The sequence below is a fragment of the Squalius cephalus genome (genome assembly GCF_949319135.1).
Source record: "Squalius cephalus genome assembly, chromosome: 14".
Lineage (NCBI taxonomy): Eukaryota > Metazoa > Chordata > Actinopteri > Cypriniformes > Leuciscidae > Squalius > Squalius cephalus.
Genome location: NC_137135.1, coordinates 13659594 through 13781489, shown reverse-complemented (window position 1 = coordinate 13781489; position 121896 = coordinate 13659594). Strand labels below are relative to the sequence as shown.

General features: G+C 40.6%; 2 protein-coding genes across 10 annotated transcripts; both read left to right on the top strand.

Annotated features, from left to right (window-relative positions):
• Positions 1-7377: 7377 nt before the first annotated feature.
• spon2a (spondin 2a, extracellular matrix protein) lies at positions 7378-26951 on the top strand. 2 transcript variants are annotated; one of them, XM_079893104.1, is made up of 6 exons: positions 7378-7455; positions 14158-14388; positions 16842-17062; positions 23243-23434; positions 24592-24766; positions 26597-26951. In XM_079893104.1, the coding sequence occupies exons 2-6, from the start codon at positions 14160-14162 to the stop codon at positions 26782-26784; spliced, it is 1005 nt and encodes a 334-aa protein (XP_079749230.1). In that variant the 5' UTR covers positions 7378-7455; positions 14158-14159; the 3' UTR covers positions 26785-26951. The 2 variants fall into 2 exon arrangements, with proteins under 2 accessions (XP_079749230.1, XP_079749229.1); XM_079893103.1 differs by lacking the exon at positions 7378-7455 and adding an exon at positions 9708-9809.
• Positions 26952-31648: 4697 nt separating this feature from the next.
• On the top strand, positions 31649-58984 carry kdm3b (lysine (K)-specific demethylase 3B). Of its 8 annotated transcripts, none has more exons than XM_079893079.1 (26): positions 31649-32064; positions 33388-33561; positions 34630-34743; positions 34863-34968; positions 35730-35854; positions 35993-36061; positions 36723-36896; positions 37041-37448; positions 38202-39429; positions 41378-41585; positions 41668-41882; positions 42981-43133; positions 43240-43344; positions 43450-43577; positions 43676-43940; positions 45132-45379; positions 45461-45736; positions 45824-45995; positions 46540-46630; positions 46745-46875; positions 46965-47084; positions 48240-48263; positions 55086-55225; positions 55411-55587; positions 57829-57963; positions 58071-58984. In XM_079893079.1, exons 1-26 carry the CDS (start codon positions 31906-31908, stop codon positions 58149-58151), a joined length of 5226 nt encoding a protein of 1741 aa, XP_079749205.1. In that variant the 5' UTR covers positions 31649-31905; the 3' UTR covers positions 58152-58984. The 8 variants fall into 8 exon arrangements, with proteins under 8 accessions (XP_079749205.1, XP_079749204.1, XP_079749201.1 ...); XM_079893078.1 differs by having other exon boundaries at positions 31651-32064; positions 37038-37448; XM_079893075.1 differs by having other exon boundaries at positions 31651-32064; positions 36723-37448; positions 43243-43344.
• Positions 58985-121896: the final 62912 nt, after the last annotated feature.

Below are 121896 nucleotides of genomic sequence, written 5' to 3'. Positions count from 1 at the left end.
CCATAATATAAACATTGAACATAAGCTCACCCGAAACGGTTTGACGCACAAGAACAAACCTCTTGCTGAAGCTCAATCGTGCTGCGTAACACGAGAATGAACCTCATTGGTTCTTGCTGAAGCTCAAGCGTGCTGCGTAACACGAGAATGAACCTCATTGGCTCTTGCTGAAGCTCAAACGTGCTGCGTAACACGAGAATGAACCTCATTGGTTCTTGCTGAAGCTCAAACGCGCTGCGTAACACGAGAGTGAACCTCATTGGTTCTTGCTGAAGCTCAAACGTGCTGCGTAACACGAGAATGAACCTCATTGGTTCTTGCTGAAGCTCAAACGTGCTGCGTAACACGAGAGTGAACCTCATTGGTTCTTGCTGAAGCTCAAACGTGCTGCGTAACACGAGAGTGAACCTCATTGGTTCTTGCTGAAGCTCAAACGTGCTGCGTAACACGAGAGTGAACCTCATTGGTTCTTGCGGAAGCTCAAACGTGCTGCGTAACACGAGAATGAACCTCATTGGCTCTTGCTGAAGCTCAAACGTGCTGCGTAACACGAGAGTGAACCTCATTGGCTCTTGCGGAAGCTCAAACGTGCTGCGTAACACGAGAATGAACCTCATTGGCTCTTGCTGAAGCTCAAACGTGCTGCGTAACACGAGAATGAACCTCATTGGCTCTTGCTGAAGCTCAAACGTGCTGCGTAACACGAGAGTGAACCTCATTGGCTCTTGCTGAAGCTCAAACGTGCTGCGTAACACGAGAATGAACCTCATTGGCTCTTGCTGAAGCTCAAACGTGCTGCGTAACACAAGAATGAACCTCATTGGTTCTTGCTGAAGCTCAAACGTGCTGCGTAACACGAGAGTGAACCTCATTGGCTCTTGCTGAAGCTCAAACGTGCTGCGTAACACGAGAGTGAACCTCATTGGTTCTTGCTGAAGCTCAAACGTGCGGCGTAACACGAGAGTGAACCTCATTGGTTCTTGCTGAAGCTCAAACGTGCGGCGTAACACGAGAATGAACCTCATTGGTTCTTGCTGAAGCTCAAACGTGCTGCGTAACACGAGAATGAACCTCATTGGTTCTTGCTGAAGCTCAAACGTGCTGCGTAACACGAGAGTGAACCTCATTGGTTCTTGCTGAAGCTCAAACGTGCTGCGTAACACGAGAATGAACCTCATTGGTTCTTGCTGAAGCTCAAACGTGCTGCGTAACACGAGAATGAACCTCATTGGTTCTTGCTGAAGCTCAAACGTGCTGCGTAACACGAGAATGAACCTCATTGGTTCTTGCTGAAGCTCAAACGTGCGGCGTAACACGAGAGTGAACCTCATTGGTTCTTGCTGAAGCTCAAACGTGCTGCGTAACACGAGAATGAACCTCATTGGTTCTTGCTGAAGCTCAAACGTGCGGCGTAACACGAGAATGAACCTCATTGGTTCTTGCTGAAGCTCAAACGTGCTGCGTAACACGAGAATGAACCTCATTGGTTCTTGCTGAAGCTCAAACGCGCTGCGTAACACGAGAATGAACCTCATTGGCTCTTGCTGAAGCTCAAACGTGCTGCGTAACACGAGAATGAACCTCATTGGTTCTTGCTGAAGCTCAAACGTGCTGCGTAACACGAGAATGAACCTCATTGGTTCTTGCTGAAGCTCAAACGTGCGGCGTAACACGAGAGTGAACCTCATTGGTTCTTGCTGAAGCTCAAACGCGCTGCGTAACACGAGAATGAACCTCATTGGTTCTTGCTGAAGCTCAAACGTACTGCGTAACACGAGAATGAACCTCATTGGTTCTTGCTGAAGCTCAAACGTGCGGCGTAACACGAGAATGAACCTCATTGGTTCTTGCTGAAGCTCAAACGTGCTGCGTAACACGAGAATGAACCTCATTGGTTCTTGCTGAAGCTCAAACGTGCGGCGTAACACGAGAATGAACCTCATTGGCTCTTGCTGAAGCTCAAACGTGCTGCGTAACACGAGAATGAACCTCATTGGTTCTTGCTGAAGCTCAAACGCGCTGCGTAACACGAGAGTGAACCTCATTGGCTCTTGCTGAAGCTCAAACGTGCTGCGTAACACGAGAATGAACCTCATTGGCTCTTGCTGAAGCTCAAATGTGCTGCGTAACACGAGAATGAACCTCATTGGCTCTTGCTGAAGCTCAAACGTGCTGCGTAACACGAGAATGAACCTCATTGGCTCTTGCTGAAGCTCAAATGTGCTGCGTAACACGAGAATGAACCTCATTGGCTCTTGCACATCAAGCGAAAATGCTTGAGCTTCCGTTTACCACAACTGATGTGTGAGTTGATGAATGTTTATATGTGAATAAATTCAATCTGTTCATCATTTAAAGCGATTGTCTATTCAGAAAATTTGGACTTTTGAACTGCTCAATTAATACGGATTAGTTTTACGCTGTGTTCTGAAGATGAATGAAAGTCTTACGGGTTTGGAACGACATGAGGGTGAGTAAACGATGACAGAATCTTCATTTTTGGGTGAACTATCCCTTTAAGTCCTGTTGTCTTCTGTTTGGGACAGGAAACCCCTTTTGTGCACAGAGTTATGTAGAACGTTAAATGTGGTGTTTGGCACCTGTTTTTCGTTAATTCAGTTTGTTTATGTTAAAAGCTGAAGTTTAGGAGTGTAGGTTAACCATAAAGGTCTGGCAGTAAACATTCTTTATGTCTTGTAAATGAAGGAAACTCCTGTCTAAATGGGCTATCTTGGAAAAACAGTAGAAAAAAAACAACGCTTCCTCTGTGTTTTATGATGGCTGCTCCTTTCAGCTGATGTCAGAAAAGTGGTGAAACAAAAATGTTTTTTTGTTTTTTTTGCAGTGATTCACCATTATGTCTGAAGTTTTGTAAGGATTGTGCAACACAAAGATGTTGAAACTTTAAAGATTCAAAAAAGAACCCAATCTTTTACATGCATAAAAACAAACCCCATGTGGTTTCGAAGTGTTGCTTGCAACTGATTTTTCCATAACGTCCCCCAATAAACCATTTCCCACAATGAAGTGCATTTTATTTTGTCACAGGCTTTGAAAAGAGCCAGTTATTACACATTTGTAAGCATATTGAGAGTTATTAGTCTTATTATTGAATTTTTAAGTGTTGACGGTTCTAAAATACATTTGCACAGATTTTTTTTTCATCTGATAATCAGCCAGTTTGCTTGTCCACATTCATCACAATTACTTTTTAATGGTTTATATAGAAGATAAAAATCTTAAATTCTCTTTAAATAATCAGAGAAAATGTTTTTTGTTCTGAGAATTACCCATTTTTCCTCATTAACTTTCATTCAAATTTAAGTTGAATTTAAGAAAGTCCTATTCTGTAATGCACAGGTCTGTGTTTGAGTGTACTATACAGATGTGATGCTGTATCATATGTCCAGATGCGGCCTTTGCAATTTGGAGGCCCGTTTCAAATTAACAGTTGGAGGGCCCATACACCCCCCTCCCCCCACCACCCCCAACCCCCTATGGAAAAAAAGACAGACAAAAACATTGTATGCACTGTGACTGCAATCACTTCATTATCCCTGTTATATTTTAAAATGTTATATCATATTTAACTCTTAATACTCTATTTCTAAACCAATTATGTCTCTATAACCAGAACTATTTTTGCAATCATGACCAGAATCAAAATCAGCAATCAATCTTCATCACTCTTTCAGCCCCTAAGCTAAAATGAAATGATAGTACTAGAAGCGCCAGGAGGTGGCGACAAATCATTGTCTTAATGAGTGACTCACTGAATCAATTAGTCATATTAAACAGCTGATTAATTCAGGGACAAAGAAAGTGAATTGCTGCATCTGAAACGGCATACTTCCCTACTGAACAAATAGTTTGTGACCAGATTAATATGTCGGAATTCACAGTACTCATAAAAGAGTAGACATAAAAGACCTACTTCCGGTGAGATTCTGAAGTGTGCATAGGATGGACACTTTACTATCCCATGAGGCCACAGGAGAGGATTTGTGAATTGCAGTGAAGCGACAGGTCACATGATAATGACAATATGGTGAATGTAGTATGTCTGGAAGTTTTTTCTTTGAGTTCTCCACGTACAGACAACACCATTGTCAAAACGATCCCCATTCACACTGATCAGCAAAAACGACTAAAAATGCTGTATTCTGCTGCCAGGCCATTAGATGGCGATGAAACTCTAACACATAATGAACACTGAACACATAATGATGTACGCAACATAATGATCACGCAACGCATGTGCATGATTTCATCGCCTTCAGAGATTCAAGTTTTTGATGTTGTTTACACGTAGACCGTTTTCAAAAACTTGCAATTTGTAACCTGTTTTCAAAAGTTAGTGTTTTCAGGCACCCAAAACGCTGTTGTCGTGTAAACAAACGGGCAAAATGCATAAAGTTTATGTTTTTAGTTGAAAATGATGTCAAGCCCCTAAGTCACCTATTAACTAATTGTGTATTGAACTGTTGTAAAATCAATATTACATTTGCAAACGTGCTTCTGATATTCGGGAAAACAGCGCTCTTGCTCGTGTGGTATTGCTTATAAATAATAAAAACAGGAACGTAGACATTTTTTGGATTTTTGGGGATTTTTTTTATTAATTTTGGTGGCATTTAAAGGGTAACTAAACCCCTGGTCAGAGCCTGACTCCACCCACTGGCAATATTTGAAAAAGTGGGCAGACCCCAGCGGATATAGAGGGGATGAACCGAGGGCGACGCTAACTTGAAGCTATCCTAACTGATGCAATACTATGCTACTAACTAACTATGTTTCTAACAATACTACACTAACAACTATGCAGTAACACTTTATTTTGATGGTCCCTTTTGAACATTCAGTTAACTATAAGTAACTCTGCAACTACATGTCAACTAACTCTCATTAGAGTATTAACAGACTGTCTACTTAATATCTACAAACTCTTTATTTTGATGGTCCTCCAGCAGACACTCTACTGACTATTTAAGTAACTTTGCAACTACGTCAACTTATTCTTACCCTAACCCTACCAGTCTACTAATGCTCTACTAATACTCTGAGAGTTAGTAGACATGTAGGTACAATTACATTACTTATAGACAACAGAATGTGTTAAAGGGGGGGTGAAATGCTATTTCATGCATACTGAGTTTTTTACACTGGTAAAGAGTTGGATTCCCATGCTAAACATGGACAAAGTTTCAAAAACTAAGTTGTACGTTTGAAGGAGTATTTTTGTTCCAAAAATACTCCTTCCGGTTTGTCACAAGTTTCGGAAAGTTTTTTTCGAGTATGGCTCTGTCTTACGTAAGATAGGGCGGAATTTCCTTATATGGGTCCTAAGGGCACTTCTCCGGTAAGATCGCGGCCGCGCGCGCACTCGTAGACTAGAGCAAGAGAGTGAAAGCAGTTCGCCATCAAAGCGCCCTGCCCGGCTTTTGGGAAGTCAATGTCACCAAAGAAGTGTGTTTTTGGTTGCCAGGGCAAGACAACCCTGCACAGATTCCCAAAGAACCCAGCGTTAAGGAACCCGTGGATGGAGTTTGTTTTCCTAAGCATAAACGGAGTTGTGTAAGACTTGTTCCCTGCATTTCGACGATGATTGTTTTATAAACAAAGCCCAGATCCACGGATTTGCAGATCGTCTAATGCTTAAGGATCGAGCAGTCACAATGATAAAGGTTCGCGGTCGTGCGTTGGAACCGGACGGTGAGTAAAACTGTTTGTTAAACAAATGTCTCTGTGTGTTGTCACTAGCTTGGCGCGTTAGTACAGCTAAGCTTCCCACACGGCCCGCCCCCAGCCGCTCGTTTTTTTCCGGAAAGACTCGGTACAGCCTATCTTTCTGTTAAAAATTTAATAAAACAAAAGACTTTTTGGAGATATGAAGGATGCAATATTACTCTATAGGTACTCAAGATTAACAGGAGATTGAGTGAAAATGAGCATTTCACCCCCCCTTTAAAGGGACCATCAAAATAAAGTGAAACCAACTATGCTAATTAACTACCTAGGCTACACGAAATAATCTAAATAACTATATAAATGCTATGCTAAATAGATGCTAAAATACTCTATCCTGACCGTTTTCAATACTCGCAATTCCAACTCCTGACTCGCTACAGTGGTTTTGACGAAACAAGATGGTTTTTATACGGCCAAGGGCGTGGTAGCTCGTACCAAGGGCGTGGTAAACTGGAACCTGCTTACGTCACGTGCCACCGCTTGCGTCACGTACCACCGCAAACATCCAATAGGAAAATTCAACTGCAGTAGCCACCGTTCAACCTGAAGAGGGCAGCACTCAGACGTTTTTACACCATATATTGTAGAATTAAAACACTTTATACCCAAATGTCAAAAAAGTTGCTCGAATCAATGAGCAGCACTAATAAAGCCCCATTCTTACAGATCATTAACTAAAAAAAGTTGGTTTAGGGTTTAGTTACCCTTTAAGCACCAAGCCCCTGTTGATTTCAGACCCAGGTGTGCGCGTGGCATGATGGCGGGGGCGGGGCTCTTTTTCGATCGCAAGCGAGGACCCCTCTGTTGCGAGGCCCGCGGGGTGAAACCTATGGGTGAAACGCATCAGAGGCCACCACTGCATACGTCTACGCTGCAACTCCAGACAAGAAGGTGACCATGTATTATGTCTAAAATGGTTTTCCTCAGACAAGACGTAAAACTAGATTCCACTGTTTATGGGAGTCAGTCAGCAGAGAATGACTGTTTATCCAGCACTCTGACCCCATGTAAATGTTTTTTTTTTTCTACAGGTTTGTCTTGCTGGACATTGGCAGTTTATTTGACGTGGCTTCAATGCATCGCCACTTAATCCCACAGAATGACGTCACTGACAAGTTGTCGGAGGTTAAATGACAGGAAAAAGTGAGCTGTTAAAGGAATAGACAGCCACACTTGAAATACTGAGCAGAAATGACATTTTTGAATGCTAAATTTGTTTTATTGTCCTTGGACAACTGAGCATGAGCTCATGACCTCATGTCACTCTTTACCCAAAATGCCCCAAAATCAATCAAAGTTTTTGGATTACAAAACTTTAAATTGGCTGTTTTTGCAACCACAGTTATTTAAACTGAGAAAACAAGTTAATAAATAAAAACCTACAGAGTTTGAAATCTTAGTGAAGTATTTGGTTTTAGTGTACAAGTGAAATATTGCCAAATATGAAATGCTCCATGCAAATATACTCCTGTTTCTTGTACATTCTTGGTCTCATCAGCTCCCCTCATCCCTCTTGCTTGCCCATTGGCAGATTTATCAAGGGCTTTTGTCCAGGAGAGGGTCATGTTAGGGTCAGTGTACTCAGAGTGTTCATAACACTCAACCCGATCACTTCATTTGCGGTGTCCAATCCCATCTGCGTCAATGCAAACCAATCACCATTCAGTCTGGCCTCTGATGAAGTGATGACTACCTTCGCCTGACACGGTAAGCATTACCAAATTTGATGAATAGATGCTTTTACATTGGACTTTTCCTGTAAATGCCAGTCTTGATTTATGGAGCCTAGTAAAATCTACTTGGCTTTTTCAGCTTTTCTGCTGGTGTCTTTTCTTGATGGGCAAATGTGTCTTATGTTGGACTGACGTGAGCTCCCACAGGGACCGGCTGCTTTCTAACCAGAAAATTCCCAGATGTCATTCACGTCTGAGTGTGTTATTATTAAAACCAATCTTCCTGTGTGCACGAGTGCACGAGTTCTTGGATCAACATCTTTGTTAATGCTGGAACAACATTCCAATCAACCAATCAGTTGAGTTTAAAGTTTGTGTGAAGTTTAGGCTTACAACCAGGGTTAGGTGCTTCTACATCAGTGTTATTCACCTATCATTTCCCTCTGATTTTAAGGATAACTTATGGATAGTTTTAGGTTTAGGGGTAGGGATATGGTTAAGACACATTTGGCAAATTCTGGATGTGCATGCTAAAACCTCTAGTGCAAGTGCTCTGCTGTAGATCAGCCATATCAGTGCAGAATTACTTAAGCAACCAAATCTATTACTTTTGCTCAAATCTCTAACCCTAGGTATTGAATGTCATGGTGTAACATGTCATGGTGTATCATGTGGCTCACAGAGAAAATCTGGACTATTTTCAAAGCAATTGGATGTTGACCTGAAGAGACTCGAGTTCCTTTTGGAAACATAGTAACATACTAAAACAAACCCACTCCAAACACTTTAGCAACTGCATAGCAACGCTCTGGCATTGTGTTGGCAAGTCATTTCTGTGTGTAATAGGATAAGACTTTGTATTTTCAGGCTTCTTGTTCGATCCACTGTAAGCCAAAGAAATACATTAATATACAGTCAACCGTAAGCGTGTCATGTTTCCATGGATTCCCCTGATAAGTGTAAACACTCTGTGGTGCTGTTGTTCTGTTTGTTTGAGAAGCCCAACACAGCAATAATTGCTCAACCAATGGTGTGAGTTTGGGGGCGGAGCTTTCTGTTTGTCTGGCCAATGCCAGATGGAGGAGTGTTTAGGAAACCTGTTAGAAAACAGATTTCATGATTTGTCACTTGCCATTTCTTGTCAGCAGAAAGTGGTATTAGAGGGAGGGACCTTCTTATTTTAGAGAACATTGTACAAAAATTTGGTTACACCCCTGAGAGCAAGATGAGTCATCAATTTTTGTATTCAATGAAAAGAAAGACTGCTGTATAAATTTTAAAACCATATGTCAGCTAAAACGTTAATTTTTTTGTTACTTTTAGGAGTTTACCAAAGCGACAACTCCCATTTTTATTTAATGAGATAATAATAAAAAAAACATCAAATATGAATAATTTATTTCTACAGTGTGTAAAGCTCTGAAGCTTTCATTTTAACGCAGTTTGAAACGGAAAGTTAAAATATGGCTGCGTCTGAAAATGGAAGTAGGTATACTTTCTTAAAAAATTACTTATTTCCTGGTCGTTAAAAAATTATGTTCTGTATATGCAGTAGAATGCAATCTGGATGTACTAATATTTGTCATAGTATCATTTGTGTTGCTTCACTGCCATTTACAACTCCTCTCCTGTGACCTCATGGGAGAGTAATATGTCATGTCAGGTCAAATAGTTGGTCAACTGTGTACTTTTTGCCTCCAATTTCACTAATACTCTGAATTCTACTTTTCTCACAGCTGTTTTTTCGACTACTATTCGTCTGTTAGTAGAGAAGTAAGCCTATTCAGAAGCACCCGATGACTGTTTTCAAACAGGTTTTCCAAACACTCCCCTTCCTCTACAATATAGGTGAAACAAACAGAGAGCCCCGCCCCCAAAATCACACCATTGGCTGAGCGGTTGTCAGGCTGGTTGCACAAACAAACCGAGCAATGTTTTGATAGAGCCAGTGAGAAAGGTTTACACTTTCCAGGAGAAGCAACCTACAAATGACGCAGTTGTAATACAAAGTTAAGTATTTTCACATGAAATTCTTTAAGCAAAACATCACTGAAATTCCCAGATACAAACAGGAATCCAAAGCTGATGAGTGCTTACTTAAGAAGTCAGTCACATCAACTTGGGCGTTACACAGGGGACCTTCTGTGATCTCACAGGAGAAGAAAAAGAGATAAACGGAGAGGAGAGGAAAAAAGAGCAAGACTGTTACAAGAGAGAGAAAGTGTGTGTGTGTGTGTGTGTGTGTGTGTGTGTGTACCCATACATGGAGAGGTGGGGGAGAAGAATGGGAGGAGAAAGAGGAGGGGAAAGAGAGCATGAAAGTGAGGTATCTTGATCCGTAGTGCACATCTCCACAAACCCTGTCCTGCTGTCTACCATCACAGCCAGGTAAGAGTGAGCCATTCACTAGCATGTGTGTGAGTGTGTGTGTGTGTGTGTGTGTCCTGCGCTCAAGCCGGCTGCTGTGGCAAAGGTTAAGCCAAGGGTTGCTTTTCTGCTTCTCAACTCTCCTGCTGTGCCTCTATATACCGCAACCTTCCCACACTCCTCTTCTGCAGGTTTGACGTCTCTTTGAGGAACAACGCTGCAGTCCTTAAGTGTTTTAACACATGTGCTGCTCTTGACAGTCATTTAACTGTTATTTTCCCCCTCTTCTCATTCATTTCTTACTCTGAAGGTTTTGCATTTGCATGCGACTCCTGCTTGCAGTGCAAGCGCACTGCGGCTTCATGATTGCTCTCCCTGTAAGTTTAAGCTTAAGTGTCGAAAAGCCGCAAGCTCTTTTCTTTGGCTCTTTTCCGTCTCCCCTGGTTTTATTGTGTCTGGTTCGTGCTGAGAGCAGAGGTTTGCTGCGTCTCTGTGTTTGAGAATACGTGCGTCTTTTGACACGGCAAACAGAGGGAGGTTTGCTTTAGGTCAGTGTCACGCAGCATCTGCAACCACTGGCAAGTGCATCCCAACCCACTAAACACGCCTGAATTTTGTTACATGTGTAATTTAATGTCACAGCCCAATCCCCAGAGAAAGAGATAAAGTGGACAAAATGGGACTTTGCATTTGTACGCATGCAAAATGTCACTGCAGATGGGAGATCAAAATGTTTATACTGTTTTAATAGCCAGCGGATGGTTTTTGGGAATGCTGACTGCACTAGATAGACAAGGCATTGTTTCAAGACAATGTCTCCGTCTCACATGAACAAACAGATCTGTTTGTTTTGAGGACAAACATTACTGAGCAATATCAGCATGTGTGCCTGATGCTTGTAGGTTATAGTCCCTTACTTTCACACATGAAACCAGTTACATTGCAGTAAAACGGCTGGATTATTTTCCCCTGGCAAATGCCACATCTGCTTTTCACACTTTCAACAGATTTTATTGTTCCCGTTTACACATCAGCACTAAAATGCAGTTAAATTCTGTGATGTTATTTGGTGGAATTGGAAATGTCTTTCAAACAGCTACGCCAGAAATCTGTTCCAAGGTCTGTTGACTAATTTATTCATCTACACAGACGAAAAGAAGCTCTTGTTTCAATGCTTGTCCGGTTTTCTTTCCAAAATGTAGATAACCATGATTTTCATGTGGTGCAACCAATATGCATGAAAAAAAGAGAGAAAATGATGTCATAGAGACGACCCCCCACAGACCCTCATAACTGTGAGACAAGGTCGATAAGTCTCTTTAAATATCAGATAATTTGACCTTTTTATGACATGGAATGATTAGTTCAGGCTGTAAATGTCATGTGGTGTAACTCCCCAAAAACCTACTGATATACACTACCAGTCAAACGTTTTGGATCATTGTGATTTTTTATGTTTTTAAAAGAAGTCTCTTCTGCTCACCAAGGCTGCATTTGATTAAAAGTACAACAAAAAATGATTACACTTTAAAATGTTAAAAATTTCTATGTGAATATATAGTAAAGTGTAATTTTTTCCTGTGATGGTAAAGCTGACATTTCAGCATCAATACTCCAGTCTTTAGTGTCACATGATCCTTCAGAAATCATTCTAATATCATGATTAGATGCTATTATTATTAAGTATTGTGAAAGAATCGAAGGGCAGATTTCTTGTGTCAGAGCTCTTTAAATTTGTGCATCAATTTCGAATTTTTCCAGCAATGTTACAACTTCTCAAGCGGCCAGATTGCTGTGGCTGATTTGCCGGCATTTCTGTTCACACACGGTTCACCTCTAAATTGGAAAAATGCAGTTGGAAAAGTCTACATGTGTGAAAGCGCCGTGACATTTCAGACTTTCCAAAAGATGCCGAAACCTGATCTGTCAAACATTGGAGAAAGAGACTCTGAGTTCTGAAGAAAAAGAAAGGAAACCACAAAGGAGTGCACGCTCAGTCCTCACTCGTAAGATTTTATCCATGTCCCATTGAACCTGCGGTCTAGTCGGCTTTAAAACAAGGAGCGTTTAGCTGCTCTCTCACTCCAGAACTATGTCCATTAGACATGAGGTCATTTCTGGTGACTCAAGACCTCTCTCCTCATGGATCTTAATATATCTGTTCATTATGAGCACTATTATAAACCTGTCCGCTGTTTTTCTTCAATAACATCAGTCATCCTCTCAAAATATATATATATGTATATGTGAACTACAGGTCCAACCTAAACCTACATTAATGACTTAAAATTTTAACAGGCGAGCATAAAAATACCAGAAGCGAGGACGCTGTGAGCCTGTGTCTTTGATCTGAGGGTTTGTCATCTGATCGCGGCTCATTATAAACTATGGGGATCCAGCGGACGGGGCCAGAGCAATAGTCTGAGCCTGCAGTGATGAACTTGTGCCCTTTGTCGCTTCGCCTCTTTATTAAAAGACAGTGGCAGACAGTGCAGATCCCAGTATCTCATGCAGTCATCCTCTAAACCTTCTGCCGGGGTCTAAGCTGGTCTTGCGTAATACACTCAATCACAGGATAAATGGGATGAAAATAAATCAGTCACACAAGCCATTGCTGTTGTGTTATTTTAATTTAGTCAGGAATAAACAGCAAGCCTAGGGTTGTTGTGAGAAGAGGGGGTTGGTTGAGTTCATCACACATGCCTGTGTGAACAGCTGTTAATTATGTTTTATTTAAAGCAAAATTTACTCACCCATATGTTGTTTCAAAGTCTTTCTTGAAACACAAAATGAAATATTTTGAATGTTCACCGTGCTCCTTTTCACTGAATATGAAAGGGGAAGGCGCTGTCAAGCTTCAAAATAGACAAAAACCAACTGTTAAATCTCATGCATATTCATTAATATTAAAGTGCCCGTATTATGCACATTTACACGTTTATAATTATATTTTAGGGTCTGCTAGAAAACATTTGCTTGATTTGAAAACACATTATTTGTCTCACACCTCGTCAGAGCTCTTTTTCCAGTACGTTCAGCATCTGGCTCATATTCGCCATCTCAAACATATTCTTAATTTTCAACATATTCAAAATCAATATTTTGATAGCTGACAGATCCACCATCAAGTGACAGTGACACTAATATTTGATTGCGTTCAGTACTTGCTCTGTAGTAAATCCCTGAGCCATTTCAAGTTTTGCTGATGATACTTCCTATTCTTTTGTTTTCTGCCTGCGGCAACTTTGAGTGAAACATCTCTTCATCATTGTGTATCAGACATTGCACTTATTCAGTCATCAAAGATTCAATTATTGTTGTGCAGAAAAAATACACTTACACTGTTACACACCTCGGGTCATTAACAACCCTATACATTTTTTTACTTTTTTTTCTTGTTATATTGTTTAGAATGAATTAATTGAGGAATACTAAGAAGGTTGATGTCTAACTTTAAAAAAGGAATGATGAGGAGGGTAGTGAATGACATCCCGGATCAGACCCGAGGTATGCGTTTAAGGGTTAAAAGCCCGCCTTTCCAGTCTGCTCTGATTGGTCAAAGTGTGTTTCAGAAATGTACACGTGCCCTTGTAGTAGAAAAAACAGCATCTCCTCGACATGGTGAAATCACCTACCCAACTGTTCTTTGAAGCAGCCAATGCAGACAGTAGGCAACATTATGCAAATGTATTTGCATGGTGATATAGCTAAGTCACAGAAATAATGGCTAAACTACAAACGAGTCGTTTCAGGCAAGTGTGTTCTGTTGGAGAGATTTACTCTCTTTGGTGTGGACTTTGTGCTTTGTAATTTTACAGATTGTTTACATGCACATAAACAGCAATATTAGATACTAAAGGAAAGGTTAAAAAAGCAGAATAGGTGCACAAAAATGCCATGTCAAGACCAGTCACACCAGCTTTAATGCCAATGACATCGCAAATTCGTGCTCAGGACTTCAGTTCCTCAGAAGAATGTTCAGTCGAACAGGTTTAGAGTAAATGATGACAGATATTTCGTGTTCAGAAATTTCAGAAGACCAGTCTCGCATAAGGGTTTCTCTAAAGCAGCGTAACTTTGTATTATAAGACGGTTGGTGTCTTTGAATCCGGAGCAAGCTGCAAATCTCAGATGCTTCCTCGACAGAGGATTAAGGTGTCAGGAACCAAAGTTATGTAATTTCCTATTGCAATATATATTTGCTGCATGAGTGGATCAGAATTAGTGTAGCATGAAAAACTCAAATTTATTCGATTTCGACATGGCCTTTTTGTTGCTGTTAACCATAAAACGGAGTAAAAAAACTTTTCTTCAGAAGAAGTGCATTGTACTTGGCTAATGACTTTTCCTGCTCTTTTTTTCCTGACAGAGATGATGTCATCAGAGATCTTTGTTCCTGGTTGGCTGCAGCATCTCCTCGTCGTTCTTCTCAGGTTTACGCTGTCCTGCGCGGCCCCAATGAACCTGAGCAACGGGACCGAGTGCAGCGCTCGAGGACCCGCCCCTTACATCCTGGTGTTCACCGGCCACTGGAGTCCACAGACCTTCCCCAAACAGTATCCCCTGTTCCGACCACCTGCTCAGTGGTCCAAGCTCATGGGTAAGACTCCGGAAAGTGAGAGTGTGAGCTTTGTGAGAGATGAGGTGTTTGGTTGACGATTCTGACGTAGGTTTCTAGATGTGGAACGTGTCATTCTCTGAGGTCGACCGCCAGCGATGGCTCCACGTTCTGTTAGGGATGAGGCTGTTCAAACTTCCTCACCTCACCATATGTCAGGACTCCAAGTTCTCACAGCTGGCCTCTTAACCCTGCAATTTGCCCCGTCGACCCCTCAAACATACACACTCCCTGCCACACCACGTGAGCGGGGCAGTCTAATGAGGAAAGCAGAACGAGAGAGAGGTTGAAGAGTAATAACCGTTGCCAGATGACACAGGCTGCCCTGCAGGTTCGCCCTTTTCTTTTACGCTCCTTCCATAAATACACAACGCATGCGGCCTGCAATGCCCATTGACTTGGCCACTGCAAAGGCGTTTTCTGGGTGTCACTGGTATACCAGCCGAGACTAGCAGCAGACGTGGACGCCTCAGCCAAAACATTCGAAACCCCGAGATCCTGAAAGTTCAGGCTGTGGCTTTGGAGCGCTGGGATGATCTCTATGCGGTTTCTGCTGCCTTCTGGATGCCTTTATGGCTCTCTCTTTATCCATTTATCACTGTTGTATTACAATTATGTTCAGAAACCGCACATTTTTGTATCTAATCACAAGTTTGTGCCGTACAATGGATGTTTGGATGAACTCCTTGGATGAGACAATTTGAGGGATGAGACAAAAAGCATGGGAGACGGTTGTGATTTGTGCTTTAGCTGAGTGAGGTCAGGTCTCTTCAGTTTTTCTGTCCACATGTGAGCCAGACGTGTAGCATGGAGAGACTAGACGTGTCAGCGTGCCAAACGTGCTCCCTGCCTTCCTGTCATTCTCACTTGTATCTTTTTCTCTCAGTCTCCTGCTCTCTCGCTCCCAGCTCAGAGTCTGCCAGACCAAAATGGTTTGTAGCTATGAAGAACACACTGGGACGTTAAAGAGAGGCTGAAATCATTTCAGAAACATCATCTTAGCTCCTTCCTCTTTCAAAACCTCTATTGTGATATCAAGAAGCTAATAGGTGAATTATCAAACTAGGCACGGTTTGTGTTTGGAGAAATAGTTCACCCATAAATGATGGTCTGTATTTACTCATGATTATGTCGTACTAAACCTGTTGTAAAAAAAGCCTTTTTCCTGTAAAACACAAAAGTAGATTTTTTTTCTGTGCAGCTCTTACTGAGGCAGTTTACAGTGACCACGTTTACATTTATGCTTTTATCCAAAGTGCCTTACAAAAAGGGAACAGAAGCAATTCATCAAATATTTTTTAAAGACCACGTCTGTTAAGCTCTAAAAAAGAAGTTCATATAACGTGCTTGAATATGTAGTCGCACAACCTGATTTCACCAAGTGCAACATGTTCCTGGATCAACATCTTTGTTGATCCTGGAACAATATTCCAACATTCCAATCAACCAATCAGATTTGAGTTTACAGTTTGACAGGTTTAGGCTTACAATCAGGGGTTAGGTGCTTCTACATGAGTGTTATTCATTATGTTATTCACTATTCAAATCTTATAATTTCCCTCTGATTTTAGGGATACACTATACACATCTGTAGGATAAGGTTTAGGGGTAGGGATAGGTTTAGGACTACATTATTGGAAAAAAATGTTGCAAAATCTGGACGTGCATAAATTATGGACAGTTTTTGCTATGAATCACAGAAATCTGCATGCAAAGTAAAAGGAACCTGAAAATGTGCTGCTTCACAGTTTTTATCGTCTTACGACTCAGGTGTGCAATATTTGTATAAACTTAAAGTTTGTAAAGCTCCCTTTGACATTAAAATGCCATGTGACAGTGAGTGAAGACCGTGTTGTGGTATTTGCATACCAGTTTGTGATTGGTCTTTATGTCTGTTTGCATACTGAACTGTGATTGGTCTTTCTTCTTTGCACACATTTAACCACTGTATAGTGCATAGTGATTTTTGAGTTCAATGAACTACATGACAATGTCAAAGTGATTAATTTACTCAAAACCTTAACCTTTTTCCGCATTGCAAACACTGATATTATCTTCAGGGCATGAAAATCTACTTTAATATATTACAAAACAGTCTCGGTCACCCCTGCACTTTAGGTGCACACTAAACTCATAGTAGGTCTGGCTTTTCTCACTGAAGGGTTTGTTTTTAGGTGTTTATTCTCTTGGCATTGGGGCTTTTGCATGGCTTTATTTTAAACAGCTCGAGGTGTGTTAGGCACACACAGAAAGTGGCAGAACTGTATTTGTGTTTTTTGAAATCTGATGAGCAATAAAAATTCATGGAGTGTTAGTAATGTTCAACAGGCCACGACAGAACCTGTCCGAGGAATCACGAGGCCTGAGCACATGAGCAATTGAAATATGCTTCCTCTGAGTTTACCATTTATTCTTTTACCTGTGAATCTGTGCAGCCGTGACCCATAATGAGCAGTACCGGCTGTGGCAGGAGGGGGCGCCGGCGAGCGATGGCTTGAAGAGCTTTGCTGAGCAGGGGCTCACGGTGGATCTGGTGAAGGATGCGAAGGAGGCGAGGAAGGGGCGATCGGTGGGGTCCATGTACCGCACAGCTGGGATTCCCTCTGGCATCGGCCACAGCTCCACTGAAATACTTCTGACGCCCAGGAATCCGCTGGTGAGATGACCATATCACTACACAAAATGGATCATTGTTGTGTTCCTACATTTTTTTTTGTACCTAAAAACAGAAAAGAATTACTCAGTTCATGAATTACTGAAAGAGCTTAGGTGATAGAATAACACTGTATCTATTTTAATAAGGATTGTATGATTTTCCCAGTAGAAAAGTAGGTAAATCTGCCTCATTGGAATTGAAATGAAAACAGATCTTTGGAAATAATGATCACCAGGATGGCTTGTAGAAAGGGACATTCAGGGGTGGATCTAGAACAGGCGTTGTAGCAAGGCGTTGGCATGTGACAACACCAAAGCAAGCATCTATGCATCATTCTCGTGGATTTATGGCTTGGCATAAATAATTGTGCCCTGAAAATTCAAAACTTTTACATTACCACAAATTAATCATCTATACTGTTTGAAAATAATTCGAAAAAAATAAGAAAATATCAATATCCACTCTAACACATCAACAGATTCTAAATGTAGGTCTGTCAACACTACACAGAGAAGATTGGTTTTATTAATATACCATAGGCTTCTTGAATAATATATTAATCACAAGTTTTAGTGCATAAAGTTAAACTACAAACATGAGTCTGTGATATATCCATCCATCCATCCACACATCCATCCATCCACACATCCATCCATCCATCCACACATCCATCCATCCATCCACACATCCATCCATCCATCCACACATCCATCCATCCATCCACACATCCATCCACACATCCATCCACACATCCATCCATCCACACATCCATCCATCCATCCATCCATCCATCCATCCACACATCCATCCATCCACACATCCATCCATCCATCCATCCACACATCCATCCATCCATCCATCCATCCATCCATCCATCCACACATCCATCCATCCATCCATCCACACATCCATCCATCCACACATCCATCCATCCATCCATCCACACATCCATCCACACATCCATCCATCCACCCATCCATCCATCCATCCATCCATCCACCCATCCATCCATCCATCCATCCATCCACACATCCATCCATCCATCGTCTGTCTACACCTTCAAACTATTTTAAATTTTACTCTTTTAAGTCTCAAACCACCCGAAAACGGTACACGACACAGGTCAACTTAAACAATGTGAAACATTGTGAATGGGAAGGGATTACATTTCTCAGATTTCTTGAATTTTTCGATTCATAAACAACTGGGAAAAACAGTCCATTTGTTTGTGAATTGGGTTTCACTGGTTGTGCTGTGTGTTTCTGACTCAGTTCATAAGAGTCGTCTGTTAATGAAGTGTCCAGCCCGCGAAGACAAAAAATACATTTTCCACAATTTTTTTTTATATGCCATCACATTGAAGCGCCGCTACTGAAAAGTGGCACATGAAACACTACCCATATTTTTAATGGGATAAATCTGGGGTGGCAGATGTGGTGGCAATGCTTTTTCTCAGATCCGCCCCTGCCAGTTTTTCTCATTCCAACATTTTTGACTATTTAGTTTCAGACATTGCACTACGCAGTCGCTAAAATGAGGAGGCAAAGTCATCACTGTTTTTTCAAATGTAAATTCATGTTTCAGTTACACTTAATGTTGACCTGACAAAACAGTGATATCTTAGTGTGCTTTTTAGGTAGTCTTCTGATCAACACCATTATTTATTCATTCAGAGCGATTTGTGGTTGCGTCTCCATATTGTGACACATCCATAATGGATTATCAAAAAATAAAAAATGTAGGCCGTGCATACTTGGTTCTATGCATCATTTGTGGAGGCATGAACATGAGCTTGCAGGAGTGGGTTTAAGAAGACTAAATGATTGGAGAAGTCCTGCATACGTCATTCAGTTTTTAGATCAGACTTTAATGACACAATTCAGTTCTATATTGCACAAAGACAGACTTCACCAGAGCGCAAGTCTCCAAAACCACATCCAGAGTCCCAGGACCTCCAGACCACAAGCCTCACTCACTCCCTCCCTTCCGGCTCCTGTGCTGGGTTTCCTGAACCCACCAGATCTGCAGATAGAGAGAGGCTGGATCCTTTCCTTCTCACTTTCTGGAATATTTATTTTCCTTAGCCAGGAGTCAGTTGGTTATAGGGTCTAAAGGCAGCGCTGGTGCTGCTGGTGACCTACATATCTTTATTGCCAAAGTCTGGAATACAAGGTAGACTTATAAAAAACGCCAACTACCCTCTGATGCATTTGGCATTCAGTCCTGCTGGCATTTAACCACAGCATGGCGGGATGTCTGCTGTGGCGCTGCTGTTTTTAGATCCGCAGGGCAGTAAAGTACGACTGAGAGAATGAATGTGGCCTTGGGGTGAGACTGTGACGTGTGTGTGTGTGTGTGTGAGAGAGAGCTGTGAGTGTCTGTTCACTTATTATTGATGAACTGATTGGTTACATCTTAATATTAAGCATATTTAATAGTATTAAACTTCAGCTAGTGATTTGTCCTGAACATTTGTGCTACAGAAATGAATGATATCTCAAATCACACGGCTTGTAGATCTGACGTATTATTTTTCTTAGTGATCAGACTGAATAATCCCAGAAACGTACATTAAAGGAACCCAAGAAACATCGGAAGCAAATGCATTTTTGACATGCAATTTAAAATTGGCATTTAAAAAATATTTGTTCATTTATTATTTTATTTAAACCATAACTACATGGTAGATCATCCATTAAACATAATTTTAAGTATATAAAACAGTGGCAAAAAAAGTGATGTCCAGCCTAGTTTAATTGACATGTTCACTCTTTATTCAAATATTATTAAAAATGTGTTTGCATATTGTGTAGTCAATTGGTTTATTTATGATAACGCAATGAAACATGCTAAATTGTGCAGACATAATTTTTTTGGCCAGTCTGTCTTACAAATAAATGCAAAAACAAGAGAGAACCAATGAAAATATTGATAACTGGTTATGTTGTAGTGAGTGTTGTTTTTTTGCTGAGCTTTTAGTTCTTTTACGCCTTTTTTTGATAGTATAATAAAACCTGTAGCTGTAGTTTGCCATTTTTGCCAAATAATTTGTCAGATAAATTCCTATAAGTTTAGTGGTTTGTTCTTCCCTCTTTTTAAAATATTTAAAAAGTATAAAATATTGTCCTCATACGTTGATTGTTAGACTGAACAATAATTATCCTACAATTAATATTAATTGTCATATATTTAAAAAAAATAAAATAAATAACTCTTAATGTAACTCTAAATAATGTAACTCTTCTCTTATTAAAATCAAAATTGGATTCAGACATACCTTGATGCCTTCTTACCTCTGTATGCGGTCTTCATCTTTCTGTATCATTTTCTGAGAAACTACAAATACACATTTATGCTGCAGCCGTCATTGAGCAGTGTTTAATTATTTAAGATCTCCAAAAAAGACTGCAGTGTCCGATTTCAGCTTCCCGCACGTGCATGACCAACAACCTCAAATCAACAGGAAAATAAGGTAATCAAAAACAGCCAAATGCTGTCCAGAATTACTAAAGGTTCTTTTTGCATTTAATAGGATCCAGACAGTGTGTATTTCTACAAAGTGCGAGCCATGCAAGAAACCACAGCGCGTTCCAGCAGCACATGCAGACAGACAGAGGAATAGATGAGTTGTGTATTATTTTTCCTGACACTCTGTTCTGGCAAATCAGGGCATTGGTTTGGCAATTATGTGTTAGTGTGACTTTGTGCCCTGAAGGGAGATTGAGCTCTATTAGCTTGGGGTCAGAACAGACAGAAGAGGGATGAGGCACCGCTCGCTTCTCACGCCAGAGAAATTGATATAGCAGGAGGTATTCCTGGAAAAGCCACAGAATGAGAAGAGATGTGAGGGAGAGACCAGAGTAAATCCAGCCCGGAGAAAAGTCAGCCGTAGACTGGATGTTGTCGCAAGGTACCAAAATTGTGGCCCAAATATGGATGCAAAATGCCAACTATATCGGTCCTGCTTTTAATGTTTGCTTTGGGAATGATGGATTGTAAGTGATTCGTACTAAAGTGCGTACTATAAAAAGTGAGATCCAGTTCGAATGCAGTGTTGCTTAAGTTTGTGTCCGAGGGGAAAAGGTTGTGCTTCCAAAGTGCAAGAGAATCCAGCGATTCTCAACCTTTTTGACAAGTTAAAATAAATAATATGCCAGTTTCCTAGCTGAACAACATGTCTTGGTGAATTTAGCATTTTAATTCATTGATATCAAAATTCATATCACTTTAATTTTAAATTATGCTTTAAGTATCAACTTTGCCTCAAATGACTTGCTTAGAATTCCATAAAAATAGTTTACACAGAGATTATAGAACAATAAAACTGTAGATGCGTGCGTTTTTTGTGTGCATATCTTTAGATTTTTGTTGTTGTTACATATCAGCAATTCTGAGCAGTTTGAGGCATTTTTGATTTCTCTTCTAAAACTCTAGAGGAGAGACGTGAGATTATAGGGTTTCATTTTCTCGAGACAAATCTAAGAAGCAGGACATTCAATAAAATCTCCTTTTGCTATTTAATCTCAATTGCTTTCCAAAAAAAATAAATAAATAAATAAAAAATAATAAAATATATGTGTTTTAGCTACAATCTGAAGGTAGCAAAGGGAATTTTCACCCTGCCATAGAAATACCATTTTAGGTTTCCCAAAGAACCTTATTTTTCTTAGTGTGTCGAACATTTTAATAATCTAACGAACCTTTTTCCACTCTAAAGAACCTTTTGTGGAATGGAAAGATTCCGTGGATGTTAAAGATTCTTCACTGAAACCATCGACAGTGCTGGGGAAAGTTACTTTTAAAAGTAATGCATTACAATATTGTGTTACTCCCTAAAAAAGTAACTAATTGAGTTACTTAGTTACTTCTTATGGAAAGTAATGTGTTGCATTACTTTTGTGTTACTTTTTCTCACCTGCGCAGGGCTTGCTTGTTTGTTTTTTAATAACGAAAAAGTTCTATTTTTGGCAAATGTAAAGGCCCTTTCACCAAAAGTGAAATGAATAAGCCTCAGGCTGAAGGAAATACAAATTCATGCCTGTACAGTAGAGGGCGCAACTGCTTATGATTGAATTGGATCATCGAAGGTTAGCAGCATTGATGCATTGGTTAATAAAGTGAGATTAAATACATAAAGTATATTTGTATTCTTTAACATAGTCACGGTAAATGGCGGTAATGTTTTTTATTCATTTTGTGCAAGTGAGATGAGTAAATGCATGTTCACATTTAGATATGAGGCACTGTCTAGGGCTTAAATCAAACTTCATTCACGCACACATATATGAAACACTTGCATACACACAGCGCACACAACGCCTCTGCACTTAATCGTGATTCTTCTCAACATGGGGACAGGAGAGCTGTCAGTCAATTAATGGGAAAACAAAGTAACTAGCATTACTTATAAAATAACTCAGATATTTTGTTGTAAATTTAAAACTAATGCAACTTGACAAAAGTAATCTGATTACGTAACTTGCATTACTTGTAATGCGTTACCCCGAAATTGACCATTGATGCCAATAAAGAAACTTTATTTTTAAGAGTGTATTAAAAAGAGCATTCCCTTTTGACTAGCACTAGTAGGCAACTACCCAGAACACACTAGCAACACCCTAGCAACCACATAGCAACACACTAAAATCACTCTGAACATAGCAACTGCACAGCGACATTTTGGTCAGAAAATATGAATCTACCTTGTGATTTCTCTTTTATAGAGACGTTTGACTGATATAGGCTACCTTAAATGAACTCAAGCAGACAGGATCTGTCAGGTTTTATTGTTTGTCTGATGAATCATCTTTGGCTCTATATTAGGCTTGCGCTCATCCTGAAATAGCCATTGTCACAGTATGGCTGGTCTCTCTCTGTGCGACTGTCTCGTGTGGCTATTCCCTCATTCTGCTCTGACCGAAGGGATCCTCCTGAATGAGGTCACAGTCAAAAGGAAACATTCATCACCATTTAGAAAAAAAACCCCAGCTGGTTTAACCTAACATACACAGGAAGGAGCGGAAAATACTGGAAATGGCTACAAAGAAAAGTTTCAGATGTGACTTATGAAGCCAATTATGTTAGCAGAGCATGCTGAAAAACAGAAGTATTGCCAAAGGTAAATCAGGGTTGATGATGTCTTCAACATTAGAGCGACTGATCTTGTGTTTTCTCTCACAGCTGTCTCTGATAGTGAAAGTGATCCCCAGTCCAGACTGGTTTGTGGGGATTGACAGCCTGAACCTGTGTGAGGGTGGGCAGTGGAAACAGGAAGCGACCTTTGACTTGCACCCATTTGATGCCGGCACAGATAGCGGCTTCACTTTCTCCTCACCGAACTTTCCTACAACACCTCCTGAAAATATCACCATGGTGAGATGTTACATTTTTATATTTTAATACAATATAAAAGGTTTAAAATAAATCAAATTTTAAATATGCGTGGAGGAAAAAAAAAAAACGACTAAACTTGATTAACGCTTTAAACCTCTTTGAAAAATGTTACGTTTGGAATTTTTATTTATTTTTTTGCTTCTTCAGAATGGGGTGACAGTCACTTGGTTACTTTTGTCAGATTAGTTATGTGAACACACACACACAAAAAATGTTACAGAAAAAAAAAAAAAACATTCACACTTAGCTCCTTCACGGTCAAAAATGACCGACTTAGGAAACGAATGGGAAATATGAAAAAATATGGAAACTCAGAGAATCTTTGGGTGGTACTAAAAATCAGCCACTGTGCAGAAAAAAAGTGCACAGCAATGAAGAATTATCACTATCCATCTTTATTTTAGATATTTTAATGATCAAAAATGCTTTTCATGTGTTCCCTTTCTTTCAAATTTTTTATGTTTGATTGTAATCATAATGCAAAACCTGACACTTATCTAACAAAAAATATCTAAACCTTGACAAAAAATAGTCTTATAAATGTCTAAATATATATCTAAATGCAAAACCTAATAAAATTAATAAATTATGTCTGAAAAAAACAAAAAACAATGGGAATCCAAAACCCTCTCTATATACAGTATTTATATAGGAAAGTTTTTATTTTTTAATGACTCCAGATGACACTATTCTCACTTTTAAAAAAAAGGATTTTAAAGGCTTTCACTCTATTTTAATGTGAAAATTGCAGTTATTGAAAAAAATGTAATAAATAATTCTAATGGAAAAATAGCTTAACATTTTTTTTATAAATGTTGCATAAAATCCCCTCAAAAAAAAAAAAAAAAAAAAAATTCAATTACATTTCAAGGCTTCGGTCACTTTTGGTCGAGAAGGAGCCAAGTAAAGGAAGAGGTCCAGAGGGTTAATCATCATTTTGGCAAAAAAAAAAAAAAGGCAAACTACAGCTACATATTTTATTTTACACGCTACAAGATCATTAACACATTTTTAATAATATTTGAATAAAAGCCAAGAACGTCACTTTTAGCCTCTAATGTATTTGCAATATTTTTGACTAATTCAAATAATAAATCACTGTTTTAACATACGTCTGTTGTTTTATTCTGATGCAGATTACCTCTCAGAAGCCAAACCACCCAGCAAATTCCTTCTATTACCCTCGGCTAACAGATCTCCCGCCTCTGGCCACCATATGGATGAAGCGCCAGAGCCGCTCACCTGTCCGTCAACAGAACCGGGTGTCCAATCACATCCTGCCTGAAGAAACCAAACCCCACCGATTCTCAGGTAGATCTGCATATACATTTCACACATGCAATGGCAGAGTACTGCGTCTCTTGAACGTGATTTTCTTTTTATTTGGATGGTAAATCAAGATGTTTTGGTTTACCACAGCATTGTGTGTGATTTAATGTGTTCTTAGGCCAAGTAAACAGTTTAGACTTGATGAACTCTAATGCACGCCACATGTGGTAAACTCTTTTTATTTGCTTCCACAACATTTTTAGCATCTGCGTTGTTCCACTACTCAACTAATGTGCTGGTTTCAATTTCTTTTTTAAAGTGCCCCTATTATGCTATTTTAAAGGTTCCTAATTTTGTTTTAGAGGTCTCCAAAAAATGCATATGCATATCCGAATTTCAGCTCTGGATCTTCCTCAGCGCTTGATACACAGTGACGCGAACAGGTTTTAATGCATCCATTCAAGAGTCCTCATCCTTTGGAAGTGCATGAAAAGTGGATTTGCTTTCGCAGCACAGAAAACAGGGTCTTCTCGACTTGTCGACAACACAAACCAAACTCTTCCAGGCCTCAGCCACAACAGTGTTTGAGGGTCAAAGTAGATTGAAGCAATGAAGACCATAGGCTGGCATTATGCAAATCTGTTACAAACCTACTTATGTTTGAGCAGGAAGTAATACTAGAATTACTGACGACTTGTTTCAGGCAGTTCAGAATCTGTTCTTTCTTTTAAGAGACAATAACACCATTTCTCTGCACTCTGGATTTGCAATCTGCAATTTAGGCCCGGTTTCACAGACAGGGCTTAGATTAAGCCAGGATTAGGCCTTAGTTCATTTAGGACATTTAAGTTGCTTTTATAAATGTGCCTTAGAAAAACACATTACTGGTGTGCATCTTGAGACAAAACTATGGAACTAATATATATTTTTAAGATATGTCAGTGCAAGTTGCTTTGACTTAAAGGGGTGGTTGATTATGATTTCATTTTTTTAACTTTAGTTAGTGTCTCAAAGTTCAAAGCAAAGGGAGATATTTGCTTTTAAAGAAATTGCTTCTTAAGGACTACAACAAACGGCTGGTCGAGACTACACAACACTCCTCCCGGGTTAGTGACATCACAAACCCTAAAATTTACATAAACCCCGACCCCTGAACACGATTTATAGATTATCAAGACAGAATATGCCAATGACTAGAAGATAACTACACATAAGCTACATAAATTCATCAACTAACCATTCAGAAATGTCCTGTTGCATTCTACATGTTGTTACTTCTTCTTGAGTCTCTCCATCATTGTTTGACTCTGGTTTGAACATAAAAGGCTAAAGGTGTTTGAAATTTTCAGTGCATGTCTGTATGAGGTAAAAGGTCCGCCCTCTGTGCCGGGAGCAGCAGCTCATTTACATTTAAAGGGACAGACACAAAACGGTGCGTTTTTGCTCACCCTCAAAAAGTGACAATTTTAACATGCTATATAAAAATATCTGAAATTATTTTGAGCTAAAACTTCACATACACACTCTGGAGACATCAAAGTTTTATTTTACATCTTGTGAAAAGGGCATTATACCACCCCTTTAAAACAGCCCAAACATGATTTTTAGTCTGCGACTAAGGCTTAAACCTTGTCTGTAAAACCGGGGGTTAGTATTACAATTTTCTATTGCATGTTGCTATCGGGACTTCATAGACCTACTTTATAATACACATTTCTTCAATTATTTTGGGATATCTGAGCCGGACTGCCCTAGATTACGCCAGTGGCCTGTTTTTCTTTATCTGACCATGCATAAACAGCCACAGAAACATAATCTCCTGAGGGATTGCTTCCAGACTAGCGATCCTCATGATTCCTGCATGTGTTTCAGAAACGCCGCTGGACTGCGAGGTGTCGATGTGGTCGTCCTGGGGCCTGTGTCTGGGGCCGTGCTCTCGGGGCGGACTGCGTCATCGCACCCGATATATCCTGCTGAAACCCGCCAACAGTGGCACGGCGTGTCCCGAGCTGGAGGAACAAGAGGAGTGCACGCCGTACAACTGCCTCGCGTATCAGTGATGCCGGTCACACCGCTGGCATAGACACTTCGACGCTGTCCAAAGCGGAGAGCCGAGTTTAACCTCATGCCAATGCTGAGTCACGGGAGAGCCGCCTGGCTGGGACGTCCAGTGAGCTGCATTGGCTCCTCTCCTCACTGGAAAAGAATGGCTCGTATTCTGTTAATAGAGACTTTGATTACGGGTGCTGTACTCGCAGTAATCTCAGTGTATCTTTGCATAATCGCACATTATTTTGCCAATATAGGTTTGTGGAAAAGACGACTTGCAGTTGCCCAACCACTGATTTGAACATAACTACATGAATTAACATAAGCCTTCCTCCCGATCTCACATCAGTAGCAGCCTTTTTGAAGTATAGCCTAGTTGGGTTTTGAGTGATTTGACAGATGGTGCAGTTATTGTATGCTGTGGGAGTCAACTGGTAGTTCATTAGTAGTAAAATAACACTTGAAGACACCTCAGCTCCTGTCTCATACAGGCCTAATGATGTTCAAAATGCAGTATTCATACAGTTTACAATATTATCTTGTGAGGAATCACACAAAAACAAACTGTCATGTGTCATTTATCAAATAAGGGACCGTTTAGATGTTCTTTACACTACCGGTCAAAAGTTTGGAATCATGAAGATTTTTAAAGAAGTCTCTCTTATGTTCACCAAGGCTGCATTTATTTTAAGCTGCAAAATCATTGAATGATTTCAGATTTTTGACCAGTAGTGTAAATGTTGTATTTTATGTTTCTTCTAATAATAAACGATGAAATTCTCTCTCAAATCATCTCCTCCTTGTTGCTTTTTTGTGGTAGCATTTTGCAATCATTTTCCTTAATAATATTAACATAATTAGTAGTAATAAAAGTCCTCAATCAGGATCATATGTTCCCAGATTTATGAAAACGTGAAAAAGGTCCCTATATGTTCCCGTATATGTTAATGTACATTAAGTAATTTTAATGTACATTAAAAAAAGGTCAAGACTCATTTCCCCAGGGCCCTATCAACTTAATAAACTTCTAACATAAAGGAGCTATGTCTTTTGTCTTTTGTGATTCAATTACTATGCAACCATTTGTCTAGTTCCCTCAATCTAGGCCTATTATTGAGAGCCATATGGCAGTGCTGGGGAACAGAAAACCCCTTTGATATGTTCCCACAATAACCCATGTCATATTAAGTAAATACAGACTGTGGGAATATATTTTTTCAGGTTCTCACACTGTAAAAAACAAACAGCAGCTGGGGTTGTCAGCACATTACCGTAAACAAACGGTAGCAACATTTTAGATTCAATGGCACTGACATTACATTTATGTTAAACTATATATTTCAATAACTGATATAATGTTAATATTCCATCTAAAGTAATGAAACCTGTTTTGTGCCTGTATATACTGATAATATATTGAATACATGGAAGATGCACACAGTGTCATACATTCACAAAACACCATCATGCTAACAAACATGACACTAAAATAATGAATAAACATTATTTAAACATTAATATGTAACATAAACCCCTAATATACACAATTAATAACAAAATCTAACAAGAAACTTTTATATAAACAAAATACCATCAAATGTAAATTGTCAGGCTGTATAAATGTCAGTTTATGTTTTTTTTCCACTGTAGAATAAGATAACTTTCATAATCTGTATATTTACAAGTATTGTATTATGTCTGTTAGATCTACATGCCCTTATCCTATTTTAACCAAGTTAATATTACAAACATTTATAAGTGAAACATGGGACCATTTTCATGTGCTCATTAGCCTATGTGCCATATAAATTTGGTGAACATAGGGATGACAGACATTATTATTTACTGTTATTTGCACAAACTTGTGGAGCTCACAGTGTTGCTATTACAGCAGAAAGGGAGCAAAAACTTTTCTGTTATGCTGGTTATATAATTTGTAATGAGTAATAATGCCAAATAGGAGCATTTTCTCTATAGCTACTTAAAGGCCAACAACAAACTCAGTGTCTGAAATCTATAGATCCATAGCCAACATGTTTGTGTGACCCATAATAACATGATTATGTGTGTAGGCTACACTGTTTTCATTTTCCTCTCAGGTGATGCATGTCGCAAAAAACTAAAAAAATAAAAGGGTTATTATCCCATGGCACATTTATAAACAATCAGCTGCTGTATATAAGAACATAAACTCGTTGAAAAGCATTAGCTGCAGTTAGAAATACGATTACAGTTGATGGTCGATTTGTTCATTTCATTGCGTCTAACATGCTGATGCGCATGTCTTTATATGCTTCCTCTGTAGAGGCCAGTACTCAGGTGGATCAGATTTCGTATTTATTATTGTTTATTAACATTTAATTATTTGGGAAATAGGCTAATAATGCCGTAATATTCTCCTGTTGACCGCTTTCTTGCATGAAAGCTACCCATCTTTCGAACTTCAAGGCAAGCGAAGCTGAACTTGTTATTGTGTTTTGAAATGTCACCATCTAGTGGAGAAAACAGATTTTACAGTGTCACACGAACTTGTGAATTAAACTAGATTTAGGAGCCCCGTTGTCATGAATTTTATAATTGTGATTGAAATAAATTGAAATAAACGGCTCAATTCATATGGATTAGCTTTACGGTCTGTTTATGAACTTTTTGAAGCTTCAAAGTAGTAGACCTAGTTGTTGCATAGCTGTCAATGGAGGAACAGAAACCTCTGATTTCATCAAAAAGATCTTCATTTGTGTTCCGAATATGAACGAAAGTCTATTGGGTTTGGAACGACATGAGGGTGCTTAATTAATGACAGAATTTTTGGATGACTATCCCTTTAATTCATCATTCAGGAAATATGTCAAGAAGAAATGCCAACATTGTTTATTTAACACTTTATTCAGGTTAACAGAGCTTTGCCTGCCATAGCTAATATGCTCCTGTCAGGTCTCAGGAGTTTAGACGTCAACCATGTCCCAAACCTATCCCCAAATTCATAGTGGTCATAGTTCCACGAGACTGAAATCTTCTTCCTAACTCATAAACAGTGTCCAGAATGGTCTCTTGCGGCCCCTGCTGGCAAAATAAACACTTGAGTACCCACAGCTTTTCAAAGATCAAATCCTGTTGGGATCAACTAACACCAGGGATCATTTCCTGTGGGATGCCTAGGCTCCTAAATTTAATTTAATTCAGAAGTGAGAGTCCTGGATGTGAGTTTCCCCATTCTCACAGCTGCTGCCTATCGTCAGAAAGCTGGTGATCCACTGACAGAGGGAGGGCACATACAGCATGGGTCAGCTAGTATGATAGAAGATCTGGTCTCATGGTGTTGAAAGCCAAACTAAAGCCCACAAATAAGATCCTCGCGGGTCTGTCAAGATGGTGCAGGATATAATGCAGTCCCATGTTCACAGACCTGTTTAGAGGATCCACTGATGTCCTTCAGGTAGTCCAACGCCAGTCTCTCAAATGACCACAGATGTGAGAGCGACAGGTCTGTAGTCATTAAGGCCAGTGATTTCGGGTTTTTTGGGGACTGGAATGATAGTGGAGTGTTTATAATGAACACTTAGATCACATTTATGTTATGTTGCTGTAAAGCAAGTAACATCTATTTGTGAGGAGATAGTGATTGGTTCTTCTGGTACTGCCTGTAAAAGGTCAGGTAAAAATAATATGCCTTTTTTTCTCGTTTGAGTGACTGAATGTAGAATGTTCCCACATATTAATGTGTCAGAAACAGAAGGGTGCTCTGTTGTTGGTGATTTGAGACTCTCTCCACATCAGTAGCACGCCCTTGCCATCTGTTTTCTCCCGGGATGATGAATCCTGGAACTCATGAACAGGTGGGATGAGAAGATTGACAAGGGAGAGTAAGAATAAGCTAGGCAGCAGCTAGTGAGACTGGGGAAACTCAAATCTCTCACAATCAGCACTGGTTTAATATATATTAAATTAATGATGTAATTTTGTTTTTCAGACAAGTGCGGGCTTTGTAAAAAAAAAAATTGTCTGCAATGTCCTGGGGGAACAGGCAATAAATGTGTTGCAGATAGTACATTTATATAGATATGTTGGATATATAGCTCATGTACAGGATAACATTGATGAATAATTAGAAATGATTCATTAGAAATGTGTAAGAAATGACATGTTTAACTTTAAGTTAAAGTCAAGATGCTGTGTACATGATACACTCGTAAAAAATAAAGGTTCTTTATTGGCATTCTGGTTCCATGAAGAACCTTTAACATCCATGAAAACTTTCAATTCCACAAAATATTCTTTATAGTGGAAAAAGGTTCCTCTAAAATGTTCTTTACACCAAGAAAAGAAGAAGGTTCTTTTAAATAATAGATCACTGAAAGTTTCTTTGGGGAACCAAAAATGATTCCTTCGTTGCAAAAACACCCTTTTGAAAATACTGTGTAATGTAGGTCGTCTGTGGTGAGGTTTAAGCTTTTTTGATTTAGGCTACATGGAGGATTGGATCCAACATTAAAAGAGTCAAAACAGAGAGGCCATGAAAAGGTAGGGATTTTGTAAGGTTCGAATCTAGTCTATCATTTTGTAAAGGATTTGGTTAGGTTATGTTTAACATTCCACTGGGAATAGCCTTGCTCGTTAAAAAAATATTTACAATTAAGAAAAAAAAAATGGGGAAAGTGTCAATAATTATCAATAAGTTGGTCTATAAAGCGGACGCTTCATCTCGTTGCTGCGCGACTTCAAGTCCAAACAAGCGCAGCTGAATTCTCGCGAGAGTTTGGCGTGACCCTCCCATACAGACCTCCAGAGATGCGCGTTCACTGTGTATGGCGCGTACAGTGTCCAGCAGGGGGCGCTGCTCTATTTCTCGGGTAGCCCGTGAAGCGCAGTCCCGCAGCAGTACGAGGGGTGCGTTTGATCACTGCACAGCTAAATGGCGGATGAGGACAAGGGGCTGAAGCTCGAACAATAACACCTTCTTTCCCAGTAAAGCGCGTTATCAGTCGTCTCAGCTTGCCGATGCAAATCCCGCGCGCACAGGCTGCAGTCATTCATATGTGGCTTTAGTAATTGACAGGTTTAGTTGAGGCACGATAGATCGCGGATTTTAGCGGAGCTCCAGAGGAAGTCGCTCTCTTCATGGTGGTTGTGATATGGGGGACTCGCTCGGTTTGATCGGGAAGCGGCTGCTGCTGCTGCTCAATGACGGGAGCTCCGCGTCTGCCGCGGGCGTCGGGACGGATCCGGCGGCCTGGCTCCGCGGCACCGTGCGGGCGGTCAGTGTGATCGGGCTGGCGAGCCCGGGGGTGGAGGTGAGACCGACACAACAACAACAACACCACCACCACCCCGTCAAAACATTAAACAAAACCTGCCCATGCGAATCAACTCTGGTGCATTCGACAGTTTAACAGTGTAACACAATGTGACCTGACTCTAGGTTGCATCTAATTTTGAATTAAGGGAGAGATATGCAGATAGACTTTAAGTGTGTGATGGAGTGCTAGTTAGCTAAGTAACGTTAGCTAGCTGCATATAAGGGCTGGCTTAAATCCTAGTGAGCCGCCTGTGTTTTTGGGAGTCACTGATGCTGTCTGGTTAGGCAGCTTACTAGCTTACTAGGCCCATTGTGACTTAAAATGCATTTAGCACGATAAATGCATACGCCAAATCGATTAAACACACTCACTATGAATACAAAGGGAAGGGCCATTGTTTATGTCATTCTGCCTTTGTAGTAATATGGAGAATGAGCTTTTATAAATGGGTTATTTCTATTTAGAATAAATGGATAAATACTTGGGAAGTATAAGCTATTTATATTCGCACAGGCAAAACTTTATTTAAAATAAGTTTTTTTTTGTCAGTCATTAGTCTTGGATTAAATTGCATTAGATTCAGTGGAGTACAAGTACAGAACCAATGAAATACATGGTAGAGACACATGCAGGCTTTTTATTTCTTGTGCACTGGTTTGATTTAATCCCTAAATTTTTTTACCATCTGTTATTTACTGGAATCCAGAAGACTAGCTGATGTTACTCTTTTTGTCCCTTTAAAAGTCTGAATGCTGTTTTAAAATAACTGATTCTCTGGCTGATTTATAAAATGAAACTTGGTTAACATGTGATCAATTCAAAATGTGGCATTTTTAGATTTATAACGTATGATACAGTTAAGCAACATTCAATACTGAATGATTCAGCGTTTTAAACGAATCGGTTGAGTCAACGATTCAATGACCCCTTCATAAACAACTTCCTTATTCTTGAATAAAATGGCCGTTTGAATGAATGACTCAAAGGCTCACTCATTAAGACGGTCATACATTTTTGAAAGGAAACTACTTGGTGAGGCTTTTTCACTCACTATAGTTTAATAATAGCCATTTTAATCATATTAACAATGCTGAAATATGAGTTAAATTGAGCATTTTTCTTGTTTGGTGCTGATGAAGGGGTACTGAGCCTTGTGGTACATAGGACAAAACAGTTTGGGAGTTTGGTATGTAATGAACATAATATCCATTTCCAACAGATGGAAATTCAGGTTGAATTCACGTCAGTTCACGTTGAAACTTGCAGCGTTTTACTTCTGTGTTCTGCAAAGATGCCAACCTCCCATCTTTATTGCAGGTGTTCGTGGAATTTGAGAAGAGCCCTTGGCGGCAGCGCTCATGGGTGCAGGTGTACGGGGACGAGGTGCGTGCGGTTCTCGTGGAGAGTGGCATCGTCTGGGTCAACTGCAGCGACCCTTCCCTCTCCCTTCCCTCGGTTCTAACAGCGGTCGCTACTCAATGGCCAGCCTTGGTGAGTACAAATGCACACTGGGATTCTGCTCTAAAGTCGGCATGAAATTGAAGTTGCGCTAGTCTTTTCTTCCCTATTGTGACGTATATCCGAGTGAAACGGCTTCTCGAACAAGAACATATGAAGTACGGAACTTGATTTTGTCCATGGGGAATTGATTGGATGGTTGTGGTTTGCTATTGGTGGATCTGATGTGAGTGACAGGTTGTCCCGCCCTTGCACTAGTAAACACGTCATCAGAGAAGAGAAGAGATGTCGCTGCAAGAGGGAGGGGAAGTTATTCTGATTAAAGATTACGAGGACAGATTAATTTAAAACACATAATATGCATGGATAAATCATTTATGGGTCATTGACGAATAAGGTTTTTAAAAGTGTAAACAAATAGAATGGAGATATAACTATATTTGAAACCATTTTTTAGTTTACTTAGTTTTTTTAGTTTAAGATTTTGTCATTTTTTACAAGATGGAAAAAATGTCACCAAAAAAGTAATTCGGTTTAACCACTGATTTTAAGGTTAAAACTGATTTGACATTGATGTTGAGATAGTATATAGTGTGTACCACAGAAGAAATATTAAAACAAATTATCACTGATCTCATAAATGTAATCATTTATTGGACTACTCTTAACACTCCAACATATTCAAGTAAAACATTGCACAGGGAAAGGAGAAAAGGGGAAATGTAAAAAAAAGAGCCTTATCTGCTTTATATTTGTATTATTGTAGTTCCTTTAGTTATTAAAAACAATATTATTCCATTTAAATATTTACTATATCGGTTGTACCGAATGACCTTTTGACACTTCAAAATCTTTAAAATACCTTTATATGTAGTAAAATATAATTAAAACCTTTTGGATTCAGTAAAAGAGATCAAGTTGTACTACCTTACATACTTTGGATGTTATATATTTGTTTTTTTATTATTATTAAGGCCTATTATTAAGGAAATTGTTTAGATTGGAACTCTTGTAAGAGTGAAGATATGGTTTTTTATTCACTCGTTTGTGCATCCCATACTGGTTTCCCGAACCCACTTGTTGTCTTGTCTCAATCTTCAGATGTTCAAACCGCTGGTTGACCGTGTGGGTTTGGGATCCATGGCTCCTGTCGAGTTCTTTGGACCAAGAACTTTGTCGTTTCTCCCTAATGGGAATTCACTGCACCCGTTTGAGGTTGGTGACCATCATAAGATCAGCATTCTGATCACTTTAAATTTACTAATGCAGAACTTTTGCGCTGTAAAAGTTGAAATAGAACTCAATCAAATAGATTATTTTCTTTCTTCCTTCAGACTGAAAAAGATTTTGGACACTCTCTGCTACAAGAGCAGCCAGCGCTTCATGCTGCCATCAGCAGTTGGCACAGTGACTCTGAGCTGCAGGAGATCCTGCGCAAAGGTCAGTTGCATTTACCTATAAATAAACTCTAACTCTATAAACGTGCATGAGTAAACTTACCTGTGCAAAGCCTGCAATGAAGTCAAGTCATGCAATATATAAAGGGTTAGTTTGCCCAAAAAGGATAATTCTGTCATGTAATCACCCTCATGTTGTTCCAAACCCATGAGGCTTCCGTTCATCTTCGAAACACAAGTGAATGTGTTTATTTGTTATGAAATCTCTGTCCCTCCTTTGAAAGTCTATTGACCCAAAACTCTGACACTTCATAATATGCATCCAGCAATTTAGTCCAAAGTCTTCTGAAGAGACTCGACTGCTTTATATGATGAACAGATTGAATTTCGGCTTTTGTTCACATAAAAACATTGATCAGCGAACACAAACAGAAGCTCAACCGTACTTGGTTCTTGCTCATCCATCAACCAAAATGAAATGCTGTAAACATTGTTTGCTGACCAATGTTTATATGTGAATAAAAGCCTAAATTCAATCTGTTCATCCTATAAAGTGATTGAGGCTCTTTAAAAGACTTTGGACTAAACCGCTTGATGCATATGGATTTTTTTTATGATCTCTTTCTGAACGTTTTGAAGCGTCAGAGTTTTGGGCGAATGGAATTTCAATGGAGGAACTAAAATCTCCATTTGTGTGAACAAAACAACACGAGGGTCAGTTAAGGATCACAGCATTTTTATTTTAGGGTGATCTATCACTTTAAGCTGATAATATAAGCTTTATTTCTTTTCTGTCTTGTGCAGGATCTTACACTATTCAGGGTCGGAGAGTACAGGTGTACCAGCCGGAGTTTGGGGAGCCCTGGGCGCTGGGACTCGTATCTCAGCATGATCCTGTTTCACACATTATGGAGATTACCATGGACCAGGTACGTGTGCAAGTCAGTGCGCTGTCTGTTTAGAAACTAATGGTGTTACCATTGACTGATTCATGGCGTACTGTAGATGCAGATGGAAGCTGATTTTAGTGTGTGGCTTAATGTGTCAATCATGGTTTACCATTGCAGGGTGAGGAGACACAAGTGGTCGATCCTCGGGTTATTCATGTGATGCTTGCTGTGGAACAATCAGATGAGGTATGTTAGGATTCTGTCACTGCTGGTGTCGATTAGTTACAAAGAAACCGGGTTTTATTGAATTGTTTTTAGTAATATATTTTTACTTGCACCAGATAGAATTTATTCAATTTTAAATTTGATTTACGTAAAAACTATTTCAAAGATTAGCAATAATAGTTTGGTCCAAAATTGTTTTGGAGTCTTTTTAAGAACAAATTGCATTCAGTTTTTTTTTAATGCATTTACAAGATAAAATCATCATCATAAATTCTGAATATTGTATACACACTAATGTTCAAAAGTTTGGCCTCAATTTATCAAAACTGACAGTAAAACAGTTTTTATTTATTTATTTCAAATTAATGTTTTGAACTATTCCTGAAACAAAATTTCCACAAAATATGAAGCAGCACAACTGTTTTCAACATTAATGATTATAATTTTTTTTTTCTTGAGCATCAAATCAGCATATTAGAATGATTTCTGAAGGATCATGTGACACTGAAGAGTGAAGTAATGATGCTTGAAACACAGGAATAAATTACATTTTTAAATATATTAAAAATAAAGGTAGCCTTGGTGAACATGAATTTCTTTCGAAAAAAAAACATATATATATGTATGGACTTCGTAATTGATCTTGTGCCTGGGTCATTCTACCATATCGTATCTCTTTTAGAGCCAAGATAGACGCAAGAAGGAGGGTGATGGTGGGAAAGGTGAGGGCAGTCGGCGGCGCCGGACAGCATCCGAAGGAGATGAAGACGTTACTCTCAAACGTTTCAAAGGAGCCGGGGAGGGTGCCTCTGACAGCCAGAATGGAAATGGCTCCAACAAGGACGCTGAGGCTATGGTAACACGTGTAGAGATGCCGGTAGAGGTAGTAGTGGAGAGAAAAGACGGAGGGGGTGGCGTAGGTGGGAGGGTGTCGAGCACCTGTAGTCCAGTAGCTTTCCCAAACCAAGACTCCTCTAACAACACCAATTCCTCTCAGCAGGATCACTCCCACATAAGGAGCACAAGTTTTGTCAAGGAGAATGGCAGTTTTGTCCCAAACCAAGAACGTATATCTTCAGCGTCAGCCGTGCTTCCTGCGTCCACTCCAACACCACCTCCACTGAAGCCTGCCCCATCGCCTTTTTCTAACACTTTTCCTTCTTTGGGGCAAATGCCCAGTTTGGTGCCCGGGGCCCCTGCCCCCAAGTCATCTCCCACACTCCCAGCATCCGAGAGGGAGGAGGGAGGTGTCCTTTCAGGGTATCCTAAAACAGCTGCCCTGGTGTCTCCAGGTCCTGTGACCATTTCGTCACCTTCCCAAGACAATGCTTCAAGTGTGGCTCTTTCTGTTCCTGGAGACGCAAACCTAAAGCCCAGTATGTGGGGATCAACCCCAGAAGCAAGCCAGGTAGGAAATGATCTTTGTTTTTTTTCTCCTTCTGGATCTATTAATTAATTCGAAAATTCATTAAAATGTAAAAAGTCCCCAAAAATGGAATATTATGAATTAATATACATTTGTAAGAAATACTTCTTATGGTGAAAACATCTTCAGATTTATTTAAATAGGAATGTTCAAAACCATATGAAATCAACATGAATATAATGTTTTTTTTGCCATGTTTATTAGTGTTATTTTTATATTATTTTATAGTATTTATAAATATTTTAAATTAGCTTTTGTATCTTTATATTTTAATAAGTATGTGCTTTTGTTATTTTTATTGGTTTGTTTTCTGTTTAACTATTTTATTTTTGTTTTTCTGTTTATTTTCTTTCAGTTTTAGTAATTTTACTACTTCAACTTTCAACTTTCAGTTAGTTGCCAAGTTTTTAAATTTTTTCATATTAAAGGGATAGTTTACCCAAAACTTCTGTCATTAATTACTGACCCTCATGTCGTTCCAAACCCATAAGACTTTTATTCTTCTTTGGAACACAAATGAAGATCTTTTTAATGAAATGGAGGGACAGAAACCTCTTCATTAAAAATAACTTAATTTGTGTTCCTAAGATGAACGAAAGTCTTATGGGTTTGGAACGACCTGAGGGTCAGTTTTAGTTAATATCAACACTGTTTTTTTAATAAGATTTGTCATTTTCTTTCTGTGGACTCTTATTAGTCTTTGACCGTCACTTATTTGGCTTATTTATATTTCAGACGCCCAAGACCCTTGCTCTAGCTGCTGCAGTTTTTGGTAAACAGTCAAGTGAGTTTGGAGATGTTCCCACACAGACAAATGGTTCTTCCCAGGAGGACAAGCCTTTTGGCTTTCCCTTTGGAGCCGCTAAGGAACCGCAGAGGCAGAACGCTGATCCCTCACAGAACCTGTTCTTTCAGTGCATGTCTCAGAACCAGAGTATCACACAAGGCCAGTCAAAGACCTTCACATCCTTGTCCGAGTGCCTGAACAAGGAGCCGCCTAGCCTGTTCAAGCCTTCCGCTCCCTCCGAGGGTTTCAGGAAGGCAGTTGTGGCTTCTGCATCCGCTGGACTGTTTGGTTCAGCACCTGCTAGTGGCCTGGCACCACTGAAAGAGCAGCCAAAAGTGCCTGATATCAAGCCTGCAGGCAATGGGCTGATGAACAAGCCATTCGGAGCGGTCGTGGAGGCACACGGAAAACTCCCAGCCACTTTCCCCTCAGCCATCGGTCAAGCTGCGAGCTCTGCGGAGGTGCTGAAACCCTCTTTGGGATTAGGAACCAGTGGACTTGGAAGTGCCAGTGGTGGGATTAGAAATGTTAACAGCTCGAGCCCAGTCAGCGGTTTCGGTTTGCTTGCTGGCAGCAAGGTTTCAGAAACTCACGAGAACCTGTTCCTACAGACGTCGAAGGAGACGAATCCATTTCTCGCTTATGGTGGAGCTGTTTCGCACAGCCCTTTCAGTTCCTTGTCAACTCCAAAGTCGTCATCTGCCCTGTCCGCATCTGCTGTTTCACCTTCAGGCGGCACCAGTGTACTTAGTCAAGATCCTCCTGGTAATGAGGTCAAACCAAACCTGTTCACCATGGCAGAACCTCCTAAGGGAATCTTAACTCCCCAGTTCGCTGCTCCTGCTCTCATGACCACTCCGTCATTCACATCGGTAGCACAGGATGGACAACAAACGCCCAAAGCAAGCAAAGAGGGTTCAGATGTCAGTACGGGAACCCGACTCTCCACTGAAGGCCAAGGTGTCGCCATGCCCTTCGACCAAACCAAGTTTTCCTTGGAGGAACGCGGTCAGTCCACCAAAAGGGATTCAGAGTCCAGTAGCAACAGTGACCTGTCTGATTTGAGCGAGGCGGAGGACAACTCGAGCCAGAAACCTGGGGTTCCTGCAGCCAATGAGGATAAGAATAAGACCCTGCCTGTGCCTAAGAGCCGGCCGCGGAACAAACCCTTTAAAGGTAACATGCTTGACTACTGCATGCTGTGTGATTCATAAATTAGTTCACCCTAAAATGAAAATTCTGCCATCATTGACTCCCCCTCATGTTGTTCCAAACCTGTATGAGTTTCTCTAGTCTGTGAAACATGAAGGAAGATACAGTAAAAGTCAAGGGGTCCAGTGTTGTTTTGGACCTTAATGACTTTCATTTTATGGACAAAAACGGTTGAAACTTTTCAACTCACTTTTGATTCCTTTTGCTTCATGCCCTTTTAAAGCATTTTTATGCAATCTGTAGTAGTGGTCGATGTGTATATTGGTCGATATTTGACGCTTACTATTTATCGGCATTGGCCAATAAGTCAGTTTCAGTTTGGCTGAGATATGTCTGAAGCAAGATGTTTATTTTGACAGCTCTGAGAACTGATATCAGTGTGTGAGCGTGGGAGCTCCTGTGCGTCTATATTTTTGCATAGAGTGGTGCAGTGATGACATATTTTTGTAGGCTAACCCGTAAGTTAGCATCACCCTTGTTCCCTCGGCTTTTCCATTGGCTTTTGAATTATTGCAGAAAATAAGCTGTGTGACTGACAAAAGTTTATGATTCTTTCTTATACAATTTGTTCATTATGATAATCTTCACAAATGCTATGAATTATAAAGCCTAAAAACTATCGGCAGAAGTAAAAAGCTAAAACAAACTACACCACCATCGCATGACAACATCAACATCGCCATCAGTAAGTAATGCATCGGCAATTACTGATGCATTTTATGTTGCAGAATAAAACGAGAAAATAACGTCAACTCAACCGTCTTTTTTTTTTCTGGTGAAAGAAATGTATAAATAAAGAGAGCCAAAATATAAAATCTCATGATTATATTTTAGTGTGTTATTCACTGTTTTGTAGAGGGGGGTCAAAATGACCATTTTGACCAGTTGAGTGACAGGCACGCAAACTTGGGAAAAATAATATTTATGGCCAGACTCAGGCACTCATTCTATGCAATTGTGTTAAAAAAAAATCGAGATGCATTTCTAGTTTCAGCATTATTTGTTGTTCAAATATTCCTATGAAAAAGAAAAAAGTTTGCAAAGTGACCCACATTTGGTTTTGGACCTTTGAAAATGTGTACAATTTACTCCTGGAGTTGCATTAAAATCTCCATATCACTGGTATTGAGCCATATCGGGCCTTTAAAATTAACATACCAAAATAAATGTTTGTTAAAAACCAGAATATAAAAGATATCTTTAATACTTCTTGAGTTACAGGCATACAAACTTGAGGCAAAAAACACAAGAAGTGCTTTTCCCATTTTTAAACTGTCACTGTTGGCATATAATGCAACAAAGATTGCTAAAGTAAACAGATTAAACTAATAAACCTACCAATCTCTGTGTAAAAACAAAATAATGATGCTGCCATCTTTCTAAAGTCATTTTTACCCCCTGTAATTTGGCACCAAATCTCATGTGAAAATTGTCTTTTTGATCCCCCTCTACGAATTAGTGGATTACTCAGTCAATATACATCAATTATATTTAATATTTTGGCTTTCATCACTATTTTTGTTTGTCTATCTTTCTTTGATTTAAATTTGAGCCTGGGAAGTTTCCGAAATTTAGTTGATTTGACATGGATTGACCCTTGAGCTTGTTTTCACCACAGACCTTATTTCAGGCATTTAACCAAAAACCCATTGACTTCATTATGATAGAACCGGAAGTGATATAAACTTGCCTGGGTTTTGGCCTTCAAAAATGTCATCCCTGCTGAACTATTCATTAGTTTACTGTCTTTGTTTAACAGTTCTGTCCATCGGCCACCTTGCTTTCTAAGATATCAGCATCATCGCCATCAAAAAATCCACAACGGTCGGCCGCCAATCAGTAGTTCATTTTGATAGATCAGTCAGCATTCACGGTCACCTGATTTTGAGTCCATGTGTGAACATTTATCTAGTGGGACAGTCCGTGTTGAAGGACCAGAGTAAGGTTCGGCGCTTGAAGCAGTCCGGAGAGTCCTTCCTGCAAGACGGCTCTTGCATTAACGTGGCTCCCCACCTGCACAAATGCCGCGAGTGCCGTCTGGAGCGCTACCGGAAATCCCGCGAGCAGGACTCGGATGATGATGACCCAAACGTGGCCTGCCGATTCTTCCACTTTCGCAGGTGAATAAGATTCAGACAACTTTTGGTATGACTTGCTTAACTCTTGTCTAAGGTATGACTCTGACATCTTGTGTTGTAACAGGCTGGCTTTCACTAAGAAGGGAATCCTTCGTGTGGAAGGTTTCCTGAGCCCGCAGCAGAGCGACAGCATGGCAATGGGGCTGTGGCTGCCCTCCCTCGCGGTACATGAAGGACTTGACCTGGACACGTCCAAATATATTTTAGCAAACGTGGGTGACCAGTTTTGCCAATTGGTCATGTCAGAGAAAGAGGCTATGATGATGGTAGAGCCCCATCGTAAGTAACTGTGTAACTTATAATCTGAATAAATCATAACAAAGTATGACATAAAACCAAACACTATTTGCACATATAGTTCTTAAAGGGATAGTTCACCCAAAAATGAAAGTTCTGTCATCATTTACTCTTCCTCATGTCGTTACAAACCTGAATGAGTTTCTTTGTTCTGTTAAGCATAAAAGACGATGTTTTGAAAAATGTTGGTTTCTGGTCCCCATTGACTGAATATTTTTTCCTACTATGGTAGTCAATGGGGACCAGCAACTGTTTGATTACCAACATTCTTCAAAATGTCTCCTTTCGTGTTCAACAGAAGAAAGAAACTCATACAGGTTTGGCACAACATGAAGGTGAGTAAATGATGACAAGATTTTCATTATTGGGTGAACTATCCCTTTAACCTTGTTTTATGGACTCCTCAAATCAGATTAATAACAAAAAAGTAACCACATTTTCCTTTAATAAATTTCAAGATTCCAGTTAGAGTGGAATTTTCTTCGTTTCACACCTTTTTTTTAACCAACGAATGTTCATGAAACTTTAAGATTTTATTAATTTACATGACTTTTTTAGGTATAGAAATTATACATTTAAAAGTTTGGAAAAAACGTGGACACGTGAATGAATTGCTTGTTATCTGAGCAATTTAAAAAAATTATGTATCTTCCATCATTGTTGTGATATTTCAGTCTTCATTCATGGAATATAAGCAGAACAAATTATTCATAAAAAAATCTCTTATTACACAATCTACTCAAGTTTTATGAATAAGGCCCAATGTAAAGGGGTTTAGACACTTTTCCATGTGTTGTTCTATCAGCAATAAACATAATATAATAATAATAATAATTTTGGTATATGCAGCACCTTTTTTTTGTGTGTGAACACTTAAGGACTTAATAGTTGAGACTGTTATTAAAATAAAAGCTAGCAATGCAAAAAAAAAAAAAAAGTATACCATTTGTCTTGTAAATGTTCACTAAAATATTAACAAAACTAAAATAAAAAAAAACAGCAAAACCGAAAAGCTAGTGACTATTTTAAAACTCTATTAAAGACTTGCATTAAATCTGATAATCCCCTGTGATTTTGCAGAAAAAGTGGCATGGAAGCGAGCTGTGAGGGGAGTGAGAGAAATGTGCGATGTGTGTGAAACGACACTGTTCAACATCCACTGGGTGTGTCGCAAATGCGGCTTCGGTGTTTGTCTTGACTGCTACCGGCTACGCAAGAACAGGCCACCTGAAGGTAGACATGCGACAAGAATGACTAGCCAAATGCTCATTTTGTTTGATATCTTGTATCATGCACATCCATTACAGCATGTCTCTGACCCCTCCTTCCACTCTTTCAGTAGACGACAGTCCTGATGAAGAGGTGTTCTCATGGCTGAAGTGTGCTAAAGGCCAGCCACACGAACCACAGAACCTCATGCCCACTCAAATTATACCTGGCACAGGTTAGTGCATTTATTCCTATTAAATATATGTAGATTTAAAATGAAGTGAAATCACGGTAACTGGAGCCATGGGCACATTTATACTTTCTCCTTGTACCCCTTTAGCCTTGTACAGCATAGGTGACATGGTACACTCGGCCAGAGGTAAATGGGGGATCAAAGCGAACTGTCCCTGCATTAGTCGACATAACAAACCCTTGGTGCGGCCCAGTGCTCCAAATGGCCTTTCACAGGCAAGTCTTCTTTTTGATACCTTTAGAAAGAAAAACCATGATATGTTTCTGCAATATTTAGTCTCAATATCTCATCTTTTATCTCTTAACTGGTGCAGTCGAGTACAGCTCACACTTCGGGGAATGGAGCCAGCGCCACTTCAGCCACAACCCGCCCCAATGGGGAATCTGCAGCAGGTGTAGTGGTCAAAACAGAACCCGTTGAAGAGGCGGGCAGTGCTGACACAACATCAAGCACGAGTGGGACAAACAGCAGCGCGTCTAGCCCTCCCGCTGCCTCGACACCAGCCGCTAAAGATAGCAAGGCCAGTTCCTCAGCCCTGCACTGGCTGGCTGACCTGGCCACGCAAAAGGAGCCTAAAGGTGAGACAATGTGGAGGTACTTTATAACAGTGGTTCTCAACTGCGGGTAGCACTTTATTTTACAGTCCTACTCACTATGTACATACTATGTACTTATTACAATAACTAGGTACTAACCCTGAACCTTCACCTAACTTTAACCCCTGTAGTTCCCTTTATGTTACCCACTATTTTCTTAGGGAAGGACACATACTGTAAAATAAAGTGCAACCCAGTGGTTTTTGCTTTTGCTGTTTTAAACTTGGACCGTTATATTTATCATGTTTATACATCATTTTTCTTATATGTATGCAAATATATTATTATTATTATTAAATTAAAACTGTAATAATAATAATTAGCTATATTTGTAAAGCATCTTTTGTACAAGAAATGCAGATCAAAGTGCTTCACAATAAAAACCATTACAAGTTCTTTACATAAAAACGAATAAAAATAAATACCATAATTAATATAACATGCAGCTCACTTTGTAATATGAAAAAATATTAAATTAGTATTTATTTAATGCATAACAAAAGATGGAAATGAAAACGTATGAATAATAAAAGAAAAACAAAATGCAAAAATGAGGCGAAAAAGTCAATGAATACAGAAGGAATTTCAAGCAAGTAATTTTAGTTTTAGTAAATTCATTTTACATTCATTTTAGTTAAACGCTAAAGTAAGTTTTTAGCTTTCTTTTAAACATATTTTGTGAGCTAGTTCCCCTTATGTTATTTTTGTAGTCTAATAATTTTGTTACCATTGTGCAAAACACAAAACTATTAAATGTTGGTTCTACACTGGATATCAGACACTTAAACATATATAAAAATTATCATATTGGTAAATCATATGGGTTGATCTGTACTGCCTATTTTGTTTCAAGTAACAGTAAAATAGTATAAAGTGTTTTTTTTTTGTTTTTTTTAAGTTGATAAGCCTATTCATCTTTCTGTCCAAAACTATGCATGATTATATTCTTATCTACATTTTATTCGGCTTTAGTACTGTTTTTTTTTTTTCCCTTGCTGTCCCCAACTCTTTAAGAATAAATTTGACTAAATTTCCGCATTATAACATTTGATGGATTGGTTACATACATCATAAAAGGAATGAATCTCTTGAATTTGCTTCTTGGTGAATCTTTGCAAGGACTCTGCTGATACGATGTGCTCAGGCTCTCCCTCTTGCTTTATCATTTTTCAGAGTCTCTGCGTTCTATGATGGGTCGTGACCCTCGCACTCCGTTTGGCCTGGACTCCTTCAGTACCCTTCCCAAACCCTCGGGGTCCAACCCCAAGCTCTTCAATAGTCTGCTGCTGGGTGCTGGCCCGTCCCAACCCAAAGCAGAGGGTACTAGCCTCCGAGATCTGCTGAACTATGGCCCTGGAAAGCTCCCGCAAGGTCCCACAGAGGGAGGAGTCCCCTTCCCTTCAGTGTTCTCCACTGCTGGTGTAAGTATCAGTGCTTTAACTTGCATCTTGCATTATTTTTTGAGATTTTTATTAATATAGTTTTGTTTTTTCCCTCCTTAGCAGGCTGATAAAATGAAGGGAGGTCTTCCTAATTTCCTGGATCATATCATTGCATCAGTAGTAGAGACAAAGAAGGCAGAGGGTCGGCGTGTGTCGGGGTCAGCAGAAGGCGGCGAGTCTGGGACTGTTCCTCGCAGAGAGGGCATGATGGGCCTCAGCGTACTCGACCCCCACACCTCCCACTCCTGGCTGTGTGATGGCCGTTTACTCTGCCTACAGGACCCCAGGAACAGCAACAACTGGAAGATCTTCAGAGAGTGCTGGAAACAAGGACAGGTGAGCAGTGACAGTCAAATGGAAGAACTTTTGTTTCATCGGTTGTGTTCCACTGATGCTAATAACACTTTTCTTTTTTTTTTAAAGCCTGTGCTGGTCTCGGGCATACACAGGAGGCTGAAGGGTAACTTATGGAAGCCTGAGGCTTTCAGCCAGGAGTTTGGAGACCAGGATGTAGACCTGGTCAACTGTAGGAACTGCGCCATCATCTCTGATGTCAAAGTCCGAGACTTTTGGGATGGCTTCCAGGTTATTTCCAGTGAGTACTTTAGACTTTAAAATTCTGAGCAAGATTGGACTGTTTTTAAATTATTAACAACAATTTAATTTATTGTTGAATAATTGTTAAAATCCCTAACTATGATCCCTATCATCCTTAACTACACTGAACAAAATTATAAACACAAAACTTTTGTTTTTGCCCCCATTTTTCATGAGCTAAACTCAAAGATCTAATACTTTTTCTCTGTACCCAAAAGGCCTATTTCTCTCAAATATTGTTCACAAATTTGTCTTAATCTGTGTTAGTGAGCACTTCTCCTTTGCCGAGATAATCCATCCAACTCACAGGTGTGGCATATCTAGATGCTGATTAGACAGCATGATTATTGCACAGGTGTGCCTTAGGCTGGCCACAATAAAATGTAAGATAAAGTCATAGAAAAAGTCTTAGAGTTCAGCTCATGAAAAAAGGGGGCAAAAATAAAAGTGTTGCGTTTATAATTTTGTTCAGTGTATTTTGTGGTCACCAGTTAGCCATAAATCCACTTTAACCTGGAGGTCTGCTATATTCTCTTTTCTAGAACGGTTACAAGGTGGAGATGGCCAACCTATGGTACTAAAACTCAAAGACTGGCCTCCTGGAGAAGATTTCAGAGACATGATGCCCACTCGGTAGGTTTTCTGATGTCATTTGGCTTCTTGGTATCTTCATCTGTGCTATATCTAACTAGGAGCAGCCAGTGTGTTTAGCAGTTTTTATGATTTGGCTTATTTATGTTCTTGCAGGTTTGATGATCTCATGGACAACCTTCCTCTGCCAGAGTACACAAAGAGAGACGGCCGTCTCAACCTGGCTTCTCGTCTTCCAAACTTCTTCGTTCGGCCAGATCTGGGCCCTAAAATGTACAATGCCTATGGTAAGGGATCTTCATTAAAAACACTCAAGTACTCAAGAGGATTACATTGGCATTTTGTTAACCTCTTTCCTTCGCCGTGTCTCTCTCAGGTCTGATCTCCACAGAAGACAGGAAGGTTGGCACCACTAACCTGCATCTGGACGTATCCGATGCAGTCAACGTAATGGTGTATGTGGGTGTCCCAGAAGGAGAAAGTGAACAAGAAAAGGGTAAGCATTAAGCTTTTATAACATTTCTATTGCTAATTTACTTAATTGTTTCTGTTCACTTATATTGCTAAATCATATTGTAATTTTAGTTTGTATCTCCCAGATTTGTTGTCTGTTTCTGTACTGTATAAGGATGGGTATTTTGAGTATCGAGTATCTATTATTCTTGCCAAAAATGAAAACCCGTTGTAATCATTAGCTCAAGGTAAAAAAACAAAAAATTAAAGTTTTTTGTTTATATTTTGTCTTATTTGCAAATGTTATCACCAATAATGGTTTCAAACTTTCAGTGAAATACCAAAAATGTAAAATCCACACCGTGTTCACAAGCTGTTTAATTTCCCTGAAACCACGTCCTGTCCTAAAAGGGTTAGTTTAACTAAAAATGGAAATTGTCATTTGTTTACCACCCTCATGTTGTTCTGAACCCGTTTGACGAAATACGAAAGGAGAGGCAGAATTTGATGTCACTTTCATTGCGACTTTTTCCTCATAAAGTGAACGTTGAATTGGTCATTCTGTTTAACAAATTGTTTTTGTTATTCTGTGGAATAAGGAAAGGTTTGGAATGATTATAGTAATTTAATTTTTAAGGTGAACTGTCCCTTCAGGCATAAACTTAGAGAATCTACCCGTAGATTAAATATTTAGATAGGAATAATGGCAATCAAATAGAACAAAATAGAGACAGTGCCTTGCAAAAGTATTCAGACCCTAACTTTTTGTTACAATATTTTAAATCGGTGAATAATAGTCCCAAGCCTCCCTCAAGAGGTAGTTTCCTAGAGGCCACCATGGCAGACCTTATTAAGAGTAGAAGCTGTATTTAATTTGAAGAACAGTTGAAGGTTGTTCAAAATGTTGTAAGGTGACAACATACATCTATGTTTGCAAAAAGACGTACAGTATCGTTCTTGAATGAATGTATTGAATGTCTTTCCCTCATAGCTGCATTTTTGTTGGTGTCATTAAATATAGCATCTGCTCTGACCGAGGTCTCTCATGGTAAAATCTGTGAAGATGATGAGCTATTGTAGCAGCTTAGCATCCAAACCACTCACAGGCCAGTGGGCCAGATGCAGTCAAGGCCTTTAGGATGGCCTGTGCTCTAAGGGTCTTACTACTTTTGACTGTGGCACCATTTCTCATTTACAGAAGCAGACCTCGCTGGATTTAAAGGTCTGTGCATTTTTTTCATTTGTCTCAACTTAGGCATGCCCCTCCCACTTTTCTCGCTCTCTCTTGTTCTACACTCCCATTGCTTTAACCCATCTCTTACTACTCTTTACATTAAATATATGGGAATAAGTATGGATAATGCACCTCTCAGTGGACCATTTTGTACTCCATTCAGAATTTCCCAGGACACCAAAACATAGTGACCGTATTGTTTTTTTGTTGTTGTTACATTTCACTGTGTTTACGCCCCTTCAGACCACTTGATTGAGTAGCTTTATTTTTTAAAGGGGTCATATAATAAAGAAAACCACAATTTCCTTGGTTCTTTTTCAAGTAGGAGTTTTATGTATAATGAAGTATTACTTTCAGAAATCGAAATGTTTTTTAAAGGAATAGTTGACCCAAAAATTAAAACTCACAACATTTAAAACCCATGTGCTTCTAGTTCAGTTGTGCAACACAAAAGGAGATTTTTTTCGAAGACTCTTCATGCCACTCTACAACAGTTGTTCACAGTAATATGTAATAGTATAGACCAGTGTTTCCCAACCCTGTTCGTGGAGGCACACCAATGCTGCGTCCCAATTAGCCCTGATGCGTCTTTAACGGACCGCTCTGCCGCTTAGTGCCGTGCATCCTGTCACCGTTTAAACCTCCCTGTCAATCATTGTCACAGTTAAAATCCTCCACATTTAATTTTATTTCCCTGTATTTGAGAGAAATACAGCACTTTGATCTGCCAATCGTGGGTCTTTCATGCGGGAGACTCTCCTCTGTTTGCATAATAATGCATTTAAAAGTGAATGACCAAACGTATCTTCATAAAGTTCACAATGCTGTTGCAGGTGAAATATAATGTGGATAACATTGAATAAATCTTTTTTTGTCAGGTTTGATACTGATTTTTAATCACTCAAACCCCTTTATCTACACCTCTCTACTTAACCGTCAGTCTTACACATCTGCCATGTTTTTAGTTTTTTAACATTTTTATTTATTTATTGGTATTTGTAGTTCTTTGTGGGCAATATTAGCCATTAGATCCACAGATCTGCACTTCAGATTCTAACTTCTAACCAGAAAAATTAGACCATCCAGGTAAAAGCCCTGCACAGGCCTCAAATGTAGGCGCCAGCTCGGGACCCTAACCTGGCCCTTGTCCGATAGCTTATCAGAATTCTTGGCCCGAGTCCGACTGGAGCCCGTGATTACCAAGCGGCCAGTAGCCGACAGTGAGTTGACCACATGTCTGATCAATTTAGCCTCTCAAAACAACACTTGACTTTGAATTTTATATGATTATCACCACCACCACCACAGTAAAAGGGCATTTTTGACAAGCTGAGGCAGGCTGCTCTGCTGCTTACAACAGTGCTCGCAAACGAAACGGGCTGTACAATCCAAGCAAAAAATTCAAGTTGTCTTACCTTACACCTAGACTATGCATCAAAAACTCAAGGCTTCACAACAGAGCATGGCCATTCTTATTTCCAAGAGTTTCCAACAGTTAGACTAATGAAAAAAAGTCCAATCCCAAACGAAAAATGAGACCGTCTCCTAATGTGGCTACAGCCAGAAGAACAGCCTCTACAGAGCATCGTGAGAGAAAAAGCACAGCATCATCCATAGTGGAAGGTTTTAATCCAGTCCTCCTTTCTTCTTAACTCACAGCTGTGCTAAAGTCACACTCGCTGCTACTGCAACCGTGCGAGCCAGTCTTGAGTTGCGGGCTTGCGGCCGCATGTTCTCGTGTTGTGTCCACCAGCGCAGGGCATCCCATAGTTTCTTTTAATTAATGAATGTCTAAATATATAAAAAGAAGCCCATTACGGGCGCGATGCTCGGCCTGCGTGTGAGCTCTGACGCTAAAAATGCAGGGCTCTAATCCAGATATATTTGAAATACTCATTTCAGCGTTACGATTTGGGACACTAATTCTAATTTCGAATACTATTTAGGACAGAGAGAGAATGTCAATTGGGATGCTGAACAACTACACATTTTCAAACTCTTCCTAATTAAACACACCTGATTCAAATCATCAGCTCATTAGTAGAGACTTGTAAATTTTAGGGAGACATACAAAATGTGCACTGTTGGTATGCCTCCAGGAACAGGCTTGGAAAACGCTAGACATAGTTAAAGACCCAGACACACCAAATGACATCAAAGGACTGTGATGCCACCTGCGTCTGGGCCAAAAAGTTAAAAATGCTGCAAAGACTACAGCCAATGGCCAACTTGCTTATGTTCTGTGCCTCGGTCAGAGGAAATAACTCTTCATACCAGCAGGTTGCAGGAGTCTGTATTCATTATTCAAAAGAAGAACCAATAATCAGACCGTAAACAAAGCAGCGCTTGCTTAACCAGTCTCACACCAATCTCGCCCCCTGCAGATGGATTCACTGAAAATCTCAAATGAGATGAGCACTCAGAGCACTGTTTGTGCCCTCTCGACTTTATTCACTTTCACTTTTCTTGTGCACTGGTTCGCTGAGCTGACCAGCCAATCAGAGTGAACTCTCACTAACGACTCTGATTCAACATGCTCAATTGACTGAAAAGCTGCGGGGTTTGACCAGTGCCAACGGTGCAGAAACTAGACCGACAGACCCGACATGGCCCGACATTGGTCGACTGTCGGTTTAGTGTGCCACAGGCTTGTGCACTATATTCCAGGTCTTCTGAAGTTGTATGACAGCTCACTGGAGGGGTCTGTTCTTAAGACGCATTCTGTTAACCGCTGCAACTAGATCAAATTGTTCGCTCTTGAGTCAGTTGTCGTCAATGAACTGGTTAATCTGGTTCATAAATTTTTAATAGACTGATTTGTTTAAAATTGCAGTGTTGCAATCGCGATGACTAATATTATGACCCCTTTAATATCTTATTCTTATCTGCTATAGGAAAAAAGCTTTTTTTATTTCCATTTTTTTAATTTTCAGTGGTGGTTGTTGATCCTGTCATTTTTTTCTTTCTTTCTTTTAAATGTTTTAAAAGATATTTGAATTGGAATTTGTTTTTATTCCAGGAATCTGGTCAGATTTTTTTCCCCCTTTCTTCTGTAGAATATGTTGGGATACTGCAACAGTACATTGTGATTTAGTGCCCCCCCCCCCCCCCCCCGCCCCCCTCCACATACAGCCTCTTTGCTCCGTTTGATTGCTTGATCAGTAGGGCTGTCAATAGATTAACATATTTCATTTCAATTGATCTCAGCTTTCTTGTAGTTCACAAGTTATCAAATTCAGTTCCTTTTTTAAGATAAAAACTCAAAACATGTCGTTATTGTGTTTGGTAGTTATGCCACACAATGAGGAATAGTAACACTTTTCCCACTCTGTGTGTGTAGTATTAATCTTTTCTAACATGCTCTGAAGCCCTGCTCCATTATGTTTGCATAAGTGTTTTGCAAGTGAGAGTAACTGATGGTGATGGAAGTGATTATTGGAATCCTACTGTTGTAATAAGTCCCTAATACCTGACAGTTATCAATGAGGCGGCTTTCACACTGGGCACGTTCGCTGCGGTCCGAGTCCGAGCGTGATTGTTCCGGTCCTGCAACGTTTGTCTGGTTTCACACTCAACTTGATTCTATCGTACCCTGTTGTGTTAACATGCACTGAATGTCTTCCCAAACGTGCACGGTGCATGACAGATAACAGGACGTGGGTCAATGAATTGTGTTTTTTATTAATTTGGTGCTATTATGCGCAGCAGATTGAACGACACTTCACTGCAAACAGACTCTTTTAAGGAGACAGTGGATTGCAAGCCATTCATTAATTAATTGCGCTCACTCTCAATGACACTGCACTCTCACTCATGCTTGTATCCAAGGGAAATCATCACCACTGTCATCCCTCACGTGTGTTTTGTTGAACTGAAATGCATGTGTGCAGGTTACTTTAATTCCTGAACAAGTGCGCACCCGAGTTGCTTTCACATTCACGCGAATCGCACCACAGTTCGAGTGCAACTAAACTCAGACCACCACCTCGGGTTCGGGACCCCGGGTCCGCACGACAGCTTTCACATTACCAATTTTTCATGCGAACCGTGCTCCGTTTTCAACTAAACTGCCAGTGTGAAGCACCCTTGTGTTGGTGACTGCGACAGTCTTAAACAGCAAGAAAAGAGTAGGGATGTCCTGATCAAGTTTTTTGGGCCCCCTGATCAGATTCGAGCCATTGCATTTTGAGGCCCCGTCCACACTACTGCGTTTTCGTTTAAAAACGGAGACCTTTTGCTACGTTTGCACCTCCCGTCCACACTAAAACGGCAAAAACCGAGACCCAAAACGGAGAAGTTTAGAAACGCCGCCGACCCGTTTTTCGTTTTGAATCTCCGGAGGGCGTTTTAGTGTGGACGGGTCAAAACGGAGGACTTTAGAAACGATGACGTAGTAGAGGCTCACGCTCGGCTCTATGATTGGGTGTCATCAGTCATGGCGTATATCTTTGCTAGCAGCTGTTGTGCAAGTAAATTCTGCATTTTACAATGTTATAACTGCCTACATGCGCCGGAGGCAAGCTATTATTCGAGCGATCTGTGACAATTCCCGTGTGCAGAGGCGGTATCAACTGTACATGGAGCGTCGGTTTTGGGTTAACCCGGGAAGAACCAGCGAATGGTGGGATAATTTTATCAATGAAGTTGTGTTTACACCGGCAACGCGCATGCCCAGTGTTGGTGAATGGTCACGTGATCCGCGTTTTCAGTCGTTTTAATGTGGACGGAGATCAATTCTAATACGCAGCTAAAACGCTGGTGTGGATGGAGATCGTATTCGTTTTAATTCTCCGTTTCTAAACGGAAACGCAGTAATGTGGACGGGGCCTGAGTATCTGCTGATATGAAGTCCTGATCCGATACTTGTATATTCTTAGTGCTTTGTGCACAAACACTTCAAGTACATTTAAGTTATTAAAATCAATCCAATGTAGATAGGGATGTAATTCCAATAAAACAATTACTAACTACAGTAATTATATTTATAGGCGTGTGTGTCTCTTTCTAGTTTTAGTGATGTCTTTGTTGGGCAGGGAGAGAGAGCATGTTGTCGAAAATAGCAGAATACGCTGTCAGATAAAGTGATGGTGTTAACAGCGTAACAAAGAATTAATCGTACGTGTTAACATTAATTTTGACAGCCCTATTGTTAGTATTAAATATTGACTTGCCCGACTAATGCTTAGAGACCCTGTGCAGTATGGCATTAAATGATGGACAAAACAGCGCAAGCGCATGAACAGGGCGCAAGTGAATTACAGCAGTGTGAGCACAGTGACAAAGCTTGCACGTAAAATGTAAACCTGCAGAAAGCCCAAACTTGAGCACCAAAAAAAAGATTGTGCACAAATCAACACAGTGTGAGGAGAAATAAAACCGTGAGTCCTGACAGGTCTTTTTTCTTTGTTTCCTCATGATCTCGACTTCATTTTCTCATGATATACACATAAAAAGCAGTTTTATATTGGACATTCGTTAAACATTCAATATTTTCTTCAGCATTAAACAAAAAATAGTGACGGTTCATTTTGTATTTCATTCAGATCATGAGCAGTCAGCAGTCATCTGAGCCCAAGCCCCAATGGCCCATAACCAAGTAAACACTGTAATAATATATAAATAATTTAATATTTTTGTAGAAATTATAATCTACTGTATTGGAGTGCAGAAATGCTACACAGAACAAATTGTCATATTTAAGACGGCATGTTTGAAAAAAACTAATAAATGGAAAATTTTTGTGATGCTGGTGTCAGGTAAAATGAAAATGTGCTGTCTGTATGTTTCTTTGTTCATTAATACCACAGCAGTATATATCTGTCTTTATAGAAATCTTGAAATATTTATTTTCTACAAAAGGCAAATCAAATTGTATCTTAATTATAAATGGACAGCAATATATTTGTCATGTCTGGCAATTTGAATTTTAAGTTCAAGCCCCCCTGTAGTCAATAATTTTATTCCTTATCTCATCTTTGATCACCAAAATGACATTTAAATGTATTTTCCGGGAAAACAATTCTTCATGCCTCATTTAGTTTACGCGGTTCTATGTCTCTGTCTTTGGTTCACTGCAGTTTTAAGGAGAAAATACTGTTGACTGATGAATTTGCACATGGTTTGTCTTAAAGGATATTAAAAACACATATAAACAACATTTAAAAGCTTGATTTTCACCACAGGGGGACTTCAAATAAACATTTAACGATCTATAAGCCTTTCACATTTCTACACTAGTTCATTTGTATAACTGTGGTGTACGGACAGTATAGTAATATATAATTAGATTAATGCATTTCTATTCATAGAGATGGAAAATGATAGAAAAACATTAGGCTTAAAAGATTCCTTATCCTGTGGTACATTAATAACCACAACTTTCATTTGAAATAGCTGAGTGTTTATAATGTGCTGTTCGCCTCCCCGAGCATCATACATCAGCTTGTTTGCCTTTATGGAAACCCGCTGCTCCGATGCACAACGAATCTTACAGCTACTAAGACATGTGAACTCAGAAAGCAAACGTATCCCTTTAACACAAGCAGCAGAGTTGAGCAAACTCTAGATTTTTGGATTCGCGATTTCTGCTGGTGTACATTTTACGTGTGAGCTTTGTCACTGTGCTCACGATTCTGTGTTTATGGGGATGCGATGTTTTGACCATTTAAAGCCATTGTGTAGACACAAAGGAGGCTCTTACAATCAATATGAATAGTAAAGCTGTAGTTCGCTGTCATATTGAAAAGATAAAGACTTTTACACAAATTATGATTGTGTGTTTGTTTACTGACCAAGCTGTTATTACTGCAGAGGTGATGCTGACCATTGAAGAGGGTGATGTGGATGACATGACTAAGAAAAGAGTCTACGAGATCAAGGAGAAACCTGGAGCTCTCTGGCACATCTACGCCGCTAAAGACGCCGAAAAGATCCGCGAGCTCCTGCGAAAGGTGAGAGAATGATGTTGTTTGTTTGACGTTATTGCTTTTAAAGTTTTAGTTTACCCAAAAAAGAAGATTGCCCGAACCTAATGCCTTGAGGACATTTTTAATGTCACATTTGGGCAATGTTCTCTACTTTCTATGTTTTTCATACGGTATGAATGACTGAAGTTAATTCCACCCATTTATTGCAGGTTGGAGAAGAACAAGGACAAGAGAACCCACCAGACCACGATCCTATCCATGACCAGAGCTGGTACCTGGACCAGACGCTGCGCCGCAGGCTGTTCGATGAGTATGGGGTCCAGGGCTGGTCCATTGTGCAGTTTTTGGGAGATGCCGTGTTCATCCCAGCTGGAGCGCCACATCAGGTTAGTTACTAGATCATGTCCACCTGAGTTCAGTTCATAATCATGCACTTGAAACTAGGGGTAGTTTCAGGGATTTTTCAGGGATTTTGTCGATTTGCTGTTTTTGTGCTGGTACGTTTAACTGACTCCTGACGTTTTTCATATTCTTTATCAGAAATAAAGGTTTTCATTAAGGGCTTATTTAAGAAACATACTAATTCCATGCTGTTACTGTCACGTGACCTACCAGCGCCTGTTACGTCGCTTCACTGTCCATCCAATGCGCACTTTAGAGTCTCACTGGAAGTAGTAGGTCATCCAGGTACTTTTCGCCTACTGTTTTTCGCATACTATGCATTCGGACAAACCACTCTTTTGGCATACTGTTTTTCGCAGACTATATAGTAAGAGGAAGTATTTGATTTCAGATGCAGCGACAGTCTATATTAATGGATCATTGAATCATTGGTTCGTTCAAAAATGCTGATTCTTTCAGGAAAGAAACACCACTGTGATGCACTGAGACGGTTGTGTTGTGATTGGTTTGGAGCTATTTTCAGTGGCAAAACAGAGCAAAAAGACTATATTTTACATGTGACAATAACAATTTTAACTTACAGATTTTCTAAAAAGGTTCAATAAACAAGATCACATTTACAATCATGCTGACATTCAGCACGTGATATTGCTGTACAATATAGAAATACAAGACACAAACTCATATGGAATTGTGTGGTCATTCTAGCTGAATTCTTCTAGGCGACTTCATAAAGGGAAAGCGATATCATTCAAGGCCTGCTGTTGTTTGTTTTTAACAAAGTGAATGAATTATGTCTGCTTCCACATAGGCCTGTCACGATAACAAATTTTGCTGGACGATAAATTGTCCAAGAAATTATCGCGATAAACGATAATATTGTCGTTCTGAGACCATTTTCATTTAATATAATTATAATGGCATAATAATGCAGGTACACCTTTTCAACGATCTATAAACTTTTATTTCTAAAGAATATTAAACATTGAAAACGGAAAACATTTTAAATATCCCAAAAAATGAACAAAACAACCAAAAACAATGAAAGCAATGGACTCTTAGTGTCTGTTAACAAAATAAATATCTGTTAAAAAAAAAAAGGATGTAAACAAAATTGCACTTCAAAAAATATTAAACATTAGGCTTTAGACATTAGGCATAAATAGTGATACATTCCATAACAGGCAAAACTGACAGTTAAGACCTTTGTAAACAAATAAAAAAAAGCCTCAACAAGCCATATCGCACCATTTTGCACTGTTACTCCTGTTACTTTGTCCTCCTGTTACTTTGTCAAGTGATTGTGTACTGTCGGGAAGACGGAGATGCACTTTATTGCGTGTATGCTACGCACTGAAAATACTTGGTTAGGATTAGGGGTGAGGAGTGCGTGCGTATTACACGCCATAAAGAGCGTATCATATGCACGCAAAAACTATTTTTGGCGTATAAATGGCACGAGAAATAACATTCGTGGTATAGATACGCATTTTTATGTGATCGGGCTCGCTGTCGCAACTCACAACTAGCGTCTTCTCTCTCCCGGCAGTAGCCGCAAACAGTCCCGCCGGACCTTTCCCATACAAAGACCATGTGACTGACAAGCGCCGCGGCGCCGCCTCCCCACACAAAGACCATGCAACTGACAACAAGAGGGTTCACTCCTCCTATACGCTAAAGAACCGAGCGAGAGTGGTCATCCAGTCTCTTTGGTAGAGAGAGAGAGAGAGAGACGAGGAAAACAAACAAGCATGCAAATGGAATTATCGCGGCCGGAAAAATTATCGAGCTCATTTTTTTTTATCGTGCGATTAATTGACTTATCGACTATCGCGACAGGCCTACTTCCACATGATTAAAACAACAATTCTAAATCGGATAGTTCTGGTCCTTGATTATGATTGGTTGAGCCGTGTTCGAAGCAGTTGTAAACAACTCTAGAAACACAGACCTGTGACCGCATTACAACAGTATTACTGAGTCAATGCATCGGTGTTGCATTTGTCAAACCTGGCCAGGTATGTGGAATAACCGAAAACGGTTACTCCATACCTGTCCGCTTCGTGTCGTGCCTAAAAACTCCCCTCAGCTGTTCTAAATTCACCGTGAACCACTGCTTCACAGGGCTTATTGCTTTATTACGATATTATCGTAGACGATGCATATGAAGCACCCCTACTTGACACATAAATACTCATTTATTTTCCTCATTTTGGTTTTGCCAGGTGCACAATCTGTACAGCTGTATCAAGGTCGCAGAGGACTTTGTTTCTCCTGAACACGTGAAGCACTGTTTTAGACTGACGCAAGAGTTCCGGCATCTTTCCAACACTCACACGAACCACGAGGACAAGCTACAGGTATTTCTATATGTCCTTCCAAACCTGATGTGACTTTCTTCTGTGGAGCACAAAATACATTTTTCAGCGTTTATTCCTGATCATGTTGCGTTTTATGTTGTTCACAGGTGAAGAACATCATCTACCATGCTGTGAAGGATGCTGTGGGAACACTAAAAGCCCATGAGCCCAAGATAGGCCGCTCTTAGTTGGAGAGATTTGGGTTTGGATGAGGCCAGTGCGCTCGCAAAACAAGCTGTTTATAATGGAACGTCTCTCAGCGTTTTGGTAGGATGAAGATGCTGCTTCATCAGTGTTACAAAAGCATTGTTTAGTTTTACAATCCTTTTCTCTGTATTTAAAAAGTCTGTTTTTTGCTCCGCGTTTAAAGTTTGTTGGACTGTTCAGAGAGCTGGTGATTATAAGCTGACGAATCTTTTAAAAGGCCTTCAACAAGGTTTTTCTATGACTTCTGTGAAAAGTGAGCACTGGGTTTCCTTCTTAGAGAACATTCATTCTGTGCTCTTCAATGAAGGAGAGCTTTTAGTTAAGATGGGGGTCAACAGAAATTAAAACGATTAAAAGATTCCCACCACCTTGTCCAGGAGAGGTGGAGATGAACATGGAAGGGAACTAGACCAAAGTTTTTTAGTTTTGAGGGTTTTTTTTTTTTTTTTTTTTTTTTTGTTGATGAAAACATGTCCTTTTGCTTTTTTTGTAATATGCCATTTAGGTAATATTTCACTGACAACAGGAGTTAGACTGGCGTTGAGGAACAGTCATTCAAGAATCAACAATTCCAGTTCTGCAGAACTACTGCTTATTAATATGTACCAATATATATTGATCTTAGCAGTGTGTATGATTTTTTTTTTTTTTTTTTCACAATAAAGATTTACAAGAAAGGATTTGGCCCTGTTGTTTGGAAATGACACAATGAATTTCTTAGCTATCTATTTGTTAAATGCTTACTATTTTATTTTATAAGACATTTTGTGGTTCATGGATGGCACTGCAATAAACTAAAGCTTTTGAAATATTGTCGGTTTACCTTGAGATTTTCTTGACGCACGAGGGAAACTTTAGCTGTAATCAGTGTTTAACAAATAACTTTTGACTTGTGCTTCTGTAAAGTTTTGTAGGAAAAATCTGAAAATTGTGCATTTAAATCATAAACACAACTAGAAGTGTAAAACAATTACCAGAAGTGTGTGTGACTGACAAGCTGGACAACTGAGTCACTGAAATTACTGAACATTTTATTGACCAAACAAAGGAGACAGTCATTTTTCTCTTTTAATATATAGCATAGTATTAATTTAAAGATGCACTTAAAGACTGATTCTATTTGAAATGTTACGCACTTTGCATTACTTTGTAACTTGTTTGTGTGTCAAGTTGTGGCCTGCACCCCAATCGGCATGCGTCCACGCTGCCATCCAGGCCATCTTCTCCCACGTGGATGAGGCGGAAGCCCACGGCTCTGTACGCAATGCCCCCCGTCGAGGAGCCCGTCCTTTCATCTCTGGGCGTGGATCTCAGCTTGCAGTCCAAGCCGTGCAATTTCAGGGCTCATATGGATGGAAAAAAAGAAAGGCTCCAATCACTCCCTCCGGCCTCTTTGGTGACTCCGTGGAGTCAGTTACTGAGCATTTCTCTGAGACATTAACTTAATTAATCGTGCACTTTCAACTTTACAACTTTGCAGAATGTTTACGTTCACAAACAGCTATTACACACCTCAGGAAGGGGAATATTTGAAAAACCATAAAAGGGACACTTTGGGCCAATGGCCCCTTAATTATTATTTTTTTTGTCTGGAGCCCTAGTCACTGCTTATACTGTTTTCTAGGCAACTTAACAGATCAGCCTTGTTTCCAGAGCTTAGTCCACCATGAGAGAGTGATGGAAGGTAGGCCTGATTTTCGTGTTTGAAGAAGTTTTCTCATCATGGGTCTGACAGGTGATGTAGAGTGTGGAAAACAGTCATTTTTCAGTGAGTTTTGTCTTGGACTGTCCTCTTGTTGGAGCTGTTTTAATACGAGAGAGATTGTTCCTTTTCAAAGGGGTGGTGATGGGTTTCATGCCCTGCATCTCTGTAACAAAGAGTTTGTACTGCTTTTGGCCCATCCTCTCTGCAACCCGAACAGCTTGATCTGCTAATTCTCTTGAGTCCAGCTTCAGAAGGTTGTTGCTGTCCTCTGCGAAGGGGTTCCCATTTCCTCAATCACCTCAAGCAATGCACTCACATGACTTTTGAATTTCAGCTGGACATTTTTGGCCTATTCTTCTTGATGTTTGTTTTCAGAGACACCCTTATTGCTGAACTCCATGGCATTTTCAAACTCATTAATTAGACGAGACGCTTCTGGTCCAGCACAGTCCAGCGACAGAGGCAATCCTGCTTTTGCATCAGAACAACTGCTCCTCAATCTCCCTTCATTGTAGCATTGTTTTGCTGCTTGTGATTGTTGTGAGTACATGAAATATGCTTAATTTCATTTTGCATCTTCTCAGATACTGTGATTTCATTGTAATCCTTCTCACAATGTCACTGAATTAACCATTAACTATTCACCTGAACGGTTTATTGTTGCTGTATATGGTATCATTGTAATCCTTCACCATCAAAACATAGGGGTAGACATCACATTTTCCGTGTTATCATGTTTGGTTCGGGAGATATGATATAAAATACAAAATTTGGTTATGGCGGAAAGTAAAATGGCCGCCACAACGCGTTTTTGCGATGGCTCCATCTCTGAAAATGCGCAGGGCCGCAAACTGTACAAGTGTACCAAGTTTCATGCTTTTATGAAAAAGTGAACATCATTTTCACATACCACCTGGACTAAAATACAAATGTACCATTTTGAGCTGATGATATGGGCTATTTATTATAAAGTGTGGTTGTAGTTTCACTTCTAAAAACATTGAACATTAGTTTAAACAACAGTTCACACAAATGCAAAGTTTTAAAGGTTAGAATGGAACATCATAAATAAAAAATGGCCTAGTTATGCAAATAATGACATTTGGAATTGAAACCGTGACTGCAGCTGAAGATTCAGAACGCGTGTGTCAGTGTGACGTCACTGAGATTGAGCTTCATCTCTTCATGAGGGAAATAACTGGTACAACATCTTAAAGCCCTGTCAACAAGTAAAAAAAAAAAAAAAAAGATGGGATTTTGGGACTTAGTTGATAAATACAATTTAAATAATATTTTCCCAATATCCTTGTGATAATCTTGTATCCCTTGCTGATTTGCTGTTTAGAAGGTTATTTTTTTTAGACTGAGAAGATATGGTTTATTTTTTACTTCTCTTTAATTTGTTTTTGTGTCTAAGCACTTGTTATACTGTTAAGTTGATTGTAAATTGAATGCCATCTTATTATATTTTAGGTCCTCTTAACCTCTTCATATTCGCTGGTCTTGTTTTATCTTTTATCTTTGTTGTTCTTATAGTTTAGAACTGGGGCGTTTAGCATTAGGGACCCACAGGGGACCTCATGAAGCTGGAAGGTGGGGGGCGCCCTAGATTCAGGGTTCCTACACAGTTTCCTTTTCAAAATTCCATACTTTTCCAGACTCAAATTTCCAAACCTCTCTGTAGATTTTCAGACCATATTTAAAGTGCCCCCTATTATGCTTTTTCGAATATTCACTTTCATGCAATGTGTAATGCAGCTTTCTGCAAAGTTATGAAGACGAAAGAGCATGCAATAAATAAAGTTGTTTTTTTCTCAAAAGAAAAAAACGACTCTGAACCGCCTAAACGAGTCGTCAGGAATTCGAATCTTACTTCCATGACGGCTACACGTTACTGGGTAACACATTTGCCTAATGCCCACCTATGTTTTATGTTGTCCGCCCGCAAACAACTTGACCCGCCCTCAAACGCTGTAGCTGGTTCGTGTTGTATATGTCGAGAAGGCGCTGTTTTCTGCTCTGCAAGACAAATTCTCTTTGTAAACCCTTTCAAAGGATGAGGATGTGAAGAGTCTGGTTAAAATTACCACAGCGATACAACAGCAGTATAACCTTTTGACGATTGCGTCTAATATCTCCATGAGGTCTAAAGGAGGTTTACACTTCTTTACTGTGTGTAATCGCTGAGGACTGAGGAAGCCTCCGGAGCTGAAGTTCAGTTATGGTAATGGGTGTTTAGCTTCCGACAGGCGCTGTAAGCGGTCGGCCAATCACAACAGACTGGGCCGCCTGGCCAATCAGAGCAGAGCAGGCAGTGGAAAGGAGGGATTTAAAGAGACTACATAATATACAATGTATATTATGAGAAAATGAAAGCATTTGTTGTAGGAGACCTCCAAAGCAAAATTAGTATTTTCACCCCCAAAAACTGTTTTTAAGACAGTTTTTTATATCCTTTGCTGTAGTGTCAGTAGGAAATATCAGTTTACATTTCCAAACATTTATTTTGCCATTGTAATAATCCAGTGAGATTTTTATATGCATAAGGAGTCTGACAACAGCCGGTGCTCCACACGAAGATCTGATCTCACCTTCATCGAGTCCATCTGGGATTACATGAAGAAACAGAAAAAACTACTAAATCCAAAAGAACTGTGGTAACGTCTCCAAGACACTTGAAGAAACTTTCCTTCAAAGCTACATGAAAAGCTATGTGCAAGTGTACCCGGACAACAGCTGTTTTAAACGCAAAGGGTGGTCACACCAAATATTGATTTTATTCAGTTAATAGAAGCTAATTGATAAATAAAATCTATTTATGACATTATTTTCACTGTAAAAAAAATCCCGTAGTTTTTACGGAATAATGCTGGCAACTTTGGTTGCCAGAACAATTCTGTAAAAAATACATTAAAACTGTAATCACCTTTACAGAGCAGCATGTAAGTTTTACATTTTAAACTGGTATATTTAACAATGGATTTCAGCAATATTGACATGGCCATAAAGTTATTGAACAAATTCCTTAAGTAAGAATTACATTCAGCCACTGTTTTTTTTTAACATAAAATCCCATTTGATTTCACTGAATTTATGTGAAATATGAATTAATGGTTAACGAACAATGTTCCATCATTGGACCCCAGTGATTAATGTATTTTTTACAGAATTTGTCCCCAGTAATTTTCAGATTAATCTTACTATGTCTCAATTAAATTTAATCAAAAATGCCCTCCTCCGCCACCTTTGCTGCTTCCCTACCTGCTAGCTGCAGAGTGTATCCTTCACTGTAAAAAAATCTTTTGTTGACTTAAGTCATTATTTTTTGTTATCTTTTTGCATGTTTTTTTTTTTAAGTTAAACTAACTTATTTGGAAAAGTGTACCTGACAATGAACTGATTTAATTTAGTTAAGTAAACTTCGAATTTAAGTTCAGCCAACTAAAGTTAAGTTTTCTAAACTACATCCAATAAGTTCAGCAAACTAAAGATTAGTTTTCTAAACTACATACAATAAGTTCAGCAAACTAAAGTTAAGTTTTCTAAACTACATCCAATAAGTTCAGCAAACTAAAGTTAAGTTTTCTGAACTACATCCAATAAGTTCAGCCAACTAAAGTGGTGTTTTGAAACCTGCAGCAGTACCAAATAATTAATTACTACTAGAACATTCATTTGTAAAATACATTTGATTAAAAAAAATTAACAATCACTGATACAATTTACAATGGTTAAGTCACCTTTATTTATATAGCACTTTTTACAATACAGATTGTATCAAAGCAGCTTCACAGTGATAACATGAAAATAATACAACAAAGTTTGTTTCTAGAAGAAAATTGCATAATTTCCACCTTAAGTAAGGCAAATCAATAATATTGTTGAATATTAAATGTCCCCAACTAAGCAAGCGAAAAGCCAAGGCAACAGTGGCAAGGAACAGAAACTCCATCAGGTGACAGAATGGAGAAAAAAACCTTGGGAGAACCCAGGCTCAGTTGGTGGCCAGTTCTCCTCTGGTCAAAGAACAAACAGTGTATGATTATGATTCAGGCAGCATTACAGATCAGAAGTCAGATTGGATCAGAACATTAAGAATACTTATCCAGTTCCATCTGATTGGAAGTCGGAGTCACGCAGGTATGTAGACAAGTTTGTTGAGGATCAGTGCTGATGGCTGTCGTGTTGATGAGGCCTTCACAGGGCTGATGAGGCTGGCACTTCAGGGATGCGTTGTGGATGGGTCCAGGCGCAGGTCCACCACCTGATCTGGATACGGCCCGGATCCGGCTGACTTCAGTAAACCTTGGATTAAACAAAAAGACTAACATTAGCGTAGGTGCCATTCTTCTTATGATGTAACAAGTACATCAGGTGTTATATACAATACAATTTTTGTTTGCAATGAACAGCAATGAAATTGCAGAAAACATGGAAAGAAGTTTTACACCTGTCTCAATGCATGTCTTGTGGATTAATCTGTTACATAACATTAAACAAGATCAACCCACAGCATTCAATATAGAAACATCCTTTGTTCCAAAAGAAACCGTTTAAACACTGTTTAACACATTAAAGACCTATGAATTGGCTTAAATGCCATTTTAATATCAACTAAGTTACCAGTTATTTATGCTCTCAAGCTTCAACAAATTCATCAATTAAACTAAACACTCTAAAATGCCACTCCCACAACATACCAACAAATGAAACATCCTGTTCACAACATTCCTTTCAAAAAGAAACTATGAAAAGCATTAAAGGTGTTGTTCCAACCCTGTAAGACTTTCATTCATCTTCGGAACACAAATTAAGATATTTTTGATGAAATCTGAGAGCTGGCTCACTCCTTCATAGGCTTCTAGGTAATCGATATCTGCCAGCCCAGAAAAGTTAGTAAAAACATCGTTACAATAGTCCAAGTGACTACAGTGGATCAACCTTAAGTTTATCAAGCAGCGAGAATACTTTTTCATAAAAAAAAACAAAAAAAACCCGACTTTTTTCAACTATTAATTTTCTTCTGTGTGTGGCTCTAACGTGAGTTCACGAGAGCGCCACGACACGTGTGCGAGAACTGAGAAGATGACGCTCGCCATCATTTGATGGGAAAGTGTGAAAGGTAAGCCATTCATTTTGCGGCACTGGTAAGGCACTTTTTTTACGTTTTCTTCTTGGTTTCTCACGATTCGGACATCCAGGAAATGCACACTTTAGAACAATTTTAAACACTACATTGAGACCCATCTGCGTCATCTTCTCAGTTCTCGCGCATGTGTCATTGCACTCTCGTAAACTCACGTCAGAGGCCCACATGGAAGAAAATGAAGAGTTGAATAAAGTTATTTTTGTTTGTTTTTTGCGCACAAAAAGTATTCTCATCGCTTGATAAACTTAAAGGAGAACTCTGGGCAATTTTTAAGTTAATCTTGATCGTTATACCTTTGTGAGTACTGTCTATAGAAAAAAAACCGAACCGGATTGGTGCTTGCAACAAGGAGCTGCTACAGCTAATGCCCAGAGCTCCCACTCAGCTAAAACGGCAGTTATGGGGGCATATACATAAAGAGTGTCTTTGTGCCTCTTAACAGACACATTATGCAACAAGTGACTCAAACAAGTGACTCAAACACGCAATCACTGAAACATGCAGTGTCAATCACAACCATTTTCCAATATTAATAAAAACAGTAACATTTAAAAGTACAGATATAATAAGTTACTTATTTTACACACATCAATTCAAATTGATAGTTAATTTTAATGATTCCCAAAGATTGCAGTGAAAACTCACCTGTATCTGGTGCTCTGCAACTGAGATTTAGTGACTGAGGTAAAAAATCCAGTTGGTGAACAAGCTTTTAGTCAACAGGAGGAAATACAATGAGCGAATCTTCTATGTGCAAAACACTCTGATTCGAAATACACTCGATAATCTTAAATTTGTGACAACATCATGACTAATTCACCCTATTATCAAGATTTCTTAAAACATGAACATAAGCGCGACGACATGGCGCAAGATCCAAACTACAAATAGTAATAATGAAAACATTCAAACCACAGACGTATTAATTGTACATCACCCATATCGATTCAATATGACATTTACTTTTGTAATTCAAAGATTATGGTCAAAACTTACGTATATCTGGCGCTGCAACTTGAGTTGAATTGAAGTGACTGAGGTAAAAAAAAAAAAAAATCCGGTTGGTGAACAAGCTTTTAGTCAAAGTACTTGACTGAACCTGTGAGCGAGTCAACACGAGAAAGTACAATGATGAGCGAATCTTCTATGTGCAGAAATACACTCAATAATCTTAAATTCGTGACAACATTGTGAGTAATTCACCCTATTATCAAGATTTCTTAAAACATGAACAAAAGCGCATCGAAATGGCGCGAGGCAAAATCCAAACACTGAATAGTAATGATGAAAACCGTGACATTTCAAACCACAGACGTATTACTTGCTATTTATATCACCCATATTGATTCAATTTGACAGTTACTTTTTTTTAATTCAAAGATTGTGGTGAAAACTTACCTATATCTGGTGCTCTGCAACTGAGATGAAACTGAGGTAAAAGAAAAAATCCGGTTTGGTCCGGTTGGTGAACAAGCAGCTTTTAATCAACTTGACTGAAGCTTGAACACAAGGAAGTAAAAAAATCAGTGAAGTACATGGTAGATTTCTACACTTACTAGAACATTAAAACAAACAAAAGGAGTGAAATTTACACTGCACTTTAACAAATATGATATAAGTATGCAGCTAAAACACCTTTTCTGCCTCGTCTGCCTCAAATCAATCAAAAGTCAGCTTCCTTTAGTGCCGTTTCTGAAGCCTCTGAGGACAGTTGAGAAGAAAGTGTCTACTAATTTGTCAAAGGAGAATACGTTAACAACTCAAGCACACTAGCTAGCATTAATTAATAAACGTGAATATTTAACTAATGACTAACTTCTTATGTGTGAAATGTGTGTAGTTAGCAATTGCTAAGTAACATAACGTAGGCCTACCAGTTAGCAGTTACTTAACTAGCTAAGATAGCTAGACTTATTTTACAACATAAACGCACTCAATTTAAATAAACAACACCAAATCTTATGTTTTGGTATATACTCTATTTAAAAACGTTTTATGAATTTGCACTTACCCTCGTCTGATATAAATGTCTGAAAACACTGGATCAGCGCACGCAGTAACTGAAGGCAGTGGGCTAGAACGGTTCAGATAAAATGACATTGATAAACTTTGCCGTTGTTTTATGGTAAACATGTTATTTACAATGATTATGTGAATTCAAACTTACCTTCGTCTTATGTAGGCTAAATCTCACAGAAAATACCAGACGTTATCAGCGCGCAAGATTTGAATGGAGCAGGAGCGGGAATAAACAGCTCGAAAACAACGTCGGTCTAGAAAATACAGTAAAAAAAACTATTAGAACATTGAACAAATGTTGTAACGTCAGTTATGTTCTGGCAAACATGTTATTTAAAATAGTTTTATGAATTCACACTTACCATACGTTTTCTCAGCCTCAGAAAATACCGGACGCTCTCTGCGCGCGCAAGAACTGCAGTGAGTCAGCGGGGGAGGGGGAGAACAGGCTCGAGAGTCGAGACTCGAGACAGTAGTCGGTTCAAAACAGGCGTCAGGAATAAAGTCTTGTGTGATTCAGCTCCAAATGCGAGGCCTGAAATGTCCGTAGACTACGTGATGGACGGGCCGGCTCCGTTTAAACCCCGAAATTACTGTTTTTATGCAGTGTCAGTGCCTCTAGCCTGCTGCCTGCATCAGCAAATTCACGATTAACAAAAAAAAAAAAAAAAAAACTACTGCCTTGTGTATCGAAAACACTGTACTGTGCTGTAATTGAATATACAATTTTAGTCTGTACAATTTACAGAAATAGATAATTTCTACAAAAATATATGTTTTTATAATCATAGTTTTACTGTAAAATTAACAGATATATTTGATTTACTTGTTTACAAAATATTACTGTTAAGTTAACAATGTTTCATTTAATTTACAACATATTATTGTTAAGTTAACAATGTTTAATTGTATTCTCATTTACAGTATTTCCATGTAGCTATTTTACAGCATTTCAAAGTTAATTTTACGGTCATTTTTTACAGTGTTGGAAAGCATCCTCACTTTACAGCATTTTTACACAAGTGCCTAAAACGTCTCACAGCTTTGCAGGAAGGTTTCTTCAAGCATCTTGGAGGCATTGCTGTAATTCTTCTGGATTTAGTCTCAGTATTTTTCTGTTTCTTCATGTCAATGATGGTGAGATCAGATCATACCGGCTCTGGTCACTCCTTGTGCATACAAAAATCTCACTGGACTATTACAATTAAATGGCAAAATGAATGTTTGGAAATGTAAGCTGACACACTACAGCAAAATATATAAATAACTGGCTTAAAACTATTTTTTGGGGGGTGAAAATACTTTAGTGCCTAAGACTTTTGCACAGTAGTGTATATATACGGACTTTTGCATGCACACAAGAAACTTTTTCGTTCCCTCGAGAAACTATTCACATGCGCACAGGAAGTTTTTGCATGCTTATACAATTTACAATTACAATTTCTAGTTTTATGTACTATAATCTATGTCCTTTGTGCATCCCTGCCAGCTTACAATGAAGAAAAAGAACAAATATGCACATGAATTAATAGAAATCTAGGCCCATTCGCTCAAAATGTGTCTTTCCTTAGGGTACTCTAATATCAAAGCCTAATGTTCAATTTAATGTATTCTCCGTGGCGGAGGAGAAACCATGACACGAAATGGCTGTGCGCATTGTCCTATTTGCCAAGTTCAAGGGTTTATCAAAAGACTGTATTAACACACTTGCGTACATATGATACTCACGCACTCCACACCCCTAATCCTACCCAAGGGGTTTACAGTGCATATTTTGCACGCAAAAACTCTTTTTGGCATATAAATGATACGAGAAATATCATTCATGCTATAGATACACACTTTCATGAGATCGTGTTGAAGAAACCACACCGTGAAATGGGCTGATGGTGCAATAGGTGGCTCAGTGTGCATTGTCTCGAAGTTTAAGGTTCTCTCATGTGCACATGAAAGTCAGCTTATTTTTGCAAAGATCCTTATAGTGACTAATACACTGCAAAGAATATCATAAGAAACCCAAAACACTTATAACCTGCATTTTTGTGAAATGAAAAAGTGCACCTTGAATTCAGTCGTGTTTGACAATCACTAAACAGCTGCCATGAAAACACGATAAGTGTGTTTATTAAATTCTTAATTTTCTAGAATAGAAAACTAAATAGAGGCAATAGTTTGGAAGTGCAAATATTTTTCCATATTCTGCTCTTTTTTCCTGTACCTGGAAATTACTCAAAATCCCATACTTTTCTAAACTGCATAGGAACCCTGTAGATTGCAACCAACTTTTTCCAAAAATTCTCATATGCCTACATTTACATTATACATGTAAGATTCAACAAATACCAGAGTGTGAGATGGTATTACCATGGGGTTTTGGACTTGAGCCAGAATACCATGTAAAGATCATGGTGAACTCCAGCATCATGATGCATATTTTAATGAGATCAAAAACAAGAGTTGCTTACAATCCAATATAGGAAACAAATGTTTTCTAGTGTTTGTCGATGAAGCCACTGTGTGTGCTTAAACCCCTTCCCTGATATAATTAAATGCCATACTAACCATATCCTCAAACCTTGTTAAGCAATATATATTTGATAGTCCACAATTCACATGCTTTGATTCAATGCTTTATTAACTTAAAGAGTGTTTCAGAGAAAGTTAAGAGATTGAATTTTAGAACAACATTTGTAAAGAGAAATCAGAAAAAGCAAATGTAGTACAATCAAAGTCATTGTGGAGCAGGATCAGAATGTGATCTCACAAATATAGTTCATTGACATTGAACAGGGTGCATCGTTCCAGCAACGGTCAGCTGTAGGGTGGAATAATGAAATCAGTTACTCAGATCATTACAGTGGTGTTAAATCAGTGGTGTTCAACTTAAGGCACTTGGTGAAATCCAAACGAGTCATTTAATGTTACCGTATGATATGAAATTATAGGATTGCAAATTAGTTAAAAAGAGTGCACTCACAGGTCCAGTTGATCTCCAAACAGTTCTCAGGAACACCAGCATTGTTAGGTTCTCCAGAGCACCATTTGTTATAGTCATACACAGATCCATCAGTCCAAAACCACTCTCCGTCCTAATAAGTGAAGAGAATGAATCCAAAGTGCACTACTGTAGCCAGACTTAAGCCAATTAAGTTCAGCTTTGAGTCAAACCATCTTCATTAGAAACTTTGCCTTTGATTAAAGCAGAAATCTGTTTAGACAAACAAATAGGTTTCTTTAGGGCACACAATTTAACTTGTTCACCATCATGAGCACCAATCCAAGTTCTTGTGGAAGGCACCAGACTCAGCAGGAAATCATTCTCTGGTTGATCATGCGCAGATGCGAGATTCGCACCAAAAGACTGACAACTTCTCTGAAGAGACAGGTTTGTCATTACAAAAATCTAATCTTTAGCAGAAAGCATAAATGGACTTTAAACAACATTTTAGTCACTTGCAAACAAAGAAACATTCCCACTTATATTAAGAGTTTAATCTGTACTAATATTTAAGTTAATCATTTGATTCAGTAAACTTAATTTACATTGCTTGCATTTAAAAATAAATTAGTACTACAATTAATACAGCTGTAATTAGACCTTGGATAACTTTGTTGACCCGGTGTTAACCCACCCTTAAACCTAACCATACCATCAAACCTGTCCCTAACCTTACCCAAATCCCACCTCAATAGCAGCAAAAGTGTTTTAGATCAACACAATAAGTACATTGTACTAAACTATTTAGATGTAGTTCTCCAATAAAAAAATTTGTTGTCCAAATAACTTCGTTGTAAAATCAACCCGGTCACACTAAATGCGTCTATAGCCTAGGACGCATTGTGTTTATCGTGCAATTTATACGCCAAAATGAGTTTACGTGCATATGATACGCATGGGTAGGTTTTCACGTATAAATTGCACGATAAACAATGCGTGTGTGGCGAGGTGATGGATCGGGTCAATTATGGTTACACTTATGAGGAAAAGTATAACTAAATGGAGAGCAGACTACGCCACCCCGTTTCACTGAACGGGGAAATTTTACAAGAACACACAGGTTCGCTACCACAGAGGACAAGAGACGTGGATCTGAATACAAAAATACTTTATTTTCACAACAATAATTTAAAATGTATAAAATTGACTCAGAGGGCAAGAGTTTACACCACTATGGTGTGTACCAAATGAAATAAAGAAAAAACCACTTTCAGGCTGAGGCTTACCAGTAGGGAGCTAGCTGGGCAGTGAGCATCCTAAAACCACACCACTCACCAAACTCCACACAAACACTCACACTTGCTAAGTGAAAGAAACGCAGGTGCCAACGGCAGAACACTCGGTGAAGGAGACACCACCACCAAAAAGGGCACAAACAGCTAGCTTCCCTACACCGGGGGCCTTCAGCTTCTGAAAGGGAAAAAAAAAAAACACAATATATACACTCACAATTAACCAACAGACACACATTCTTACAAAACATAGTAAAGTAAGTTCAACCTACGAGGATCAACAATTGGCAAATTACTGGCCAAATGATGAAGCGATTCTTTTTACAACAGACAGAACAAAATACATAAAATACAAATGAACCCCCAATTATTTGGGCTTCCACCAAATTAAAACACAAAAACACATCCAAAAGTAATTAGTAAATAAAAATAGAAAAATCAAAACATTAAACAAAACAATTGGTTTTCTCAGGTACAGGATATTACTCACTTTCCCCTAGTCACCAGGAAAAACCTGTACCCCAAAGAAACACACAAACTGCTGGTGGCGATATAACAGGTGGGGCTAATCATATCCATTAACTGGCTCACGTTTAAGTGACAACGCCAAGACCATAGTTAGCCACTCTACACCTCTACCACCAGCATTAGCATAAGCTATCACAATACAGAGGACAAACAAATCACAAGGACATATCAGAAAAATATAAAGAAACGGTCACACCGTAGAATAAATGGCAGCAGAACAAACAGTGCAGTCTTAACGACGTTGTCTATGGAGCATTTGCCCCGCAGTCCACAGAGACGAACTGCTCACGAGCAGATTGATGCACCAGAAGTCGATCGCTAGACCCACAGATAACTCAGTTACTCACAGCTTCGTTCATGATAGGAAGCTCACAAATGTACAGCTGCTCCATCCGATCATTCACATGGGCTGTGGTGAAAGACAGCCTACACCAAAAAGCAAGGTCACACCAGTCCCAGCCATAACCTGGCTAAACAGATACATAACCACTTTACTGGTGCATGTGCGCTAGCAGCAACATTAGCCAAACAGCTAGGTAGGTTAGGATCTAACCCCGCCCTGCCACACGTGCAATAATAGAGACGCATTTTCATGAGATCAGGCTGACACACTACCTCTGCTGTGGTCCATTGAACCGATTGAGAGAAGTACTTGTAGCACCGGAGTCGAAATTCTCTCCATCCACCTGGACATCTTCCTAAATCAAAAGTGTATCCAGTACCTAAAGTTTAGGATTTTGTAATATTTATAGCAAAAAAAGCGTTTATTTTATGTAGCTTATTTCGAGTTTGTGTGATATGCCAACAAATGTGTACTTTGACACTGAAAATCCTTCATTAAATCATGCAAATATCAGTAAATTGAATCTTGTTCGTTCCCAAAACGGATTTAAACTAGCAAGGGTTTTGTTACCATCTGCATTCCCCATGGAGAAGATCACGAAAAGCAGCAGAAGACTTCTCAGCATTGCCATGATGAACCTGAAATGAACCTAAAAATGAATAAGCAGGTAAAGTTAAATGTCTGCACTCAATGCTGCACACTGTGGAATCTCAGTGTATTTTAAAGACAAAGCAAATGTTATTCAGTAGGTTTCTGTTCCAAAAATTCACCTTGCTCTTCAGAATCTCAGAGGAAGTGTTTGTTAAGTTCCAGAAAGAGCCCTGCTTTTATAGCCTACTTTACTAATTGGCAGAGGCGGACAGAGTACACAGCTACATTACTTGAGTAAAAGTACAGATACCCCTTGCTAAATTTTACTCAAGTACAAGTAATAGTACTACAGTCAGATGTCTACTTAATTAAAAGTACTGAAGTACTTGTTTTTAAAAGTAGGCTACTTGAGTATCAAGAGTACAAGAGTACATTTTCTAAATATTGCATTACTACTGCCACAGTGCTTACATTGGTAAACACAGCAAACACTTGAAGCGAAAACTATCATCAACTTGTTCAGAAAATTGAAATAGTCTGGCGAGGTGGGCCCACGGCTTGGCATGTTCCCGGGATGCGATATTTTTTTTCCCAGGATGGTAGGGGAAGACTCATGAATGTTCATTAGGGAAGTCATCCCTGATTGGTCTGATGACCTACCCCTAACCCCACCCCTAAACCTACCCGTCACTGGGGGTCTTATGACCTCCATAACCCCACCCCTAAACCTACCCGTCACTGGGGTCTTCCCCTACCATCCTGGGAAAAAAAATATCGCTCCCGGGATGGACCTGCTGCGTCTTCATCCATTGTTTCGTCCATGGTTTCATCTCTTATCTAAATCTGACCATGGAGTTGACTTTGGCGGAAAGCTGAAGGTGATTACTGATAGGCTGTCCCAATCAGTGGTGCCTGCACAATCCAATCACATTTGAGAGGGTTTCCGAGATGTTTCTTTTTTCCTTTTTTTTTTTTTTTAGAAGAAGTAACGGGTACTCACAGTTATGGATAGAAATGTAGTGGAGTAAAGAGTACAATATTTGCCTCTCAAATGTACTTGAGTAAAGTCATGAGTACTCCCCAAAAATGATACTCGTGTAAAGTACAGATCCCTCAAAACTGTACTTAAGTACTGTACTCAAGTAAATGTACTCAGTTACTGTCCGGCTCTGCTAATTGGTCCTCATTTATCAATCTAACGTAGATCCGAGCGCAGAAATCATCTTACAACAGGGTTCAGGTGTGATTCATGAAACACTCCAATACAGCCAATTCCATTGTACGAATGATCGGACGCTGATAAATGTGGCGGCTGAAAACAATCGTCATTTGAATAGGCTTGTTTGAGATGAGCAAAATCTGCGCAGAATCGATCACCGGTGATCAGCGCGAGATGCATGCCGGTTAGAAATGTGTCCGAGTGCGGTCCGCCTTGCTCTGATGTCATGCTGACGTATGTCAAAAATCCCTCGCGAGCGCAAGGCGCACGTGTCGGATTCTGCAGTCGAGCGCAGTTGCTCTCCACTGACTGCGCTGATCAGAAGCATGATGGGAAACGACTTGCTGACGACACAGCTTGATGTTCATTGGTTTAAACAACCGTGATGTATGCTCTTATTTAAAATGTTTGATTTTAAAACTCTGATATCATGTTTTATGTGTACGTTATGTGGTAATATTCCCAAACTACCTCAGTGCGATGGGTTATGCAATGTAATTTTTATTTAAAAAAAAAGAAAAGAAAAAAAAAAGAAAAAAGACTGAAAAACATGTATTTGGAATGGAATTAAATAAGTATGCTAATTTGGGTGTCTTGTTCATTATATTTATTTTCATATAAAAGCAACAGAACTTAAATTCCATTCAGGTTATTAGCAACACTGTGCATGAGCGTGAATCCGGAGAATCCCGCGATATCCGTCTTTGATCTCGCAGGTGTCAGATCCACTGCGAGAAGAGAGAACTGTCCGGCTTGCCTGCGCTTTTTTCACTCCTCCTCTCACTGCAGCCGCCTACTCTCGCATACATTTCAGGCGAGGCGAGGCGCATCTCAAACAAGCCTAATATCATGGCCCTAAAGATTAATGGTTTAGAAACGTAACTTCCTCATTATCTTCACCTGGGATGTTCCCATGACAACGCAGCACGGTGTCCATCACCTTTTCTTAAAGGGGTGGTTGATTATTTAAATTTTTTAACTTTAGTTAGGCTAGTGTGTAATGTTGCTGTTTGATCATAAACAACATCTGCAAAGTTACAACGCTCAAAGTTCAAAGCAAAGGGAGATATTTTCTTTTGAAGAAATTGCTTTTTAAGGATTCCTCCCGGGTTAGTGACATCACAAACCCTAAAATTTACATAAACCCCACCCGGCCGCCCCTGGGAATGCGATTTATAGATTATCATGACAGAATATGCTAATGACTAGAAGATAACTACACATAAGCTACATAAATTCAACTAACCATTCAGAAATGTCCTGTTGCATTCTACATGTTGTTACTTCTTGTGACTCTCCATCATTTTCTGACTCCGGTTTGAACATAAAAGGCTAAAAGTTTTTTAAATTTTCAGTGCATGTCTGTGGCCCCGATCACACCGGACGCGTTTTTTGCAGTGAGAGGTGCCTTTTTTCAACTGGTTTCCTATGGCAGCCTTTTATGTTTTCAAAACTGCAAAGCACGCTAGGTGTGATCAGGGCCTGTGTGAGGTAAAAGGACACTTTGAAGCTCCGCCCCCTTTGCCAGGAGCAGCAGCTCATTTGCATTTAAAGGGACAGATGTAACCGATGTTAGGGCCGAGGGACAATTACCACACCCCGGAGGAGCAGACACCAGAGGACACCAAGAGGCGGACAACAGAATGACTTTTAAAGGTAGGTTTTTATTAATTTAAAACAATAAAAAACAGTGCTGAGAATGTTCGTGGCTGGAACCGATGTTGGGAACGCCATTCTTTGTGTCTTGTGAAGAATTGTAGGAGCCTGATGAAGTCGGTATAAATATGTGTTTAATACTACAAAATATGCCCGATGTTACAGTTACTGCACTTGCCGCCCAGAATAAAAGAGAACATCCCAATCGAGTGAAGGGATTGCTGAAACTGAAATGGAAGCACTTATCCTACCTAATTCAGACAAAAACACATCTATTTAACCTCACATACTGACTTTATTTGTAGTTCATACTGTTTTAATACCCTGTATTTTCTTTCTCATTTTTAGGAAAAGCACTTAATTACCATTGTTTATTTCTATACCAAATGTCATACACTTGCAATGAAGCTAAAAATATAAACAACTAGGCTACATCATGATGTTGATATCCTATAGCCTATTTTTACAATAAAACTTAGCCTACTACAAACGTGTCTTCTAATATCCTCAGTTGTTGTGTATACTGAGCTGCATCGAACACATTTGTAAATTACTTTCTTTGAACCCATTGTGCGAGTTCACTTTAATACCGTGTGCTTTATATACATGTTGCTGCTGATTGGACTGCAGTTCTGACACACCCACCAAACAAGAGAAAACGTATCTCAAACCCCGTTGCACACCGGTGCACGCCGTTTCCAGGAAACATGACGTTCAACCCGGAAACCGTAGCAAAACGTTGCGCACCGTTTTGAACTTGAACATGCCCCTGGTTTTCACCCGGTGACACAGACATATTTGACATCTTGTGAAAAGGGCATTGTACCACCCCTTTAAGACAGAAATGTCTTATTGCTGTTAACACAACTGTTGCAAATAAATATACATTTTATTTTTATATATAAAAAAAGTTTCTCAAATGTGCATTATATATGTGTGTGTGTGTGTGTGAGTGAAGTCCTATTTTTATCTGCTCTCAACTTTAAAACGTACTCGGTTACTAACGTAACCTCGGTTCTCTCTAGAAGAGGGAACGAGTACTGCGTTTGAAAAACGCTATGGGAAAAACTCTTTTTTCACGAAATACTGAAGCAAAAAATTATCCTTAATTTCTTATTATTGTAAAACGCGTTGCAGCAGCACACAGCTATGGCGAGACGGCTCGCTCGCCCATTGGCTGTTCTGCGGCAACTGCATAAGCCTATCGAGCGAGGCCTGAAGTGACGTCAGGCCAATGAGGGCGCTTCGCGCCCTCCTTGCCACTTCCCGCCGAAACGGGCGTGACTTATCCCTATAAAAGGAGCTCGAAAAGGCTGATTCATTTGATTTTTATCGCCGAAGCGAACCAAGTGAACCGTACACACGGCAGGGAACGCAGTACTCGTTCCCTCTTCTAGAGAGAACCGAGGTTACGTTAGTAACCGAGTACGTTCTCTTACGAGAGTACTCTCGTACTGCGTTTGAAAAACGCTATGGGAACGCATTGTAAAACGCCGTGTGTGCTGGGGTGAAAACACGATTACTGGAAGCAACGTCCAGATATACAGTGCTCAACCACCATATAGACTCACAGAGAGTCTTGGAATGAAAGGGGAATCCCTCATTCCTATATTATAGCGTCCGTAGACGCAACACAACATCACATATAAAAGGCGGATAGCCTGAACTAATGTGGGAAAAATGGGTCTTACACAATTCTGCCCATATGACAGCCGGTAGCGCTCTGCGCTCGAGATGTCAGTGTTCTGATGAAACAACTGACTCCGTTACACCGACAAAAGCTTAGCCTGTAAAGCGGGGACCTCTAGGTTGTAAAACCTAATAAACGTAGACGGCGAGGCCCAGCCTGCCGCCATACATATGTCCTGTAAGGAAATCCCGCTAGACCAAGCCCACGATGAGGCAACGCCTCTCGAGGAATGCGCTCTAACACCCAACGGACACTGGAGGCCCTTGGCAGTGTATGCTAGCGCTATAGCGTCAACTATCCATCTGGATAAACTTTGTTTCGAAACAGCCATTCCCTTGGAACGTCCACTGAACGAGACAAAGAGCTGCTCAGTCTGTCTGAAGACAGCAGAGCGAGACACATAAGCTCTTAAGCCCTAATGGGGCAAAGAAAACTCGAGTCCCCTTCCTCACTTGACCCCGGCAGGGCAGACAGGGAGACAACCTGAGCCCGAAACGGTGTGTTGAGGGATTTTGGCACATAACCATGCCTAGGCTTGAGTATAACTTTAGAGTCGTTAGGCCCAAACTCTAAGCACGCCGCGCTCACTGAGAGCGCGTGCAGGTCGCCTATGCGCTTCACTGAAGCGAGAGCCAATAAAAACACTGTTTTAAAAGACAGATGTTTAAGGCTAATGGATTGGATAGGCTCGAAAGGGGCACCCTTCATGGCCTCCAAAACCGTAGAAAGGTCCCACATAGGGACTGAAGGTGGTCTGGGAGGATTCAGCCTCCTAGCTCCCCTGAGGAAACGGATGACTAAATCATTCCTTCCTAGTGACCGGCCTAGCGCTGTTCCAGAACACGCTGCAATAGCCGCCACATAAACCTTGAGCGTGGAAGGGGTTCTGCCCTTATCCAATAGCTCTTGAAGGAAGGAGAGGACCTCCGTCATGTCGCTATCGAGGGGTGATCGACCCCGAGCTGTACACCAGCTGGAGAAAACCGACCACTTCGAGGCATAAAGCCGCCTAGTCGACGGTGCTCTAGCCTGCGTGATAGTATTCATCACTCCCTCTGCGAGATCAGCGGGTACCCGTTGAGCGCCCATACGTGAAGGGACCACAATTCTGGGTGAGGATGCCAAATCAAACCCCTGGCCTGCGAGAGGAGATCCCTCCTCAATGGCACTGGCCACGGAGAGATGTCTGCTAGTTGCATCAGGACTGAGAACCACGCTTGGTTCGTCCAGAACGGTGCTACAAGCAGTAATGAGCATCTCGTTTCCTTGACCCGCTCTATCACCTGAGGAAGGAGGGAGACGGGGGGAAACGCGTATAGCGGGCAGCGCGGCCACGTTCGGGACAACGCATTCTCGTTTTTGGAAAAGAACACGGGGCAGTGAGCGTTTTCGCGGGACGTGAATAGGTCCACCTCCGCTCTGCCGAATCTCTCCCACAACTGTTGGACTATTTGCGGGTTTAGAGACCATTCGCTCATGGGAATGTTGTTCCTGGACAGTCTGTCTGGACCCAAATTTTGGAGTCCAGGCACATGCACCGCTTTCAGCGAGCGCAAATTGTGCTGAGCCCATGTCAGGAGGCGCTTTGCCAGATAGTACAAGTCTCTGGACCTGAGACCGCCCTGGCGATTTATGTAGGACACCACAGACATATTGTCCGACCGGACTAAGACGTGTTGGTCCTTGATTCGGGGACAAAAACGCGTCAGCGCTTTGTTCACTGCCATCATTTCCAGGCAGTTGATATGTTGGAGCTTCTCTTGTTCTGACCACAGGCCGAAGAACAATCTGCCCTCGAGCAGTGCTCCCCATCCCGAGGTGGAGGCGTCCGTCGACACCACCCTCACCCTCGAGGAAGTCCCCAGGCTTACACCTGATTGGTACCAGCCGTTCGATATCCAAGGCTTCAGAGCTGTAATACATTTCTGATCGACCTTGAGACGCAGCCGGCCGGACACCCACGCTCTGCGCGGTAACCGTGCTCTCAGCCAGAACTGCAGAGGACGCATGCGGAGCAAACCCAGCTGAAGGACTGGTGATGCTGAGGCCATGAGACCTAGCATCCTCTGAAATTCCTTTAGTGGGGCGGTCGCGCCGCAGCGGAAAGAGCTCGCTGCGCGCTGAATGCTTAGCACGCGCTGTGGCGACAGCCGTGCCGTCATAGACTGTGAGTTCAGAACTGTGCCCAGAAACAAAGTTACTTGACTGGTATTCAGTGAACTCTTCATCCAATTGACTGTTATACCAAGATTCTCGAGGTGATCGAGTAAAATGGCCCTGTGCTTCACGAGCTGAGATCGTGATAGAGCTAGAATCAGCCAGTCGTCCAGATAGTTCAGTACTCGCATGCCCCTGAGTCTGAGGGGGGCGAGCGCTGAAAGTATCTGCTGTATAGCCCCTCCTCGCTTTGAGCTTGAGATACAGGCTCTATAGCCCCTTTGCTCAATAGTTTTGATAATTCGGCGCGAAGTAGGTGTGCTACTTCTGAGTTCACCGTAGATTCGACGCGCGCTGTGAAGCGGGGAGGGCGTCGACAAAACTGTAGCGAGTAGCCTCTCTTTATAATGTCTAGCACCCAATCCGAAACCCCTGGAAGCGCTGCCCATGCTTCTGCATGGATGGCTAAGGGTTGGATGCGAAGCGCGCTCTGATCGCTGGGCGACAGAGGTGCTTCGGTGTGCAATAGTATAGGCGTTATGCCCGTGACATTTGAGGCAGGGAGCGCGCTTGTTACAGCGGGCAGAGCGTTCGTCCTCGACCCTACTACAGTGTTTAACCGAGCGAGGGAGGGCTGAGCGAGTTTCGTTAGACTTATGTTGTCTGTGAGCAGATGTGGGCGTGGAGCGGGCACATTTACTGCTTTGAACGTGCTGTCTGCTTGAGCAGAGCGAGCGTGCACAGGTCTCGTTTTTACAGAGAGCCCGTGATCTGTGTGACATAGTGTTTGTGGGCACTGATAAGTGGGCACTTTTACTATGTTGGGCGCGCAATCGACCTGAATCGATTTTATGTGCGCTAGCCCTGACTGGAGGGCTGTGCTTGTGTGTAGGGATGGGCACTGGGCAGTGGGCATCAGCACTACATTTATAGCACCATCGGCCGTGGCCGGGACTAGCTGTAAAAACGGCTTCTGTGTGCAGCCAAACAGGCACGGGTTGTACCACGTGGTCGTCGGCTGTAAAATACATATCTGCAGTCGCCTCTCAAGGCACTGGCAGAGCGATGTATTTGGCGCCATAAAAACTTTTTACCGTCAAACCTGGGAATCGAACCCGGGTCGCCCGCGTGAAAGCCTTAGAATCTACCACTGGACCACAGTGGAAGACACACTAACTTTCAGTTGACGCAAGTATTTGTTTGCAAGCATGCGGGTAGCATAACATGCAATATCGACATTTCAGACGCACTCGACCTCGCCGCGGTGACAAACCGAGTGAGGGAGGGCTGGGCGAGTCCCGTAGGACATGTAATGTCTGTGAGTGAATGTGGGCTCGGAAGAGCGGACACATTTACTGCATTGAGCGCACTGTCTGCCTGAGCAGAGCGAATGCGGACAGGCTTCTTTTATAGAAAACCCATGAGGCATGCAGAACATAGTGTTTGTGGGCGCCAGCAACGGGCACGTTACTATGTTGTAAGCGCGATCGACCTGAGTCGATTCTATGAGCGCGAGCCGTGCATGAAGGGCTGTGCTTGTGTGTAGGGATGGGCACAGACAGTGGGCATCTTCTCTACACACATAGCACCATCGGCAGTGGCCGGAACACCAGAAATACATCCCAATGGGATTTTTCTAGGTAGCCGTAGAACGGCTTTCGTGTGCAGACAAGTGGGCATGGGTTGTACCACGTGCTCGTCGGCTGCAAAAATTCACATCTGCAGTCGCCTTTCAGGGGACTGATAGAGCGATTTGTATGTGACGGCATAAATTTCTCTGCCGTCGGACCTGGGAATCGAACCTGGGTCGATTGCGCGAAAGGCTATGAATCTACCACTGGACCACAGAGGAAGACAAATAGGCTTTCAGCGAATATTAACCACACTAGCGTTTGTTGCAGGCATGCGTGTAGTACAACATGCAGTACTGACATTTTCAGACGCCTGAAAAGTGTCAGAATGTGAGAAGAGTGGATATCGCCCGGTTTCAGCGGGGCTAAAACACTCCATTCTCTTTTCGCCAGTGACGCACGGGAACCGTAGAAACGGTGTTCGGTTGCAGGCAAGCGGGTACTACGCGCTTGCTGGCTGCAAAAAATGCACCTCTGCAGTCGCCCCCGGGGGACTGACCGAGCGGAGCATTGGCGGCATAAATATATGCCGCAAGACCGGGAAACGAACTCCGGTCTCCCATGCGGAAAAACCTATCATTCCACCACTGAGCCACAGGGGGATACAGGCTTTTGGTATGCGTGAGCGTCATGTATTCTTCGGCGTTTGCTGGCAGGCGTGCGCTTGCTGCAAATGACATTTCCAGTCGCCGACAGGGGACTGGGAAATATAAGAGAAAAGAGGCCAGTAACACTTTTCTCCTTTCGCCGGTGAATGACGCGCAGAGGCAGGGTAGTTTTTCTTGTAACGTAAAGAAAAACTAACCCCGACCGTCCGCTTCCAGGAGGAGCAGCCTCGGAGAAGGATGCCAGGTAGGTCCTCAGAGTCACCATAGGCAATCGGCTCGGAGTGAGGGCGGTCGCCGTCAGCGAGCGCGAGAGCTGCGAGATCCTCTAGGAAAAAGGGGGCGTCTTGAAAAAGACGCCCGGCTCTTTTAGTGTAAAGGTACATACATAATACACATTATACACAGAATATATATATAAGGATATAGGCGCCGGAATAGCGCAGCAGGTACGGCAGCAGAAGGCGGCATTGGCCAGCGGCTTCGATGGCTCGTCCCGCTGAAAGGCTTATCAGACGACGCTTGCTTCCTCGTGAGTCAACGATGCGAGAGCTTCGCTGAAGAGATTAAAATCAAATGAATCAGCCTTTTCGAGCTCCTTTTATAGGGATAAGCCACGCCCGTTTCGGCGGGAAGTGGCAAGGAGGGCGCGAAGCGCCCTCATTGGCCTGACGTCACTTCAGGCCTCGCTCGATAGGCTTATGCAGTTGCCGCAGAACAGCCAATGGGCGAGCGAGCCGTCTCGCCATAGCTGTGTGCTGCTGCAACGCGTTTTACAATAATAAGAAATTAAGGATAATTTTTTGCTTCAGTATTTCGTGAAAAAAGAGTTTTTCCCATAGCGTTTTTCAAACGCAGTACGAGAGTACTCTCGTAAGAGAACTTGCAACAACATGAAGAAAATATGTGACATATCTGGCACATGTACATGATGGAGTTAAGTGCTCATGTTATTAACCCACGCTTTAACTTTCAGGGTTGTGACAAAGAGATACTGTGACGCTTGGTTTTGGGTTCCCTTTCGAGAGCGGTAACTTCTACATTGCGTCAGCTGATGCTGCGGGAACTCCTCCCTTCTCGACTTTTGTTGAAATCTTATAGGCTAACGGCAGCTTGGAACAGCTGGCCAATTGTTGCAAAGTATGCAAATACTGACAGGCTTGCGGGCATTATAAAATGCATGGTGCGACAATTGCGTCAAAATCTCTTTCTTCACGCTGTCATTGTTGAAATTGCACCTGAGGACTAGTTACCTTTTCTTCTTCGCATCCAACGGCTAACCTTTGCAGAATTTGTGCGGGCCCCATCGACCCGCCCCACACCTACGAGTTCTACGCCACCTGCCTGGGCCCGGCCCCGGCCAACGTGGCCTTCTTGGACTCCACGTGCGTGCACTGCGTCAACCTGCCGGTGCGCACTTGACAACCAGGAAGGGTTTTTGCTCATACTATTACGGGGTCGAGGCCCACTGCCACCAGGGAGTCGCTAGTGGGCCCTCCCCCACCCAGAAACGACGGTGACGACGAGGCCTGGGGTCATAGTCCTGTGCCGTCGCCACGTTCCACCGGTCCTTTTCGCGGACGCGCTGGACTCGACGTGAAATGCTTCAGACGAGTCAAAATACCAAAATTAATCGTATTCCTAGGTATGTCCAGTCGGGCCGCTGCCAGGCTGCTTCGAGGAGGAGGACTCCGTTCTTCCACGACTTCCATGAGCACGTGGTTAAGTTGTGGCCTGCACCCCAATCGGCGCATGTCCACGCTGCCACCCAGGCCATCTTCTCCCACGTGGACGAGGCGGAAGCCCACGGCTCTGTGCGCATGCCCCCCTTCGAGGAGCCTGTCGCCGTGCATCTGTGCCCGTCCTTTCATCTCTGGGCGCGGATCTCAGCTTGCAGTCCAAGCCGTGCAAGTTCAGGGCTCATCTGGCAGAAAAAAAGAAAGGCTCCAATCACTCCCTCCGGCCTCTTTGGTGATGCCGTGGAGTCTCTGTTTCTCTGAGGTGCAGAAGCGTGAGGACTATGAGTCACGAATGTTGCCCAGTCGTTCGTTCCAGCCCAGCCCGGTCGTTCTCCGGATCATCCAAATGGAGGGGAGAGTTCTTTGGAGGCCCTGCCCCCAAACGCTGTGTTCTGCATCAAGTCCCCTATGTTCCTACAGGCGACATTTGCAATGTTTGTGTGAATGGATATGTGACATATCCGGGTATGTTTAAGGGTAAGTAAGCGAATAACCTCAACTTTTGGTTCCGAAACGGAGGTTTGGAATTACAGTGTTTGTGTGATAGAGATCATTAAAGATATCATTAATCTAAATCATATATAGCTGAATAGGAGTTTATGAGTTATGACTAGGCTGCTATATGAATAAACACAGACACACATTAGGCATAATTGTCAGATATTAATTAATTAGTAAATGGTCAGTTATGGGTTTAACCTTCAGCAAAAAAGTCATTTGTACCTAATGTTTATTTAAAAAAAATATTATTAATACAGGGGTCCAAGCTGCACCGAAGGTCTTGGATTTTGCAGGCTATATGAACCAACCATAATCTACTTGTTATTGTGTAAGCCTACACCAGAAAGTAGTTATGTTCATTTCAACAAATAGTCCAGGTAATATGTGTAAAATTTCAGGTGAAATGTTCACTTTTTCATAAAAGCATTAAACTTGGTACACTTGTACAGTTTGGTGCCCCGAACATTTTCAGAAATGGAGCCATCGCAAAAACGCCTTGTTGCGGCTCTCCGTTGCGGAGATCATATCTCCTGAACCAAACATGATAACATGTAAAATGTGATGTCTACCCCTATACAACATCATAAACTGTTCAGGAGAATAGTTAATGGTTAATTCAGTGACGCGAGAAGCCAATCACAGTATCTGAGAACCTAGGCTAGACTTTAAAATATCATGTTTGTTGCATGCATGTTGTTTAGAGTTTAAAAGGCTTAATACATTTGTTCATTAACCCTGACAATACATTGACTGTAAAGAGTAGAATATTCCATATGACCTAGCAACATAGCTTAAAAAGAATGTGTCAAACACAAATATTTACTTTAAAAAAAACTATTTTGTTGTTGTTTTGGTTGAACCTATTCTTTACTGTCTCCTTCACAGTCTCCTCCACATTGACACAGCTGTGGATGCTTAAGGACGCTTTTTTTTGTTGCATTTGCAATGCCCTCGGCAGCCTTTCTTGCAGCCACAACTTCAGAGTTCAAGGATGGACTGGCTTGTCTGTGAAAGAGTTGACCATAATGGTCTCCAATCGCTTGGGTCCATCCAACCCCGGTCTGTTGGAGATGGCATATTTGGTGCCACCTCAAGTGCTTGCCCCCAACAGTGTCCTCCTTGGTACACTGCTCTTTTGAAGTGCTGCACCAGTGCGTCCTTAGTTCCTCTTCCTTTCTTTATGAACAACTCAAGATGAGCTTGATCAATGTTGAGTTGGCTGCTGGTGTGATCGTAGAGGAGAATTGTGAAGCTCCACACTGTTGCCATGTCATCTGGATTCCAGGTATCCCATGCTGTTTTCCTGCCCCTGGTTGCAAATGCAGATACTGTGTCACAGCCAGTGAAGGTATCGAACACAGGAAGGGTCTTTGACTTGTCAGGACCCAGAGACTTGGCAATCTCATGGGCAGGTATGTATCTAAAGTTCTTGCCAGTCCAAAATGCCACGTGCAACTCCTCATCGTCCAGCTCTGACACATTTGCAATGGCTAGGACGCCCAACATCTGTGTCCACAGTGCGCAGGGTAATCTTTTTAAATCCTTTTTTGGTTGATTGGTCTACTGCGTACAGCGTGTGTCGGAAGCTAAATGCCCATTGTCATAGCTGAATTATAGCTCCGTCCGGAGGCTTCCTAAAGCTCAGCGATTGTACACACTGTAAAGACCGAGATGACGTCCATTTTACCATATCAGTTCGAGCGCAAGTCCGATGATGATACATTGGAGGAACGAGTTATTCAACCCGAACCTCCATTGCAAGGACAACTTGAGCAGGACGTTTCTCAGTGATACGCTGCTCAGTTATGGAACATTATGAGATGTTGCAGCTGTGATTCCTCACCATCAAAATTAACAAGTGTATGTCCATCAACAAAGCTATGTTTATATTTCTAATTTATTGCAGTGCATATGCAGGAACAGTATCAATAACGGTGCCCAGCACTAATGTGAATCTTGCTCCATCTTTACTCAAAGGAGTAAGAACGACAGACAATCTGCATTAATAGACACAGTTTTAGGTAATTGTGATACCTAATCACGACTGATTAGCAGAAGCATTTCAGTAAGACAGTAATAACGTGAGTTAGCCGGTTAGCCAGAAACTTACACAATATAAAACACAAAACTACGTATTTTGAACATCAGGTAGAAAATATATACATCAATAATTATTCATACTTACAGATTGTGATTCTGAAGAGCAAGCTGGTCCAAATAAACTTGGTACTGACCCATATTTCAAGAGCAAGCGTTTTGCAAATCCCGTGTTGAAATCAGTAAAGTGAAGCTTGAGGGCTGGTCAAGTTGTTCGTGGGCGGACAACATACAACATAGGCGGGAATTATGCAAATGTTTTTTCTATTGACATACTGTAGAACCGTAAAGCAGTAGGATTCGAAATACAAATAACTTGTTTAGTCGGTTCAGAGTCGATTCTTTCTTTTGGGAGACAATAACTTTATTTATCGTGCACTTTCGACTTTACAACTTTGCAGAATGTTTACATTCACAAACAGCTACACACTGCATGGGGAATATTTGAAAAAATTCCCTTATAGGAGCCAATGGCCCCTTAATTGATTTTTTTTTTTTTTTTTTTTTTTTGTCTGGAGCCCTAGGCACTGCTTATACTGTTTTCTAGCCAACTTAACAGATCAGCCTTGTTTCCAGAGCGTAGTCCACCATGAGAGAGTGATGGAAGGTAGGCCTGATTTTCGAGTTTGAAGAAGTTTTCTAGGTTCCCATCACGGGTCTGACAGGTGATAGCCTGGGTGCCAGCCCGAACCCCGCCCACAATATTTTTTGGTCGGGAAGTTCGGTCTGGACTCGCTCCGTTGAGGAGCTATTATGCCCGAACAAAAATTGTTCGGACCAATCAAATTGTCAGGGCGGGCTTTATACGATGATGGACAGATGAGCAACGGTAACGTAATCACCTACGTCACCAAAGAGTGCTTGATTTGAATTAGTTTACAACAAAGACGAGTGCAGCTGGAGAATTGAGATTTCACGAGTTCACATTTACAAATAAGTCAGATAGAATAAATGCTTATAGCCTATAAGATTTCACGAGTTCACACAAATAAGTCAGATAGACTAAATGCGTATATGACGTGCTGTCCGAGGGCTGTGGGCTCGGTAGCCATACTCCCCCGTGTTCCTGGTTGTGAGAGAACAAGACAAGAGTGAGGATTCGGGGTGGTGGAGGGATGCTGAAAAACTGTCAAGGAGTGTTAGGTAAGTTGACAGAGTGAATATGCTTCCTCATGCTGATATAGGGTAACGTTAGACATGGTATTGTTTGATGACAAGTTGATATTGGATTGATTATTTGTACGTGCTTCTCCCGAACTTTGTTTATGAAACATCATGTGTAGATTCCGCCATCGCGTCTGTTATAGAAGATATCCACAGCGCATTCATTTTAAAAGAGGAACAGAGAGCCGCGACATTTTGTTGGTTGAAAATATGAATGAAGAACATGCGTCATTTACTCCGTTGCTCTGATTGGTTGTAGGTCTATCCAATTGAGTGCAGAGTTTTTTTTTTTCCTGGTTCGGTTGAGACACGCCCCATAATCAAATCTCTATGGAGCAGTCTCAGACTCACATTCTGACTAGAATATGAGTATGACGAAGTCAGGCTAGACAGGTGATGTAGAGTGTGGAAAACAGTCATTTTTCAGTGAGTTTTGTCTTGGACTGTCCTCTTATTGGAGCTGTTTTAATAAGAGAGAGCTTGTTCCTTTTCAAAGGGGTGGTGATGGGTTTCCTGCCCTGCATCTCTGTAACAAAGAACTTGTACTGCTCTTGGCCCATCCTCTCTGCAACCCGAACAGCTTGATCTGCTAATTCTCTTGAGTCCAGCTTCAGAAGGTTGTTGCTGTCCTCTGCGATGGGGTTCCCATTTCCTCAATCACATCAACCAATTTTTGGCCTATTCATGATGTCTGTTTTCAGAGACACCCTTATTGCTGAACTCCATGGCATTTTCAAACCACAGTCCAGCGACAGAGGGAATCCTGCTTTTGCATCAGACCAACTGCTCCTCAATCTCCCTTCATTGTAGCATTGTTTTGCTCATGCGCTTGTGATTAAGAGTACATGAAAAATGCTTAATTTCATTCTGCATCTTCTCAGATACTGTGATTTCATTGTAATCCTTCTCACAATGTCACTGAATTAACCATTAACTATTCACCTGAATGGTTTATGATGCTGTATATGGTATCATTGTAATCATTCACCATCAGAACATAGGGGTAGACATCACATTTGACATGTTTTAATGTTTGAATCGGGAGATATGATACAAAATACTAAATTTGGTCATGGCGGAAAGTAAAATGGCCACCACAACACGTTTTTGCGATGGCTCCATTTGTAAAAATGTTCTGGGCCACAAACTGTACAAAACACAAATGTACCATTTTGAGCTGATATAGGCTAATTATTAAAAGGTGTGGTTGTAGTTTCACTTCTAAAAACATTAGTTTAAACAACAGTTTATGAAAATGCAAAGATTTAAAGGTTAGAATGACACATACATAAAAATGGCCTAGTTATGGACTTTTTAGCTGCAAATAATGACACTTGAAATTGAAACCATGACTGTAGCTGAAGATTCAGAACGCGTGTCGTCACAGAGATTGAGCTTCATCTCATCATGAGGGAAATAACTGGTACAACATCTAAAAGCCCTGGCCTACCTTACACATGTGACATTCAAATCAACGAGTAACATGGTATTATCATGGGGTTTTGGACTTGAGCCAGAATACCATGTAAAGATCATGGTGAAGACCAGTGGCGTCATGCCCATTCAAAGTGAGGGGGCACGTGCCCCCTCAGATTTTTCCTCCCTGATAATTTTTTTGTCACAACTTTATTCCTATTATGCTCCATAATATACCAGAGCCCGGTCAGCATCAGCTCTTTTTCCTAATATGGTGTCTGGGTATCAAAGATTCTAGAGCGCTACGCGCGTAGCACTCTAGAATCTTTGCTGTGTATGTTCAAGCAATTCACTCGTCTCGCACGTTGAGCTGGCAATGTTTTACAGATGGTCTTGAAGTGGTAAGTGGGCAAAGCAACAAATCAGCATTGAATTAGTTATCGGATGATATTAAAAGGTAGTGGGATTATTTGTGGTTGACCTGGAAATTTTAACTTGATCAAAAAGTTATGGATTTGATATTAGCTGCGAATTCAGAGCATTAACTTAAGTTGTGTCAGTGTAACGTTATCGATAGCTAGCCTAGTCTAACCGTAAACTAGTTGGCTAACAAGTTACTAGCTTTTCTGTTAGCTCATAAATTACTCTTTACAAGTTCCTTATTTAAAATATGAGCAGTGTAACTACAGTATTTCAATGATTTTACTAAAGTAATGTTACATATTACATTTGATTTGATTACTTTTTTGTCAAATATTAACCATTTTCAAATAAACTGGGTAGTGTTAACCTTATTCAGCACTGAAATCTGTCAAATTTCTTTCAAAGTCCTTCATCACATATTAATATTAAAATAACTTAATTTCAGAGCACCACAAAGTCAGACCTCAGCACCTTATGTACCTTTAATGTAAGATCGTTCTTTGGTCACATACCAATTTAAATTCATAACATAAAAACTGCAATGGTAGCCTACTGTTTTTAATATCATGTGTAGTAGGCCTAAGTGTACAGTAAGTGTGTGTAAACATGCTTTAATGAAGTAGACTTCAAAAGCTTTTGAATTTGAGCTTACAGTTCTTTCATCAACCTGTCTTTTACATAAACTTACAAAATAGATACTTTAACTTAGTCCTCAGATAGAGGAGGGTTGCTGCTAGCTCCGTTAAGGTATTTCTGTCCCTCCCAAACTGCATTGAAATGGTATGTTTAGCAGCCAGAATTTTAAAATTTCCAGGGGGAGAAACCCCCTGACCCCTCCTAACATGATCCATATCACCCGTCAGAAAACAATTGCAATGTCTCAGATTGTGCCCCCCCAGAATTTTGGCTTGCATGACGCCCCTGGTGAAGACCAAAAACAAAAAGAGCCCTGGATGAAATCCAAATTTGCTTACGAACCAATGAAGGAAACAAATGTCTTCTAGTGGGTCAATGAAGCTGCTGTGCGCGCTTAAACCCCTTCCCTGATATCATTAAACGTGCTTTAATTCAATGCTTTTATTAATTTGAGGAGTGTTTCAGAGAAAATATTAAGAGATTGAATTTCAGAACAACATTTGTGATAAGATCAGAAAGACTGAGTGTAGTACAAAGTAAATGTGGAGCAGGATGACCAATTATGATCTCACGCGTCCAAAACACAAATATAGTTCATTGAGGTTGAACAGGGTGCATCGTTCCAGCAACGGTTAGCTGTAGGGTGGAATAATGAAATCAGTTACTCTTGATCATTATAGCAGTAATCAGTGGTGTTCAATTTAAGGCAATTGGTGAAATTCAAATGGGTCATTTAATGTTACCGTATGATATGAAATTATAGGATTGCAAATGAATTAAAAAAAAAAAAGGCGCACTCACAGGTCCAGTTGATCTCCAAACAGTTCTCAGGAACACCAGCATTGTTAGGTTCTCCAGAGCACCAGTTGGTATAGTCATACTCAGTTCCATCACTCCAAAGCCACACTCCGTCCTAATAAGTGAAGAGAATGAATACAAAAAGTGCACTACTGTAGTCAGACTTAAGCCAATTAAGTTCAGCTTTGAAGTCAAACCATCTTCATTAGAAACTTTGCCTTTGATTAAAGCAGAAATTTCAGTTTAGACAAACAAATGGGTTTCGTTAGGGCACACAATTTAACTTACTTGTTCACCATCATTAGCACCAACCCAAGTTCTTGTGGAAGGAGGAAACAGACTCAGCAGGAAATCATTCTCTGGTTGATCATGCACAGATGCGAGATTCGCACCAAGAGTTTGACAGTTTCTCTGAAGAGACAGGTTTGTCATTACAAAATCTAATCTTTTTAGCAAAAATAACTGTTGTATCATCAACCCGGTCACACTAAATGCATCTCTATAGCCTAGCACGCATGGTGTTTATCGTGCAATTTATACGCCAAAATGAGTTTACGTGCATATACGCATGGGTAGGATTAGTCGTGTGGGGTGCGTGTGTAGTATTACATGCAAGAAAGTGCGTATCAAATGCACGCGAAAACTGCGCATCACATGCACGTAAAAACTAATTTTCACGTATAAATTGCACGATAAACAATGCGTGCAATAGAGACATGAGATCAGGTTCATGAGATCAGGCTGACACATTACCTCTGCTGTGGTCCATTGAACCGATTGTGAGAAGTACTTGTAGCACCGGAGTCCAAAATCTTTCCATCCACGTGGACATCTTCCTAAACCAAAAGTGTATCCAGTACCTAAAGTTTAGGATTTTGTAACACTTCTAGCAAAAAAAACGTTTTTATTTTATGTAGCTTATTTCAAGTTTGTGTGATTATATGCCAACAAATATGTGTAGGATTTTGACACTGAAAATCCTTCATTAATCATGCTAATATTAGTAAATTGAATCTTGTTCGTTCCCAAAACGGATTTAAACTAGCAAAGCTTTTTACAGTTAAATGTTTTGGTTACCACCTGCATTCCCCATGGAGAAGATCACAAAAAGCAGCAGAAGACTTCTCAGCATTGCCATGACGAACCTGAAATGAACCTAAAAATGAATAAGCAGGTAAAGTTATGTCTGCACTCAAAGCTGCACACTGTGGAATCTCAGTGTATTTTAAAGACAAAGCAAACGTTATTCACTAGGTTTTTGTTCCAAAAAATCACCTAGCTTTTCTGATTGTTGTCTTCAGAATCTCAGAGGAAGTGTTTGTTAAGTTCCAGAAAGAGCCCTGTTTTTATAGCCTACTTTACTAATTGGGCCTCATTTATCAATCTAACGTAGATCTGAGCGCATAAATCATCTTAGACAGGGTTCAGGTGTGATTCATGAAACATTCCAATACAGCCAATCCCATCGTACGAATGACGTTGATAAATGTGGCGGCTGAAAACAATCGCCATTTGAATATCATGGCCCTAAAAATTCACGGTTTAGAAACCGTAACTTCCTCATTATCTTCACCTGGGATGTTCCCATGACAACGCAGCACGGTGTCCATCAGCTGTTCTTAAAGGGGTGGTTGATTAGGATTTCCATTTTTTAACTTTAGTTAATGTGTAATGTTGCTGTTTGAGCATAAACAACATCTGCAAAGTTACAACGCTCAAAGTTCAAAGCAAAGGGAGATATTTTCTTTTAAAGAAATTGCACACCAGCAGCCAACTCAACATTGATCAAGCTCATCTTGAGTTGTTCATAAAGAAAGGAAGAGGAACTAAGGACGCACTGGTGCAGCACTTCAAAAGAGCAGTGTACCAAGGAGGACACTGTTGGGGACAAGCACTTGAAGTGGCACCAAATATGCCATCTCCAACAGACCGGGGTTGGATGGACCCAAGCGATTGGAGACCATTATGGTCAACTCTTTCACAGACAAGCCAGTCCATCCTTGAACTCTGAAGTTGTGGCTGCAAGAAAGGCTGCCGAGGGCATTGCAAATGCAACAAAAAAAAAAAGCGTCCTTAAGCATCCACAGCTGTGTCAATGTGGAGGAGACTGTGAAGGAGACAGTAAAGAATAGGTTCAACCAAAACAACAAAATAGTTTTTTTTTAAAGTAAATATTTGTGTTTGACACATTCTTTTTAAGCTATGTTGCTAGGTCATATGGAATATTCTACTCTTTACAGTCACTGTATTGTCAGGGTTAATGAACAAATGTATTAAGCCTTTTAAACTCTACACAACATGCATGCAACAAACATGATATTTTAAAGTCTAGCCTAGGTTCTCAGATACTGTGATTGGCTTCTCGCGTCACTGAATTAACCATTAACTATTCTCCTGAACAGTTTATGATGTTGTATAGGGGTAGACATCACATTTTACATGTTATCATGTTTGGTTCAGGAGATATGATCTCCGCAACGGAGAGCCGCAACAAGGCGTTTTTGTTAAATTAAAGCGTTTAATGTTTGAATCGGGAGATATGATACAAAATACTAAATTTGGTCATGGCGGAAAGTAAAATGGCCACCACAGCACGTTTTTGCGATGGCTCCATTTGTAAAAATGTTCTGGGCCACAAACTGTACAAAACACAAATGTACCATTGAGCTGATACAGGCTATTTATTAAAAGGTGTGGTTGTAGTTTCACTTCTAAAAACATTAGTTTAAACAACAGTTTATGAAAATGCAAAGATTTAAAGGTTAGAATGACACATACATAAAAATGGCCTAGTTATGGACGTTTTAGCTGCAAATAATGACACTTGAAATTGAAACCATGACTGTAGCTGAAGATTCAGAACGCGTGTGTCGTCACAGAGATTGAGCTTCATCTCATCATGAGGGAAATAACTGGTACAACATCTAAAAGCCCTGTCCTACATTACACATGTGACATTCAAATCAAAGAGTAACATGGTATTATCATGGGGTTTTGGACTTGAGCCAGAATACCATGTAAAGATCATGGTGAAGACCAAAAACAAAAAGAAACCCTGGATGAAATCCAAATTTGCTTACGAACCAATGAAGGAAACAAATGTCTTCTAGTGGGTCAATGATATCATTAAACACCAGTCTACTAACCATATCCTCAAACCTTGCTATGCAACATAGATTTGATTGCCCACAATGCACATGCTTTAATTCAATGCTTTTATTAATTTGAGGAGTGTTTCAGAGAAAATATTAAGAGATTGAATTTCAGAACAACATTTGTGATAAGATCAGAAAGAGTGAGTGTAGTACAATCAAAGTAAATGTGGAGCAGGATGACCAATTATGAGCTCACGCGTCCGAAACACAAATATAGTTCATTGAGGTTGAACAGGGTGCATCGTTCCAGCAACGGTTAGCTGTAGGGTGGAATAATGAAATCAGTTACTCTTGATCATTATAGCGGTAATCAGTGGTGTTCAATTTAAGGCAATTGGTGAAATTCAAATGGGTCATTTAATGTTACCGTATGATATGAAATTATAGGATTGCAAATGAATAAAAAAAAAAAGGCGCACTCACAGGTCCAGTTGATCTCCAAACAGTTCTCAGGAACACCAGCATTGTTAGGTTCTCCAGAGCACCAGTTGGTATAGTCATACTCAGTTCCATCACTCCAAAGCCACACTCCATCCTAATAAGTGAAGAGAATGAATACAAAAAGTGCACTACTGTAGTCAGACTTAAGCCAATTAAGTTCAGCTTTGAAGTCAAACCATCTTCATTAGAAACTGCCTTTGATTAAAGCAGAAATTTCAGTTTAGACAAACAAATGGGTTTCTTTAGGGCACACAATTTAACTTACTTGTTCACCATCATTAGCACCAACCCAAGTTCTTGTGGAAGGAGGAAACAGACTCAGCAGGAAATCATTCTCTGGTTGATCATGCACAGATGCGAGATTCGCACCAAGAAATTGACAGTTTCTCTGAAGAGACAGGTTTGTCATTACAAAATCTAATCTTTTTAGCAAAAATAACTGTTGTATCATCAACCCGGTCACACTAGCCTAGCACGCATTGTGTTTATCGTGCAATTTATACGCCAAAATGAGTTTACGTGCATATACGCATGGGTAGGATTAGTCGTGTGGGGTGCGTGTGTAGTATTACATGCAAGAAAGTGCGTATCAAATGCACGCGAAAACTGCGCATCACATGCACGTAAAAACTAATTTTCGCGTATAAATTGCACGATAAACAATGCGTGCAATAGAGACATGAGATCAGGTTCATGAGACCAGGCTGACACATTACCTCTGCTGTGGTCCATTGAACCGATTGTGAGAAGTACTTGTAGCACCGGAGTCCAAAATCTTTCCATCCACGTGGACATCTTCCTAAACCAAAAGTGTATCCAGTACCTAAAGTTTAGGATTTTGTAACATTTCTAGCAAAAAAAACGTTTTTATTTTATGTAGCTTATTTCAAGTTTGTGTGATTATATGCCAACAAATATGTGTATTTTGACACTGAAAATCCTTCATTAATCATGCTAATATTAGTAAATTGAATCTTGTTCGTTCCCAAAACGGATTTAAACTAGCAAGGCTTTTTACAGTTAAATGTTTTGGTTACCACCTGCATTCCCCATGGAGAAGATCACAAAAAGCAGCAGAAGACTTCTCAGCATTGCCATGACGAACCTGAAATGAACCTAAAAATGAATAAGCAGGTAAAGTTATGTCTGCACTCAAAGCTGCACACTGTGGAATCTCAGAGTATTTTAAAGACAAAACAAACGTTATTCAGTAGGTTTTTGTTCCAAAAAATCACCTTGCTTTTCTGATTGTTGTCTTCAGAATCTCAGAGGAAGTGTTTGTTAAGTTCCAGAAAGAGCCCTGTTTTTATAGCCTACTTTACTAATTGGGCCTCATTTATCAATCTAACGTGGATCTGAGCGCAGAAATCATCTTAGACAGGGTTCAGGTGTGATTCATGAAACATTCCAATACAGCCAATCCCATCGTACGAATGACGTTGATAAATGTGGCGGCTGAAAACAATCGCCGTTTGAATATCATGGCCCTAAAAATTCACGGTTTAGAAACCGTAACTTCCTCATTATCTTCACCTGGGATGTTCCCATGACAAGGCAGCACGGTGTCCATCAGCTGTTCTTAAAGGGGTGGTTGATTAGGATTTACATTTTTTAACTTTAGTTAATGTGTAATGTTGCTGTTTGAGCATAAACAACATCTGCAAAGTTACAACGCTCAAAGTTCAAAGCAAAGGGAGATATTTTCTTTTAAAGAAATTGCTTTTTAAAGATTCCTCCAGGGTTAGTGACATCACAAACCCTAAAATGTACATAAACCCTGCCCCTGGGAATGTGATTTATAGATTATCATGACAGAATATGTTAATGACTAGAAGATAACTACACATAAGCTCAGGGCCGGCGCTAGCCATTTGGGTGCCCTAAGCACAAATGCTTGGCGGTGCCCCCCCACCCACCCACCAACCCACCAACCCACCAACCCACCAACCCACCAAAGGAATAACCATTCAGAATTGTCTCAAGAAGAAGTAACAACATGTAGAATGCAACAGGACATTTCTGAATGGTTAGTTGATGAATCATTGTCTGACACCGGTTTGAACATAAAAGGCTAAAAGTTTTTGAAATTTTCAGTGCATGTCTGTGGCCCCGATCACACCTGACGCGTTTTTTGCAGTGAGAGGCGCCTTTTTTCAACTGGTTTCCTATGGCAGCCTTTTATGTTTTCGAAACTGCAAAGCACGCTAGGTGTGATCAGGGCCTGTGTGAGGTAAAAGGACACTTTGAAGCATTTAAAGGGACAGACATATTTTACATCTTGTGAAAAGGGCATTGTACCACCCCTTTAAGACAGAAATGTCTTATTGCTGTTAACACAACTGTTGCAAATAAATATACATTTTATTTTTATATATAAAAAAAGTTTCTCAAATGTGCATTATATATGTGTGTGTGTGTGTGTGTGTGAGTGAAGTCCTATTTTTATCTGCTCTCAACTTTAAAACTTGCAACAACATGAAGAAAATATGTGACATATCTGGCACATGTACATGATGGAGTTAAGTGCTCATGTTATTAACCCACGCTTTAACTTTCAGGGTTGTGACAAAGAGATACTGTGACGCTTGGTTTTGGGTTCCCTTTCGAGAGCGGTAACTTCTACATTGCGTCAGCTGATGCTGCGGGAACTCCTCCCTTCTCGACTTTTGTTGAAATCTTATAGGCTAACGGCAGCTTGGAACAGCTGGCCAATTGTTGCGAAGTATGCAAATACTGACAGGCATTATAAAATGCATGGTGCGACAATTGCGTCAGAATCTCTTTCTTCACGCTGTCATTGTTGAAATTGCACCTGAGGACTAGTTACCTTTTCTTCTTCGCATCCAACGGCTAACCTTTGCAGAATTTGTGCGGGCCCCATCGACCCGCCCCACACCTACGAGTTCTACGCCACCTGCCTGGGCCCGGCCCGGGCCAACGTGGCCTTCTTGGACTCCACGTGCGTGCACTGAGTCAACCTGCCGGTGCGCACTTGACAACCAGGAAGGGTTTTTGCTCATACTATTACGGGGTCGAGGCCCACTGCCACCAGGGAGTCGCTAGTGGGCCCTCCCCCACCCAGAAACGACGGTGACGACGAGGCCTGGGGTCATAGTCCTGTGCCGTCGCCACGTTCCACCGGTCCTTTTCGCGGACGCGCTGGACTCGACGTGAAATGCTTCAGACGAGTCAAAATACCAAAATTAATCGTATTCCTAGGTATGTCCAGTCGGGCCGCTGCCAGGCTGCTTCGAGGAGGAGGACTCCGTTCTTCCACGACTTCCATGAGCACGTGGTTAAGTTGTGGCCTGCACCCCAATCGGCGCGTGTCCACGCTGCCACCCAGGCCATCTTCTCCCACGTGGACGAGGCGGAAGCCCACGGCTCTGTGCGCATGCCCCCCTTCGAGGAGCCCGTCGCCGTGCATCTGTGCCCGTCCTTTCATCTCTGGGCGCGGATCTCAGCTTGCAGTCCAAGCCGTGCAAGTTCAGGGCTCATCTGGCAGAAAAAAAGAAAGGCTCCAATCACTCCCTCCGGCCTCTTTGGTGATGCCGTGGAGTCTCTGTTTCTCTGAGGTGCAGAAGCGTGAGGACTATGAGTCACGAATGTTGCCCAGTCGTTCGTTCCAGCCCAGCCCGGTCGTTCTCCGGATCATCCAAATGGAGGGGAGAGTTCTTTGGAGGCCCTGCCCCCAAACGCTGTGTTCTGCATCAAGTCCCCTATGTTCCTACAGGCGACATTTGCAATGTTTGTGTGAATGGATATGTGACATATCCGGGTATGTTTAAGGGTAAGTAAGCGAATAACCTCAAATTTTGGTTCCAAAACGGAGGTTTGGAATTACAGTGTTTGTGTGATAGAGATCATTAAAGATATCATTAATATAAATCATATATAGCTGAATAGGAGTTTATGAGTTATGACTAGGCTGCTATATGAATAAACACAGACACACATTAGCCATAATTGTCAGATATTAATTCATTAGTAAATGGTCAGTTATGCGTTTAACCTTCAGCAAAAAAGTCATTTGTACCTAATGTTTATTTAAAAAATATATTATTAATACAGGGGTCCAAGCTGCACCGAAGGTCTTAGATTTTGCAGGCTATATGAACCAACCATAATCTACTTGTTATTGTGTAAGCCTACACCAGAAAGTAGTTATGTTCATTTCAACAAATAGTCCAGGTAATATGTGTAAAATTTGAGGTGAAATATTCACTTTTTCATAAAAGCATTAAACTTGGTACACTTGTACAATTTGGTGCCCTGAACATTTTCAGAAATGGAGCCATCGCAAAAAAGCCTCGTTTCGGCTCTCCGTTGCGGAGATCATATCTCCTGAACCAAACATGATAACATGTAAAATGTGATGTCTACCCCTATGTTCTGATGGTCAAGGATTACAACGAAACCATATACAACATCATAAACTGTTCAGGAGAATAGTTAATGGTTAATTCAGTGACGCAAGAAGCCAATCACAGTATCTGAGAACCTAGGCTAGACTTTAAAATATCATGTTTGTTGCATGCATGTTGTGTAGAGTTTAAAAGGCTTAATTTGCAATGCCCTCGGCAGCCTTTCTTGCAGCCACAACTTCAGAGTTCAAGGATGGACTGGCTTGTCTGTGAAAGAGTTGACCATAATGGTCTCCAATCGCTTGGGTCCATCCAACCCCGGTCTGTTGGAGATGGCATATTTGGTGCCACCTCAAGTGCTTGTCCCCAACAGTGTCCTCCTTGGTACACTGCTCTTTTGAAGTGCTGCACCAGTGCGTCCTTAGTTCCTCTTCCTTTCTTTATGAACAACTCAAGATGAGCTTGATCAATGTTGAGTTGGCTGCTGGTGTGATCGTAGAGGAGAATTGTGAAGCTCCACACTGTTGCCATGTCATCTGGATTCCAGGTATCCCATGCTGTTTTCCTGCCCCTGGTTGCAAATGCAGATACTGTGTCACAGCCAGTGAAGGTATCGAACACAGGAAGGGTCTTTGACTTGTCAGGACCCAGAGACTTGGCAATCTCATGGGCAGGTATGTATCTAAAGTTCTTGCCAGTCCAAAATGCCACGTGCAACTCCTCATCGTCCAGCTCTGACACATTTGCAATGGCTAGGACGCCCAACATCTGTGTCCACAGTGCGCAGGGTTATCTTTTTAAATCCTTTTTTGGTTGATTGGTCTACTGCGTACAGCGTGTGTCGGAAGCTAAATGCCCATTGTCATAGCTGAATTATAGCTCCGTCCGGAGGCTTCCTAAAGCTCAGCGATTGTACACACTGTAAAGACCGAGATGACGTCCATATATACCATATCAGTCCGAGCGCAAGTCCGATGATGATACATTGGAGGAACGAGTTATTCAACCCGAACCTCCATTGCAAGGACAACTTGAGCAGGACGTTTCTCAGTGATACGCTGCTCAGTTATGGAACATTATGAGATGTTGCAGCTGTGATTCCTCACCATCAAAATTAACAAGTGTATGTCCATCAACAAACCTATGTTTATATTTCTAATTTATTGCAGTGCATATGCAGGAACAGTATCAATAACGGTGCCCAGCACTAATGTGAATCTTGCTCCATCTTTACTCAAAGGAGTAAGAACGACAGACAATCTGCATTAATAGACACAGTTTTAGGTAATTGTGATACCTAATCACGACTGATTAGCAGAAGCATTTCAGTAAGACAGTAATAACGTGAGTTAGCCGGTTAGCCAGAAACTTACACAATATAAAACACAAAACTACGTATTTTGAACATCAGGTAGAAAATATATACATCAATAATTATTCATACTTACAGGTTGTGATTCTGAAGAGCAAGCTGGTCCAAATAAACTTGGTACTGACCCATATTTCAAGAGCAAGCGTTTTGCAAATCCCGTGTTGAAATCAGTAAAGTGAAGCTTGAGGGCTGGTCAAGTTGTTCGTGGGCGGACAACATACAACATAGGCGGGAATTATGCAAATGTTTTTTCTAGTGACATACTGTAGAACCGTAAAGCAGTAGGATTCGAAATACAAACAACTTGTTTAGTCGGTTCAGAGTCGATTCTTTCTTTTGGGAGACAATAACTTTATTTATCGTGCACTTTCGACTTTACAACTTTGCAGAATGTTTACATTCACAAACAGCTACACACTGCATGGGGAATATTTGAAAAAAATCCCTTATAGGAGCCAATGGCCCCTTAATTGATTTTTTTTTTTTTTTTTTGTCTGGAGCCCTAGGCACTGCTTATACTGTTTTCTAGGCAACTTAACAGATCAGCCTTGTTTCCAGAGCGTAGTCCACCATGAGAGAGTGATGGAAGGTAGGCCTGATTTTCGAGTTTGAAGAAGTTTTCTAGGTTCCCATCACGGGTCTGACAGGTGATGTAGAGTGTGGAAAAGAGTCATTTTTCAGTGAGTTTTGTCTTGGACTGTCCTCTTATTGGAGCTGTTTTAATAAGAGAGAGCTTGTTCCTTTTCAAAGGGGTGGTGATGGGTTTCGTGCCCTGCATCTCTGTAACAAAGAGTTTGTACTGCTCTTGGCCCATCCTCTCTGCAACCCGAACAGCTTGATCTGCTAATTCTCTTGAGTCCAGCTTCAGAAGATTGTTGCTGTCCTCTGCGATGGGGTTCCCATTTCCTCAATCACGTCAACCAATTTTTGGCCTATGATGTCTGTTTTCAGACACCCTTATTGCTGAACTCCATGGCATTTTCAAACCACAGTCCAGCGACAGAGGGAATCCTGCTTTTGCATCAGACCAACTGCTCCTCAATCTCCCTTCATTGTAGCATTGTTTTGCTCATGCGCTTGTGATTAAGAGTACATGAAAAATGCTTAATTTCATTCTGCATCTTCTCAGATACTGTGATTTCATTGTAATCCTTCTCACAATGTCACTGAATTAACTATTCACCTGAACAGTTTATGATGCTGTATATGGTATCATTATAATCACTCACCATCAGAACATAGGGGTAGACATCACATTTTACATGTTTTAATCGGGAGATATGATACAAAATACTAAATTTGGTCATGGCGGAAAGTAAAATGGCCACCACAACACGTTTTTGCGATGGCTCCATTTGTAAAAATGTTCAGGGCCACAAACTGTACAAAACACAAATATACCATTTTGAGCTGATATAGGCTATTTATTAAAAGGTGTGGTTGTAGTGTCACTAAAAACATTAGTTTAAACAATAGTTTATGCAAATGCAAAGATTTAAAGGTTAGAATGACACATACATAAAAATGGCCTAGTTATGGACTTTTTAGCTGCAAATAATGACACTTGAAATTGAAACCATGACTGTAGCTGAAGATTCAGAACGCGTGTGTCGTCACAGAGATTGAGCTTCATCTCATCATGAGGGAAATAACTGGTACAACATCTAAAAGCCCTGTCCTACATTACACATGTGACATTCAAATCAAAGAGTAACATGGTATTATCATGGGGTTTTGGACTTGAGCCAGAATACCATGTAAAGATCATGGTGAAGACCAAAAACAAAAAGAGCCCTGGATGAAATCCAAATTTGCTTACGAACCGATGAAGGAAAAAAATGTCTTCTAGTGGGTCAATGATATCATTAAACACCAGTCTACTAACCATATCCTCAAACCTTGCTATGCAACATAGATTTGATTGCCCACAATGCACATGCTTTAATTCAATGCTTTTATTAATTTGAGGAGTGTTTCAGAGAAAACATTAAGAGATTGAATTTCAGAACAACATTTGTGATAAGATCAGAAAGAGTGAGTGTAGTACAATCAAAGTAAATGTGGAGCAGGATGACCAATTATGAGCTCACGCGTCCGAAACACAAATGTAGTTCATTGAGGTTGAACAGGGTGCATCGTTCCAGCAACGGTTAGCTGTAGGATGGAATAATGAAATCAGTTACTCTTGATCATTATAGCAGTAATCAGTGGTGTTCAATTTAAGGCAATTGGTGAAATTCAAATGGGTCATTTAATGTTACCGTATGATATGAAATTATAGGATTGCAAATGAATTAAAAAAAAAAGGCGCACTCACAGGTCCAGTTGATCTCCAAACAGTTCTCAGGAACACCAGCATTGTTAGGTTCTCCAGAGCACCAGTTGGTATAGTCATACTCAGTTCCATCACTCCAAAGCCACACTCCATCCTAATAAGTGAAGAGAATGAATACAAAAAGTGCACTACTGTAGTCAGACTTAAGCCAATTAAGTTCAGCTTTGAAGTCAAACCATCTTCATTAGAAACTTTGCCTTTGATTAAAGCAGAAATTTCAGTTTAGACAAACAAATGGGTTTCTTTAGGGCACACAATTTAACTTACTTGTTCACCATCATTAGCACCAACCCAAGTTCTTGTGGAAGGAGGAAACAGACTCAGCAGGAAATCATTCTCTGGTTGATCATGCACAGATGCGAGATTCGCACCAAGAAATTGACAGTTTCTCTGAAGAGACAGGTTTGTCATTACAAAATCTAAATCTTTTTAGCAAAAATAACTGTTGTATCATCAACCCGGTCACACTAAATGCATCTCTATAGGCTAGCACGCATGGTGTTTATCGTGGAATTTATACGCCAAAATGAGTTTACGTGCATATACGCATGGGTAGGATTAGTCGTGTGGGGTGCGTGTGTAGTATTACATGCAAGAAAGTGCGTATCAAATGCACGCGAAAACTGCTCATCACATGCATGTAAACTAATTTTCGCGTATAAATTGCACGATAAACAATGCGTGCAATAGAGACATGAGATCAGGTTCATGAGACCAGGCTGACACATTACCTCTGCTGTGGTCCATTGAACCGATTGTGAGAAGTACTTGTAGCACCGGAGTCCAAAATCTTTCCATCCACGTGGACATCTTCCTAAACCAAAAGTGTATCCAGTACCTAAAGTTTAGGATTTTGTAACATTTCTAGCAAAAAAACGTTTTTATTTTATGTAGCTTATTTCAAGTTTGTGTGATTATATGCCAACAAATATGTGTATTTTGACACTGAAAATCCTTCATTAATCATGCTAATATTAGTAAATTGAATCTTGTTCGTTCCCAAAACGGATTTAAACTATAGCAAGGCTTTTTACAGTTAAATGTTTTGGTTACCACCTGCATTCCCCATGGAGAAGATCACAAAAAGCAGCAGAAGACTTCTCAGCATTGCCATGACGAACCTGAAATGAACCTAAAAATGAATAAGCAGGTAAAGTTATGTCTGCACTCAAAGCTGCACACTGTGGAATCTCAGTGTATTTTAAAGACAAAGCAAACGTTATTCACTAGGTTTTTGTTCCAAAAAATCACCTTGCTTTTCTGATTGTTGTCTTCAGAATCTCAGAGGAAGTGTTTGTTAAGTTCCAGAAAGAGCCCTGTTTTTATAGCCTACTTTACTAATTGGGCCTCATTTATCAATCTAACGTAGATCTGAGCGCAGAAATCATCTTAGACAGGGTTCAGGTGTGATTCATGAAACATTCCAATACAGCCAATCCCATCGTACGAATGACGTTGATAAATGTGGCGGCTGAAAACAATCGCCGTTTGAATATCATGGCGCTAAAAATTCACGGTTTAGAAACCGTAACTTCCTCATTATCTTCACCTGGGATGTTCCCATGACAAGGCAGCACGGTGTCCATCAGCTGTTCTTAAAGGGGTGGTTGATTAGGATTTCAATTTTTTAACTTTAGTTAATGTGTAATGTTGCTGTTTGAGCATAAACAACATCTGCAAAGTTACAACGCTCAAAGTTCAAAGCAAAGGGAGATATTTTCTTTTAAAGAAATTGCTTTTTAAAGATTCCTCCAGGGTTAGTGACATCACAAACCCTAAAATGTACATAAACCCTGCCCCTGGGAATGCGATTTATAGATTATCATGACAGAATATGTTAATGACTAGAAGATAACTACACATAAGCTACATAAATTCATCAACTAACCATTCAGAAATGTCCTGTTGCATTCTACATGTTGTTACTTCTTCTTGAGACTCTCCATCATTGTCTGACACCGGTTTGAACATAAAAGGCTAAAAGTTTTTGAAATTTTCAGTGCATGTCTGTGGCCCCGATCACACCTGACGCGTTTTTTGCAGTGAGAGGCGCCTTTTTTCAACTGGTTTCCTATGGCAGCCTTTTATGTTTTCGAAACTGCAAAGCACGCTAGGTGTGATCAGGGCCTGTGTGAGGTAAAAGGACACTTTGAAGCTCCGCCCCCTTTGCCAGGAGCAGCAGCTCATTTGCATTTAAAGGGACAGACATATTTTACATCTTGTGAAAAGGGCATTGTACCTAGAGCCCTGCACGGGCCTCAAATTTAGGCCCGAGCCCGGCCCTGGCCCGAGACGCTCAAGCCCTAGCCCGACCCGTGTCCGACAGCTCATCAGAATTATCTGCCCGAGCCCGACCCGAGCCCGTTTTTTTTTTTTTTTTTCATTACACAGCGGCAGCCTGCCCTATTTGCAGCCATTAAAATAGCTCAGTTTTGTTAGTTATGTTTCTTTGTTAGTTATGTAAATTAATGTTTCTTTTCATTTCTTTATTAGGTTAATTTAGACAAATGTTTGGAGCATTTTTTTTTTTAAATGACGACCAAGCAAACCGAGCCGACAGCGAGTAAAACATGTTTGATCAATTGAGCCTCTCAAATCAATGCTATAATACTTTACTTGTCTACAATAAAATCAATAGATATAAAAAACTTCAAGCATATCACACAGACAGTTAGTTTAATAAATGTTTATTTATTAAACCACAGTGAGTCAATTTTTTATTATTTTTTTAAATACTGAGGCAGGCTCAGGCTGCTCGCAACAGTGCTTGCAAACGAAATGAGCAATAGCCTATAAACAAATTAAATTAAATAAATTAAAAACAAACTTGCAGATTATCTTACCTCAAAAATGCACCACAGAACATGGCCATTCTTTTTTTCCAGTGGTTTCCAACAGTTAAACGAAAACAAAGTCCAATCAAACGAAAAACATCAGAGGTTTCCAACAGTTAAACGAAAATAAAGTCCAATCAAACGAAAAGTTAGAACAGTCTCTAACAGAGCATCGTGGAGAAAAAGAATAGCTAAGCATCCACAGTGGAAGGTTTTAACCCAGTCCTCCTTTCTTCTATCACGAATTTTTCTCACGCACGCGATTTTTCTCTTAATATTCTCCATTATTTGCACATGAGGTGAATCGTGTGGGTCGCGCTGACGGGAAACCTTCTGTGTGCGTGCGTGAGACAGACTGTCATGTCAGTCATATGTCAGTGTAATTTTAAGATTAGCTGATGGCTATAATGGCCAGTATTTAAAACACGTTTTAAGTGCAGGGCACGTCCAGTTCCCGCGCGCGAGCAGAGAGATTCGCGCTCGGCACATTATACTCCGTGTGCGAGCAGAGAGATTCGCGCTCGAGCATTATATTAATGTAGCCTACTTTCACGCTACAATAATGCGCTCTCGACATTTGACAGGAAAATAACGCCATAAGTTATGAGGTTACGAAATTTCTTTCTATGTTTGTTTTTCTATCGTCAACGTCAACTTCTCATTTTTTTTTTAATTAATGTCTAAAAATATAAAAAGCAGGATAACCCAAAAAAGGCCCGAGGTCCGGCCCGCATTTTAACTATGACGTGAAAATTGGCCCGAAGCCCGGCCCTAGGGGCGTAAAAAAGTCGGGGCCCGTCGGGCTCGGGCTGAAATGCAGGGCTCTAATTGTACCACCCCTTTAAGACAGAAATGTCTTATTGCTGTTAACACAACTGTTGCAAATAAATATACATTTTATTTTTATATATAAAAAAAGTTTCTCAAATGTGCATTATATATATGTGTGTGTGTGTGTGTGTGTGAGTGAAGTCCTATTTTTATCTGCTCTCAACTTTAAAACTTGCAACAACATGAAGAAAATATGTGACATATCTGGCACATGTACATGATGGAGTTAAGTGCTCATGTTATTAACCCACGCTTTAACTTTCAGGGTTGTGACAAAGAGATACTGTGACGCTTGGTTTTGGGTTCCCTTTCGAGAGCGGTAACTTCTACATTGCGTCAGCTGATGCTGCGGGAACTCCTCCCTTCTCGACTTTTGTTGAAATCTTATAGGCTAACGGCAGCTTGGAACAGCTGGCCAATTGTTGCGAAGTATGCAAATACTGACAGGCTTGCGGGCATTATAAAATGCATGGTGCGACAATTGCGTCAAAATCTCTTTCTTCACGCTGTCATTGTTGAAATTGCACCTGAGGACTAGTTACCTTTTCTTCTTCGCATCCAACGGCTAACCTTTGCAGAATTTGTGCGGGCCCCATCGACCCGCCCCACACCTACGAGTTCTACGCCACCTGCCTGGGCCCGGCCCCGGCCAACGTGGCCTTCTTGGACTCCACGTGCGTGCACTGCGTCAACCTGCCGGTGCGCACTTGACAACCAGGAAGGGTTTTTGCTCATACTATTACGGGGTCGAGGCCCACTGCCACCAGGGAGTCGCTAGTGGGCCCTCCCCACGAGGCCTGGGGTCATAGTCCTGTGCCGTCGCCACGTTCCACCGGTCCTTTTCGCGGACGCGCTGGACTCGACGTGAAATGGGGAATCTGGCTGTCTGCCGATCGATTGCTCCTGTCTGCCGATCGATTGCTCCTGTCTGCCTCGCTGCCTGCTATTAACCTGACATCGCTAGCTTTTGTTATTAGTACTACTAGCACAAAACGCTAGTAATTCGCTAGCCTGTTAACGCGCCACCCGTGCGCTCAGCTATTTTTATTTATTTATTTTTCTCTCGCGCGTCCGCGCCTTTGAGTTCATAAAAGCTCAGGTGAGTAAGAATCAGTCAACAAACACGGTGAGTAATGTCTTGTCCTGTTATTGTCACTTGCACTTCATGTCACATGTTTAGTATAGCCTTCTCTGTCGACAATATAGGATTTATATGTGATAAATGTAAGGAGACAGTTAGGTTGACAGAGAAGATTTCAGAATTAGAAACACGCATCCAAACTTTAATTGAGGATAGTAAGAGTGCTAGTGCTTTAGATGTTTTGGATGCGCATAGAATAGTGAACACTTTACATGGCGTGGTTCCGGCTGAAGTAGAGCCCGTGCAGCCGGGCAAATGGGTGACAGTGAGGGATCGCTCTAGTCGCGGATCTAAAAACCACTCTTCCGTTCCGATTACCATAACAAATCGATTTGCCCCGCTCAGTGAAACACCCACTGAGAATGATTGTGCCCTAGTTATTGGCGATTCTATCACACGGAACGTGAAAATAGAGACACCAACCACCATAGTCACATGTTTGCCGGGAGCCAGAGCGCCTGACATCAAAGCAAATTTAAAAGTGCTGGCTAATGCTAATCGTAAATTCTCTAAGATCATTATTCATGTCGGCACTAATGATGTTCGACTCCGCCAGTCGGAGATCACCAAAATTAATATTAAAGAGGTGTGTGAACTTGCAAGTACGATGTCAAGGACTGTAATTTGCTCTGGCCCCCTTCCTGTTCGCAGGAGTGATGAGATAGTTAGTAGATTGTGTTCGCTTAACGGTTGGCTGTCTAGGTGGTGTCCGCTTAATAATATAGAATTCATAGACAATTGGAAAAGTTTTTGGGGCAAACCTGACCTGTTGAAAAGAGATGGTATTCATCCCTCCTGGGATGGTGCTGCTCTTCTCTCTAGTAATATGGCTCATAGTCTTAGAGCTCAAACATGACAATCTGGGGCTCAGGTCAGGAAGCAGACAGACTGGCTAAACCGACCGTCTGCTAGCGGCCTCGCGTCACCAAGGTCAGATAAATCCTATCACATAGAGCCTCTTTCAGCTAGCTATCATCATATAGAGACTGTGTCTGTTCCCCGAATTTGGAAATCCAAAAAACGTTTAAACCCATCTAAGGTTAAAAATTTAATTGATGTTCAACAAATAAAAAACAGCTATATTACAGATGAGCAAATGCTAAAGCTTGGGTTGCTGAATATTCGATCGCTTACTTCAAAAGCACTCGTTGTTAACGATATGATTTCAGATAATAACCTAGATTTGCTGTGTTTGACAGAAACCTGGCTAAAACCAAACGATTACATTACTTTAAATGAATCAACCCCGCACGATTACTGTTATAAACATGAGCCTCGTCTGAAACGCAAAGGGGGTGGTGTTGCTGTAATTTATAGTAATAGTTTCAAAACCACTAAGAAATCAAGTTTTAAATATAATTCTTTTGAAGCATTGGTGCTTAATGTAAAAATATATAGTGTAAACGATAAATCACGTTTGAGATTTGTGTTGGCTACTGTATACAGGCCACCAGGGCACCATACTGACTTTATCAAAGAATTTGCGGACTTTCTATCAGAATTAATATTGACTGCAGATAAAGTACTAATTGTTGGTGATTTTAATATACACATCGATAATGAAAAAGATGCATTGGGATTGGCATTTAAAGACATTGTAAATTCAATTGGAGTTAGACAACACGTGTCAGGACCTACTCATCGTCGTAATCATACTCTAGATCTAATATTATCACACGGAATAGATGTTGATGCCGTTGAAATTCTGCAGCAGAGCGATGACATCTCAGATCATTATCTAGTCTCGTGTAAACTTCATTTAGCCAAAGCTGCAAAGCCGACTCCGTGTTACAAATATGTTAGACCTATCACTTCTGCTACTAAAGATTGCTTTATTAATAATCTTCCTAATCAGTTTCATCATCTCAGCATCTCAGATAGCTTAGAAGAACTAGATATTACAACAGAAACGTTTAACTCTCTCTTTTCCAGCACTTTAGACACAGTTGCTCCGTTGCGCTTAAAGAAGATTAAAGAAAATAGTCCAACGCCGTGGTACAATGAGCACACTCGGGCCCTTAAGAGAGCAGCTAGAAAAATGGAGCGCAACTGGAAGAAAACAAAACTAGAGGTATTTCGCATTTCATGGAAGGAGAGCTCTATTGCTTACAGAGAGGCTTTAAAAGCTGCTAGATCTGCTTATTTTTCAACCCTATTAGAAGAAAATAAACATAATCCTAGGTATTTATTTGAAACGGTGGCTAAACTAACGAAAAATAAAGCTTCAAGCCCAGAAGTTTCCAAGCAACACAGCAGTAATGACTTTATGAACTTCTTCAATTATAAGATTGATAATATCAGGGACAAAATTATAACTATGCAACCGTCTACTACAGTATCGCATCAGGCAGTGCATTGTAGTCTCCCTGAGGAAAAATTTGATTCATTCGTTGCTATAGGAGAGGAAGAATTTACTAAACTCATTAAATCATCTAAATCTACAACATGTATGTTAGACCCTATACCGACTAAGCTACTGAAAGAAATACTTCCAGAGGTCATAGATCCTCTTCTTAATATCATTAATTCGTCTTTGTCTCTAGGATACGTACCAAAAAACTTTAAGCTGGCTATGATTAAACCGCTTGTTAAAAAAACGCAACTTGATCCTACAGAATTAGTCAATTACAGGCCGATCTCGAATCTACCTTTTCTGTCAAAGATATTAGAAAAGGCAGTATCCTCACAACTGTGTTCCTTTCTTGAAAGAAATGATATCTGCGAGGATTTCCAGTCAGGATTTAGACCGTACCATAGTACCGAGACAGCTCTCGTTAGAGTCACAAATGATTTGCTCTTATCATCCGATCGTGGTTGTATCTCTCTATTAGTGTTACTCGATCTTAGTGCTGCATTTGACACCATTGACCACAACGTTCTTTTAAATAGATTAGAACATTATGTTGGCATTAGTGGAATTGCACTAGCATGGTTTAAATCATACTTATCTGACCGTTATCAGTTTGTAGCAGTAAATGATGAGATGTCTCATCGATCACAAGTTCAGTATGGCGTACCACAAGGCTCAGTACTAGGACCGTTGCTGTTCACTCTGTACATGCTACCCTTAGGAGATATCATTAGGAAACATGGCATTAGCTTTCACTGTTATGCCGATGATACTCAGCTCTATATTTCTTCAAAACCTAACGAAACTTATCAATTCACAAAATTAACGGAATGCATAGCGGATATAAAAAATTGGATGACTTGTAATTTCCTACTTCTAAATTCTGAAAAAACAGAGTTTCTAATTATTGGACAAAAAACTTCCTCACGTAATAATCTAGAATACTGTCTAACACTCGATGGCTGCTCTGTTAAGTCTTCGTCGTCGGTTAGGAACCTGGGTGTGCTCTTTGATACCAATCTTTCATTTGAAAGTCACGTGTCTAGTATCTGTAAAACTGCATTTTTCCATCTTAAAAATATATCTAAATTACGCCATATGCTCTCATTGACAAATGCGGAACAATTAGTTCATGCGTTCATGACCTCAAGGCTAGATTATTGTAATGCTCTACTGGGTGGTTGCCCTGCACGCTTAATAAACAAACTACAGCTGGTTCAAAACGCAGCAGCTCGAGTTCTTACCAGAACCAGGAAGTATGACCATATTAGCCCGGTTCTGTCAAAACTGCATTGGCTCCCTATTAAACATCGCATCAATTTTAAAATATTGCTGATCACTTACAAAGCACTAAATGGTTTAGCTCCGCAGTACTTGAGCGAGCTCTTAACGCATTATAGTCCGTCACGTCTATTGCGATCTCAAAATTCCGGCCAGTTGATAATACCTAGAATATCAAAATCGACTGCTGGCGGTAGATCCTTTTCCTATTTAGCACCAAAACTCTGGAACAGTCTTCCTACCATTGTCCGGGAAGCAGACACACTCTGTCAGTTCAAAGCCAGATTAAAGACACATCTCTTTGACCTAGCTTTCACATAATACATTATAGACTTCTATAATTTAATGTTAGGCTGCATAGATTAGGTCAGCCGGAACCGGGAACACTTCCCAAAAATCCTGATGTACTCGTTACATCATGAGAAGAATGGCATCTACGCTAATTTTAGTGTCTGTGTTTATCCCGAGGTTTTCCTGCAGCCTGCCGGATCCAGGCCGTATCCAGATCTGACGAAGGACCTTCGCCTGGACCGATGACAACGCAGTGCTGAAGTGCCAACTAGTCTCTCCCTAGGGAGGATCCCTTTACCACTCTACAGATAAGGCGTTGTCGGGAAAATCCGTTTCGCGTTCCTACCCCAAAGCAACAAAATAAAATAAAATTCTTTATCAAAATTTATAGGGAAAGACAAGTACTTTGTTTAGGCTTGGCTTGTAGGGAATTCCAAACCTGCATATATTCAAACGCACATAACTATAGAACCCATTCTAAATGCGCATGTGAACGCCATCAGTGTTTCTCACAGGTTCGCGTTTAAAGTCTGTGTAGAGGGAATGGTGTCGTCTTAGCGGCCCCTAATTTAATAACAAATGATCATTGCGACGGAAGCAAATAAATCAAAACTAACTTTAGATGGAAATAACTTAACTCTGCTGTAAAGCCGAAACAATCTCTGTTACCTTAAATTATACGCTTATCTCTGTAAAGCTGCTTTGAAACAATCTACATTGTTAAAAGCGCTATATAAATGAAGATGACTTGACTTGACTTGAACAGACAACTAAACAAAATAACATGTGAGTACCAGAGGTTCTGACAAAATGTTATTCGATGCAGTCTATTTAAAAATGTTGAATTACTTCAAATTAATTATTTAAAAAAAAAAATCAGTTTGAGTGAATGATTCAATGACTCACTCATAAAGACTTGATTCATGACTGGATGATTCAACGTGTTTGAACGAATATCTTGAATGAATGATTCAATGACTCATTCATAAAGACTTGATTCATGACTGGATGATTCAACGTGTTTGAACGAATATCTGGATGATTCAACGTGTTAGAACTCAAGCGTGCCGCACAAGCCCTGAAAAGTGAAGCCAAAACGTCTCGATCGCCCCCCGGTGACTGGTCCTAGTATAGGTCATAAGCCCCGCCTCCCCGTGTTGGTCAACGGGACGTGAGACCAACTAAACAATTAAATTACACTTCAAATATCTTTTTTCCAAAGGTGGCACATAACTATAGAACCCATTCTAAATGCGCATGTGAACGCCATCAGTGTTTCTCACAGGTTCGCGTTTAAAGTCTGTGTAGAGGGAATGGTGTCGTCTTAGCGGCCCCTAATTTAATAACAAATGATCATTGCGACGGAAGCAAATAAATCAAAACTAACCTTAGATGGAAATAACTTAACTCTGCTGTAAAGCCGAAACAATCTCTGTTACCTTAAATTATACGCTTATCTCTGTAAAGCTGCTTTGAAACAATCTACATTGTTAAAAGCGCTATATAAATGAAGATGACTTGACTTGACTTCAGACGGGGTCAAAATACCAAAATTAATCGTATTCCTAGGTATGTCCAGTCGGGCCGCTGCCAGGCTGCTTCGAGGAGGAGGACTCCGTTCTTCCACGACTTCCATGAGCACGTGGTTAAGTTGTGGCCTGCACCCCAATCGGCGCGTGTCCACGCTGCCACCCAGGCCATCTTCTCCCACGTGGACGAGGCGGAAGCCCACGGCTCTGTGCGCATGCCCCCCTTCGAGGAGCCCGTCGCCGTGCATCTGTGCCCGTCCTTTCATCTCTGGGCGCGGATCTCAGCTTGCAGTCCAAGCCGTGCAAGTTCAGGGCTCATCTGGCTGAAAAAAAGAAAGGGTCCAATCACTCCCTCCGGCCTCTTTGGTGATGCCGTGGAGTCTCTGTTTCTCTGAGGTGCAGAAGCGTGAGGACTATGAGTCACGAATGTTGCCCAGTCGTTCGTTCCAGCCCAGCCCGGTCGTTCTCCGGATCATCCAAATGGAGGGGAAAGTTCTTTGGAGGCCCTGCCCCCAAACGCTGTGTTCTGCATCAAGTCCCCTATGTTCCTACAGGCGACATTTGCAATGTTTGTGTGAATGGATATGTGACATATCCGGGTATGTTTAAGGGTAAGTAAGCGAATAACCTCAACTTTTGGTTCCAAAACGGAGGTTTGGAATTACAGTGTTTGTGTGATAGAGATCATTAAAGATATCATTAATATAAATCATATATAGCTGAATAGGAGTTTATGAGTTATGACTAGGCTGCTATATGAATAAACACAGACACACATTAGGCATAATTGTCAGATATTAATTCATTAGTAAATGGTCAGTTATGCGTTTAACCTTCAGCAAAAAAGTCATTTGTACCTAATGTTTATTTAAAAAAAAAATTATTAATACAGGGGTCCAAGCTGCACCGAAGGTCTTGGATTTTGCAGGCTATATGAACCAACCATAATCTACTTGTTATTGTGTAAGCCTACACCAGAAAGTAGTTATGTTCATTTCAACAAATAGTCCAGGTAATATGTGTAAAATGATGAGGTGAAATGTTCACTTTTTCATAAAAGCATTAAACTTGGTACACTTGTACAGTTTGGTGCCCTGAACATTTTCAGAAATGGAGCCATCGCAAAAACGCCTCGTTGCGGAGATCATATCTCCTGAACCAAACATGATAACATGTAAAATGTGATGTCTACCCCTATGTTCTGATGGTCAAGGATTACAACGAAACCATATACAACATCATAAACTGTTCAGGAGAATAGTTAATGGTTAATTCAGTGACGCGAGAAGCCAATCACAGTATCTGAGAACCTAGGCTAGACTTTAAAATATCATGTTTGTTGCATGCATGTTGTGTAGAGTTTAAAAGGCTTAATTTGCAATGCCCTCGGCAGCCTTTCTTGCAGCCACAACTTCAGAGTTCAAGGATGGACTGGCTTGTCTGTGAAAGAGTTGACCATAATGGTCTCCAATCGCTTGGGTCCATCCAACCCCGGTCTGTTGGAGATGGCATATTTGGTGCCACCTCAAGTGCTTGTCCCCAACAGTGTCCTCCTTGGTACACTGCTCTTTTGAAGTGCTGCACCAGTGCGTCCTTAGTTCCTCTTCCTTTCTTTATGAACAACTCAAGATGAGCTTGATCAATGTTGAGTTGGCTGCTGGTGTGATCGTAGAGGAGAATTGTGAAGCTCCACACTGTTGCCATGTCATCTGGATTCCAGGTATCCCATGCTGTTTTCCTGCCCCTGGTTGCAAATGCAGATACTGTGTCACAGCCAGTGAAGGTATCGAACACAGGAAGGGCTTGTCAGGACACAGAGACTTGGCAATCTCATGGGCAGGTATGTATCTAAAGTTCTTGCCAGTCCAAAATGTCACGTGCAACTCCTCATCGTCCAGCTCTGACACATTTGCAATGGCTAGGACGCCCAACATCTGTGTCCACAGTGCGCAGGGTAATCTTTTTAAATCCTTTTTTGGTTGATTGGTCTACTGCGTACAGCGTGTGTCGGAAGCTAAATGCCCATTGTCATAGCTGAATTATAGCTCCGTCCGGAGGCTTCCTAAAGCTCAGCGATTGTACACACTGTAAAGACCGAGATGACGTCCATTTTACCATATCAGTCCGAGCGCAAGTCCGATGATGATACATTGGAGGAACGAGTTATTCAACCCGAACCTCCATTGCAAGGACAACTTGAGTTTCTCGGTGATACGCTGCTCAGTTATGGAACATTATGAGATGTTGCAGCTGTGATTCCTCACCATCAAAATTAACAAGTGTATGTCCATCAACAAACCTATGTTTATATTTCTAATTTATTGCAGTGCATATGCAGGAACAGTATCAATAACGGTGCCCAGCACTAATGTGAATCTTGCTCCATCTTTACTCAAAGGAGTAAGAACGACAGACAATCTGCATTAATAGACACAGTTTTAGGTAATTGTGATACCTAATCACGACTGATTAGCAGAAGCATTTCAGTAAGACAGTAATAACGTGAGTTAGCCGGTTAGCCAGAAACTTACACAATATAAAACACAAAACTACGTATTTTGAACATCAGGTAGAAAATATATACATCAATAATTATTCATACTTACAGGTTGTGATTCTGAAGAGCAAGCTGGTCCAAATAAACTTGGTACTGACCCATATTTCAAGAGCAAGCGTTTTGCAAATCCCGTGTTGAAATCAGTAAAGTGAAGCTTGAGGGCTGGTCAAGTTGTTTGTGGGCGGACAACATACAACATAGGCGGGAATTATGCAAATGTTTTTTCTAGTGACATACTGTAGAACCGTAAAGCAGTAGGATTCGAAATACAAACAACTTGTTTAGTCGGTTCAGAGTCGATTCTTTCTTTTGGGAGACAATAACTTTATTTATCGTGCACTTTCGACTTTACAACTTTGCAGAAAGTTTACATTCACAAACAGCTACACACTGCATGGGGAATATTTGAAAAAATTCCCTTATAGGAGCCAATGGCCCCTTAATTGATTTTTTTTTTTTTTTTTGTCTGGAGCCCTAGGCACTGCTTATACTGTTTTCTAGGCAACTTAACAGATCAGCCTTGTTTCCAGAGCGTAGTCCACCATGAGAGAGTGATGGAAGGTAGGCCTGATTTTCGAGTTTGAAGAAGTTTTCTAGGTTCCCATCACGGGTCTGACAGGTGATGTAGAGTGTGGAAAAGAGTCATTTTTCAGTGAGTTTTGTCTTGGACTGTCCTCTTATTGGAGCTGTTTTAATAAGAGAGAGCTTGTTCCTTTTCAAAGGGGTGGTGATGGGTTTCGTGCCCTGCATCTCTGTAACAAAGAGTTTGTACTGCTCTTGGCCCATCCTCTCTGCAACCCGAACAGCTTGATCTGCTAATTCTCTTGAGTCCAGCTTCAGAAGGTTGTTGCTGTCCTCTGCGATGGGGTTCCCATTTCCTCAATCACGTCAACCAATTTTTGGCCTATTCATGATGTCTGTTTTCAGACACCCTTATTGCTGAACTCCATGGCATTTTCAAACCACAGTCCAGCGACAGAGGGAATCCTGCTTTTGCATCAGACCAACTGCTCCTCAATCTCCCTTCATTGTAGCATTGTTTTGCTCATGCGCTTGTGATTAAGAGTACATGAAAAATGCTTAATTTCATTCTGCATCTTCTCAGATACTGTGATTTCATTGTAATCCTTCTCACAATGTCACTGAATTAACTATTCACCTGAACAGTTTATGATGCTGTATATGGTATCATTATAATCACTCACCATCAGAACATAGGGGTAGACATCACATTTTACATGTTTTAATCAGGAGATATGATACAAAATACTAAATTTGGTCATGGCGGAAAGTAAAATGGCCACCACAACACGTTTTTGCGATGGCTCCATTTGTAAAAATGTTCAGGGCCACAAACTGTACAAAACACAAATATACCATTTTGAGCTGATATAGGCTATTTATTAAAAGGTGTGGTTGTAGTGTCACTTCTAAAAACATTAGTTTAAACAACAGTTTATGCAAATGCAAAGATTTAAAGGTTAGAATGACACATACATAAAAATGGCCTAGTTATGGACTTTTTAGCTGCAAATAATGACACTTGAAATTGAAACCATGACTGTAGCTGAAGATTCAGAACGCGTGTGTCGTCACAGAGATTGAGCTTCATCTCATCATGAGGGAAATAACTGGTACAACATCTAAAAGCCCTGTCCTACATTACACATGTGACATTCAAATCAAAGAGTAACATGGTATTATCATGGGGTTTTGGACTTGAGCCAGAATACCATGTAAAGATCATGGTGAAGACCAAAAACAAAAAGAGCCCTGGATGAAATCCAAATTTGCTTACGAACCGATGAAGGAAACAAATGTCTTCTAGTGGGTCAATGATATCATTAAACACCAGTCTACTAACCGTATCCTCAAACCTTGCTATGCAACATAGATTTGATTGCCCACAATGCACATGCTTTAATTCAATGCTTTTATTAATTTGAGGAGTGTTTCAGAGAAAATATTAAGAGATTGAATTTCAGAACAACATTTGTGATAAGATCAGAAAGAGTGAGTGTAGTACAATCAAAGTAAATGTGGAGCAGGATGACCAATTATGAGCTCACGCGTCCGAAACACAAATATAGTTCATTGAGGTTGAACAGGGTGCATCGTTCCAGCAACGGTTAGCTGTAGGGTGGAATAATGAAATCAGTTACTCTTGATCATTATAGCAGTAATCAGTGGTGTTCAATTTAAGGCAATTGGTGAAATTCAAATGGGTCATTTAATGTTACCGTATGATATGAAATTATAGGATTGCAAATGAATTTAAAAAAAAAAAGGCACACTCACAGGTCCAGTTGATCTCCAAACAGTTCTCAGGAACACCAGCATTGTTAGGTTCTCCAGAGCACCAGTTGGTATAGTCATACTCAGTTCCATCACTCCAAAGCCACACTCCATCCTAATAAGTGAAGAGAATGAATACAAAAAGTGCACTACTGTAGTCAGACTTAAGCCAATTAAGTTCAGCTTTGAAGTCAAACCATCTTCATTAGAAACTTTGCCTTTGATTAAAGCAGAAATTTCAGTTTAGACAAACAAATGGGTTTCTTTAGGGCACACAATTTAACTTACTTGTTCACCATCATTAGCACCAACCCAAGTTCTTGTGGAAGGAAACAGACTCAGCAGGAAATCATTCTCTGGTTGATCATGCACAGATGCGAGATTCGCACCAAGAAATTGACAGTTTCTCTGAAGAGACAGGTTTGTCATTACAAAATCTAAATCTTTTTAGCAAAAATAACTGTTGTATCATCAACCCGGTCACACTAAATGCATCTCTATAGCCTAGCACGCATGGTGTTTATCGTGCAATTTATACGCCAAAATGAGTTTACGTGCATATACGCATGGGTAGGATTAGTCGTGTGGGGTGCGTGTGTAGTATTACATGCAAGAAAGTGCGTATCAAATGCACGCGAAAACTGCGCATCACATGCACGTAAAAACTCATTTTCGCGTATAAATTGCACGATAAACAATGCGTGCAATAGAGACATGAGATCAGGTTCATGAGATCAGGCTGACACATTACCTCTGCTGTGGTCCATTTAACCGATTGTGAGAAGTACTTGTAGCACCGGAGTCCAAAATCTTTCCATCCACGTGGACATCTTCCTAAACCAAAAGTGTATCCAGTACCTAAAGTTTAGGATTTTGTAACATTTCTAGCAAAAAAACGTTTTTATTTTATGTAGCTTATTTCAAGTTTGTGTGATTGTATGCCAACAAATATGTGTATTTTGACACTGAAAATCCTTCATTAATCATGCTAATATTAGTAAATTGAATCTTGTTCATTCCCAAAATGGATTTAAACTAGCAAGGGTTTTTACAGTTAAATGTTTTGGTAACCACCTGCATTCCCCATGGAGAAGATCACAAAAAGCAGCAGAAGACTTCTCAGCATTGCCATGACGAACCTGAAATGAACCTAAAAATGAATAAGCAGGTAAAGTTATGTCTGCACTCAAAGCTGCACACTGTGGAATCTCAGAGTATTTTAAAGACAAAGCAAACGTTATTCAGTAGATTTTTGTTCCAAAAAATCACCTTGCTTTTCTGATTGTTGTCTTCAGAATCTCAGAGCAAGTGTTTGTTAAGTTCCAGAAAGAGCCCTGTTTTTATAGCCTACTTTACTAATTGGGCCTCATTTATCAATCTAACGTAGATCTGAGCGCAGAAATCATCTTAGACAGGGTTCAGGTGTGATTCATGAAACATTCCAATACAGCCAATCCCATCGTACGAATGACGTTGATAAATGTGGCGGCTGAAAACAATCGCCATTTGAATATCATGGCCCTAAAAATTCACGGTTTAGAAACCGTAACTTCCTCATTATCTTCACCTGGGATGTTCCCATGACAACGCAGCACGGTGTCCATCAGCTGTTCTTAAAGGGGTGGTTGATTAGGATTTCAATTTTTTTACTTTAGTTAATGTGTAATGTTGCTGTTTGAGCATAAACAACATCTGCAAAGTTACAACGCTCAAAGTTCAAAGCAAAGGGAGATATTTTCTTTTAAAGAAATGGCTTTTTAAGGATTCCTCCAGGGTTAGTGACATCACAAACCCTAAAATGTACATAAACCCTGCCCCTGGGAATGCGATTTATAGATTATCATGACAGAATATGTTAATGACTAGAAGATAACTGGGTATTTCCCAGAATTCGGGCCTATTTCTGTCCACAGGGTGTAATTCTATTAAAAACTAATTAAATCTAATATATTTTAGCACCACTAATTAGTATAAACAAAAACAAGCCTAGACTTTTTTAATGGCTGCTCTTACTAATTATTTTAACACATTTTATTGGTGTTTTGTGGTACATTATCTGTGTTCTGGTGTTGTCCGCCACCAGAGTTTTCTCATGTCGTGCCATATCTCAAACATTGTTTATCACAAATTAATTAAAAAAAATATGTATATGAATTAAATGTTACCTGAACTAATAAACTACATGCACAGATTAAGCATATATATGCATTTTGTACTTTATTTTGCTTAATTTCTACCTGTCCCATGGTTTAGCCGTCATTACCAACACGCTCTGCATAAAGGCACTTTCCTACTTTTTTTTCATCAAAAGTTTATTTGGTAGCCATGGTAACCTAATATCATAGTGGAGCACATGGATTTCAAGCTGCAAGACTGATGCCTTGATGTCCAGAAAAGTAAGTAAATCTACTCTTTATTCTTTGTGTTGGGCATGTACACTTATTATGCGTCATTACCATATGTGTTGTATTTCTGTATTTTTAAACATTTTTAGATTATTTTTATCACTTTAATAGTTAAAATGGTGTACATTACATGTAGAAAGCTAGCTACACTTGTTTAGTCATCATCTTTGCTAGTAAGGCTAGTTTTTTGACAAAAATGTCATTACCAGCACAGTCATTACCAGCACATTACAGCTTGTGCTGGTAATGACAGGTTGTGGTGGTGATGACGGCAGATACATTAAACATACTGTTCTTTAAAGAATTTATGTTGAATACGTTATCTTAAATGAATTAATATACATTTACCAATCAAAAGTCACTATATTTTAAATTAAGTAATGCATTTGTTTTTAAAATACTAAATTAATTCATTATAATTGTTGTGTTTAGGTGTGACATGGATCCAAAAGCAGCTGCCCAACGGTCCAAATCATACAGAAAACCTCTAAAAGATAAGGGAGCTGGTGGAAGAGGAGACCAGGGTGGAGCCGGAGAGCCGACAAGACAGGGCAATGCAGAGGATCTGGAGGGACTTGGCAACGCAGATGGCTCTGGCGACTGAAGCGCAGGCGGGGATCCAGAAGGCCACGGTGAAGCCGGAGGGACCGAGGACCAAGGTGGAGCTGGAGGGAGAGAGGAGCTCAACGGAGCCAGAGGGACGAATGGACGAGGCAAAGCCAGAGGAGGGTAGTCCCGAGGCGAGGGCAGGGCAAGGAACGACCAAGGTGGAACCGGGGGGACGAGGGAGCCCGGCGGAGCTTGTGGACTGATGGGCCACAGCGGAGATGAGGGAGACAGGAGCCACGGCGAAGCCAATGGTCCGATAGGCCGCAGTGGAGTCCGGGTCGAGGAGGTCGGAGGCGGAGACCGGGGATCCACCGACCCTGATGGAGTGGATGACAGGCAGACCCACGGCGACTCCACCTCCCCGAAGGTTGTTAGAGGAGCAGAGGGGCTGACTGGCAGTGGTGGAAGAAGGGTTGAGAGGAGGCAGATGGGAGGAGGTGGGAGAGGGAGGCTGGGTGGGAATTCAGATTCAGGCTCGGGGACAGAAGATTCAGACTCAACCGGACTGACGTGAAGCGTCTCTGGCTCGGCGGGCACGACGTGAACAGTCTCTGGCTCGGCAGGCTCGACGTGAAGATCAGGCTGGTCAGGCATGACGTGAAGATTCTCAGGCTCGGTAGACATGATGTGAAGATTCTCAGGCTCGGCAGGACTGGCCTCTGGAAGGGCGGTCTCGGTTAGACGAGATCCAGGAAGGGCGGTCTCGGCGGGACGAGACTCTGGACTTGGCGTGGCCGCAACCATCTTGGCTGAGGGTTCAGATGGTGAGGCGGTGGCCTTCTTGGCTGAGGGTTCAGGCGGCGAGGCGGCGGCCATCTTGGCTGAGGGTTCAGGTGGCGAGGCGGCGGCCATCTTGGCTGAGGGCTCAGACGGTGAGGCGATGGCCTTCTTAGCTGAGGGCTCAGGCGGCGAGGCGGCGGCCATCTTGGCTGAGGGCACAGACGGTGAGGCATGAGGATTCCCTGGCTCTGGCTGTGTTCCTGATCGAAGCCCGACACTATTCAGACACCGGAGGACAGTTTCCCTCCAGTTCAGTCCCGTGGTGTCGGGGAGATCAATAGGACGGTTGAAAGTGGCCCCAATCAGGAACAAGGTCCTCAGGGTCTCATCGTCGAGCAGGCTGGTAAATGTAAGACGACAGAAGTTCATTGTGCAACTCAAAAAATCAGTGCTCTCCTGAGCCACAGAAATAAACTGAGCTCCATCATCCATTTTGGAGGTCCGTAGTTCTATCACGGTGTGGTGCAGGCAGAAGATGAGGAGACAAAAGTTCCAATACAAACTTTTACTTATAATAATATCCAACGGGTACAGACAGGCAGAAGGTTACACACACCAAAATAGGACTAACACAAACAGAACACAACTGTGACAACCTGTTCTAAACTGTCCTCCTGTTTCATGTTTTTTTTTATTCAACATGGCTATGAAATGATTAAATAGTCTGTTTAGACTATAATTATACTGAACCAATCCTGTTCACAAGGAACACAGTTCATGTTTGGTCTTCAATAATCAGATTAAACTATGTTTTGATGTTTAAACAGATTACTAGCTGTATTTTTTTTTTTTTTTTTTTTTTGTTGGTCTGAAGTCACTTAGGCTCTTAAAGGGATACTCCACTTTTTTTGGAAATAGG

Excerpts from the sequence above, each read along its gene's own strand:
- spon2a (XM_079893104.1), top strand. The coding sequence starts at position 14,160 with ATGATGTCATCAGAGATCTTTGTTCCTGGTTGGCTGCAGCATCTCCTC. Across the intron at positions 14,389-16,841 it reads TCAGTGGTCCAAGCTCATGG|CCGTGACCCATAATGAGCAG; the intron begins GTAAGACTCCGG and ends GAATCTGTGCAG. Across the intron at positions 17,063-23,242 it reads TGACGCCCAGGAATCCGCTG|CTGTCTCTGATAGTGAAAGT; the intron begins GTGAGATGACCA and ends TTTCTCTCACAG.
- kdm3b (XM_079893073.1), top strand. The coding sequence starts at position 31,906 with ATGGGGGACTCGCTCGGTTTGATCGGGAAGCGGCTGCTGCTGCTGCTC. Across the intron at positions 39,430-41,377 it reads GCGGAACAAACCCTTTAAAG|TGGGACAGTCCGTGTTGAAG; the intron begins GTAACATGCTTG and ends ACATTTATCTAG. Across the intron at positions 41,586-41,667 it reads CGATTCTTCCACTTTCGCAG|GCTGGCTTTCACTAAGAAGG; the intron begins GTGAATAAGATT and ends GTGTTGTAACAG.